At 41.6% G+C, this 144,179-nt stretch overlaps 4 protein-coding genes across 4 annotated transcripts; 2 read left to right on the plus strand and 2 right to left on the minus strand.

Moving 5' to 3' along the window:
- Window positions 1–26,106: 26,106 nt before the first annotated feature.
- Window positions 26,107–86,434, plus strand: LOC306748543 (retinoic acid receptor beta-like; the record flags this gene model as incomplete). Its single annotated transcript, XM_079231720.1, has 8 exons — window positions 26,107–26,263; window positions 37,273–37,421; window positions 53,213–53,354; window positions 65,313–65,473; window positions 73,676–73,852; window positions 78,849–79,053; window positions 84,045–84,203; window positions 86,088–86,434. The coding sequence occupies 8 exons, from the start codon at window positions 26,107–26,109 to the stop codon at window positions 86,432–86,434; spliced, it is 1,497 nt and encodes a 498-aa protein (XP_079087846.1).
- A 7,142-nt stretch (window positions 86,435–93,576) lies between these two features.
- Window positions 93,577–116,604, minus strand: top2b (DNA topoisomerase II beta; the record flags this gene model as incomplete). The annotated part of the gene is made up of 36 exons (XM_079232068.1): window positions 93,577–94,011; window positions 95,368–95,453; window positions 95,551–95,715; window positions 95,916–96,011; window positions 96,803–96,888; window positions 97,109–97,328; window positions 97,854–98,012; window positions 98,475–98,601; window positions 98,686–98,880; window positions 98,993–99,076; window positions 99,481–99,633; window positions 99,827–99,918; window positions 100,255–100,450; window positions 100,621–100,821; window positions 100,948–101,082; window positions 101,903–102,134; window positions 102,983–103,131; window positions 104,070–104,191; window positions 104,470–104,584; window positions 104,874–104,966; window positions 105,421–105,530; window positions 105,642–105,747; window positions 105,909–106,019; window positions 106,102–106,227; window positions 106,501–106,658; window positions 106,893–107,031; window positions 107,145–107,282; window positions 107,368–107,469; window positions 107,580–107,753; window positions 108,558–108,770; window positions 109,741–109,838; window positions 109,952–110,097; window positions 112,183–112,246; window positions 113,439–113,529; window positions 114,845–115,009; window positions 116,563–116,604. The coding sequence occupies 36 exons, from the start codon at window positions 116,602–116,604 to the stop codon at window positions 93,796–93,798; spliced, it is 4,905 nt and encodes a 1,634-aa protein (XP_079088194.1). The 3' UTR covers window positions 93,577–93,795.
- A 635-nt stretch (window positions 116,605–117,239) lies between these two features.
- ngly1 (N-glycanase 1) lies at window positions 117,240–124,128 on the minus strand (the record flags this gene model as incomplete). The annotated part of the gene is made up of 12 exons (XM_079232286.1): window positions 117,240–117,939; window positions 118,030–118,207; window positions 119,190–119,375; window positions 119,776–119,961; window positions 120,058–120,168; window positions 120,768–120,913; window positions 121,701–121,822; window positions 122,117–122,339; window positions 122,464–122,626; window positions 123,011–123,259; window positions 123,374–123,488; window positions 124,028–124,128. 12 exons carry the CDS (start codon window positions 124,126–124,128, stop codon window positions 117,764–117,766), a joined length of 1,956 nt encoding a protein of 651 aa, XP_079088412.1. The 3' UTR covers window positions 117,240–117,763.
- A 521-nt stretch (window positions 124,129–124,649) lies between these two features.
- Window positions 124,650–127,545, plus strand: oxsm (3-oxoacyl-ACP synthase, mitochondrial; the record flags this gene model as incomplete). The annotated part of the gene is made up of 2 exons (XM_079232405.1): window positions 124,650–125,641; window positions 126,986–127,545. 2 exons carry the CDS (start codon window positions 124,650–124,652, stop codon window positions 127,386–127,388), a joined length of 1,395 nt encoding a protein of 464 aa, XP_079088531.1. The 3' UTR covers window positions 127,389–127,545.
- Window positions 127,546–144,179: the final 16,634 nt, after the last annotated feature.

Below are 144,179 nucleotides of genomic sequence, written 5' to 3' on the forward strand. Positions count from 1 at the left end.
GCGAGCTGGTTGATAAATCCTGTCGTCCGCACCCTTCCAGCCGCCTACCCATCTGTAGCATCTCCTCCGCGTACTCTGCTCCCATACGGCCTTGAGGGGTGCTTCCATCCTGGCGGTGTCCTACCGGCACACGACCCCAACAGATTATCAAAGCCTTCATCTGACAGGGGAACGTCGACACGCTCCTCATCTTATACAGAGACGTGTCCTGCTCCATCGCCCAGGAAATGTTTCTTTCCCTCTTCCTCCCTGAAATCCACCTGCAGCACCAGGCCTCCAGCAGAGAGAGCGTCCTGTCAGCTGCATGTGCATATTTTGAAGGTAGTGCATGAATGTATTTGAGGTCAATTTCATACATATGGGTTAGAAGGAACCCATATTTCCCCATACTTTTGTTACGTAAATTAGGTAGTACTTATTTTAACCGTTTTTTTCCTTTACAAGTAGTTTTATTGCCTGAACCTAAAGTTTTCTTTTAATCCAAAATACAAAGTTTCACTTTGGCCCGTCTGAACCATTAGAATGTCATTAAAAGCCACTGATAGCGCCTATTCAATTGACTGGTAACATTCAAAATGGGTGTCATAGAAAGATGTTTAAGACAACAAAAATATCGGCCCAGTCTCTCTGTTTAATCCATTTTCATTGAAACACCAGATGCATTTTAGTGTCTAGAAATATTTAATGTGAAACATTGCGTCATTGTCAGGAGCTTAATAGTGACCAAAAGCAATAGGAAATAATTAATAAATAAAAACAACAGGGAGAAAGTCAGATTCACTTTTTGCGGTGGAGGCTTTTAATGTGATACATCTGCAAGAACTGTTGAGTTCAATAACAACATAATGAAAAGACATCAAAGAAGCATTTTCAATTGAATCGGTGAACGAAAACAGTCTTTCTATAATAAAAAAGAGAGAAACTCAACAGAAGGTTCACACTGATGGAATTGGTGCTGAGGAAAAGAACGCTATGCTTCATTTATCTATAACTAAACCTGCCCCCTCCCCCTCAACCAGGCTGCATGAGGTACCCATCATTTGACTACCTTTTTATAATTTGAAAATCTAAAGTGCCGTAAAAGCCGGGTTGCAAGCCGCTACTACCTTCGGTGGTTGTCCCCGCTGTAGCAAGCTACCGCTGCTGCTAGCTTCCCGCTGCTGCTGCTACTGCCCGCGTCGGGCATCTAGCCGGGGCTGGTCCCGCTATCTTCGGTGGTTGTCGGGGAGCTAGCGGAGAGCTAGCGGAGAGTTAGTGGAGAGTTAGCGGAAGTGAGCGGAGAGCTAGCAGAAGTTAGCGGGGAACTAGCAGTAGCGCTAGCTGGCTACAGCGGGGAACTAGCGGGGACACCCACCGAACGTAGTACCGGCTTGTAACCTGACTTTTACAGTATTAGAGATGAGTCTAATAAAAACACGGGTCGACTATAAAATGCAAAGTGATCCATCGTTTAGTCCACACTGACTTCTGTGGTGCTGAAGAATTTCGGCACTGATAAATAACTGAATTCACCTCCATTGAATCTTGGATAAATAACAGATGGTTTTTTTTGGACGGTGACAGTGGTTGTTTTCTTTTAGATGATCACTTACTGGAGGTCACCTTTTTTTTATTTTGTTATCTGTTATCACATCTTACATGAAATGCGTTAAACCAAAATTTCCGCGCGTCACATTTTTAAAGCAGCAGACTCACTTCACACAGACGGTGATGCCCGAGCTGAGGGAGCGCCATCAGACGGTGTTCATAATGCAACTGCAGACGCAGGAAGCTTACTGGTAATAAAACCCATCTGTGCAACAGTGAGTCCGGCCTGAGACCCGCTTCACGATACAAACGCATGGACATACATTGTGCACAGGGTTTGCTTTAACGCTGCCTTTGCACCGCTCACTTAACACGCTGATACAACATGTCTGCACAGTACCCAATGTTAAAAGAGACTCAGCTGTCAGGTTGCTCTCAAACTTGGCAATTGCACACTCGCACCTCCCCAGATGCATCCCCTCCTCTTTCGCTATCCCTTCCTTTGTCTGCCTCGCTCACTTCAAGTCACTGTCTGCCTGACTGTCTATCAGTGTTTCCCTGTTGTTATTTTAGAATCCATCGCAGGGTATTTAGGTCACATGCGGTTTCTAGCCCTGGCAAGGTATGAATAATGCAGACTTCTCTCATTACACCATGTGCTAACCCTCTGGATTGAAAATCAATGTGCACTCAAGTGGCTGGTGAATGAATGGATCTACCTCGCCAGCCACTCCGCCAAAGAGGAGCGAGGAGAGCGAGGGCTTCATCTCACGGTGTACCCTTAAGGTTTTAGCAGCATTTCTATTTTAACAGGTTCCAAGCCTTTTACAAAATACAATATGCTTTTCATCCGCTGTCTGCGATGGGCGGCGCATCTTCCTTCACCGATGGCTGAATGTGATGAGAACAAGGCCGGTGGAACAAAACAAAAAAAAAGTACGGAAAAGATTATTGGTCATCGGCAAAGCATAGAGAAACGTCTGAAAACCAGACCATTGTCGGGTCCGTATGACTGATTGAAGAAGGGGCTGGGAGTTTTTTTTACCCCCTCTGTTTCCAACCTCTCAGTGCACTCCCTCCCACAGTTCAACCATAGTTCACATTGCCAGGAGTCTCTTCACCCCCCCCCCCCCTCCACTTTCCCCATGAAGCACTCGGAGAAATCCTTTGCATACATGCTGCCACACATTCCACACATAGCCTAAAACGTGTTTACGACGCGATCCACAGTTTGTCTCGAGTTTTGGAAAGGTGCCCGAGTTGCTGCGAGCAACACCAGCTACCCACTGTGAGCACATCGGCCATGTTTTTTTTTTTTTTTTAATGGTGAGGGTTTTTTTATTTTTATGGGAGAGACCCCCCCGACATCTGGCACACATCTGGAGCTGTTTAATGAGAGGCTCAGTCTGCCTGACTTTTCACTCCGAGCCCCCCATCAATCCGCTTCAGTCTGGAGTTGTCAAGACACTTCAACCCTCATCTCCTCTCTGGCGGAAGCCAAACGATGTCGATACATGAATGATAATACTCTGGGAACCTGCAAGGGGAAAATAAAAAAAAACTGAGCAAAACTGATTGGGGAAAGCTTCAATTTGGAAGTACATCTTGTGGTGTTTACTCCCCAAAGCAATAAGCAACCTGTGATGCGAGGTGTCTTGATTACAGAGCTTACTGTAATTTATTGATATGATTTCCTTGCAGACCGAGGGCTTTTCTGCACCGTGTTTGTGTCTTTGAGCCTTGAGGATTTGCTCGATGACAGAGAAAAATCTTGCAACTTGGACTGAATCCAAGCTCACTTTAGATTTCTCTAAAAAAAAAAAAGACTTCTTAGTCAACAAACATACTAATATAATTCTTAAAGCAACGTGTTTTGTGAGACGTAAATATCCAAATGCACATCTTAACGTATGGCATCCCCTGCCTGTGGTCACAGTGCATTCTCCATGGTAGCCGCCCGTAAATCAAGAAAATGGCTCCTTTTGTATGTTCATTAATAGGCACAACATGCGTCAATACAAAACCTCAACTATTCTTTGAATGGACTTTGATTGAAAGCCGGCCTTTTTAACAGCGACATTCTTATTCTCGCCCTGTAGCAGCTTGTCTAGCTGTCCGCGCTCTTATTTATTACCCCTTGAAGATGAGACAATGAAAAAGCAGTTCTCAGAGCCGTGTTTGCATTGAGAGGCCCGCAAGCACAAAGCAGCCGGAGAGCATCTCATTGTTCGACGTGGCCGGCAAAGATGCGGCTCGCTTCAAAGATCGCTTCTTTTTTTCGTTGGTGGTGGTGGGTGGTAAGGGAGTGGAGGAGGGGCCCTGAAAACTAACCGTGAGGAGTGGATTTCATCACAGGAAGGGATGTGGGGGCAGGGAGAGCGAGATGGAGATCCAGGAGTCAAACGCAGGCCAACGTGAACTTTCCAGTGCTAAATTTGGTTCACATCTATAGGAAGCTTTACCGCACTCAGCTTTGTGCCCTGCAGAGGATGCGAACACTCTGAAATATGGCCGAGGCTTGAGATTTAGATAAATGATTACAGGAAGTGTATCCTGCTGTTGCAACTGAGTTTTTTTTTTTATAAGAGCCTTAAGTGGCAATGCAAATAGAGTCTGGTAGTCGCGGAAAAACAAGGCACAAAGTCCAGTTTTCACAGTGTTTCCCGTCATTTGGCTTGGGAAAAAGGAGCTTGGAAATGAGTGGTATTCCTACGCTACCCACAAAGAAGCTATTTAACGTGTGTCCGTGAGTTGTGTGCATGAACCTGCAATGATGAGGCAGAGAGCCCAAGTCTGCACTCAGAGATAAGTTGGACGGATGTTTGCTCTCATTCATAGAGAGCCAATGTGCTTTACTCTGCTAAATGGGCTACGGATACTCCACAACATGCAGCCAGACTCTGAAATACACACAGAGATGGAAAAACATGGGGGTATCAATGGGAAGCCACAGACAAACACATGGGTGTATATACGCAATATGCACAAACACACACACTCATGAGACTGCAAATTAACTGCAAGTAAATATATTGAAAGGATAATTCTGGTTTATTAGAACTTGGGTCTTATTTTCATAGTTTTGGGCACCATTAGTAATAATAGCCGTGAACCAATCAAGTATATATATTCCTGAGATCTGGGATTATGGAAACATTTCTACAAATTGAAAATAACCCCCAAAATGTACTTTGCAATCCATTTATTACATTTCAGAGACCGACTTCCTGCTTCAACTTTGTGTTGCGTGGTCGCATACTTTTTCTGTGTAATAAGTGCTTGTTTTCCTACGGTTCTTAAAAGTAAAGCCAATGCAGATGTGCCTTGAACTTGCATTCTTATATCTAATAAGCCATTCTGCTGCTGTTCTAATAACATTACAAAGAGCTCACCTCCACCCGAGCATCCACCTGTAGACTCCAGAATTAATTATTATACTAATGTAGAATATGTAAAAGATATATATATATATATATATATATATATATATATATATATATATATATATATATATATATATAGATTGTCTAATGTATGCACAACCCGCCAAGATACATTTCTTGTATGTGAAACATACCTGGCAATGATTCTGATTCTGATTTTATATTTTTTTCATTTTTTACACTGTTACTTTCTGTTTCGCTGCATGAAAGGCATCCCACTTACCTCATTGGCACTATCTGTTGGGAGATGACGTAAACCACGTGAACGTACATGCTGATATGAATGTAAATTGTAGGGAACACTGGGTTGGATTCATCGTTTAATGCCGATCTATGTCCCCGATAAACAATCAAGTACTGTACATATAGAGATCAAATTTGTACGTGTGAAAGAGGCCTGTTCCCACAGCGCCATGCTGTCTCAGATGTGATTCCTCACGCCGTGGCCGACACACCAAGCGCTTGTGTGTGCTGTGCGTCTGCCTCGGTCGAGCCCTTTGTGTAGTAGCCACGCCGCTATATTTGGCCCCTGGTCACAACTTAGCTCCTAGCTCATCAATTACATTAGGCTGAGCGCACTCAGCGAGTATTAGGCGACTGAATGCATGCTTGTTGGTACAGCGCTAGGCTAAAGAGATAGCATCATCAGGACTGGAGGGGCATCACACAGAGGCGGCTTTCTTCAGTCTCTTCATTTGCTGCTTGGCTTCAGGTTCCTGGCCTCCACCAGGACACACAACCCATGAACAGATCCCTGTAATCGAGTGAGTTTGTCTTGGGGGAAGGCCAGCAGACTGTGGAGCCTTTTTTTTTTGTTTAGTTTTTTTTTGGGTTTGAGAACACGAACAAAAGGTTGTTTATGTGAGGAGGCTGTTCTCTCATAGAGGGAGCTGGGTTAGCTGTGTCTGTTTGTGCCGATGCAGGCAGGCAGGCTTTGAAAGGCGCTAAGCCACATACTCCTGGGTTCTGTTGAACAGCGGCAGCAGTACGACTGATTAACAACCGCTGGATGTATGGAGCTGAGGCGGAAAACAGCCGAGAGACAAAAGACAGACGAAGAACAAACGGCTCAGTGACAGATTGATAGTTTCACTCGTAAAACAACATTATACTAAGCTGCTTCAACACCATTTAAAAAAAGACCTTAAATGATTTCAATAAGTAATGACAGACAAGGAAACACAAAAGGATGATGTATTGACTGGTTATTGATTTTAAGATTTTGCGCGCAATATATATGTCAGGACCATAGAAAGAGTAGAGGGGACATGGAACTGTTTTCTGTGGTCATTTGACCGGTACAAAAGTAAATGGCGATCGTTGTCGGTGTGTGTTCGCTCAGCTCCGGAGACAAGTGGCTGGCTAGTTGGCGAGCTCGCTTGTTCTTTCTCCGGGGCGACGGGAGCGCGGCTCATTTCCTGTAAACAGTGTTAGCTTTCAAATAAGCTAGCTAGCTAGCTAACCAGCTGTCCGTTAAATAGCTAGCTTGCTAATTCCACTATCTTTTAATGCTGCACTGGTTACAGATAATAAGACGGACAAAGTTGTCCCTCATCTGGCGATGGAAATTGTGTGGAGGAAGCATTAAGTTCTTAATTTTAACTAATTTACTCTCTATACTTCATGTTGCTACCACACTGCTCCTTTTAGTCGTTATCGCTAAACCTCAACTCAGTGAGTCTGCGACATGCTGTAAGTCGGTTTGACTAATAAGGACGTTATCTTGACATTCACATATAAATGGCCACCGCTCTGACCATCCTGCTACGATGATTTGGATGGGTATATCAGTTCTATTCCTATTCTACCTCTATGGTCGGGGCAATCTCACAGAAGAAAAGCCTCACTTGTTCAGTCAAGTCAGTCTATTTTCTATCAAAGAGATAATAAGTCCCTTTATTCCCCCTTCTAACTCTCTCCCCAAAGCACTCTTGATGCCTTCGGCAAAAGACCTGACCCGGTGGATCTGTAATGGAAACCCCCTCCCCCATACCTTTCCAATATCAGACTTGAGAGGGTTGTGTGCGACAATATTGCCAACTTTTTGGAAACTCTCCGTGTTTGCACAGGAGTAAAGGTAGGCAGGATTTGAACTTTTCTCTTGAGCTTTTTCATTTTTCACACAACTATACCTCCATCAGTTTTCAGGTGCACCGCCGTGTAGAAAAGAGTCTGCACATTAACTTGAACTCTTCACAGCACAACAGAAGTCAAAATGGACGGAACTGTGGATCCCATTGCTTTGACACAAAATGCATTCAATGTAGAACTTTTTTTTATCCTTCAACTTTTGTGTTTTTCAACTGTTTCACCTTTTATCACATGACCAAATGTTCATACTTTGGTCATGTGATGGTTGCTGACAAAACTCCAGTTAAAAGCTCCAGAAAAATCCAGTATGTGGGCCTTGGGTAAAGATAATTTTGCAAAATGTTTAGATCCCAAGGTCAAACATTACCTTTGATCCTCAAAGCATTTATTTAATGTAAGAAAAATATATTTTTCAGATTTATGTTGGCACCCTTTGGGAGTTGAGAACATCTGGTCTGATGTATAGTTCCAGTTCTGTCTGGCCTTTTGAGGCATTTGACCGTGCAATGTTATCGAGCTCTTTTTCCTAAATTAGGAAGATAAACTAAATGGTGAGCCAAAAAAGGGAACATGGAGAATTGTAGGAAAGCAGGACTTTTGGAAGACAGAGCCAGAGAAGAGAAGAACGATCTCAGCAGAGGGGAAGGTTCACAGTGGAGGTGGCGGTGAAGGGATGTGAACCATCCTTTGGGCAAGGCTCTAGTCCGGGTCAGTGTTGGACCTCAGGAAGGCCCTTCTGCATTCCTGTCCTCTGGGTGACCCCCTCCTCTAGGCCCGCAAGACCTATTGGAGTAATCAGCCCTTGTCAGCACCTTGGTTATGCTGCATGGACTCAATCCAATAAATGTGAATGGGATGTGTAATAGCACCTGATGAAAAGTAAGTTTGTTTGTACTGAAAGGAGTCCCTGCGACTTTTTTTCGCCTTTTTGTTCCCTTTTTTTTCCCGCTCTATGTTTTGCTTTCTCCCCATGGCCCTCTGTTTGTATCCGGAATAGGAAACGACTACATTTAGAGGGAAGAGAAACCCAAGCCTGTTTTCATAGAAAAAACATCTTTTTAGGCTTTCGTGAATAGAATAAAGCTCAGTAATAAGTTTCAGACGGGTAGAAAAGTGTATAAAGAAGGTGTTAGAGGAGAAGAAATTGCAGTCGCAAAGTTTTTGTGCTGGGATTGCTGATAAAGGCGCTAGTGAAAATTAGTCGGTCAATGTGTCTACCCATCCTGTCTGGATCATAATATTTTGAAAGCCTATTTTTCCATTTATTTTCATCCTCTTAGGAAACACTATTTTGATTTTAGTGACCCTGCGGCCTATTTTCTTTGCCACACTACAGCTCTGCAGATGTGGGAAGATAGAAAGCGAGGCATATTTTTTACCTGGCTTTATTCACACAAATGTAACCACCTGACTGTTTCTAGTTATTTTCCCAAACAGCCAATGTAGTAAATGTGTTGACTGCTGTAGCAATATGTGCCGTCTGTGTGTCTGATTGATCTCACAGCTCCCCGGGAATTCTAGGTTTATCTATTTTCTTCATCCAGTCCCGTTTTGATCTTATGCTGATTATTTTTGTGATCACGTTAAAAAATTTGTATTATGTCTAAATGCACCTTTAATATTTCATATTGTTGGGTGTAATAAAAAGTTGCATATACCCTGCGTACCACTGACACTTTTTCTTGACTATGACTGTGAAGTGAAAGTTGTTCAGCTACAGTAAGTCAACACTCATAGCCCAATACACACTTCATGTACACTTTGAGCCAAAAATACACAATTTACAATTGTGTTTGTCATAATTGACATTCTAGCTGTAATGTGGTAGTTCTAGACGGATGCACTGATTAAAAACAGAAGTGTATCTGCTCTGTTAGACATGTTAGTTGGACTGGAAAACATCGCTGGAATGCCTGCGGGGTGGTGACGGGTTGTTAAAACTAATATTTTTATATTGGATGCTGCATACAGACAAATGTTTTTTGATTATCAGACCTAAGTAGAAATACTTCTTCTAATATATTCTGTGAGACACAAGCTACTGCAAGTTTGCTTATCATTCTGCTGCTAATTTTAACAACTCATCATTTGACTGCTTGGGCAATAGCAAGAGATCCTAGCAGTGAGTTAACAGGGGAGATTAGGGCAATTTATCAACAGCTGAAATCACGTTTCATATAAAGTGATCACAATTTAAAAAAACAGAGAAAAACAGTGTTTAACTTGTGCCTCATGGCTGTACAGTCGGTGTTGTTATTGTATTACTGTACTGTGATGTTGGGAGTCCTTCTCTGCAGACTTGTAGGGAGAGAACGGCAGAAAAAGAGCACGCTGAAAAGTATTGATTTTCTGGCACCGCCCTGCTTAGATTAAGAAATGCCAATACGAGGATTCCACCCCGACTCCCTGGTTCACGTCGAGTTCACATGTCATTTTCTATAATTCTGACAAAATCAAGATGCTTAACTGTGATGTAGTTAGCCATGCTGGGCCGCCCTAGGGCTTTCTGATTGAATTAGGCGTCTGTGTTCTGCCATTTGGTACCAGCCTGAAGTATTCCTAACACTTAATAGGGGCAGAAGTTATTTACTGTTTTCAAAGATGGGATTTAAAAAAAACGAACAACGCTGTTGTTCATAAATTCAGCAATTAGGAGTCTCCCAGTTTTCTTACAGCTAATGTAATGTTTACTTTATCCTAACAAGCCATGCTGTGGCTGCTTAAGCATATAATGTATCAGCAGATTTTACATGGGATTCAGATTCTCAGGCAAGTCAGTGCACTACATAGCAGCTCCAACCAGTATTTAAACATGTTTACACTATGTGCTACATAACTATCATAGCTATTACATCACATTTAGGTTAACTTTTATTTAGGTTGCATACAAAAAAAGGTGAAAAAACAAACAAAAAAAACACAAGGACGAATTGGATCTAGAAGGAAAAAGTGATGCGGCAAAATAAAAATGGGAAAATAAAACGTTAAAAAAATAAATAAATCTGACTTGCAGATCACTGAAGTAGATTGTTAATTATGTTAGTGCAAATGGCTTTTTTCACATTTCAGACATTTTGACATTTTGACACTGTAGGATCCGCATGAATATGAAACAGTGAGACAGCAAGAACAATGCCAGGACCCTGAAACTGAAGCAATTAAATGTTATTCAGACTTTATTATTCTTATTATGTATCTTTTTACGTCCATCTGTGCTTTGTTTAGTGTGACGCATCAAGATGTCTGTATTTAACTAATTCTTTGAGATAAAAGAACCAACCTAAAGATCAAACATATATTCCAGGAAGCAAGTGCTTTTGTTTCTTTTCCCCTCTGCGCCTGATGCACCCTTGAGCGGCTCGACGCACCGGGCTTTCAAGTTACTACAATGTAAACCCATCATCATTAGACGTTCAGAGAAAATGCTCCAAGAGCGCTGATGAAACCAAAGAACCCACACAGGTGAGAGGCAGAGAAACACACTACTTTCAACCAGAAGACTGTCGTTCAGTCCCAAAGTGTTGTTGAGTTATTTTAAAGTTAGGTGTTTTCTGTACTTGTTGTGATGTGGTTGGGCTTAAAATGTGTTTGTTTGAATGTTAACTGCAGTTGGGAGTTGGGTTGAGATCGCGTTGAGGTGACAACCGACAGGTGAAGGCAGCACGAGAAGGTGCGCTGCAACGATCCAGCAGAAGAAAACTGCAAGCTACAACATGGATGGAAACAGTGCTGGATTTAAAACCCTTTAAAAAAATGTAAACGCTTAATGAGAAAAGAAATACATTCAACAGGTGTGTTTGACATCAAGGATAGATACATTTATTTTTACAAGAAAAAAAACTGTACACGCAAGATGGTATGAAATGTATTCATTTTTTAAATATGTTTAAACACACAATGTGTTATTAAAAAGCTTCAGAAGTTTGTTTTTAGTTTGTATTTTGGGCAGAGCCAGGCTAACAATTTCCATCTGCTTCCAGTCTTTATGCTAAGCTATGCTAACAATGTCCTAACTCCAGCTTTGATCACACAGATTTGGGCTTTTTTTATCGATTTCCTCGTCTCACACTCGGTAACAACTTGAATGAAGACGTATTTCTATTAGAAGCTTCATTCAACTCACTACAAGAAACTGAACTTTTTTTTTTGTCATTTTATTGTCTGTACATTGCACCATGTTTTCATGAGTGTGTAAGCGCCGGTGTGTGTGTGTGTGCGTTCATGTTCGAGATGGCCATCAATAGAAAGAGAGTGGAGGGAGAGATTAGGCAACTTTGTGTGCTAAGCCCTGTGAAATCACGGGCCCAGGGGGCGAGGTGGGGAGATAGGCGAGTGCCTCTCTGATCAGACGGGCTGTGGCTCACCGTGTGAAGCCGCCTGAATGCCCAGTAATCCCTCCCAGAGCCACAGAGAAGCCCGCCTGACTGATGGGCAGCTCCCCTCACTGCAAACACCCGGCTTCTGCCTCAACGGTTCATCACGGCCGCGACTGGGAAGACTACAGGCGGGTTTAGGAGGTGAGGGCTGAGGTGATGGCTTAGTGGGGAAGGGATGAGGAGAAGGTTGATTTCGCTGTCAAATAAGCAGTGCGATCGCAGTGGTGCTGCTTTGCTTTTATCCAACAGTTCTGCTTCCTTTCTGGCCCAGTTTCATATAAATAAGGACACGTTACATTACTTGCATCATAATTACCCACGTATCTTTTATCTTTTTGCTTTCTTATTGTCAATTGATGGAACGCAACAGTGATTCAACCCATAGCTGAGACAAGTCATACTCTGCTAAATGACTGGTGCTTTCTTTACAAGAAAGATTATTCTTCACCGTAAAAATAGTAGTTTGTAAAAAGGAGAAGTCTGATTTTTCAACTACATCTCCCCGTCTTCCTCAGCAGTTGGAATTTCAAGACTCCCCTCTGACAACTGAGCAAACTCCTTCTGCCGATCGAGAGAGACAGTTTAACTTCCAGACCTGTATTCACGCTTATTACAGTAGGATCTCCACTGTTGCTGCGATGTGAGTTATGACTCTTGTCTGTAAGGCAAAACAAAGCAGGATGTAACATTACTTATTAAAGTGCAGCAAAACAGCGTAGGTTTGAATGCTTCGATGGGTTTGACACAGTGGACCACATAGTTTCCTCTCATTTTCCTCAGTGAGTTTCACTTAACCATGACCTTCATCTTTTCTTAACCTTAATCAAGTCCTTTTCTTAAGGCTGGGATGGTCGATGTGCCTAAACCTTACCAGAGTGGTAGAAGATTTTAAAAAACGGTCATCAATTTATGTAAAGGGAATTTGTAACGCTTGGAAGTCGCCGATAAATGATGTAATCCCGCTGATGATCTAGTAAACGTGAAAAAAAAAGAATTCGTCATTAACTTAAAATTTAATTGTTAGATAGTTGTGCGTTTTCGACTGCTTGCATCAGGTAGGCTTCTTTGAGAATGACCCATCCATAAACTCACAAAAATAAACCCAGTTCTGAAACTAGCCCCAACTTAAATTTACGGTCTTCTATATTACACTCTTCTCTGCCCTGGGTTTTGTTATATTCATCCCATCTATCCATCCGTTTCTTCTTGGTCACAGTGGAAGCTTATCAAAGAGGCCCAGACGCCCTTCTCCTCACCACCGTCCTCCAGCACCTCGTGGGGGAATCCCTTATTGTTCCCAGGGTAGATCGGATTTCTACTCCCTTTTTAGTGTGTTCTGGGTCTGTCATCCACAGGGAGCTATTATCTATCAGATGAGCACTTACAGTTCCATTGTCTCAAAGTCAATGCTTTTTTTTTTTTAAATGGATCTTTAGTTTGAAGTAAGTTTGGTGGTTAACACAAGCTTAAACAAATTTGACGTTTTTGTTCTATTATATTAATACATCAGCGAATACTCCACAAGTGAATTTTGAAGCTTGTACTTGTTTATGAAAGGCTCCTACAATGAACTTTCATTTTGTCGCCTTTTGCGCTCCCTGTGGACAAAAGTGGTAGTGTTTCCTTCTTAAAATAAAAAAAGAAGAAATAGCCAATCCTCTTGCTGATGGTCTTGTTTACTTATTTAGTCCATTAGAGGCATCAGTATTAAATTAAAACTAGTTAAAAGTTCCTCACAATAACTTGTGGTGGTTGCAAACAACTGACGACATACAAAACATTACGATGCCCTTACAGTCCTTACAGCCTTGCCATGTACTCATGCTCATGTGACTAGAGGTGTAGTTTGTTTAATAAGCTAACATTAACTTTTTAATTCTGAAGATTGCATTCACGCTTCAAAAATCATAAAAGTGGTGCTCATTTGTGAAGAGCAAAACACTTAATTAAGTAAACTTTATTTTTCTCCAATAATAATAATAAAGAGTTTATTTTCTGCAATAATCCAAAATCCAATGAAAAAGTCCAATTGGCTTTTTGTAGAGGGAACCAGTCTGATGCTAACTTCCAGCGTTGGCCGACAAGAATCCATCACTCTATTGCCCAACAAAGACAAAGTCAATGCGTGTGGGATTGGGCCTATAACACAGGACCTGAGATTATTTATTTATATATATAATATATATGTATATATATATATTGTATTTTAAAAATATATATTTATATATATAACATTTTAATTTATAAATAACATTTAAACAAAAAACTGATTACAAAAACACATTAACACATTTCCAATAAAGCCTTTGCTGTAGTGTAAACAAACAAATTGTGTTAGACTGATGGCATTATATTGCATTATCTTTGATACAATATGGAGAGAGAAAAAAAAAAACACACACCCACACACTCGGGCGCGTGCACGTGGCGACACACAGAGACGCTCACAGACTTGATTGGAAATGAAAATGATCAGTCAGCCAGTGTTTTGCAGGAGACAGAAAAGTAAACAATGGAGGCAGTCACATTAAGACACTTAGACAGAAGTGTAATTACTGCTTCTCCATCGACCCAAATTTCCAGCAGGGGACCCATTGCTGAGGGTACTTAGCTGTTAGGAGTAAATGAGCTCACTTTATTGCCTTCTAGTTTGTAATGGGTCTCTCTCCCATACCTCTGGCCAGCGGTGCACGTCTTTAACCAATCACAATCAGCCCGCACAGTCAATGTTTATTAGCTATTGTCTTGTACTGAGCAGACAATAATGTGCACTTGACTTGAAATGCCCTGTCATGACCACGGGAGGCTTGTGCTTATAACTTCAACTCAGCGCAATTCAATCTCTAACTGTGCAGCTGAGAGGTAGAGGTGGTTTATTGCATCTGTTGATCCATGTTTTCCACACAGCGGCCAACTGAATATAGTCGTGCATGTGTTCGGGCTCTTGTTTACAGGTTTTCTGGTCAAACATCTACATTATAACTGCAGCACATACTTCTAGTGTGAGACAGTATGAGCATTTTACCATCAATACATTTAGTGAATGTGGTCTTTTTAAAATTTGTCCACCTGATTTACGACCAAATACCTCTGTTACATGCTAAGCTTAGCTAATCTTAGCATCCTAACTAAACATACTAAACTGGTGAAAATGTTAGCGGTATAACCAGGCTAAACATGCTACTAGGAATGTTACCATTGGTATTTAGCATGTGAGCATTACCATTAAGCTTTAACCACGTTTTAAAGTTGCGAGAACTTGCTTGCTGACTTTGCGTAATTCACATTCTTGGACTTAACAGGTTCTTGTGAAATGTGGTCTTAACTGTGAGACATGAAAATGCAACACTTAAGCCACTTAAAACCTCTAGTTTGCCTTCTGCCATTGAGAAAACAGGTATACAGGTTTAGACCAAAGCTATTATTTAAAGCTAAGCTAGCAACAGTTGTGGTCCCCACAGGATGAATCCTAAGAACTTCTTCCTCTAGCGCCACCACCTGGTTTCACATTTGTGGTTTAGAGTGAGACGAATGGACTGCCATGGCCAACACTTCTGAGCAAATGTGAGCATTTTAAACTAAGATGGAAACCATGGGAGCGTTACACCTGCTAAACATCAGCAAGTTGACGTCTTCACTGTGAGCGTGTCAGAATGTCCCAAAGCACTGCTGCGCCCCAGTTAGCCTCAGAGAGTCATGGCTGTACACTCTTTGTCATAATATTTATATCACACTCTGGAATTTTTACACCTGTAAAACGCACTTCATTATAAAAGGAACAGTTTTTTTCTTCTTCTTCTAAACCTCCTTTTCCGACTGTATGTGTTCTGCTCCCTACACAAAACGTTCTTGGACCCAAAAGCAGAACAACAGAAGACACGAGGAATGACGAAAAGGCGCAGCCGGACCGCCACAGGCTTGATATTAATCTTGTCTATGCATTAAGTCTGCAGGAGGTGGGGTCATGATTACGTACAACATTATACATACGACACATGAAATAATGTTGTAGGATATCTACTAATTCATTTTCGTAGGTAAAGCTACAAATCGTCACTTTCCTAAAATAATGGCCGAAGTCATTTTTTCAGCTAGTCAGCTAATCGGGGTGCACAAGCTGCCTCTAGATACTGCACAACAGACATACTGTAATACCGGTCAAATTATGTTATGATTACTAATATTATATTCGAGTGAGATTTTCATTGACAAAAATGCTCGCAAAAATGCTAACTAAATTGCTAGCTTCAAAATGCCATCTTGAAAAGCTTGTAAAATTGCACATTGTCTTTTGACTTAGGCAAAATAAAATGGCCGAAGTCACACTCTTGACGTAGGCCGTTATACTACAGGGGTAGAATCTATTTTTCCTTGAAAGAAATGAAAGGCTAGTTGTCACGACTCCTCACTCCTAACTTGATATCAGTGTTGTTGAATTGAGTTCATCATGATTCGTATTGTCATACATATCCTGAATACTTAAACACGTTCAGATGGAGTAAACACTGTTTATGTGTCTACAGAAAAGCACAGTTCAATGATGAACATCCTTTTTTTTTGTCTCCCTTGTGCTGGATCCTCATGAATTGTTATTTTTTGTTGTTGTTGTCCCTTGTATTTGCTCATCAAGAAGATAATTAGCATTTTAATTTTGAGATTCCCACATCTGGCGACCGTTTGACCCGTCGGAAACAGCTGAGGATAGAAATCATCGATCTTAATGTGATTCCAACGGCAGCAGTGACGGCAACATTAATCATGAAATTCAAATGGTCATGTGATTTATAAAAAACACAAAGCAAAGTGAGTGATTCAAAGAGGTTACTGACCTGCGGCTCTTCAGCAGCTACACAATACCGCACATTGTGTAGCTGCATAGTTTGTCATCTCCATAAATAGCTTTTTATGCAACTAATAAATGTTCTCTCAATTCCTGAATTATCAGGACACTGAAAACATTTTTTTGGCTCTTCTTCTTCTTCTTCTTCTTCTTCTTCTTCTTCTTCTTCTTCTTCAAGGACCAAAAGCTCTTAAAGTATAGTGATGGATTATTAAGCTTCCATTTTTTGGAAATATAAATAATGGATTCTATTATATTGGAGGCACACTAAACTTATTCCAGGGCTATTTCTCTGTATTACAGCATATTATAATCCCATTTGAGGCACACACTCATTTTCCTACTGAGTAATAATAATACAAGTACAATTACATTCGAATTAATGTTACTGATAATACAGTCGACCCAATGGAGGTTTTTAGAATCTGAAATATTGTATGAGGGGTTTTTTAAACGAAGGAACATTAAATCCAGTTCGCAACTGTTGAAGGAGCACATCTAAAATTGTGAAACTAAAAGGAATAGGCTGTGCAGTCAGCTTGACCGGCGTGGTCCAAAATGAACCCAAAATGATCTTGGCTTGGTTAGAAAAAAATTATATCAGTAATTATTACGGCGGCAGCAGCAAACGTATTACCCAGGCATCAATCTATGGTTTTGAAAAGTGAAGCCAACGCAGAAGCGCTTTAAACGTGCATTCTCTCCACAAGCCATCAGGGGGCGACTCCTCTGGTTGCCAAAAGAAGTCGGATTGTATCGAAGTCTATCACTTGATTTACTACCTCAGTAAACATTGCAAACATAAGGTCATGGTCTCAATCGCTTAGTTCAAGTCTTCTTCAATGTAGTAGGCGGGGCTACCTTGTGATTGTGGTTGTGATTGACAGGTATATGGCCTCCGTCATCCAAGCTGGTTGCAAAAATACAAGATGGCGACAGCTAAAATGACAAACTCAAAGCTTAGTACAAACCAATGGGTGATGTCACGCCAACTACATCCACACCTTCTATACAGTCTGTGGTATTGGTGTCAAAGATTGAAGCATTGGTATTAAACGAGTAGTGCAAGTAGCCACTACCTCACCAGGCTTCCAGCGTCACCTATTTCACACATGAATACATATCTTTCATGTGTGACTGGGCTCTCAAACCTCTTCCCCTCTGTATTAAACACCGTACAAATAAAAACAAATACAAATGTGTATTTTAAATAATGTTCCTATATTATATCCACCGTAAAGTCATAATATGTTCATAATGATTCTTGTTGGCTCCGTACACAATGAGAAGCATCGTGATGTAAGTGCTGTAAAAGAGGTTTATAAGGTCACCTTTCAGGCTAACAACCCTCAATGTGCTTTTCTCAATCATAGTTTGCACCATTTTACAATAGTATAGCAGTTTAAGGGGGTGGAAATAGCTGTCCATAAGCGATCCACTGGCAGTATTGAGTCTGTGTTTTTTGTTATTGTTGAAATGTATTATTGTCTGAGCCCTTTGCCGAGTGAGAAGGAAGGGGACGCAGGGAGCTCCCCTCAGGGTCAGGGGGTCACAGGGAGCCGGGGAAATGCAGGACTGGAACTGACTTCCTATGTTGTTATCAGAGGGTGACTAAACCAAACACAGACACAGAATCAGTGGAAAGAGTCCACAGTGCAGTCTCCCCACAATTAGTCCAATGTGTTTTAATTTTAGTTTGACTTTAAAGGGACCCTTTGGAGGTTTTGATCACGAGCAGCGCTTTGGAGCGTTTTAGTTTCATGCATTCTTCTGACTTTGCGGTGGTAACCCAGAAAAATAACTAATATGGGCTGAAAAAATGAAAATAAGCTCATGTAGAGTTTCATGTGAAGATTTGAACTACGGAGAATTTGTTTAATTTGTTTTGGTCCCTTTTTGGTTATGGTGTTTGCCCATTACTTGTTTTTAATAATAGAAAAGTCATATTGTATTACTGAGCCCAGGCGGTCGGAGTTGAAGGTTAATCCTCTCACTCGCATCCCACTCAACCTCAACATTCTCACTTTCCTCTGTTTCTCAATGTCAAACTTCCTGTTTTTGTCTATCTGCCGCTCTGTCTTCTCCTGAAGGGAAACAATTCTGTCTTTAAGTGCAGGCAGCAAACATAAAACACTGCATATGCTCATTTTATAAACTTTTGGGTGACTGTTGTTTGTCGAAGTGAGGGTATGTAATCCGGCTGCAACAGATAATGTAAAAAATATATATATATTGTGAACAACACACTTTCAGAATAAAGCGTTTTCTGTGTTGTTGTTTTTTCTGCCTCTTCGGACTCACTGCTTTATTCTCGCTCACAGCTTTGTTCAGCTATGGGAGGAAAAGCTCTTTGAATGAGGGAGCTGGAGCAGAATAACACAGCACCTTATAAAAAAAATGTTTTTCCTTCTTGTGTTTTTTGTATTGACCGTGTGAAGGGTTACTATAGCCTGTGCCTTCGCTTCGCACGCTCCATTTATTGTGAAAGTGTTAATTTTTCTGACAAGGTCTGTTTTGGTCATTGATGGATGGTTCAGCATGAACTGGACTGACAATATGAATCAATGCTTTAAATACAAGCTGTTGATCCTCTGCCTGCTCACACCTCTACATATACACACTTTTAAACCATTTCTGTGCCATTTATTTTAATAAGATTAAAACATTTTGAAATGGGAAAGGCATTTAAATCTGTAAATGCTCCTTTACTGTTTCAATATGAAGAATTTATGCTAATGATGCTCACCAAAATTAATCCTAATCTCCAGTTTCAGTGTATCGTGTTGCCGACACAAAGGCATAATTCCAATGCACGCTTTGGAATTGATACACAACCGGAGTGGAAAATATATTTGCCTCTGCCACGCAGCTTCAATTAAATTACCAATAGGCTAAGTGGAAGTGTAACTAAATATAGCTGTTTGAACGGGGTTTGACCCACAGAGGAATTGGGAGGACCAAATTCAGTTTTGCTCATGAATATTATAGGAAATAAGGGTTTTCTTGTGGAGATGAAATGGGAATTTAAAGTCCACCTGAAGCTGCAGCTTAGGGTGGTTCAGTTATCCACTTACTGGTCGTGTTGGAGCTCCGTACGGAGCGAAAACAGCCGCCTCTGCGTCTGTGTCGTCCTCGAAGCTGTCAGGCTTTGCCCGGCCTTATTAAATGATCAGCTACGCTGTGTATTGTCACAGCCTGGTGAGTTTTGGCAGCGGCGGCCACGAGCTGCGGAGCACTGATGCCAAAAAGCGGCTTATCTTGATGGATGGGTTCATTATCACCTTCTAATTACAGGTGGATTTTCAGGTGTATTCATTACCCGCGCTGACCGGGGTTGTGTGCGCGCATGTGTGTGTGTGTGTGTGTCCGGGGGTTACTGTTACATCGGCTGAACTGCAGGGGGTCAGCTGGTGTGTGTCGGGGGGGTCCAGAGGTTCCTGTTTCAGCTCTGCTGTAGGCTCTCTGCAATATTCATGAGCTCCGTGGGGATCGGTGTGCTGTGCCGCTGCCTCCTCTCAAACGGCCTTTTTTACTCCATCAAACACTATCACAAGTATTGGTGTGCACCTGGATCGCAGCACACTGGCAACTGGGGCCGCAGGTACCATATACAGTACATATATGAGACTCTAACTCTATAATTTACATGTTTTCTCCATGCTTGAATTTTGTAGTTTATGATGTCGGTATTGAAGCTGATGGTGACATTATTATTATTTGGAATGAAGCTGTACATTTTGGGACCCCCTCGAAAAGGAGATATTATTTCTCCTGGGGGCTATCCTATATAATCATATTGTTGATCAATAGCCAATATCTTTAGAAGAGTTTTCTGGAGAAAAAAAGAGAAAGTATTCTGTTTTTATAAATCGCAGTAACATTTTCTTTTTGGGCCACTTGGGGGCAGTGGAAACAAGTTGTGAACTCTCCATTGACATATCACCTTTCCAGCTAACATGATCAAGTTGGCAGCAAACAGTTACACATCCAGCAGACACAGAGCATTATAATTCTTCATGTGTCTCCAAGTGCAATTCAATCTCTTTTAGCTCTAGTTTTGGTCTCTACCAATAAAATCAAACTATTACTAAAATGCTCCACTATGTTCACCAGCTAGTTGTTGTCCAGTACTGAGCAAGTCGTGTACAGTGAGTTTTTAGAACTTTTTTTTCTGGAAACAGCTCCCTGATGCGTCCTAAAACTATGCCAATGGAGCACTGTGACTAAACCAACAGTAAAGTAGAAAAATAATGAGCTAAAACTCGCAATAAAGCTCCGTTAAGTGAAATGGAGCTGCAGATTCAGGTGATCATTCTCTGCAGGTTCATCACTGCGAGGGCCCTCGGTGCACACAGCGAAAGCTGACCACAGGGCCCCTATGTGCTCATAGCGCCTGCAGTGTGAAGGGCCCCGGGCCCCTTGGTGTTGAAAGAATGAGCTCACCTCTTGGGCCCTTTTGCAGCTATACATTGCGAGGGGCCCTGGACAATTCAGTGCATCTCGCATAAACTCACCACCAGGTCCCCTGCTTGTAAAAGTACCGCATTCAAAAGTTACTTAAATAACCAAATGTAAAGTACTCATTATGTGTAATGGCACATTTTAGAATAAAGAGGTCAGGCAAGAAGTTCAATATTATGTACTTGGTTACACTCCACTGCTCATGTGTGCCTTGTTTGTACAGTCGCTCTCATTCCAAAACCTTGAATGCAGGAAGAACATTTTAATAATGCACTCCACAATGGACTGAGTAAAACTGGTGATAGAGTTTCAGTAAATTAATCCGAGAGACATTTAACTACAACAAAACAATATCTGAATGTGAGTAAAATCTCTCACACTGATAACATAATCTGGTTCACAGGCGTCTAATATCCAAGGATTTTATTCAAGGGTTTATTGTTTTATTGTCATTACACAACAAATATGGATTGGTTAATGTAATTTTTGGGGAAAGTACTTTTTAATCTAAATAAATGTCTCAAGTAGTCAGTAGTGAACAGGGGCCGAGAGCTCCTCCCCATGGGTTAATCCCACCCTGGACGTAGCCTTGAAAGGTGACCTTTTTTATGAAGACATGTATTCTTGTCCCCAGCTAACAGTCGTATTGCCCATGAGAGACTAAAGTCAGTTATAAAAGCATCAGAGGTGGTTTAACCGCTTCAAAAGGCAGAATGTAACAGGTCTGACTGCAGGTCTTTGGCATAATGCTGATGGAAAACACTCAACAGCTGATATCTGATTTTCCTTTAAAGACTTAAGTCAGCTTGTATAGAAGTCACATTATATGCTTAGAACAGGGAACGTTTACCATTATTTGGGATGTAGGTTAAAATTTGGGAGAAAAAGTTGTGTTTTAGCAAGTTTTGTGTTTTATGTGGAGCAGAAACTCATGGACTAACATTGCTTATTATGACCTTGGCTTAACCGAACACAAGAAACTTTATATTTACAAACGCTATTTGATTTATGCTATACCAAATGATGACATTACACCTGTAGCGGTCCTCATAAGTCATTATGTGGCCTCACATATAATGCATTATAAGTGCATTATGATGATTGATATAATCAGAACATGATGTCATTAACATAATGTGCGTAATAGGTAGGAGGTCGAATGTTTAGCTGCTGGACTTTTAATGACACAATGGTATAATAGATACACGATTATAACAGGCATATCTTATTGTAATGCATCCCATCGCTGAATCTGCACTTTGCTGAGTAAAGCAAATAATGAAATGGTAGATCCCGTGTTTGTGTGTGTGTGTGGATTCAGCTGACTCTCAGTTTCCTGGGACTCATTATCAACTCATGCCAGTTGCAAATCTGCGCGCCGTACCAGCAACGCTCTCAGTCACCGAGCTTCCACACATTTTATCCTTCGTCCTGCAGCATCTGCATCCGGAGCTTCAATGTTTGGCATTTGAGTGACATGTAAACCCATATTTGATCCTGCACTCTATTGCTGTTTTAAGCAACTTGAGGATGGAATTAGAGCTTTTGTGTGTGAAATAAGCCAGAAATGTATCTTTTTCTTCTTTGCAATATATACATATACATATATACACTCAGTGAAACTGATTGTGCAATACTGTTGTCTTATTTTTGTGCCTTATTTTATATATTTTCTTATACTATTAGCATTTATAGCAATGTTTTTCTGTATTCTTAATTCTAATTCTATTTTTTTTCTTTTTACCTTAAGTTTATTGTAATTCTGTGTGTAAGGAGGCCCGAGCAAAATAAGCTTTTCATACGGAGTAACTGTCTGTTATCTGTACATATCACAATACAAATATATTGAATCTTGAGTAAACATAAAAACAAAACAAAGTTTCACTTCTGTCCTTTTAATCAATCCTAAAGTATAAATATGTGCATTAAGCCTCCTCATTGGTTTACGGTGTATTTAGCAGTAGCAGTCCCTCATGAGCTATAGCATGTGACTGTAACAGCTGCTGCTGTATTGCCAGCAGCGTCGGTGCTGATAGATACGTTACCTATGGCTTGATTGAGAGTGCAGAGAGTGCTTTTACTTTGTGATCAGATATGAGACACATAACACGACTCCATCATGTCGTGTTATGTCGTGTTATTTATTATAAAAGAGAAGACTTTCCCAATAATACCTATGCTAATGAAAAACCAATGTTTCAAAAATATATATATTGATGCGTTAAGTGAATAATCAGTTGGATCATTTAGTCAACCTTTTATTTGACTTTTTAAGTTTCTGAAACCGTTCTGAATGTGAGAAACTATACGGTTTGTGTTTTTACATTTTGGAACTGAAAATATAGAATTGTAATCTTTTTGGGCCACTATTACACAACCTAACTATTGAAAGGAGTGAATTGTATTCAGAAAGAACGGCTTTTCCCTTCAAGTCGGATGCAAGCCGCAGTTAAGCACCTTGTGATCTTCAATTTTACACCCTGGACTCTCCCGTCCCGTGCACTATTTGTTCTCACTTCAGTCTGTGGTCTGATACACCAGACAAACCTCAGGAGATTCGTTAATCATGCCTTCTTTATATATATATATATATATATATATATATATATATATATATATATATATATATATATATATATATATATATATCTATATCTATATACTCTCAGAGTAAAAGTAGCAATACCTCAGTGAAAAAATACTTGGTTACAAGTAAAAGTCCTTATAAGCTGATACAAGTATATTAGGCTAAATGTAGTTAAATTGTGAAAAGTAGAAGTGCTCATTACACAGCAGAATGGTCTCTTTTAGACCATTATATTATCGGATTATTGTTAGTCGTGAAATACTGCATGAGCAGCGTTTTTATGTTGCAGCTGAGTTGAATTTGAACTGATTATATACCGTTGGCTGGTTTAATATGTAACACAGCATCGTGCTGCTTTGTATAATACAATGTGTTAAAATCTTAGTCTGTAATGTAACAATAGCAGTCAAATAAATGTAGCGCACTGAGATCATGTTGTTGTTGGAGAGAATGGAGGTTTTTTCAGCCTTCACCTTTTTCAAAATCAGATGTGGAAACCGTCTGGCAGAATAACAATCAACTCCGACTTTTGTTTTGAAATGTAGGACTTGGTTCTAGTATCCTTCTGGATGGTGTGTATGACCTTATGTAACAATGATATAACCGTGTGTGTGTGTGTGTGTGTGTGTGTGTGTGTGTGTGTGTGTGTGTGTGTGTGTGTGTGTGTGTGTTTGTGTGTGTGTGTGTGTGTGTGTGTGTGTGTGTGTGTGTGTGTTGAAAGAACATGGTCACAGATGCTATATTCAATTTACAAATGAAAGTGACCACTGTTTGTTTCACTTTGTTTGAAAGGGCCTGCTATTTTACTTTTTAAGAAATGTGACTGATTGGAGTTTTCACGCCTTCTGGTTTGCCTTGTTCTTTTTTTGAGGGATTAAAACAGGCACAAAAACTTTATCCAAACAAAGAGGTCACGATCAAACTGCCTGCCATCGGTATTTTTAAAGTCCTGGCCAGAGCCAGAAGCGAAGTATTAAGTGGTAGAAAATGGAAATACTACTTAAAACTTAATACTACAAAACTGTATTGGAGTAAATGTACATTTAAAGTATTTTTTTTTTTTCCTATACAACACAATTCAGTTTACTCACTTGAGTTCACAGTTGCCACATGACTTTTAATTTAATAAAATTACAGCTCAGTTGCTCTCTTTTATTCAAACTGATTCAGTGGCATGTAAAGGTGCAGGTATACAGATATGTGTGATCACTAAAGGGAGGTGAGACAACTTTATAATTGTCCTAAATTGTATTAATTACAGCAATCACAGATTCAGTGTCTTCATGTCTTCTTTTTTTCATATTATTATCTAATTGTGATGCTGAGCCTTTTTTCTTCTCTAAGAAGCTTTTCTTCTAAGCTACATTCATAATACACATCATGTTTACAGTCTATGAAGACACATTTTAACTCATGTTTATTATGAGTACAAACGTCCTTCAAATGTTCAAAATCCAAATATTACACACACAATGATCATTATTATATACTGTAATGCATTATAGCCATGGCCCCATTCACTCCCATTGCAGCTACTGTAAACAGCTCATACATTAAGATCAATGAGTTTACATATGATTATACATCATAATTATCATCATTAGTGCTTCCAGCAATCACATGCATTACCTTGAAGACACACTTTGTTTTTAAGGGAGGTGTGCTATTGTTGTCTCTAGGCTGAACCACAACTGATCTTGTTTTTGCCCATTTTATTAAGACTTTATGTCACTTTAGTGAAGAGAAAAGGCAAAACAGGATGCTCCAGATATGTCAACATAAAGTTTCCTTTTCTAATTGAAGGCACTGAGCAGATGATACCGTCTGTCCCTTCTGCCGTTTAGACATATACTTGTATTTTATTATTATTTTTAATTATATAAATGCATAAATACGTACTGCACATGTATCTCTTAAGAATTTTCATTGCAGAGCACATAAAGCTGGCGTAATACTTCCTTCGCTTAAAAAAAGAATTAAAAAAAGAAAGGAAAAACCTCGCTTCAATGTTCAGGGACACTCTTGTATTTCGTTCTTTCCAAGAATGAAGAAAGAAAAGGAAAAACCGGATCTTTTATATTTGTCCGCCTGCGTTTCTTCTCTCCGCCTTGTTCCGCGCTGCGGAGCCGCGGTGATGTCAGCCTGCCCGGGTCATATGAAGGTCAGCAGCCTCGGAAGGGTTCATGCAAAGTTCACTCGCATATATTAGGCAATTCAATCTTTCATTCTCGGTGGCAAAACTAGTTGGAAATGAGCTGCACGGGGGGACGGATAACCCATTCGTCATCGGAGGAGAGGAGAACGTGCTTTTAAACGCCGTGCGGGTTCTTTTTTTTTTGATAATAGAGAAGAAAGATCCTCCAGCTCATGCGGGCTTTGCCGCTGCTGGCACCCGGGGATTTCAACGCGTACACGTCGGGATTTTATTATTATTATTATTATTATTATTATGATCATGAAGGAGTCCCGCGCACACGTCCGTGGCAGCGCGCGGACTGGACACCATGCGAGGAAATGGCAAATAAGCATTTAGAGGAGTCGCGGAGCGTTTTTGGTCCGAAATAATTCATGATTCCGGTGCGGGACGAAGGAGAACAAGAGGAGCGAAATCTGCCGTGTCAAGAAGAAGAAGAAGAAGAGGAAGAGGAGGAGGAGGAGGAGGAGGAGGGGGGAGGGAGGGAGGGAGGGAATCAGCAGAGTTTGATGGAGTTGTGTGCGCTTATGCCGGTGATTTTTGTTTATCCATAACGCACAAGACGAGTTGAACGACGCGCCGTCATCATGTTCGACTGCATGGACGTGCTGGCCGTGAGTCCCGGGCAGATGCTGGATTTCTACACGTCCAGCCCGTCGTCCTGCATGCTGCAGGAGAAGGCTCTGAAAGCCTGCATCAGCGGACTGGCGCACAGAGAGTGGCAGCACCGCCGGAGCGCGCACTGTAGGTCCAACTTCTCCTCGTCTTCTTGTTGTGTTGCTGTTGTGTGTTGCTGTTGTTGTCGACTTTAAAGCCGCGTGGATGCAGCTCTTGAGTCACAGCAAGTTTGCCAAAAAAAAAGAAGAAGAGCCCTCCAGCTCTTATAATTACTGCTAATCTGTGTAATGCTCGTATTAAATCAGACAAATTAGGGAATAGCACTTTAGGAGTTGTTGGGGAAACTCTTGGAAACAGGACGCCTGAACGCATCACAGGCGCTGCATGAAAACAATAGGAGGATTAATTATGTGTCAACACAGAGGGGGTATATTTTTAGACTGACAAGGATAAAGTGTAATTTTGTGTGAGGACCAAAGATGAAAAAAAGTTAGTTGTTGATGTTAGCTCGAGCAGAACAACTTGTTCTCCCCCTCTAAACGTCATATTTCACCACCGTGCGCCGTCATAAATCCTCAGCCCCCCAAAACCTGCTGATGTATGGCTTGTCTCAGATCAGTTCAGTTCAGAGAGCAGCGGGCTGCAGGAATGCGGAGAGTAAACACAGGCGGCCGTCTCCACACCTCCTCCCCGGACGCACATGACAGGAGCGCCGGGCCGCGGCGAGCCGAGACCCGACGCTCCGTGACACTGATTTAGATAAATGACCCCGCAGGACTCCTCGACTAGATTAGCGGGCTGCTATCGCAACATGTCAGCCTCTCGCGTTGTGAATTGGCCGAGGCTGATCGATGGATGCCTCTAGTTTTTGTCCTGGAGACTAAGTGGACGCTTTAAGGGCTGCTGCATGCCTGGGGGGTCGCTTATCAGAACTTGATGCTGTGAGGATGACATTATCATCATAATGAGAGCAAAAAAGAAATACAGGATGGTGAATAGTTTGCATATAAAATATATTTAAAAAAAAACTTTTGCCAGGTGTTTTAATACCTGTCAAAAGGTGCATTTATTGTAAATATCTCCTCCAGATCTGGATCACTTAGTGTGCTCGTGGGCCACTTGTCGGTGTTAGTTTTTCCCTGTCACCCTGCTGCTGCTGCCCCGTGATTTATCCTCATCTGATAACGAGCAGCCTCCAGCTGTCATTCCTCAGGAAGTGTTTGCTAAAGGGCACTCGGCAAAAAGAGGCTCTTATCAGTGGAGGGAAAGTGCAAAAAGGACCGTGGCCACTTTAAACACTCCGCTCTGCTGCAGGTCAGAAGCTCTTTGAAAGCAACATTTGAGAGAAGACACAAAAACTGCATTTTACTTATTAGTATTTTTGCGATGAATAGTATTGCTTTTAAATTCAAATCACGAGTTCCCAGAGTGCAAAGTTGCATCTCTAAATTACTTTTATCTAAACAGCCGTCCAGAAAAAGTACATTACATTTCTCTTGTATGTGACAAAGAGAGAATCTTAATTTATGGCATTTTTGCTTAAAACATATATTTTTTCTGATAAATTACAATAGTTTTTCATGGCAGTGTACGAATCATCAGCATTTTTAGCTTTTTAGACCAATAATAAAGATACAGCAGCGTATGTGATCTATTTTTTTTAATTGTAATCGTAATGTTAACCTTGTTGATAACGCTTGTTCGTGAAAATTATTTCTTTAACAAAAAACAAGCTAAAGTTGTTATTCACGTCATAATAGTTCATTCACTAAATCTAGACAAATGTATTGGGAAAATCGTTTTTTTAAGAAAATGTTATTTCATCCTTGCAGATGAACCACATAACTTTAATTTTGCCCATATAATTATTCTACATTACCATTCAATTTCAGACACTTGCAGTTCAAGGCGTACTAACACCTGTCAATCTTCTCAGAAAAATTAGAATTTTGAGTTAAAATTTTGAATTCTTATTCCAATTTCTGTATCTGTTTTATATTTGAAATTCCTCTATGAATTGTAGATTATTTTATTGATTTCATGGCTTTCAAATGTCAGTTACTCCTGTCATAAATCCTCGGTAAAATCTGCTTATTCTCACGTTTATTACGAATCGCTTATTGTGCGTTATAATCCATAACCTCTTTTAGAAGTCAAGTAGAAAAAGGGAAATTAGCAGGCAAAAACACTGGAATGAATCACCCATGCAATCACGGCCATTACAGTTTATGGTTTCTTAAAATACTTAAAATGGTTAACTCAGTCAGAAAAGTTTGAATTGAATTATTAAAACATAATCATGAATGCATCAGCAGAGGAGAGCAGATAACACTTTGGGCTTTGTGGTCCATTAAGGATCAACTTTAGTGTTTTTTTATGTCTTAAATATACGTTTTTAAGTGGAAGTCAGGTAAAATGGCAAAAAAAGAAGAAAGAAAGTCCTGTGAGGTTGAAACGGTTGTAGAGCAGCGTGTTTGAAGGTTTAGACGGTGGCCGCTCTTCCACAGGGCCGAAGCAGGAATTTAACAATAGTGAGGTCAAGACCAAGACCTCCAAAGTCCAAACGCTGCTGCCTTTGTCCCTCAGAGCATTAACGTCGGGCGTACGTTGGTTAACTGACATAAAAAAATCAGATTGTAGGAGCAGAACACTGAAGTATTTTTGATCGGTCACGCCGTTTGACAATCCGTTCGACGCACGCTCACGCTGACCTCGTGAGACTCTAACCGGGACAAAACAACACAGTGTTGATTTCTACTTCATGTTTTCTCAAGACGACGCCGTTCTCGGATAGTAAAGTTGGCCTTTTGTGCCGTCAGACAGGACACCCCTGCTGTTTCCTGTTTGAAGAGGGCGCTGTTTAAATTAGGCTTTGAGTCGAGAAAGCCTCTCTCAGGGTCACCGAAATGTTGCTTTATTAATTTATTTGCTCAGGATAATGGAAACCTCCTGGGTGTTAATTAACCGCACTGACAACGAGCCCAACCATTAATGCACTTCCTCTTCCAGTTTAGATGCTAATTAAGAATGATCAAGGACCTCCTTTTACGCAGATAAAATGGGCTTTGCTGCTGAAGCAATGGCTGCACGTGATACCCACGTCGCGTGAAGACGCGAATGAGGTTCACATTAAAAGCATCAAGTCATCAAAACAAATCCAAAAGCTAACAGACAAATAAGTGGAAAGGTGATCATCTATAAACGCCGCTGCTATTGTGCCCTTTAAAAGAGACAGAGTGTGATGCTCCAGTGTGATATGTATGTGTTCGGCTGGCGTGTGTTATGGGATAATTGGGGCCCTTTTTGTCTTCAAGGCTTAAGCGCCTCTGATATGGACATGAAAAGCCATTAGCACAGCTTGCACACCAAGCTAATTTAGTGGGCGTGTGAAATGAAAGGCGGATGGGGGGAAATAAAAAGCGGTGTACAACAGTGAAATGAAAGGGAAGCTCTCTGATGCCAGGCATGTTTAATCGACATGATTAGGACAGCGTCGGGGTCCCACCAGGAGCGGTACTGGCCTTCTAATAAATATCAAATACTCCACCACAGCAGCCGAAACGAAAATAGCAGCGTTTCATGTTTTATGTTAACATGTTTTTTTTCATGTTTCTTAGAGGCATTGCTGTAGCCTTAAGAAAAGCTGATAACTCTGAAATATATATATATATATATATATGTATGTTTTAATCTGGGTCCAGTAGAGAACTGTACTTCGTCATGAAGGTTTAGCTGCTGTTTCAGAGGCTTTTAAACCCTTAAAAATTGTATTTTTTGGCATTAATGCAAGGCGAAAGTATTTGTGTAGCGTTCAAAGTGGTTTACATGAATCATAAAAAGGCATTAGGACAAGATATGAAAGACACTGAAGGCAGCTGAGAGTAAAGTCATATCATATGTGGTGTGCAGAGAGACAGTGAGCAGACGTGAGCCGGCAGACAGACAGCCGAGAGGTCTGCAGCTCCACAGAGCAACACGTCCAGAGTCTGTAACTTTAACATAAGGATCCGACCGACTTTTGATTCTCCTTCTTTGGCAACAAAAACTAAATAATGACAATATTTGAAATTTTTCTCAATGAAACAATACAATGCTGAGGTGTCTCATATGTTGGAGTTGCTGCTTGATCCTCTTTTTTTTATCAATTCATTCAGATCTTCTAAAGCGATTTTGCGGATTATTTTTCTGTTTTCTGAAGAACAGCTTCAAAACAGCTCATTTGCATATTCATTATCAATTGCTCATAACAAACCAAACCTTTATTTTGTTTGTCTTTACACAGACTAGAAACAGTTAAAAACCTTAAAACTGCTTCAAGCATCTGAACAACCCTTAAATTAACTTATTTTGTGCACATTTACCTCAACATTAAGAGAGAATGTTTCAGGGACTTGGTGGAGGTTTAAAATGACAGCCTTTTGCTCCAGAGCATTACATTATCCTGTTTTTATTGTACATGTCAGCAGGAATATTGACAAAATGAAGGTCTAGCAAAAGCAAAACTGCTTTCCCCTCATATTTAAACATGTTTTAACATGTCATCAGCCTCTAAATACAATGATTGTCTACATTTCTGTCGCTGAAAAGAATCTCTTTGTACATTTCCTCATCTCTTTGTCAGCTGAAGCGTTCCGATTTGTTGAATTGGATTTGATCCCTTGTTTGCCACACCCATCCCACCGCTCCTCACTGGTCTCGACTGCTTTCCAACAGAGCTGACTCCAGAATGCAATTACATCTAAAAGGGCAGGCGTGGGGAGAATAAAAACCATACCGGCGCTGTGCTTTTAAGGCCATGAATTCCTGTGGATTAAAAAGAAACCTCTCGCATTTCAGCCACCTTATTTCTTTCCCCCGCCGCGTTCCCCTCCCTCGTCATCCGCTTTTATGGCCGTCTTGGCTTCTCACTCACTTTTTTTATGAAAGCTTTGAAGTGGCCGGCACCTGTTGAGTTCGACGCTGCTGCTTCCCCGTCGACGTGTAGTTTGACCTCGGCGCTGCCGTCATCCCCGGGGGTCGCCGCGAGGTCACAGCGGGTTTGGTCACATGACCGCCTGGGAATCTTTCAAACCCAAACGCCAAGTAATGCCTCGTCAGTACGTCAAAATTTGACGTTTTTTCTCCGTCAAATGTGGATTTGGAAGCCTTGATGAAACGCAGACCCTCACCTCTCTCCTCTCCCCACCAGACAAAGTCAAATGACTTGCTCCTCATTGTTATTTTCCTTTCCTTGAGTGTTTAAAGCTCTTCTAAATATCCCCCTCTGTAAAACGCACTGGGGAGCGGAGCAAAGCTGCTTCTCATTTGGTGTACTCTGGGTGAACTTTGACCATTTCCTCTGACTGGACCCGCTGTATGTGAGCTATGCACTCGGCGCTCCTGCAGAGAGAACCAGGAGGAAAACACTCTCAGACTGGACGGAGCGTCAGCTGAGAGGAGGAGGAGGAGGAGGAGGAGGAGGAAGAGGAGGAGGAATTCACCGACTGGGAGTAATATTCCTCTAATCCTCCCAGGCTATGCCCACTGCTCCACACCCAAAACACCACAGCGTTCTCCTTAACACAAACCAAATACATAAATACCCCGAGGAGCTCCAGGAAATGCCTCTCTTTCTCCTAAACCCGCCTCTTTTTCTTCTTCTTTCTCTCCTTGTTTCTGTTCCCGCTGATCCTTTATATTTTGTCAGGTTTAATTCAATCACTGCGACTTATGGTTCTTGCCTTTTTTTAATTTTTTTTTAATTTTTTTGTAACTAAAATTAAGCGCTGCATTTTTTTTTTTAAAGTGCACCTTTTCCCTTTCCGTTTTCTGCAGCAGAGAGGCAGCTTTGTCCTAATTTTGAATGCGGCATCGTTGTGTTAAACTGCCTGTGTGCGGCGGCAGACTTTGCTTCGGGTTCTTCGCCATCTGTTGGTCTCGTGGACCATGTGGGGAGAGTTTTACATGTCACTGGTTTTCAGACTGGGGGAACTGGATATAAGGGTGTAGAGGACACGGAGCGGATGTGTGACGCTGACGCCCTGCAGATCATTTCTTCATTACCTACATGTAACCTCACATCCTGCCTCACGCGGCTCATTTTCAGCTGGACCAGTGTCAGTGTTCTGGTTGTTCCAGCTGACCGCGGCGCCCACTCTGTATTTTTTTTTAGGGTTGTTGCCAACAGCCTGCATACAATTTAAGTAACGGACATTTTCTGTTGCATTGTGTCTCCATTCTGAGCATGCAATGGGCCATTCTGCACGCAGACTTTTCTTTCCTAAATTATGTACCGGAGAGACATTTTTCAACACAAAAACAAATACATTTTGGTCACTGTGGTCGGTCATTTTTGGAGGGTATTGACTAGTATTAGCAGTACATCAGCACACAATAATAACTTACTCGCAAATGTTGGCAAACTTACGAACATTGTTTCAGGTTGGGCCTCATTTTCTATTGGCAATTTTTAATGCCGTTCTTCCAAAATAAATTGCTGAATATCTGGGAACATTTGGATATTTTAAATCTGAAAGAAGTCAGACACACAAACGTTGCGATCAGGTTGTCAGATATCAGACCGAGGCTGTGTACGAAATCGCATACTAACACGCTAGTCATACTAAGTTTGACGTAAAATGTAGTTTAAACTGCGTTCACACTATACCGTATGGGGATTACGCATCTGTGAAAAAAGCCCAGATGTATACTACACAAGCAGAATTTCAGATTATGAGTAGAGTATGTGTGAGTTGGGGCTTTAGTTGGGGACTCCAATTTCTGTTGGCAAGAGGAATATCATGGCTGAAGTTGTGTAGTGTGAACTTGGCTTTAAAGAGTTAAATGTTGGCCAAAACTAAGGAAATTTGACCCAAGTTAAAATAATCGGAATTAGATGCAATTTTTGTTGAATTGCCACGACTGAGGCCAAAAGTTGAAATCACAGTTACAAAGCAGAGAAGAGTCATTACATCAGTGAACTGATCACGTTAATGTCAGCTACACAGCCGTTAGCTTACGTTAGCCATGATCATAGGGCTAGTATGGCTTTAGAGGGAAAACACAAAGGTTGTATTTATTTGCTGATGAACTTTTTATTTGTAAGAAGAACATTGTGTTATTTCTTCATTCAAATGTTGCATTGCATCACTTTTATTTTGAAACGTGCACTAGTCATGGCACATGATTAACTTGATCTGCTGGAGTCGCAGCGCCTCAATCAGATCAAGACACGAGGAGATTATCACATCTTTCTGAATGTTATCAGTCAAAAACTAATTTGCGAGCAAAAAATGTTTTTAGTTCACGTGTAATTTCATCATCTGTCTGCTTTTCAGAGCTCAACTCTTTGGCTGATACTTATAAAGGCCAGTACTGGCCTTTTTATATATGTGAGCTACTGGTGTCAGCAGGCTCAGTCCCAGTAGACGGGCCAATCAGAGGAGCTGTTTTCTCTCGTCTTTCCCCTCATTCAGCCTGCCGCCTCCAGCAGGGAGTGTGCGCTTTCCTGTTTGACCCCGGCAGAAGGTTCAGCCAGAGGCTAAGGGTTCAGCAGCCACAGATTTTTCTCTGGCTGTTCTTAAGCTAGACTCGCCGTGTGCGCTTGTCTGTCAGCAGCCTTTATTCCTCTAATGGAGCTTTCTGTGTATGTTAACATGCGGGGAAGTCGACTCAAAGTTTAATCACGCAGAAAATAGAAAAAGGCTCCCCTGCACCTGATAGGGCCTATACGCCACCACACAGGTACCCATTGACCACCCTCTCCTTACACACACACACACACACACACACACACACACTCGGATGGGCGTAATGAATCTACGTTTATGCGTCCCATCTGTCTGCAGGTGGTCACACCGCCTCCCAGACGCAGCCATGAGTTTCAAATAGGCAGCGCGGCTGAATTGTTGGCGCTGCCTCTGCTCTATGTGGGACTACCCAGCCGTCACAAATGCTCCGAAGCCATATCAGTAACAAAAGTATTTTCCCTCTAGATGTATGTTAAAGTGCGCCGCGCCTCCTGGGGAAGGCTAATACACATTGTGCTTGTGCTCCAGTAGTCATACATCCTCATCCTCATCTCAGGTGAACACCTTGTTTCACTTCCTTCACGTTTGACGCAGGACAGAGATATTACTGTGTGGTTTCTCTGTATAGAGGAGGCAAAGGGACGAATCCAGCTTGTGGTGAATAAAAAAAGTACAGTAAGGATTGCGTGACGAAGAAGTGCACATGAATACACATGTTACATTTATCTATTCACGTAGAATGTTCAGTGCTTAACATTAAATATATTGCTCAACAAATGAAGACATAACATGTATCAACATTTTTGACAATTAATCATTTTTAAGTAGTTTTGCGTAAACCTAACCACAAACATTTCCCAAGTGTGTGGTCTGGACTTTGGGCACAGCTACAGAGTTTGTCAGCCTCACTGCTGCATTTTACAAAGATGGAGATCGTTTCCAGACAAAAATAAAACAAGGCTGGGTATCGAACCTCAGTACTCATTTGGTACTTCTAGTAGTTAGCTAGCTAGCTATACTGTGACTGAAACTAACATGCCAAACTGTTCAAATTATTCTTCTCCTGAAAATTTGGCAGTTACCAAACAGCTTCAGGTGCATTACCACATTACCACCTGGAGCACGGCCGACCCTGATTCACATCTATTTGAGAGAGCCGAGACACATTGCAATCAGATTTGGGATCTGGCCAACAGAGACGCAGTATATATACTTTATACTTATATATTTAGAAGTATAAAGTCAATGAAACTGCATGAGGATTTCATCAGGATATGACATCTAGACACTTGAATAGATACTTTAAAAAAAAAAAAAAAAAGGTCTTTAGTTATATGAACACATTTTTATTCCTGAATGGTTTTGAAAAGGTTTCGGTATCAGTCCTGAATCCTCAGCCCAGCTTGTATTCTGTATTGGTTTTATACTAGTCCCCCCTCTCTCCCCTATCAGATGGCTCTGTGTCAGACCACTGGCTGGCCTCCAGTACGGTGTCTCGCCATACATCTGCTTTATGTGCAAGCTGCTTCTGACTGCTCTTTGCCAACAACAGAGGGAAACCGTTTGGAGCAATGAGATGACCTGACTTCAATGGAAACAAATGTTTGTCTGTCTGTGCTTGTCAATGGAACTGGAGTTGTTTGAAAGAATAGATAAAGAACGTGGCTGACTGACGTTGTTTACTCTCAGATGAATGCCACTTGAAATTCAGACCAGCAAACTTTTCCAAATCCCAACGCAGCACCATTATGTCAGCTTTATGCAAGTCTACTTAAAGATTCTGCAGAACTTTTAAGCAGTTGCTGCTGTCAGAGTTTCATAACGAGTCACAGAGACTTCTCCTCGCTGCCCAAACTGCTCCTCACACCCAGATAAGAGAATCGATAGATTTGTGAATCATCTCATTCTAATTAACCTCGGTGATCGTCCTACATTCTCATTCCTTATTACAGAGGTAACATCAATCCTCACGTACAGTGCTGATGTACCGCAGACTTGTTAAGTCTTCCCTGGAGCCACTGGAAGTTGCCGAATGCAAAGCTGCAAATTCAACATGCGCAAAAAGTCATACAGGGTGAATGTAGCCGAAGATTAGATTAAAGCGCCAGGGAATTCCATGCAAGGACGAGAGTCCAGTAATTATAAGAGCGTGTCCCTTACCATCAGTAATTGAGTTTACTCTGATGAAGTACGGAAGAAAGTAATCTAATCAGTAGAGATGCTGGAGAGACTGTTCTCCATTTTCTATGCTGATAGGCTGTGTGCATGTGGACACACAACGCTTCGGTCTGTGCATCGGTTCAAAGTCGGGTACATTTTTACTAAGTGTGTTATGATTGCTCTATCGTCAAGTACTCACTTTTTTGTGTCTCCGAATTACGAGCACATCTACGATAAATAATACATTTGAATGTCTCCTACCTGCTTTTTGGTGAGCCCCCCACGAAATAAATTAAAAGTTTTGTTCCCCCAGAGGCCTTTTACAACTTCTTTCATCTGTTTGTGCCACAGGAACAGCGTCCACTTCCTGTTCCATGCTGTAATGCGATCCAACAGATATACAGACAAATGTGACCATGTAGTAAAAAATGCAAAATGGATTTTGGAGATGCTGTACTACATTACACTGATCTGCAGGTGGTGGGCGGTAACGCACAAAGAGGAACCTCGCAACCTGATCTCACAGAAATACATGAAATGACCGCAACCTTTTAGCAGTGCATCATGGTGGTTGGCACGAAGGCACCACAGAAAAAATGCCAATGTAAAGTGGATTAGGATCCTTTTTTTGTGGTGGAATAACAAATGAAACGCATCCACGTGAATCCACGCTAAGAGCAAGTTACGTGTGAACAGACCAGTTATGGTTATGGCGGTGGTGGCGAAAGATGGGTCAAACAAACACAGGACTTTCAACCAGGAGACCGATGTGTGTCCCCAACTGTTGCTGAGTTATTGTGAAGTTACATTTGTGACGTGTTAAGTATTACTTAATTTACATACCCATGATAAGCCCTAACATGATGTTTTTCCGAGACCTAACTAAGTGTTGTTGTTGTTGCCTAACCCTAAAGTTAACAGTGCTAATCACGTACTGGGCTGTTAAGAGGTTGAAAAAAAGCTTTGTGAGGAAGAAAATGCGTTAAACTCTTTGTTAGATCTCAATGTGTTTTGGTGAGAAACTGAAATGTTGTTCAACTCCAGAGCACCTTTATGATGAAGTGATAAAAGCCACACTAGCTGCTCTTGTGAGCGCCTTCAGTGGCGCTTAGTGCTAAATGCTAACAATGGCAATGCTTCCATGCTGATGTTAAGCATGTTAGTTTAGTGTGTTAGCGTGCAAGAGGTTGTCTTTAGTTTTGCAGGTTTATGTCATGAACCAAAGTGTTGAGCAAAGTCAAACTTTAACCTGATTATGACAGACTTACCGACCGCTAACGTCCCTGGAGCTGCTAGCGTGGCTAAAGACTTTGGATTTTAAACTCCTGAGATCAAAGGAGGGTTTCCTGCATTAAGAGTTAACTAATACCATCAGCGAATACGTTTCTAGTTTCCAGGTGACTGAGTGAACCATTCAGTCATTTGAAACCATCATCTTCATTCTTCTCTTGTTTGCATTCCCCGCAGCCATTGAAACGCAAAGCACCAGTTCCGAGGAGCTCGTCCCCAGCCCGCCGTCCCCGCTGGCACCTCCTCGAATCTACAAGCCCTGCTTCGTCTGCCAGGACAAGTCCTCTGGATACCACTATGGCGTCAGTGCTTGTGAAGGCTGCAAGGTAGGACTCCTGCCCCTCCTCACACTGTGACGTGCTGTACTTTTCCTCTCCGTGACGCTGCAGGCATTTGCACTGCGAGCAGTTATTATTAAACACTGAAGTGAGAGTGAAGTGTCTGAGCCGTGTTTTCATGGTTTCTTTATGAACTCAAAACAGCTACTGAACTCCCATTTCAACAGATCCATGGTGATGACAGTGTAGTACGATCAAAAGCGCCAGAGAAAGTGAGAGAGTAAGTGGATCTTGATTGAGGGTTGTTTTGTCGAATGTTGTCGATCAAACTGCTGAGAATGCATCTTGAGCATCATCAGCCTCAAATAACCAAATTCAAGGGATCATCATCATCAAAAATGTTCAATGTTTATGGGAAAAATAATAATATTGGCTGATAAATCAATAGTGAAAATGGTTGTATTACATTATGTTGTATTAAATCTGTGTCCGTATATAATTAATATAACATATATAATATAGTTTAACATTTATTTGAGTTACCATCAGTCGGTATCACAATGAGACAGATGTGTGGACACAGAAGAAGAGTCAGTTTCTCATATTCCTTTCAGAGGAATCAGTCATCCTTATTTTTTTGTAATGCCTTCAGCACCACAAGCTTAATTCAATCTGCCGCATTGTTTTAGCTGCAGAACACCTTTACAAATATAGCAAAGACCCAACCTATTAATGCGGGATTAAAACCACTAGAAGTAAATGGGAAAATGTCATTTCTTTTGTAATTTGGGACACGACAGTACCTCCTCTGTCTCAGTCTGCCATTTTCAAATGTTCTACTTTTAGAAATTCCTTCCAACATCTGCCAGCACTTGTCTGTCCGTCTCCCACTTACAGCAGCTGTTGCTAGGTAACCGCTCACGCCCGCATGCACGTATACACATATATAAACAATGTTCAGGAGCCCAGTCGGTGAAAAGACTGCCGTACTTTTAAAAACATGATTTAAATAATTATGCAATGTTATTTAAAACTGCTCCGAAAAAAGTCGAGCTTCCCATTACTGAGTGGGATCAGTGACACATTACAGTGATTTCTCCTGGAGGAACACGCATGTCTTCCTCGCAGACAGCCTGCGCGATTCCTTCCCAGGCGATGCTGTTTTCTCCCATGCATCCAGACTGTGCTGCGATGTCCGCTCTCCTCCCAGCCACTGTAATTGAAGCAGTGGTATGCCAGGAATCCTTTGGAGTTTTTGGCCCAGAGGGAGGTGGTGATCAGCTCACTCACTAGGCTCTGGGTCAAACTAAGTTCTCCGCGGGCTCCCATGCCGCTAACGCGCCAACATAAGCCTCGTCGTAGAGGGCCTGTCATGACCTCTGACCTCGCTGCTTTGGCCTCTGTTTAAAGGTGCAATGTGTGAGACCTGGCTAATTAACTAACATTGTAGTTAGTAAAAATGTGAGGAGGTTACAGTGTTCTGTCAAAGACTTCTATGTATTGTGTTGATTTCTAATGAAATTAGCATGCTAATCAGCTAGCCTCGACATGTCCTGTCTTGTAATACCAATTGTACCTTCGAGAGGAGCTAGTAAGTCAGTTACTAGCTGGTTAGCATGCTAATAAGTTAGTTGCGTCCAGTTTGTCGTCAGTCCAACATGGGAGGACAAACTTGGGCCGTGGGCTGTGTACCTTTTCATAGTTTGGATTTAATCAAAAATGGCCTCCAGGAGACTACTTCACCTGCAGGAAGGCAGGCGGACCTTCAGTTAGTGGTTAGCATTCAGCTGGTGCTGAGTCTACAAACAGAAAGTTGGCTGATCCAGCGCAGGCTGAATTTGAGTTGCTAAAGCTAACTGTAGCTAAGGCTCACAAAATACTCTCCTGGTGGTGGGAAGGTCTTTCTGCCATGTTGGATTTAATCCAATAAACAAACTTCACGACTTGTACAGCCCCTGGCTAGTGGAACGGAAAGCATAAAAATAGCTAACGTAAACTATAGCCCAACGCCAGGCGTGAACATTATAACATAGTAGTGTTGCTCTCAGAGTTTCAACAGTTTGGTCGTGTATTCTTGCCCTGCTGTTAGTTACCATTTAGCTTTTTCCCCCTCTTTTTTAATTAACTGATAACTGTAAAAACTAGATTGTATGGACCAAGTAGTAGGGTTGAAATGCTGCCCCCATATTTGTTTGTAGCCGCTAGCCAGATCTTACACACTGCACCTTTTAAGGAAAACATACGATTTAAAAAAATATTACCGTAAGATATCAATGTTCAAGAAGTATATACACAACAGTCTAGTTTGGGCACAACAAACTGGGACTGAGCACCCTAAGTGCAGACTGTGCTTCCCTATTGATGGATGCAGGTGGTGAATAGAGTGAAATCTCCATCAGAGTGCTCCGGAGAATGCAGCCAATATGGTTTCAGTCCATCCAGCCGCTCTCTCCAGAGCGCTGATGTAAAAATAGTTCAATTCATGGCAGAATGGCCTTGATTATTGTGACATCCTGACTCAAGAGGATTAAGCAGCGGATTATAGTTTTTTTTCTTCACTGTGTTGTATTTCTGTCTCCATGGCGAAGGCATTGTTGTTTGCTGTGCAAGGGGCAAGCCCCTTCTATTCGGTAGATGCAACCAAGCATGGCGTACAGCTGTAGGCTTTTAGCCAGCAAGAAGAGCCTTTTACTGCCCAATGAATGTGCCAATTAGAGCCACAAATGGACTCAAAGACACAACGTGTGTGTGCTTTGTAGCCTATGTGGATGTATGTGAATCACTTCACATAAACTAAAAAAAAACATGAACATTCACATGCATGCATATGTAGCAATAATAACAATTATTTCCCACTGCACAGAAGGCCAGTCCCCTGAAGAGCTAACCATTGATGTGAACTTAAAGGGCCCACTCATACGTTGGCAAAAAGCAGTAGGTTACCAAAGTAAGCTAATTAATAAGGTTATGGAAAATGCTCGCGCTAGCTGAGTTATTATATATTATTAATGGTATTTTTTAGAGCAGATCATTATTTATTTAATAAATCCTTAATACATGTAAAATAATTGCAATTTGCAATTGTATATAACAGTAAAGTGGCAAAACTAGCCATTTGAGAAACTGGAACCAGATGCTTGGCATTCTCAGATGATAAAGGCATTTTTTTTTCATTTTCTGTCAATCCACTTGATATTCTCGCACAAAGAGCAGGAGGGAAAACAGCAGTACCGTAACACAATAGGCACAGCAGTAGTGGCACTTTAGAGGTGTTTGGTTATTCTATTATGACTGAGTTAGTGTGTGTGTGGCCTTGACAGATTTGCAGTGTGGACAGAGCTGATTTGAATTGTTAAAACCGGGTGCAGGCATATGGGCCTCCAGAAGCACATGCATATGCAACAGATGGCAGTTTCTGTGTTGACCCAAAGTCAAGAAATCCTCCAAAGTCAAGGCAGCCTTCACGTTCAGCCACCGCTCCGCGAAAACTCTGCAAAGTGTCTCAGGCGCTGTGGGAGCATCTCAAAGACACAAGAGGGAATCTGATCAAAGCTCCTGCAACTTTATTTGAGCATGATTTAATTTTCTACCTCTCCTGTTCATTCAGCTGGAGAAAAAGTGAAATATCTGGTTATTTTTGGCTTCCCAAGCACGAGGAACTGCTGGCTATCAGATGTCTGTTTACCTGTATAGCCTCATATTTTGGCATCATTTCCTGCAGCTAATGTTTCCCTCCTAATCAAGTCCAACCACATTTCTCACGGTAGAGGAAACTTAAAGGGCTGTTGCAGACAAATGATTAAAAATCTTTCCAACAGACTGTAAACAGATTTCATAGAGACTTTTTCTTTGCCAGAAAGTTGCTCTGATGAAAACACTGTAAGGTTTGTTGACATTTGGAAAGGCCTTTTCAGACACACTTTGTTCCTTAAATGTTCTGGCAATTTGATATATTAGTCTCCCATGAAGATCTGACTTTAGGCCCTTTCAGACACAAGGCGACAACCTGTGCTCTGAAACACATGATATAAAATGGCTTGAGCTGCGCCCCGACAGCTTATACATTTTGGATGCCAAAATAAAGTGTGAGCATTGTGGCTCTTCCTGGAAAGGTCCTGTCTAATTTGAATAAAGCACGGGTGTCAAACTCATTTTAGTTCGTGGGATCACGTCCCAATTTGACCTCAAAAGGGACGTACCGGTAAAACCATTGCATTACAAACGGTCAAAAACAACACCTCCAAAATGTTCCCTCTTTTAAGTGTAAAGTACCAGTGCGTTCAATAAATGTTAACAATTAATGAACAGTGAATTTACAAAACAGAGGATGAAATGTCTCTCTCTCTGCTACGATTAATAACAGACTGCTGTTTTCTCAAACTTGCCAGCAACTAATTTATCTCCTCTGTTCAGTTGTTCCTGCACGTTCTTGTGTTTTTTTTGCTAGTGGCACCAAATATTGTATTTTTGGGAGCACTGAAAAGTGTGTGAACACCGGCTTCCTATTTACCTCCTTAAGTAATAGTAACTGGTCCATTTTTATTGGAAACACTTGCAATTTGTTGGAAAATGTACTTAATTTATTACATATTATTATTGACATCTCTGCAATTTTCACACTTTGCAAAGTCATCCAGAGGGCCGGATTGGACTCTTTGGTGGGCACAAACAATGGACGATATAACAAACTAATGTTGCATAGTCTGTGTCAGAAAGGTGCTGCAATACTGATGTCTGAAGGAGGAATGAAGACAGAAATCTCAGAGACCGATATCTAAAAACCTGGAGTGTAAAAAACAGAAGCTATCTGTATGAATAGATACCACGAGAGGAAAGCTTAGAGGATAGAATGTGTGCAGAGCACTTTACAAAGTGACATCTTAACATTGCTTTGCATAAGCCCTGAAACGTCCAGAAAGAAAGGAGGCTTGAATCTGTATACGCGTGTCGTCAGCGCTGACAGGCCTTTAGGAACGAGGACAAAACTTTGAGCCGTGAACACTCCTCCCCCTCTCTCTCTTACTTGGTGGGTCCCGAGGCGTTGACACAGCGGGATTAGGTTGATGGAACTGGTTTGACAAGCGGGAGACCATAACCTCTTTGAATAAAACACAATTCAGAATGCTTACGCTGGAAAAGAAACACTCCTCCATCTGAACTCTCTGCTCTCTGTTTTTCCACCTCAAACTAAAAAGGCAGGGTTGGGTTTTAGGATAAACAAATCTGATTTCTTAAAAAAATATATTTTATTCAATAGAATGTTTCATTGTCACTGGAAAACGCTTAGCTGTTAAAGGCCGCTAGCTAAGCTAAGCTAACAGCTGTGTACCAAACGCAAAGAAATAAGAGTAACGATCACAAGAGAGCAAATAACTGAATGCACCGATGTTAAAATGTGTCTTTCTATAAGCGTAATTATCCTGCATCGGTTAGACAGATGCATTTGGTTTAGAAAGGCTCTGCTTATTAGATGAGTGTTTCTTCTGGAAGAACTAATCCTATAACAAACGTAGCAGAGTAATAGTGACAAGTGTCAGATTAGAACGGATTCGCTGCACATCTGCAAGAATATGATTGGCCGTTACAAGTCAGCTGATAGCCGGTGATTGTGAAGCATGAATGAAAGCACGGTGGTGCAAATTAGAAATATAGGCAAAGCAATGCATTGAAGCAGTACAGCTTCTCCCTATTTAAAAAGCCCCATTGTTCTTTAAATCCAGCACACATAAACACGTCCATGTGCAGGCGGAGATTCATGTGGACAAAGTATATTGAAAGCGTTGAAGGTGCTTCTGTCTCCTCAATCTTTAAGTATATTTGTGCAGGTCAGGTTTTTTATTTTATAATTTACTTTATTCCCCAGGCCTACAGTGTTCGCCTTTGCTGCCCAGCAGCAGCACTAAGCCCATTTGATTAAATGTTGAGTCAGAAGCCACATATTTGCTCGGACAGTCTTCATTTTGCTGGGAGATGACTTGTGGGATTTTAACATGGTGGTACGGTGAGTGAAGGAAAGTTTTTAAGGAGCGCAATAACCGGGTGGAAATATTGCAAAAGGCAGTGACGTTTGGTGACCCAAGTAAATGAATCAATAAGGTTTGACTATTGTGAATGCTGGTACTAGCCGAGTCAACGTTTACTGTTTTTATATTTTTTTTAAAGGGTGAGTTTGGATATTTTGTTGTGATTTTTGTCAATTAAATCCCGAGCTTTTGATTTGTTTTGTGCTGCATTATACACTTGCATAGCCTACAGTTTATCAAAATAACATGGACTTAAAATAAAATGGTCCTTAAACATTTTTGGGAGGAAAATGAATCGTTATTAATCGTAGATTGTTGGATGAATCATTAAAAGAGTCAATAGAGAATTTGTGGTTGTTCGCAAAAGCAAAAGTTTGATTCTGGCGTTTTGCAGATTTGCAGGTTTGGTCTGGGTGTGACTTTGAAACTTACAAAAAAAGTTCTAAATAGCATTCCTTATTAATTCGCTGAGTATGGAATAAATAATTGTGTGATGTTAATGTGTTGTGGAGGTAGCTCCACTGTGTTTTGGAAGTGCACAGCATGGATTGTCAGACAGTATTTTGCACACTGGGTTTGAGACATCCTGCTGACTAACAGACAAACACAAAAACATGACTAAAAATATACCCTCTTTGGTGTCAGGATGCATTATGCAGGAGTTTTTAAATCTGGCAACAAGAATGCATATGCATATTTCTCCTACTGTGGATGCACAGATTGTGGGATGTGCACTCACATCTTTGCTATGAGATATATCCAGCCATGGGTTTAGTTTAAATTTGAAGATATAATCGGTCAAAAAATGCACATTCAATTGACAAAAAAAAGCCGACATTATTTGTTCTATTGCTCATAGTTATCCGTCCTGTTTATTTCCCTTTAAACCCCCCCATCGTCACACACCTGCATTACCCTCCTCCCATGTGTCCATGTGCTTTTCATATCTTTATTTACTCCCCGCTGTCTGCTGCTGTTGCAGGACGGCGATGATGAAGAGCCCAGTCGAGTTGACAGTTTACCGCAGAGATAGAGAGCGAAAAAAAAGAAGACACGGATCTGCTGGGCCCTTTTCTTTGCCTGCGTTCTGCCTGTCACCGTAATCTACACAGCTCCCCCCGGTGCTAACACGCACTTCATAATGTGATTTGTCAACAGTGTACGACATAAAAGAAGCCAGAGCGTTAATAGAGAGAGAGAGAATCAAACAGAGGGTCAGCGCCGCAGAGGTGTGACGGGAAATAGATACGACTGTTACGCCACAACGTCCTCTGCCGGCAGCTCAACTGGTCTTTCTCATCGGTAGAGGGCCGGTTTAAAGCACACACTTGATTTATGTGTGTATTGTCCGGTGTGTGCTTATGTTTGGAAAGCACTCAGGTTGTTGAGGACGTGTGAAGTGAAGTAACGTTATGCTTAAGTGCTGTTTGAGGAATTCGTTCTTTCTGCTGTTTGTCAGGACAATTAGCACCGGCCGGCTAAAGCAGGTTTCATTGCAGTGATTGATGGTCTTTTATGTCTACGTGTGTTATTAAAGCTACCGTGTGGAGCTGTTATTGTAACACAGGACTATTTTGGGGGGTTTTAATTTAATTCCATCAATTATAGGAAACTGAAGTTAGAGCATAAGTCAAAGGGATTTTTTTTTTATCATAGTTTTAATTGTATTATTATTTACCTCAAAGCCAAATGCCATTTTGAAACTACTCAAAACCAGTCCAGGTTCAAATGACCACCAAAAAGGATTTCAACTTTCAAACCCAAGCTGATGCACAAGCTTATTTTGAACAGAAAAAAAGCTTTTTTTGTTGGAAAAAATGACCTGTATTAAAATCACATACCTCTTTTAGTAAGCTTAAGTTTTGCTAGTCAGGATGTTGTTAGCCTAGCTTTGTAGAAAGAAACACATCTAAAGCTCAGTCATTACATTTGGTTTTGACGCATCACAAAAACATTCATACAAACTTTCAGGGATTAGGGCGGATAACCTGGTCACACATGACTTTCACCCATCAGACCGCTGTCAAAGTCACGGTTGAGGTATTAAACTTTTTTTTTTTAACCAACAACTCTATAACACGTGTTTGAAACTACAATCATAATCTGGGCAAAAAAAACACTTTTCAACAAAACTGATAATGCGGTTTAGTTGGGAACGTAATTGGTTGCACTGACACGTCCAACTCGTGTCCAAACCTGTGCTCATCCCTCTCCTGTTACTGTTTGCATCATGGCAACTTCATGTCCGCCCTTTTCCATACGCTTGTGTTACTTGTTACACTCGATATATCTGTTTACCCTCAACCAAATCCGAAACTAACACCCTGAAGTCGGCCTGACAAAATGTCCTTACTGTGGAAGCGCGCTAGTGTTACTGTGAGTCCCTGGCTGTGGTCGGGTGGGACAGGTCAGCAACAGGTCTGACTCTGTGCGCTGTGTGTTAAAGTGTAAGTGAGCAGCACGGAGGCCTCCCATCGGAGGGGGAGAGAGCTTAAAGATGGCTCCCGATCACTCCGGGGGCCCCCGCCAGGTCCCGGGGCCGAAAGACGAGCGCTGAATGGCGAGCGGCAACCTGAAGAATAGGGCCACAGTGGGGCGTCTGTGGAGGACCGGGTGATCTGAAACCTCCTCATTCTCTCCTCCGTTGTCTTTTTTTTTTCTTCTCTGGTTCTCTGTCTCTGCAGCTATTCAGAGCCGGTTGGGTGAGTCACACAGCTCCTCTGTTCAGGCCTCTCGCTCGCTATCGCTCCTTTTTTCCTTCCTCCTCTTGTTCTCTTCCTCTGTTTTTTTTTTGTTTTTTTTTACTTTCCCCCTGATTCGCCTTTCAATCTCTACTGTATCTCTTGGTCCATCTGTGCACTTCAGGTGCTCGGATGGACAGATAAGCACTGATTGGGTTTCGGGAGGTGGGGGAGGGGGAACAGAACTGAAGAGTGGGGGGTCTGAGAGAGCTGTCTCCTTTTTTCTTCTTCTGTGTTGTAGCTGTTGACTGCTGCTCTGTTTGTGCCTTATCTGTTGAGGTCTCACATTTGCCACGGTAACAATGCAGGTCTTTGTGCGGTCAGGGTTCCCTTTTTGTGCTGTTGTTCTGTTTCTTCAATTGATACGACAGGTGAACCACAACAACACTCCCCATTTTATGCCCCACACCAGAAAAAAAAAACACTTAGCACATATACTCTGTCTTTGACGTGTTCACTGGAGGAATGCGGTCTTCTCTCGATCTCTCAAATTATTCTATTGGCATTTGTTTTTGTTTGTGCAATACAAAGCAATTCCAGAGCAAATTCATGCAGTCTATTTTCCGCTTTCAGCCCATTCTTCTCGCTGTCCCTGAGCTGGATCTGTGGCATGCATTGTTTGTCTTTTGTGGTACCTCCACAGGACACGCTTAGGTTGTACATGGTCAAAGTCAAAGTTAAAAATGTTCAAGAACTAAAGAAGTAAAAACCTGTTTCATCATACCTTGCAATAAAATAAAACGGTGAATAATACAAATTCTTAATAACAGTGTATCTCTATGACTCACTGGATCCCAACCTGGGGGTCGCTACATGAGGGGTCACGAGATTATAAACAGAAGAAACTGCTGCACAGAACGATTTCCTCTGATCTTTAGATTAGATATTATTTTCGGCGATTCAGGCCTTTTAAAAAATCTAACAAAATATTGAAAAACAAAAATAAGTCTTTGTTTAAACTGGTCACAAGTTAGACATTATTTTGCTTCACGGGGGTCACAAGACACTTCTTCCACATAGTAAAACAGAATTTTCGGTTTTCTTTCATTATTTGTCTTGGTTAAATTAATGTGAGTGTTTTTTGTTGTTGTTTTCAAGCCTTTATCTTTGACATTAAAACGACAAAAGTTTGAGTTCTCTTTAGACACCACTCGGTGACTTCTCCCTGTTTATGTCCCTACAATGGGACAATAACATTTTAGGAAACCTGCTTTACTCATTGTCCAGCCAAGTCCTCTTCCTGAACTCTGTCGTCTCTTTCCAGTGAACTGCAGGTGTAAGTAATAGCCTGGACTGGATAAACTGGATAAATATCACCCCCAACCCCTTCCTACTCTCCACTCTACCTCTCCTCCTCGTTTCTCTGGAACCCCCCAGGGTCTCCAGTGTCCTCTCCACTTTCCACGGCAGTGATAAGATGTCGACACGATTAAGAGCGAAAGCTAATCCGCCGCTCGGCCTCTCTCTCTCTCCTCGGCTGTACTGAATGCTCAGGCAACACAAAGCGCCGTGGCCGAGTCCAAAGAGCCGGACAGCCAGTCGATGGGAGGAACAGAGACAGAGAGAGAGGAGGGAGGGAGAAGGAGGAGGAGGCCAGGTGGACGGGGGGTTGGATTGTAGCTAAATAATGAATGGGCGGCACTTTCGTTTTTTAATCTGTAAATGAGAAGGCCTAAGATGGCGGGGCCATCGCTCTGACACCCTATCCCTGGCCCATTAAGATAACAAGATGTTGGATAGTGATCTCGGTTAAGGTGCAGTTTATCAGTCCAGGGGGAAGTGGCCTCGTCTCCCAGGTGGCTGGGCCCATGTCCCCTGATGCCCCGGCGTTACCACTCAACGGGGCCTTATCTACAGGACAGCGTGGAGAGAGTTGTGGTATGGAGAGCATAGATTAGTATAAAGTACACGTTGTTCAGTTGATACTGTGCAATATTATATACATTGTTAGTTTTGGTCATAAAGGTTTGCATTAGGTTTATATTCACGAAATGAACGAGCACAGGCCGCTTTCGGCTAATCCAGTGGATTGAATACTTTTTTTTGAAAGACCTCCACCAGGTGTGTCCGCAACGACCACGGCTGCATTGTGTGAAAAAAAACACACTTTATTCGACCTGAAAAACAAAACGGCAAAGTCGTTGTATAAAGTCATACAATCTTGCCAAAAACTGTTATCTCCTCGATGGGACAAGAGCAGCTGATGTGGGGTTTGAGAGTTCACTCGGTTGTGTTATTACTGGTCGGTTCAGAGAAGTGCGTGAGGAGTCAGCAGAGAGTCATTGGCGGTACACTGTTGTGTCTTTTAATTTGATTGGTTATATTTTTCCATATAAATGATACAGGACCCATTTTCATCCCTGCCTTATTGCCCATGTATAAAAAGCATGTACGGTAAATACAATGCGGTTCCATTATCAGATATCAGAATTTAGTAAAAACTATGTGTGTTTGGGAAGCTCCAGCCTCTCAATTTGATTTCACATATGCGTGAATACATTTGATTGCTTTTCTTATCTTAGGGTTGTAGGGATATCATTTTTGTGTCATATTGGACTGAAATCTCGTTCGAAAGAAGTTTAGCCTCGGCACTAAAACTATTCATCTGCTTTAACACAAAACTTTTAAGATAACTTGGAAGAAATTAAACTGCTTTATGCTGCAGACAGATACGAGAGGAGGGTAAACTGAGTTTAGCGGCTCTGCCCTCCTCTGCATCCTTGTGTTGGAGGTGTGATTCATTCTCAGCGTGTCCCCACAGCGGAAACCTCTGATCCTATCATTTATTTAGCCCAGCAGCACACAGCACTCTACCTAGGTAAACACCTTTGTACAACACTCGGCTCAAGGGTGTCCTTTGGTCGCAACATTTATAAGCTTCAAATGAGTAAACCCGCAGGACACAAGCTAGCAAATATCAGAGCAGTCGACAGTCTCAGGTCAACACTGGTGTCCTGTGGCGGAGCGGAGGAAGACAGAAGAGACGGAGGAGAAGGAGAAAAGAGGAAATACAGATGGGCAGAAAAAATAAGACAACGTGAAGAAGAAAAAGCGAGGCAAAAGAAGCAGATGTTATGATTGTGTGAGTCTCCGTGTCATCTCAGACACTGGTGATTCCCTGGAGGCTTGTCGAGATGAAGTGCTCTGAGTCGCGGCATCTGGAGGTACACCAACAGCTACACATGTATGATACAGCCTACATACTGTATGCTAAGTATAGTTCCCTTACATGTAAAGATGGCTTGACTTGTGACTATTACATCCCTGTTAGTCAGGAACCAAAGAGACTTCTAACGGATGTAAAAGAAACCGAGCTACGATGATGTCCGTAACCACGATGCCACGCTGGTCAAGTCTGATAGTGTGTGCTGATTGGTCACGGAAAGTAAACCTCAGGAACACAGAGCGAGTGACAGATTGGATTGAGTTACAGAAGCCAGTGGAACAAAGTCTTGCCCATGCAGACGTGACATCATGACTTGGGTTTTTTATTTGTCATTCGGTTAGCCCCTCCCTTGAACAGCAACAGATTGCCAACCGTAATCAGCCGTGGCAGGTCTATCTTTGGACACGTGTGTATGGAGCTGCAGTGAGAAACATTGAATTTGTTTCTTGTTTTAGCCTTTTCCAAAAACCGAAAACACGACTAGTAAACTACAGCAGCACGCGAGCGTTACCTCCGAGGCCAAACAGCAAAGTTAACTAACATCATTAGGTTGTGTGGGTTACAGGTTACAGTACAAAGAACGTGTTGTTCAGGACTAACACTTCCACTGCGTTGTCTTTTCCTCCGGGTCTGGATATTCGCAGAGTTAAAGGTAAAGTTAGCAGCTTTTTATAGCATTCGGGGATGTAGCATTTAAAACAAATCAGCTAGTTTTCATTCTAAACGCCCCTTGAATGTGAACCCTACTGGTATAAAATATGAAGTAGTATCTAAGCCATAGAATAAAACAAGAGTCGGATCTTAAATTGACTTATTGTAATTATAAAACTAGGAGTATAGCTGTTTCTTTTTTTACCATTTCATGGACTATTGGCCGGTAAGGAGGCTGGTTTTGTGCTATAGCACCTGTTAGCGTTAGTCTTTTAGCAAGAGATCCTGTTCTAAATCTAAGAGAAGACGATTAGTCAGCGGCAGAGTTGGAGTCAAATGAGCTTCGGCACATTCGGATAAATGAATTAACCCACAGTGACCTGATCTTGGTGAAGGACCAAAACAGAGTTATGGAAACAAACCAAAAGCCTCTGTCTTTGTGTGCGTCAGTGCCGAATGTTGTCTTCATAAATCAGTAACATAATTGAGACAGTGCTATACTTTGACTTACTGGCTCTGCTTACAGTCATACTGTGTATTATTGCTTAAATAGAACCAGTATGAGCTTATTGATTATTTGAGTTTTGATCAAATGTCGGCCTCTCATATAATGTGTTGACAATTCTCTGTGGGTTTGTCACTACAACACATTTCACATTACGTTTGGTCCTTGGTTGATACATTTAATTAAATATTAAACATATTATTAAATAATATGAATTAAAGTAAGTTCCCCCAAATTACTAAAGAAGTATGCCCCTTACCGTGACTGGGATCTAGTTGAGCTGATAGTTTTGGATTTCTATAACTTTTGTCAGAAAATGTTGTTTCCTTTCCCCATCGGCATATATATATATATAAATATATATATATATATATATTTCTTGTGATGTATCAATAATGTGGATGAGGAAAGTTTAAATGAGATGCATCACAGCTCAGTCATTGCACTGCCAACAAACCTTCCCCAAAAAGCTGAAGCTCACAAAATGTAAATCTGTCTTGGGAAACAGTCTGCAGCATGTGCACAACACGCAAACTGCAGCAGCAGCTCCAGCTCCCAGCAACCCCCCCCCCCCCCCACACACACACACGCACACACACACACACACACGTAGATTTCCAAGGCTAAGTGACCTGCATGCTCTCAGCTTTGAATGACATAAGCACTTGAGTAGCCTTGGGTTCTGCACCCAACCTGAACACACTTATATGGCAGCTGATGGCGACGCAGGCCGCTTCCATGGTCATCCATCAGACCCCGCAGGTAATGTCTGCGAACACACTTGGCTTACATCAGCCAGGATAAAGGCATCTATTAAGAAAATGACTAATACCAGCGGAGAGGAGTTGACCTCGGACCGATCGCGCGTCATCAACGCAGCCGCGTGATTGGCTGCTTTTGGCTGGTGTCGGCGCGACCGAGGGGGCGGTCCGGAGGTTGACGGATGCTCGAGGCCGAGGCGAGATGGTGCTACAGAGTCAGCCGTTTCAGTCCTGTGATCTAATCTGTTACCCATCGTGCATCCTGCTTCACTAATGAAAAGGCAAGGTCTCATCCGTCACAGGCAGCTATGGTAAATGGAATTTTAACCCGCCCTCCCCCTCCCCCACTTCCTTATGAAGAACCAAGCTCCTCAGGCAAAAAACGCCTGCAAACATGTGCAAAAGGGCCTGGATGATGGACGATCATTGCAAAAGACCCCAGAGCAACGGCAAATGAATATTGAGAGGGGAAAAAAAAACATCTGCGACGACTCCCGCTTCCTATAGATGCTCTTCTGCTTCACGTCACCTTTCCTTGGAAACAAACGCAGCCGAGCTCAGCCTCTGTTGCTGTGTGCTGAAACTTTCAGGATCCACATTGTAGCGGCATCATTGCTCCATGTCGCATAGCACATGGTTAAATTTGCTTTTATAAGGGTCCTTCCTGGCATCACACAAGCAAATGACTTTAAAAAGTGTGCGCATGCTGCGTTGGCCTTTTATGATGGATGGCATCATGCTGATTGAAAGTTATTTTAAAGCTTGAATTTACCTCCTTTGGTCAGACACATATTATAATGGAAGTAGACGTGACAATAAGCTACAAAAATGTTGTGTAAAATATAATACCAACACTCTCCCATCTAGATACAGATATTAATAATGTAATAAGGTTGACACGATTCACACCATGCAGCAGTAAGCAGGGTCCTCTTGTGGCGTTCAAAGGACAGAATATATACTTCACATCATAAAATATAAAAAGAAAATATATTTTTTAATTACAGTGTTTTATATACGCCTTTAAGCTTTTCCATACAACTCAAAATAAACACGGAAATTCCCAGTGTTGCTTTTACACATAAAACACAGTTTAATCACTTGATTAATTGGAAATGTGGTTACTTAATTAAACCCTTTGTAAACGTGTGTCCTGTGGGGGTTTGTGGGCCAGCCCTTTTCCACACATGCTAAAATGTTTTTTTAGGCCTCATGAGTAGACTTTACATCACGACCGCAACTAAACTTTAATGAAATTCAAGGACATTCATTTACTCTTTTTTTGTTTTCAAACCAGTGTTAAAAATGAAATTATTATGGCTACATTATTAAAATTTTCTGGCCATTCTTGGCTATCTAGGAGCAAAACTTAATCACTTGAGTGAATCCCTGAGCTCAATGTCTCCTCACTCCACTTCCACGGTCACTGCAGCTACATGGGTTCTGTACTTATTTACTTATATCTCTTTTGACACTAAAACGTTGAATGAGCCCAATTAAGACCTATTATTTAACTGCTGTTCTCCTGGATCACAATGAAAGCGTTCTTTTGAGAGAAACGGTGGCTTTGGTCTTCTACAGAAGCTCAATGTCACCTTCAGACGTGGAGCTCCCCGCCCACAGCTGAACCAAAGTCCTCGCTTATTCTTCCATAACAGCATCAGCAGCCTCACTGTTTGATACCCTGAGGTTCTTCACTCTCTGTTCCCACAAGTGCTCTGTTCCCGAGGTTAAATCCAGCATTTGAAGCTCCTCGGAGCTCCCAGCAGGGACACACCGACTCTCTTTTCTCTCCGCCTTAATGGCAACGGAAAAGACAAAACATCCAGCGCATTGTTATACAGGCTGTCGGGACATTATGAGATCCAGTGGTAGGGGAATTTTCAATGTGTTAGAAAATATGTGGCAACTGAAGATTAAAAAGAAAAATTAGGTTAACGTTGTGTCCTCTTTTCATGAACACCCCCCCTCCTTGTCTGTCTGTTTCCTCAGGGTTTTTTCCGCCGAAGCATCCAGAAGAACATGGTGTACACGTGTCACCGGGACAAGAACTGCATTATCAACAAGGTGACGAGGAACCGCTGCCAATACTGCCGCCTGCAGAAGTGCTTCGGAGTGGGAATGTCCAAAGAGTGTGAGTTTCGGACCCGATTTCCACAGAGTGCGAGTTGAATTAAATATTGTCATGGGTTTGAAATAAGGCGACCACTGAGGCTTTTCCACCCATGCAAGAATAAAATTCACAGGAATTCATGATTTTTTTATTTATGAAAAGGACTGAGTTATGGGTACAGCTGGCTATTGCTTGAATATTGCTTTTGCAAATCTTTTCCATTGCCATACCTGAGTTCTGGTATCGATAACCAACCAAATTTCTTCATTCCTTTCAATATCATTGGCCGTCTTCTCATGTGTCTTGCTTGGGTGATGCAATCACAAGTGGACAGCTCACCAAAGAAGAAACAAAGGAATTGTCAAAGTTGTCATATTGATATTTAAGGTGTGCTGATGGATTCATTACATCTGCTTGTGCCTTGAGTAACATGTAAGAAAACATCCCACCTTCTCTTGCAAGAGTCTTACGTTCCAAACACTCAGTTCATTTAGATTCCTTCTATGTCTTTGGGATTTTGAAGCTGCAAGTAACATCATAAAACTTGTTTAAAAAAAAAAGTTGGAAAAGCACTAACATTTGCTCATGAATCTTAGGGTGACCCAATTTTGCTTTATTGTGTCTCCCCGTTTGAATCTGTTCTACGTTTGCAAGAACGTCTCCACCCGCTGCTCAGAAAATAGAAAATAGAAATACCAGGAAAAGAAGAATCCGTTTTTTATATTTATTTTTGGATAAATTAATTGTTACATATTAATTTGGAATATAAAAAATTGTCTTTAGAATTTTTATATATTTTTTCAATCGTTTAGTTGAAACAGTCTGCCACTGGTTATGTTAAACAGTGGACGCACGGCTGCATGTAAATGGGAATATTTATTTTAATTTTTCATTATTTACATTATCATGTAAACAGCTTAGTAAGAATAGTCTCATTTGGAATAAGGGCAACACAAATGTATTTTGTGCACGTGAACGTAGTCATTGTGAGTTTATCGTTGGCAAAAAAATACAGAATAGTTCTATGTTAGAATATAAAGGCAAGGACAGCACATGGCCGAAGGCATAGCACACTTTAGGTGTGAAACGTTGTACATATTTTGATGGACAGCACTGCTTCTGTCAGATAAGATCTCATCCGGTTTTGGCTGTATTGTTATGACTATGATGTGGGGGTGATTAATTATCTGAGTTAGAGATGCTGAGTCTCCTGATAGTTGATCTGCCACATACATTATTCAATCTCATGTGTGTTTCCTCTGCTGGCTACTGTTTCAGCCAGCGAGGAAGAGTTGCATCATTCACAAAGTCCTGTCAAACATCCACCCAGCTGGGATTTGATAAATGATGTGAAGAACCAATAAAAAAAAAACAGGATGCAGAACCTCTGCATTTAGGAAACCTTGCTTCTTGCGGCTGTCACTGCACCTTATGTCCCCTCTACTCCATTGTCATCCAGGAACAGTTTGCATTTCACAGGTTATTGGCATCCTTTGATTGCATCAGCATTTATAGCTCAGGTCCACTTTGTGCTCCATTAGCCTCAGGGGGGGACCATTCCTTTCTCTTATGCTGTTTCACACCTCAGCAGAGGAATCATGGAAAAGATGATGTCTTGATGCCCTCAGGATATAACCCACCCTGCACCTCCCACTCACACCCACAGGGCCGTGAGATGATGAGAAACGGGGACTATCCTTTATTCAGGGTTGGAGGCGATTGGGTGGTGTCCTCAGCGTCTTGCTCTGAACGTCGACAACAGAAGGTCCGTGCCGACTGGGCAAATTTCCAATCTTATTGCTGACTTGGTGCCAGCAGAGATAACGTCAGGGTGTCACCAAAGTCATTATAAATCCTCTGTAGGTCATGAATATACACATTGGCATGGCAATCTGGTGCATAGTGTCCAAGATATATGGACCGAAATGTTGCGCAGAACTGGGATTTTTGTAATTCATGCTAATATGACCACGGGAGTGTTTAAACAGATGATAGCTGTAGCCGTTAGCGCGCCATGTTGACATCTTTGCGCTAGCTAAGAATTTCAAAACATACCAGGGATTCAACTTCTTCACATAGTTTTTCTCATTTATGTACCAGAGACAATCCCCATCTACTCAGGTGTTTCTAATTATTTAAGAACTACTACTAGCAGGGCTAAAAACTGTAAGTGTTTTAAATCCAAATGTTCATATTAACAATAGATTGAATGATCATGAGTCCTGTGAACGTGTTGTTCGTTGTGACAATCGTATGAAATTATCACCAAACTTTGCAGTTGCCCTCAGTTCTACGATGCCATTCAAATATAATATAAAGATGGAACATAAAGCTTTTATGCTGCTTTAATAATTGCACCTATTAGCGACTACTGTTCCTAACATAACATATGTTAATTAATGAGCTAAGCAGACATTCAAACACATAATCAGACAAAAACACTTCCATTCAGTTCTGACTGTATGTTTAGAATCATACGAACCATTGTGTTGGACGCATCCAATATGGCCGCCATAGGCTATTAAACACCTGAAAGCTTACATTTGTAGTGGTCGTTATTTTATAATGACAATCTAGAGTGTTGAGAGCTCAATCTGAAGCCGGAGTCAGAACACGGGTGGCAACATCTGCTTTTGGACACTGGACTCGTGCTATCATGTGCCTCTGGAGATTAATGAACTGCTACTTAGAGTGCAACACAAAGGGGGGCATTGTTGTATGTGTGTGTGTACATGTGTGTGTGTGTGTACATGTGTGTGTGTGTGTGTGTGTGTGTGTGTGTGTGTGTGTGTGTGTGTGTGTGTGTGTGTGTGTGTGTATGCTGCACCAGCAGGTATGCGATTGAATGCGTCATTACACAAGTTGTGTCTCTGTACTTTTTCAGTGGTGAGCGATCATGAGTCTCATGAAGTCATGAGCACTGATGTGATCCATTATTAATCTGGTGGATCTGCAGCAAGAAGAGGAGGAGGAAGACTGCACGGTGTGTTTGTCATAGTGTGTGCGTGAGTGTGTGTTTTGTTCAGTTCCAAGGGCCTCAAATATTCAGTGTCATGAGACAGAAAAAAGAAGAGTTTGGCTGAAAACAGTCCGACATACACAAAGGTATATTGTGCGTCCTTGGGTTTAAAGTGTGGGGAAACTACTTCTTTGTGTACGTTTCGAGAACAATCATTTTCCCTGTCCTTTTGTAAATGAGCAACAAATTGGAAAATACTTTGATGTGTAGGTATTCCTTTTTTGGGATTCAGATATTCATGAATCTTTTTCTCAGAAACGACAGCTGGTGACTCAAAATAATTGGGGAGGACAGGAGGAAACTAGCCAACAGTGTCATGTTATTTTACACTCGTTGGCTACTTATCTCTACTTTATGTAGCAAAACAATGGCTCACAATCACTGAGCCGCTCTGGAATGAACCTCGTGTGTGCGTAATGTGTCACTAGGAGCCTGTGAGTCCAACGAGGGGTGAGCGGCGCGCAGTGGTCCGTCGCCCAATACCGGGATCCAGTCCCAGGTGAGCTGAGTGCACGCACGCCACCGTAGCCCCGCAGGGTCCAGCCGGGACTGCTGAGAGACGCCACTCCCGCCGCCACTAGTCCAATAGTTAATCGATCGCGGATGTCGTCGTTCTCTCTAGTTCTCTTGGACCTAGTCAAACTAAGTCTACAGGGTTTCTCTAAACACACCGCGTTACCATGATTACACACTGAAGCTTTTAAGGGACCGTGTCCAACTCTTAAGCGTGTCAGTGGGAAGCAAAAACAGGCACATAACATAACTGCTTGTGTTGAACCACAGATTATGGTGAATTATGTCCTTCGAGAGTGACGTCTGGAATAGCCGGCTTAGTCTGCCGCTCCTGTGACCCGGGCCCCGGATAAGCGGATGAGAATGTGTGGATGGATGTCCTTAGTTTCTGCTACAGTATAATACAGTTTGCACTCGGTGGTTCACGTTACCGCGGTGTCGAAGTGTCTTTCCAGCCTTGCAAAGTGAAGCAATGTGGTTCTTTGACAAAATAATGTAATATTCTATAAAACAAATCTTGTACGAAATCGGAAAACTTTCTCGCAAATGTAGGACTTTATAAACTCAGAGAATATTCAAGTGTTTCTTTGTAAATTAGTGATTTGTTTCTCCTAAATTTGCGACTTTAATGTAGGACATTCTGAGTTTTTTATTACCCCCGTCCCCTGGCTCTAATACTTTTTACCCACGAAGACCCTGATACACCATCCTACCTTCACAGCTACAGCATCAGCTGTTCAACCACTAAAACTATTGTTTTTTTTCTTCTTCTTTTAATCATATCTGTGTGGAAAAGCCTCTGAATCTGCAGTAGAGGACCATCATGAGATTAATTTAGCGGCGTATTCGCCTCTCATTATCTTCCTGCGTCAAGGTCATATTTTCACAATGCAGGTTCCCCCCCCTCCCCCGGTCCCATCAGTACCATTAGCCTAAACCCAATGCTCTGGTGGCAGCGAAGAATTATCACGGTTGCTCGACACCCACCTGGTTAGTGTTAGGGAGCTGCCATGTTAAGTGCCGTGGCAAGTGGCCCGGTCTGCGTCACGTGGGCTCAAATAAATAGTGTTTATTTAGCGCTGCATCTGTTTGCTCACAGAGACGCTGCGCAGAACTTGGCAGCGGCGCAGATGGCTGGCCGTCGGGTTTCTCAAAACGGCCGCCGTCCACGCCCTGCTGCTGCCGAGCCACACGGCGTCCCAATAAAGCGGCACAACAGAAGAAGAAGTAGAAAAAAAACGTTGCCTTGCTGCACCGGTGGGCTCGAGGCAGGTGACAAAAAAATAAAAACCAAAGAGGAGGACAAAAGACAGAGGGTGAGATGTTGCTCACTGACTGAAGGAGGGGGAGGGATGGGAGAGTGACAGTAGGCATCGCTGTGGAGAGTGTATTTAACAGCATGTCTGAACTCCACTCAATGGCTCTTCATCCCTTGGTCTAACACTCTGGAGAGCACTTCAGAAACACTCGCTCATTCACAGCGCTCCCTCAAAGCCCGACAAAGCCGCTGGGTGGAGGGTTTAACACAGTGCTAGTGCGTTGTGCATTGTGTGCGCATGTGTTTTAATGCCTGGGACCCCACCTCCAGGGCTGGTTAACTGTTAACTGGCGATACAACTCTTGACCCATTAATGCATTCAGTTAAACGGTTAAAAGAGGTTTTCAAATGTATTTTTTTTTAAATGACATGGCGCAGGGGAGACTTGGCAGGGAAGAGGCTCCATGTGTCCAATAACAATCCACTCAACATATTGAGTATTGATCAGAAAAGAAAATCTAATTTAGCATCCTGACCCATTTCAAATATCATCTGTACCGTTTCCACCAGTGAAGCTGTAAATGTGTCTGGATTGGACTGAAAAATGGAAAACATGTGACCTTAAGTAACAGTTATAGCATCAGTGCAAGTGCATTTTGGTTATGACAATTGTTAACTTTGAGCCTTAACAATAAAGCAGCATTTATGTGCGATGCAAAAATCTGACATCCGGGACTTCCAATTCATATTGTCATTATTGACTCAACGCAAAAGACCTGATTGGCAAAAAAAAACGGTGTGGATTGTAAAACTAACTAGGTTATAAATACTGTGGAATATTTTTTAAATATCAAAGTGGAGCTGGAACAATTAGCCTAGTTGATCGACAGCTGCGCTGATCAATATGTCGGTATTACCAATGGTCCAAATGACAAAGGGGCTGCTCATAGTGACCCACACAGTCATCAACAATGCTGCTGCACTGTTCTGCTCCACAGAGACATTCAGTCAAATATAGACATCGGTATTATGCTTTTCTAGTCGCCGATCTCTAATAATGTTGCATTTTAAACAACCAATCCGTTTAAATTGACCGATATAGAAACGATGGCAGCGACTTGTATACCAGCTGCCATAATAATCAAACAACAAAGGGATCTGTCAATCTGCCAATATGGGTCAAGAATGATCTGCAATTAGTATCGCCGGCGAAAACACGTGATCCGGGATCACGTGAAAATTATATCGGCTCCCTTTTTTCTTTCTGATCCGTGACACAATCCAATCCGAGGGTTTTATGATCCATTGCATTAGAGAGTTATGTTTGCTGGGGGTTTTCTGCTTTCCTGTGAGACCACCGGTCAGACAAAGCAAGCTATTGGAGGATGCCGCCTTATAGGACATTGTAGTAGGCACTGTTTTACTGATTTCTCTGAAACAGTTGACAATAAGTTGACACTGCAGGGGTTCCAACACAGGCTGTTGAATGTTGGCATCTGATAGGCCTTCAAATTTGTTGACCTACTACTCAAACTGATCATCCTGCATCTTATTTCATCACATCCCTGGTACCTGCCAATGGAGCTCCATGTCCTTTTTTTTCCAATTCAGGGCCCAATAAGTCTGAATCTCACTCAGAAAGCAGAAGCCAAACAGACACTTGTGGACCAGCGAAGAGAGAAGTGCAGATGCATTTCATGTGGAAGTCACAAGAAGTGATCACAGGCACTGATGAGAGGAGAGTCCCTGCGCTGGATGGACTCCCACTGCTCCTTTTCTGGGTATTAAAAAGCCATATATTTTCATGGCCTCTCGTCCGATGCATCATTTGGATGTATCTGCTCATGCTCGCAGTAATTTGCTTGGAGTGTGGTGGTAATTGATTGCCCTGGGTGGGTGCAGGGGCTGCACTCGCCACGTCGCTGTCTTCCTGAATCACATCTCGTGGCTCGCCTGCTTCTCTGTGTGGAGCGCAACCCCCTCGCTAGACAGTTTGTCACCACACTATGACAAATGACACTCAGACACACAGGAGCAGATTGTGTACCATCCCCCTTTCCGTACCATTATTCCGTACCATCCCCCCTTCCGAGGGGCAATGCGTTTTTGAGTGTTTTTTTTTTCTGTGTTGTGTGTATGAAGAGACTCCTGGTTTTGCCCTCAACCCACCACCATGGTGTCCTTTGTTGTGAACGTTACTAACCCACTGACAGCAGTGTTTTGCACAGAAAAGTGGCAAGAGCTTTGGGAGATGAGGCGTTGCTCTTTTTATATGACACTTCACAGCTGCTGGTATTTTCGAAACACGGTGATCAGGATAAAAAAAGATGCCATTTTGGCCGTGGCAGTGAGAAAATCCTCCCTCACTAGCTTAGGATACAGGAAGTAGTTAGGTTGGATGGCCCGGTATGCTTTTAAATAACTAGTTTGCACGTTGTATTGTCCGAAAGTCCCCACTCGTGGGCGGAGTTAAAAGGCGACCGTCATAGAGAGTAGGGCGACGCAACGAGGACGCTTAAATACGAGGACAACGTCGCACATTTCCAGACAGTCTCTCCTGGCAGCGTCTTCACATGAAAATGGACAGAAATAGCTGCATAAAGAGTGAAAAAAGAGACACATGGCCTGGCACACAGAGCGAAGGGAATCTGATGAATGTCTACTGGCAGTTTGATTGCCTGTGTTTGCGGTGATAACCCTGCAAGGTCAAAACTCTCGTGTGTATGTTGTGCACGTTTCGTGGATAGATTTGCATAATGTATTTATATAAAAATGTTTGCTAACTTTAGATATTTACACAGCTAACAGCCATATTTCGCAATACGAAGATTTGTGAGCTGGGGCATGTCGCAGAGAGAAAGAAAGAAGGTGTGTTGGAAAAACACAATTTTTGAGAACGAAAGATATGTGGCTTTAAAAAAACAGGCTCATATTGAGCAACACATCGGTCATAATCTGTGTTCACTTCTCCCATTTGAGTAAATAGACTCAGGACTTGCCGCTGGTCTCCTGAAGAGACAATTTTGCTTCATCATCGTCTCATTTCGCGGCTTTCTTCCCCAATTTAAACTTCAACTCACTTTGTTTCCTTTCCCATGAGCATTTCTTGTTTTGAATCCCATATCTGATTGTACACCACATACTTGTTTTGTTCGAGTGCACCGGAGAGTTGTGTGGCAGGTCTCTATTGCTCCGCTCTGATTGGCTACTTCACTATCTGCTTTATCTGCTGCTGTGTTCAGTGTTAGCAGCTTTTCTCTGTGGAGCAGCAGATTGAAAGAGGCCCAAAGGCTCTCTGTCCTCTGTCAGTCAATCCCCTCCCACTGCCCCCACTCCGACACCATAAACCAAGATGAAAGACACGGTGCGGATCAGTTCTCCCATCACTGGTTTCATTTTACCTCTATGAAGATTAGCGTTGCCAGGTACACTCCAGTGTGTGTGCCCGGTATCCCTCCAGTCTTTGTTTAGTTAAATTCAGTCATTGCTCCCGTTTGTCTGAATCCCATTTTCAAAATGAATTAATCAACATTGTCAGTGTCAAAGTTTGCTTTTACTAAATGGATCATCCCAGTTGACGCAGTGGGACGTCTCTTACATATACGCGCTCCCATATAATGGACATATAGGTCATAGATGTAGGTCGAAATGTATGTCGTGATTACTGTCAGCACATTGCTGCTGCCTCCCAGCATTGGCAGTAATCTGCATGAGGCCCAGGCTGACCAAAACATTCAGTCTGGATCTCTGAAACAGAACGTTTGATCAACTCCTCTTCCGTTTTGATGCTTTGAGTCGGTTAAACAGACATATACACAGCATATGGACCGAGTTCCTGCCTGGGACCGATCTGGCTCGCAGACGATGTGCATTTGCGTATGATGCGTATCATTTATGTATATATATCTTGACTAAATAATGTGCATTGATTGCACCAGGAGAGACTACTTGAAGGGTGTGAAGCGTTGTTGGCAAAGCAGATGAGACATTTTGGGTCAACTCCATCGAGGGTTAATGCCTGATTATAGGGATAAGCATTATAATCTTTACATTTTTAAGTCAACCAGTTAAGTCGAGTCCTGGTAGAGGTGGTGGACGGAAAGTAGCAGTTGGTTGTGAGCATTAGCATCAGGAGATGGAAGCGGTCTGCTTCAGCTCTTTAAGTTAAAGTTGTGCCGGCATTTGGGGAAATATTCATCTCCCCCTGAGTGAGATACAATAAGTCTCTCTCTTTGTCTTTGCGTCCGGTTCTGAGATGGGTGCAGGATGTGTTCAGGATAGTTTAGCACGGAAAACAGGTTAGCTTAGCTCTGTCAAAAAGTTTAAACATTCCAATGCAAGTGGTGAAAAAAACTACCTGAGCGAGCAGCTGTGACCATCACACTGAATGGAGATGTGTTGATTTATCCCCGATCACACATCAGCGCTTGAGACTGCGAGATTAGAGTGTATAGATAACATCACACTAAAAATAGACACTGTTTATCAGGTCGGCAGACTCATACATGAGTGTGTATAGAAATGAGAGGATTTAACACTCATTATGACGACGGCTCCGACAAGCCAAACTGAATTATTCTTCATCATCGCATAGGAATTTCTTTTATCTGAATTAATTGATTGCTTTGGCCACTAACTTGTGCAATCTGCTGTTAAAGCAACGTTGATTTACTATAACCTTAGCACACAGTTGCTCATTTTACACTTCCAGAAGACGCAGCACAACATCACAGTGCTGCTTGTGTTCACCTGATGAATGTTAAGTCGAGTACTCGCTCTCTTATTAGCCTGTAGCTCTGTTTTGGTCTCCACTAACTCAAAACATCTGGCTGTCTGTCTGTCGACTATAACTTTAATCTCCGCTGTCTAAGATCTTTGACACCGCTCTGTCTCCTGCTGAGCGATCTGCTCTTGTTTTCTCTGCTTTCTGTCTGACTGCGTCCCTTCTGGTTTTACCCCATCTGCTGTAATGTCATGTGATTTGACGTTGTCACGTTTTAACTGTTTGTGCTGATCGTATGCCTCGTATTGTTTTGTATTTACTGCCTGTTTTATAGATGTCCTACTTAGCATGATGCTGCCTTACTCCTTTTAAGTTGTTGTTTTTTAATCCTTCTGTTCATGTTTTGCTTTCTCCTGTTCTAATTTTATATGTTGAGTGTTTTATTAGGGGTTTTTTATGGGCAATTTTAACATCCGGATAAAACAGTTGAGAAGCAGCCTTTTGGCTACCACATGGCATATTTACAGGCGTGTTGATCGATGTGCATTGCATCGCCCCTGAGAACAAATAAATAAGTAGAAATATAAACCGGGTCCTTTCGGGCTCGTCCGTGGCTTCACCTCTTCTGTCGAGCCGTGACGTTAAGCCAGCGAAGGTCTCGGGCTCGTGAGTCATGGTGTTCATTAAAGGCAGCGGGGGAAACAAATAAATAGATTGTTTTTCCAAAACGCTACCATCCCCTTTCAAGACTTGTGACATGAGCCACACAACACGCCGCTGAGTTGTCACGAATGTCAACGGGATTTCGAACGAGATGTTCGTACTTTTGAGACAGAACCCGGAAGCTCCAGTTTCGCTTCGGCTCTCTGTAGCTACGCTTCCCAAATGCTACTCGGGAAGTGTAGCGAAGCCACTATATTTGTGCGCCGTTCATGTAATTCGTTCACCCCGAAATTACAAGCAGCCAAGAAGTAAAAATACATTCACATCATTCTCCTATTCATAGATATTAGGAATTTCCGACAGCATATTATCTTCTTTGGCAAAATCGCCTTCTGTGACTCATATTGCAGTTTTTTGATGCATTGTAGTTGTAAAATAAATCTACTAGTGCAGTTTTTACCAAATAATAATACAAATCCATTTTAATAATAATCTAAATGAAATGCCTTGTGGCTCTACACAGTCGCATAACAATACTGTATATCTGTACCGGCATTAAACCCCAACCTGCATTCAGATGCCATCCACTTTTCCCATTCAACCATCTTAGTGCAATATGGGATCACCAGTTGGCTCTGGTGCGTGAATATAAAGGGCTTTATTGTAAACTAGGGCAGAGGATGTGTCTGTTGTGTTGTCAGCCAAGGAAGGTCCCTTGGGTGTCTCATCGCTGACAATGAGCCCAGCTCTTTCTCTCCGGCTCCACTCTTTATTATTCTAAAGGGGAGTATGCAGCTGATCAGGGATCTGCTGCTGTTGGGATGATCACGCTGCGTGTTGAGTAATAAACCTGGTCGGATTGTTTGAATCTCCTGCTGCGACCGACTTCAAAGATCTGCACTTAATGAAGCGAAGGAGTCTGCAGACTCCGGTCTCTCAGGGTGCACTTTTTTTACGCAGAACACAACACCCTGGGCTTTGTTGGAGCTGCTGCCTGTTTGGCGCTGTGGGTCTCTCTCCTTATTTGAGATTTGTGAAAGCATTTCTACATGTGGTTTATTATTCAGTGCAAGGCACAGTGTCCAATCGCTGTCCTGCTGCCATAATCCATAGAAGAGATGATAAATAGTAGAAGATGTGTTCATCTAGATTGACTAAAACACATTTCTCACCATGCAAATGTATTTACTTCCTCATAAAACATGCATTGTTTACATCCATGTCTTCTATATTCCTGTCTTTGTTAGCTTATTTCTATATTTTCTGTCAATCAGTTGAACAGCATGAAACCATCAGTAACACTGTATTAGTAGCATCCCTAGTGACAAATTATATTTTACTAAAAAGTTGCTGAAGATCTTACCCCAAACTTTGTTTTGTCGCTCCGACTTTTAACACCAATCCTACATCCAGTGTGTTAGATCAATCTTTAGACCTGAACTTAGCACAGATAAGTCACATACAAAAGAACCAAAAGAGCTCTGAGGTCATTCATGAATTAACTAAATTAATTTATTGAGCCACAAAAATCACAGAATCCATTTGTGAAGCGCTTTAGTTTTCACAGACTTCCTTATTGGAGACAAAGTGACAGAAACTAGTTGAGCTGACGGAGTCGAAACTTTCTGTGCTTATGTAAGGTCTCAGTTTTACACTTGACAACTTGCTGCATCTCTTAAAAGTACCCGGGAAGAAGAAGAAAAAAGCCTTCTAGCTACAAAGTTCTGTTGCCTTTCACATTGTTTCAAGTCCACGTTGCATGTCATTGTTGACGCTAATCCATAATCTTTTCTTCTCCTTCAGCGGTTCGAAATGACCGGAATAAGAAGAAGAAGGAGAGCCCAAAGCTGGAGCTGGCAGAGAGCTACGAGCTGACAGCCGAGCTGGAGACCATCATTGAAAAGATTCGCAAGGCCCATCAAGAAACCTTCCCCTCCCTCTGCCAGCTTGGCAAATACACCACGGTGAGTTCACCGCCCCGTGGTGCTTTCTGCAAGATCTATACGGCAGATTAAGGAAAGTGTTGGGCTTTGGTTGCACTTCTTTTTGAATCATAAGCATAACAACGTGTCTTTGACTCCTTGACTTTGTTTCACCAACGGCACCGCATGCTCCTTTGATCCCATCTAGCTGCGAGTGCAGAGCTCATAATGATAATCAATTTCTTGTACTGTACTCTTAATCCCCCTCTAATGCACCTCGAGAGCACAGACGTACTCTGCTGACTGTACAGGCCAATCCTGCCAACAACACTTCTTCTTCTCTCAATAGCTATTGATTGGACATTAAGTCTGATGGAGAGACCGTAAAAAAAACATGCATCATAATAGCACCGTGAAGCTAACACACCCAGGACTTCCAGCCTCTGGTGAGACTCGTTGTCAGTGACAATAAGGCCGACGTATTCGAGTCAATTCTGTTTGTATACTATATGCAATATAATGGAACTTTAAATGAATTAAGTGATGACCAATTTTCAAGTGTAATTGTAATTTTAAAGATGTTTTACTGCTTGCTAGTGCATGATTTTATTATTTTAACCAAAAATATCAATTCGGTAAATTGATCTACGTATTTATTAGTTACATTTTGTCTTAGAAAGTTAGTAAAGCAACAATTATGTCGAGCCTAATGTTGCGTATTGACAAATACAAGAAGGATCCTAGTCTCTTCCACACAGTGAGAGATACAGCTTACTGGTACCCAAAGCCCAGGTATCGCCATCTGTATTAACAGGGTGTGTTTACCACAGTTTTTAAATGCTGCTGCAGTGAGAGGAGATATTAAAAGGAGACGTCAGGACTGGAAGACGTTGCAGACCCCTTGCCAGCCAGCCAGTTGCCCATCAGTCTGGTTGAGGCAGGCACCAAATTCAAGCCTATAGTCAGACATGTCTGAAAAATTGAATGAATGCAGCCATTCCAGCGAATCATTATGGGCTTCCGTAAATCAAAACGGGGGCGTGCAAGTGACAGATTTGTGCGCTAATGTGCGACGGCGCTAAGATGGGTGTTACGAACGCCCGACGGGGTTTTATTATCCCTGTCATCTCCCGTCATCAAGGCTGAGAGGTCTGTGCTGTCCCTGAACCTCCCTCAAACCCTCAGAAGCCGGCGCTAAACTAACAACCCATGAAGAGGCCAGATAGCGAGGGGACGCTAATCCACGCAGGACCTTGAAGAAGAGGCCCGTCGGTCGGACACGTCAGGCCTCGCTCGTGCGGTCTCAAAGCGGCCGACCCTGCGCAGGGAACTGTACATTTCCCTCATCTCATGAGTGACAATGAGCTTCCTCTTTCCCACTGCACTCGTCATGACTGGGTGCAAAAGTTGGAGGTCACGCAAATGTCGAGGGGGGGGGAAAGAAACCTCTAGAGCGAGCATTTGACGCAGCAGAGCCTCGTTCAGGCAGAGTTTTGTGACGCTTTGACAGGCCAACGGTCGGAGCCGCGGGGCGGCTGATAGCTCGATAGCGAGCGGCGGAGACGGCTGCCGCCTTGATTGACAGGTCGGCGTGGCAGCATTGTGCGGTTGGGAGCTGACGACGTCTAATGTGTTTTGTTTTTAAGACGACTTACATATAGATTACAGCCGTGATTGACACCGCCGTCGTACAAACAGTCTTCTGTGGGGAAGCGGAGGCGCACGTTTAATGATTTGCTGGTGCTAGTTTTTGAAATCTCATGACACCTGTCAGTCATGTCAAATACTGTTTGTACAAAAATACACAAAAATCCGCTGAGCCGCCATAATGCGCAGTAATGGATCTCTTGTTGCGGTGATGAAAGTCACTCAGCCACTGACAATAAGATGGTTAAGAGATGCTAAAATGGAGCAAATTGGCAGAGAGTGTAGCTATTAGCTTTCCGCCGCCACCACTGCTGCTGTCGTTTCAGTGTACAGTAAGCTCCCATCTCCATAACTCTGTATTTTTTCCCTTTTCAATCCCAACACAAAGCTCCTAATCGCTGTAACCCCTCTCTACTCCGCCCTCATCCCATTCCCTCTCCCACGAGACACTTCAATGATTTTTACAAAATAAACAGTCTGCATTGAGGCAAAAATCCACTGCAGAAAAAAAAGTAGGACATAATAGCAGAAATCTTGCTCCCTGGTTAGGATATAAGCCAGTGTTTGCTGTTTGTTGGAGTGGCAGTCGGGCCTCAGATAAAGCCTTAATCTGGATCAGTGGTAATTATGCTTGCTCACAGACTGTGAGAAGTTCCTCATTATTACAAGCGATTGGATCCTGATGCGCCTTTTGAGTCCTCCTCGTCGGAAAACAGAAGAGGAGCTCCCGCGCCCCTAGATTAGGTTAAAGCTCCAATTATGTGGTGAAATATTCAAATCCTAGTCTGCGGTGATTTAGGAGTTCATTGCCGGGTTAGCGGAGATAGCTGCGCGAGTGAGAGGGCTTAGCTCCACAATGAATAACGCTTCATTGACAGTGATGGTGATGAAAAACGAGCTCGGCAGTTTCAAAGACAAAATAAAACATTAGCGCTCGGCGGGGCCCCCGGCGGCTCCAGGCAGCGCCGGCCGCTGCTTGTACAGTTACAGTACACGGGCCGGCCACATTACAGTTTGTCCGCCATCGCTATTCGTCACAGGTGCTGGCTGCTTTTACTGCCGTCTCCCTCTCTGCGTCCGTACACACACAGGAGCCCGCTGATGTACTGTTTCCACACTGCCAGCTTCTTTTCTAATGTCGCAAGTTGTCTAATTTGTTTAGATAAATGTTCTTAAATGAAATTAGAATTCCCCGGCAAACTTCCTTGTTTCGCTCTATTGAATTATGGGACTTGTGTAATTGACTGAGATTGCAAGGAGGAGTAGGGGGGGTGTTAAAAAAAACTGTGAATTATCACACCCTCCTTCCTTCCTTCCTCCTCAGCTCCCCCTTTTTCTTCCCTTTCCCTCTCCACCCAGAGGGAAGAGCAAGATAAGTTGCTTTAATATCAGCCACCTCCATCCTGCTCCCCCCTCAACATATGTGCACACACACACACACACACACACGCACACACTCACGTCTCGGCACCTCCTCCTTCCCCATCAAATTGGATGTCAATCAGTGGAATGTGCGTCCGTAGTGCTGTTGTGTCGACTGCAGCTCGTTGTCCGTGATTTAAGCACGGCCCTAATGTGCCTCTCACTTAACCCCAGATCATATTAAATGATCTCTCTCTCTCTCTCCTTCTCCCTTTATACCCACCTCCCTCTCTCTCCCTCTCTTTCTCGGGTGGCCACAATAGATTGTTTGCTGGTGACAGTGTCCAGCAGCCGCGGCGCTAACTGCCTCCCAGTAACAACCTCCGGGGGATTGATGTGCTGCGAGGCAGAGGGCTGCTCCAGCTGTCTCCTCAGCCACTTCAGCGGGCTGCAGGTCGCCGCTGTATTCAAGCCCTCTCGCACTTAAAGAGCTCCTGGGGCTTCGGCTTTGACTGATGTTGAAGTTCGGCAACATATTAAGTAGATATTTGATTTTCAGTAAATGGTTTCTTATTAGTTGGTCGCTTTACCCTTCAGCTTCCTTTTCTTCGTCAGCTCAAAACCGGTGCGCTGTCCAGACGTCATGTCATCTGTCATTCATTTTTTCAAAGTTTGGTTTCATCAAATTCAATAGGAAAGACTTTACATTCTATAATTTAAAACTCAAACATGGTCGGTGTTTTATAGGAGTACAGTTCTCTCCGGCTTCGGCTGTTTAAATGTGACTTTGGGCCACAGATAATAAATGATTCAATATTTCTGCACACAAATATTATTCCTAGCAATATGAAATAAGCTTTGAGACATATATAATGTAACACGAATTTAACTGAATGGCAGATTAAATATGAAAAAAATAAGAAGACATTTAGAGACCTTTTGGGGAACAAGAGTGCTCCATTTTTTCATTGGAATAACCTTTGCACCCGAACAAGTATGCAAAAGGGTAAAGTTATGGCTTATAATAAGATGGTAAAAGTTGTTCAACTTTCAATGTAATGCAATTTAATTATTGTTTTTGAGACAACTGTTCATGTAGGAGAGAAGTAAAAGAAGCAGGTGAAAAAAGTGACTACTGGAACCCAACGTCAAGGTTTTTGGGATATGAATGCTTCTATTCATGTGTAGAAAACCACATGAAGGACTTTATGTGCACTAGTTCCAGTGCAATGGTCTGAATGCTGTTGTTCCAGAGGCTTCTCTACCCTGATGAGAATAACACTCAGACAAATTATATCCCATTTAGTATAAATGGAGAGATTGCATAACACCCCTGTGACTAGAAATCTTACAATCTGTCGTGTTCCTTTGCTGCATTCTTCTGAAAGCTGCAGGGTAGACATGTGTTCGCTCCCTTGGTTTGACTGTTACAAGGGGAAAATGTTAGGGGAAAATCTGAATTTAAGTTTCAGTTAATGCTGCAGACGGATTTTCTTATTTATGTCCAGCTGCAATATTCTCTTTGTCTGGGTTTTTGACATACTTTAGTTATGTAATGCTATTTTCAGTCTATTGCTGAGTCTGTGTATTCTATTTATTATTTATCTGCTGATACAACTTACTTTAAAACTGCAACGCCTGAAAGCAAGAGTTTGTTCTCTTTTTTCCCAAAGAAATTAAGCAAAGTCCGATACAACCAAATGACTGTGTCACGGTATATCGACACAAGAAAAGTATTGTGATACCGTTAAAAACGGTACAATGCCCCATTTTTACCAATTATGTAACCATCACATTGTTTTAATTAGATCTGTATTCATGATGTGTGTTCTCTCACATTCACGCCTTGTGTATATAATATATATATATATATATATATATATATATATATATATATATATATATATATACATAATATAATATTGCACTGAAGTACTGTACACACCAAAAAAACACATAGGATCCGTCTTCCAACCTTTCACAATAAAAGCCTTAGACATTTGCATTGCATCACTGCCCATGAGAGGGCACTTAAATTCCCTCTGAGCGTTTCGCTACAGAACTGCTCACACTTATGTCTGCAAGGATTTATCCTGCTGTAAGCAGCAGTGTGACGTGTGACGGTGGAGAGATCTAAAGCAAGACGTTCTTTAGCCCTGGTGGGATATTAAAATGTATGATCATGCTCGGATAAAATGATTCACTCCAGCTGTTTTATGACTTCTTTTCATACCCTCCATTGCCTTGCATTGACACAATAGGTTTGTTTGTTTTCGTCCGTTTATGTTTTTAATTGCGGGTGTCCTTCAATCAGAGGATCGGCGGTTCGATCCCCAGCTCCGCTAGCCCATGTGGATGTGTCCTTGGGCAACACACTTAACCCCGTGACACAAAACCAAATTGTCCTGCTACAATGTTACCGTCAGGTTGTATCAATACTATTGGCTAAAATACACAAAGTGAGCATGTTCCTCTCTCTCTTTCTCTCTCTCTCTCTCTCTCTCTCTCTCTCTCTCTCTCTCTCTAAATCCAGACTGAATGGGGATACTTTGCTTCATGTTACTGACTTTATTTTTTCATAAAAAACATTTAGTAGCCTATATGTCCAAGGAGTTTGTTTGGAGACACACAAGCACTCTGTATCTATGCAGTTGAATTTATGATCTGAAAATAAAAGGCTATGTAGCAGTCAATTACAGCAGCAGAGAGGCTTTGTTTCCACATCTCCTAGGGCCTGTGAATCATACTGTGTACACATATCACAATGTTCCTGCAGGCCCGAAACTTGTTGATGCTGTCAAGAGCGCTTTTAGTTTTGTTGTTTTTTTATATGCGGAAGCTCGAGCCCTGTTGCAAAATCAGTGGACTCTTATAAAAACACGTACTGTATGCTACAAGGGGGGAAATATATCAAACACGGGCTGGTACACGGTAATCAGTGCTAGGGCTTATATGCGAGCTAGAATTGGGTTGTGTATGAATCCCATGGACTAAAAAAATAGTTCTCGGTAGAACCCCCTGGGTGGGGTCTTGTTACCACCCTGAGAAGGTGGAAAGGTTCTGGATACAACCTCCCACAGAGGGTTCTCTGTAGAACTTCTCATGGGGGGTTCTGGGTGAAACCTTTCACGGATGTTTCCAGGTTTAGCCCTGTATGAACCTAACCTTCTAAAATGCTCTATTAGGAACCCACAACGGGTTCTCTTTAGCTGAATAACCCTATACGGTTCTAGTTAGCACCTTTCTTTCTCAGTGTATCCAGTCTGTTACATAGTCTGTCCACCAGAGAGCACAGTGAACATTCTGTTCAGTCACTATATTGGTCACCTTTATTAAAAACAACAACCTAAAAACGATACTCCACTTTAAAGCTCAACCACGCGTCGGTCCCGTCTTGTCTTTTCCGTCTTGTCCCGGCTGCAGATTCGGTCGAGACCCGTCTCTCCTCCCTGTGGTGGTGTGTGTGCTGTGCTTTGTCCTTGCTACATGTGGAGACTCACTCATGTGGAACAGATGGGCTATTCCATGTAAACCATCAGAAAACAAACAAATGATCATCAGATGCTCCATCCCACCATCAGCCAGCACACCACGGCTTTCCCCTCGCTACACCCAAACAATTCCCCAACTGCTGCTCATCCTCCCCTCTGTGCGTCTGAATCCGTCCATCACACCGTCTTCTGCTCGAATGGCCTTTTCTTTCCCTCTTTTTTTTTTCTCTCTTCCTCTTCTCCTGCTGGCGGTTTCAAACTCCGAGCAGCTCTGCTCGATGTTCACTCGAGGACGCTTTGTTTGAAATGGAGTCGAGCTAATGCATCAGTTTGAGTAAAGAATTGGAAAATCATTAGTCTGGGATATTACTGGAGAGTTTGGATGTCTCATCGTGGTCTGGCTGCTGTTTCTGACGAGACCAAAGTCCTGCGGGAAACTATATATATATATATATATATATATATATATATATATATATATATATATATATGCCTGAATGGAGCAAATCAGCCTCTTCGTTATTATTTTATCACACAATATAGACTAAATGAGTGAATATCTTTTTAATTAATTGATTAATGACCGACACAATAATCTCTATATTAAGGGAAATGCTAACTTTGTTATTAACTGGGAACACAGGGACATACAGTAGATTAAAAAGAAGTCCAATGGGGGCGTAAAACATGATCAGACAGGGTTTAAGACCCTCTCCCTCCCAAAATCGAAAATTAATATTTATCCTCCGAACTGGTGCGCTGTTTATCATTCTCGATTGTTTTGGTGTGAGTTGGAGATATCAGCCTTCTCTTGATCATAATGGGACGATACGGCACTCGGCTTGTGGTGCCAAAAGCGCGAACAAAGAGATGCATTTGAAGAAATCAACAGCAGTGTCTCTTTCCAGAGGTCATGACCCGGTTCCTCAAGATAGTTCACAGACCTTGTTGTGGGCAGTTTAATGTGGGAACTATTTTCATTCTACTGAACTTACCGAGCGCCGCGGAGCGAGCTAACGTCACAGCAGAGAAGGACTTCATTAATGTTTACATCTTGCATACGCACGCTTCCATCTGCCCGGTGATCCAAAATAATCACCGTCATTTAAAGAGCCTATCAGAGGTCGATGACACCGGCTGTCATGTGACTCTTTTTGATCAAAGGCCAAGAAACTGATGATGCATCAATCTCACCCCAGTTTACGCATCATGAGAAAAACTCCCTTCCCTCCTCCCTCCCACAATATCTCTCTTTTCTCACATACTTAATTTTCTTCCCTTTCATCTGTCAGTCCCTCTCTTTCACTTTTACTTTTTACTCTTTCCGCACATTGCAATCTGTGGCCATGTCTTCGTTGCTCCCTGTATTTCTTCCCATCGCTGCTCCCCTCCAGTGTTTGTAGCCTCTGGACCGTATCGCTGTATTAATGGCACCTCTGGCTTCAAACCGCTCCGTGCTACCTGTCACCGCTCCCGTTTCTGCATCCCATCATTGCCAAAGCATCCCACTGACACTGCTACGCTCATTACCGCAGGGCCCGGCCACCCTGCCAGTGTTTTTTGAGAGCTCAGGTCTTATGGAGCCTATTTACTGTATGTAAAGTGTGACACATATAGAGCGGAGTGAAGAGAGCGCACTGAGGAGATCATTAGCAGCAGTCTGTGCAATGACGAAAGTAGCTGCCTCCTCACCTGACGCCTTGCTCTGTGCTCGCATGTGTTTGAATATGTGTGTGTGTTGCAGAACTCGAGTGCAGACACCCGTGTGAGGCTGGACCTGGGCCTGTGGGACAAGTTCAGCGAGCTGGCCACCAAGTGCATTATCAAGATCGTGGAATTTGCCAAACGAGTGCCTGGCTTCACAGCGCTGACCATCGCGGACCAGATCACGCTCCTGAAAGCTGCCTGCCTGGACATTCTGGTGGGTGTCGGTGCTTTTATTTTGAAAAGGCATTGTTGTTGAAGGGGCTGCATTGTGGTGCATTACGAGATAGCAAACTCAGCACAGACATAATGACTTGTCATATAACACTCCAAAACTTCTTTCGTTGCCTTTAACTTCTGAAAAGCTGTTTTTTTTCTTCTTTTTTTCATTTGATTATTTGAATCATGAAGAAAATACTAAATATAGTAGTTTGAAAGATGTTTTCCCAACAACATAAATAGATATTAGAGATGAATTATGACTTGTTTACACTAAGCTCTCAGTAGTTTATAATGTATCATTAAAACTACGATGGTTTTCTGACTTCAGAGTTGTTGACATCGTCTCTTTATGCTCGCCTCTGTGTAAATTCCCAGATTGTTCCATTCATTTGTAATCCTCAAATCTTAACATTGGCCATAAACGAAAGGAACACTTTTCACATGTTTGCTTATTGCTCAGCGTTCCAGTCCCCGTCTCCTTCCTGCCCTTTTATCTATACTTGGCACCATACTGTGAACAAGTTTTCCTTTAAACGAAGAGACACAGTTTAGATGCTTCTTCAGTAAACTCTCTAAAATATTCAGTAATGAGCTGAAAACCTTCCCAGAACTGTTCACAGCAGTGGCAGAACACAGTTACATAAACACACCTCTTTACCAGACAGGGAGTCGTCTCCTTCAGTTTGCTCTAATATTTATTTTCTCTTTTCCCCGTCGTTCCTGTGTGTAAAGAATCCATTAATTCGTTTGAATGTGTGGCGAGTCAATAGCCTCAGATCTCTGGGGGACTTGTGGGTTTGACCGGCTCCCACTGCAGCGATCCTCAAACCTTATTGGACGACCTACTCGGCTTGGACAAATGGACGCAAGGAAGATCCGATTAATTGATCGTGCCAGTCCACTCGATTCCTCATGTGGAGTAGCTCGTCTTTAGCGGAGATTAGATTACACACGCGCAGAAACGTTTTTCAGCCTCTAATCAACAGATGCAGAAATATCTGCAGAGTCGGCCGGCTGCTGCTGCTGCTGCGGCTGAATGTTTGTTTGTTATTTAGGATTTGTTAAGCGGAGCAATGTACTGTACTAATGTAGCCGCAGTAATGAGATGAAAAAAAAAAAGGCAAATGGCTGCCTCCCTTCCTCTTCTGTCTCCCTCATGCATGCTTGCCTGTTGGAGGGGGGATTTGATTAGCATCCATTGCTCACAGGGAGAGGAAGGAAGAGAAAGTGGGAAGAAAGTGATGACAGGCTTGTTATGTGTCATCTGGTCATATTTTGTGACCTAGAGTATAATTCACGGTAGTCAATATTAGTTTTGAGGACAGGGGGCTTTAGGCAGCTACGACTTGATCTGTTGCACTATTAACTAAAGTGACTGTCTAGTGGACGTAGCATTTCAGCCTTCTATGCGATGGGACTTCTTTTTGCAACCAGAGGAGTCGCCCCCTGCTGGCAATTAGAGAGAATGCCCGTTTAAGTCACATTTCAGATCCGAAGGTTTACCGCCTGGTAACGAGGTACCCGGCATGTCCGGCACAATAAATGATAAAAGTTCAACATTTTTCTGGAAAGGCGCAATTTCAGTTCAGTTCAGATAGCACTCACTGGACTAAACGTGAACGAGAGTAAGCAGACGATTAGCTTAGCTTAGCTTAGCATGCTGGTTGAAAGTGGTGGAAACATGCTGGCTCGAGCATTATTCAATTCCAGCTGCGTGATATTGTGAAGAGGTTTCCTGCTCCATGAATTTCTTAGGATGAAAAATAACAAAATGAGTAAAACCTTAACCCTTGAATCATTAAAAAAAAATGTAATTACATAAGGTATTTTAGTAACATTTAAGTCTTGGTTCGGCTTTTGTTCAAGGTTGATAAGAAAAGAGAATAGAAGTAGAACGGACATTGAACGGATTGCCGTGGTCATTTGACATTCTTCAGGGTCATTTGACATTTCAAAATAAAATGGGACTCTGTGCACTGACCAAAGAATTGGAATATATATGTTGGTCTACTACAACGGTCACATCTTTGCAAAGGGACACTCTGAACCTCCTGCTATGTGGTATTTAAATAGGACTGTCCGCTTTACTCTCATTCTGTTTCTATGGTTTTTATTAATGATTGATGAATAAAGGATTAACGCTTTACAATCAGTTACTGCATAAGCCGTTGATAAGAACAACTTTAGAGGAGCCAGGTTTGACCATGTCCGTCATACAACTGAGTCATTATAAAGCATAATGAAATGAATTGTTAACAGTGTAAAGTCTTTAGTTATGATTAAAAACGTGATACTGAGTTCCTTATGAGAAAGCGGTGCTTAAACCTGCCAAGCCTGTCTCTCCTTGTTCTATTTCTTTGGGCTAAATGAAGTGTAACTAGTTACAGTAGAGGCAGACTGCAGTTTTTACATATGATGGAGCTTCGCAGCAGCTGGTCTCTTGTCAGTTGCTAATGGTTCTGTGGAGAAGCAGCCAGCATGCTGGAGCAGAAACACCGTCTCTCCAAGCAGCTGTCTTACATTTTGGGCCAACAGTTTTATTTTCTCGTGTTCTCTTCACCTCTTTATGGCCAGCGTAAAACACAGCGGTGGAAACAGCTGGTCTGGAATCAGCAGGTCAGATTAAAAAAGAAAATTGGAAATGTGAATTGGCCAAGAAATCTGTGCATCTCTGTTAATGCAACTGCATTACGAAGAAAAGCAACAAAGGATAAACACGGTCTAAAGGGATTTTTATTTTTGCAACTTTGCAACCGAAAAGTTATTATTTTTCCTGGCTTATTACCGATATATTTAAGTAACTCATATTTGTATTAGTCAATTACTTATTAAACATTCTTTTTTTATAAAAAAGGTTCCTTTTAACAAATTCTGGTGTTTTGGTCCTGAAGGGACAGAGAGGAAGTGACATAAGGGTTATCTGCATTTTGATAACGGGATGCAAAATCAACGATTTATGCATGAAGATGCATAAAGATGCATATTCATGCGAGTTGTAAATGCAAAGTAGCTTAATCATATCCGGACACAACCTGGATACATGAATGCTGATGAAAGTGAGGATTAGCTTGCTGTACGTACAGTATTTGTTATTCTGTGTGTGTGTGTGTGTGTGTGTGTGTGTGTGTGTGTGTGTGTGTGTGTGTGTGTGTGTGTGTGTGTGTGTGTGGCTCGGATTCAGTGGCAGTGCAATATTAATAGATGGATTTTTGGAGTTTGTATCGACTATAAGTCACATTGTCACAAGTGACAAAGCAGTGAAGGGAACTCCCAGGGACACAGAGGTGAGAAGTTGAAGGCCGGCTGTGATGACTTTCTGGCTCTCGCTCAGCCATCAACATCCGCTCACCAGCACATTTCTGTGGTGAAGGGCGTAGATATTGTGCAAGGGCCGGGTGAGGGAGTGTCAGAGGAAGATCAAACACTGTGTGTGTGTGTGTGTATATATATATATATATATATATATGTGTGTGTGTGTCTAAGCGCAGGCCTGGCCAGCCGGTGTGAGTCACCGCCAGTAGCCATGTTTTATTCTGTTTCATGTTGCAGACACGCCTGCCACTCACTGTCAGAGCCAGCCCACTCAAATAGCTTCAAAGGCTACTGTCGGCTTCACATCCACCATCAGTGGCTTCATTAGGTGTACACGCACACACATAAACACACACACGCAGTGCAGCAGGAGACTCAAAGGTTATTCTCTTCGAGTGTGTGGAAGGTCGTTGTTTTGGATATGCTCGTTGTCTCTGCTGCTCTTTATTGGAAACTTGTTGTGAGCCTGGTTAGGACTCAAGAGCCTCATTGTAGAGTCTACCTGCGCTGGTTAGCAGGTGATCATCATCATCATCCATCATGGTGCGTTACAGGATACAGCAGTTCAAGAGGGGCTTTTTATGCATTCTTTCTCCCTATTTGATTAGATTAAAGGCTTGGTTCACCCAAACTACTACTATTTACCCATATTTTCTCACTTTCAAAGCTACATTAACAGATTTTTACAACAAAAAGAAGCCGAAAACACATCACCTGATATATTGTCACCAGTAGGGTTTATCAGATCGTTTTCAATGGAAGCAGCTAAAAGAGGCTGCATGAGAGATAATTCCCTCTGGGTCTGTCACCATGAGTGACACCTTAGACATATACACATAGTTATTTGATCAATTGTTATTATAAAACTAGTGAGTAGTGCAGCATTATATTAATTTTATTTGTTTGCGCTCCACAAGCGAGTGGTGAAGGCAACATCTCTGGACCGGGACAAATCAAACAGAAAGAATGTGCCTGGTTAGCTACATTACGAGAGGTAATGCAGCTCTTGTGATTTGACCCTTCAGCATTTTCTGTAAAGTCCTTTTCTAAAAACATGAACCTATTTCGTATTTTACAGCTTGTGATGTTAAATTTGAGTAGCAGTTGGCAAAATACAGAGGAGATGATAACACTGACTTTATCTTTAGTCTTGTTTACATCAAAATACACTCTGATCTTGAGGAAGTCCAGAGGGCAGAAAGACTTTACACTCAGTGTGAGTTTTTTTGGGGTTGAAACTTAAGTAATGGCTTTGTTAATGGTTAATACATAATTTACTCATGATTTATAGATGTGTTTTAAACAATTAAGTTGTCCTGTGTTGTTGTATTCGGTTCTAACCCATTAATAAATTATAAATACATTTTTTATAAATGTATTTTCGTGCAGATCCTCTGCAGCCCTTTTCGGAACGTACATGGCCATATGGTCCAAACAGTCAACGGGATTCTTCACAACCTGGCAACTGATGATTTAGTGCTCTTCTGAAACATTTTCCACACTGACAATAGCCTTAGGTAGACACTCAATCTGTCAGTTTTTGCAATAAAACTGCTCAACTTAAAGATGTTCAAAGCCAAACTCTATCAATCAACCCCAAATGTACATCACTTAAAGTTTCCTGCACACTAAATCCCACTGACTAATCTTTCCCTTTCCTTTCCTTCCCTCCCGATCAGATCCTGCGCATCTGTACGAGGTACACCCCCGATAAGGACACCATGACCTTTTCAGATGGGCTGACCCTCAACCGGACGCAGATGCATAACGCTGGCTTCGGCCCGCTCACCGAGTTGGTGTTCACTTTTGCCAACCAGCTGCTGCCCATCGAGATGGATGACACGGAGACAGGCCTCCTCAGCGCCATCTGTCTCATCTCCGGAGGTGGGCGAGCCGGGGCAGGGCGCTGGGCATTTAGTCAGGGGAGGGCAGCGGGTTTGTTAAGGAGGGGAATAAATAAGGTCTTTGGGGATAAAGCAGAAAGTCCGTCAAGCCTCTGAGTGGGCGAACCTGCATGCATGTTTGATTGACAACTGAGCTGGCAGGGCCAAGGAGTCAACCTCAACAAACTAGTGTTGGTGGAGTCGTTTAGGACGAAGGAAAACGTAGTTTAGCGACTGAAAAGACAAGCGTTTACCTTCGCAGGTAAGTTCTAAAGCTATTCAGTGTGCTGCAGCTCACTAGCTAATTAGCGACCTGACATCGGGTTTTTTTGGTCGCTTGTTCCACGAGCTGACGGGACATCGAGGCATGAGGTCATCAGTCGTGTTGTGTCACAGCTGTTGGTCGTCGGCAAGGCAAGAACTTCAACAGGATGCAACACAATCTTCATAATCTTCATAAGTTTCGTTTCCAGTCTTACTTTTACTTGCAAACTTTGGATAGATATTCTACGACACAACATTTCAGATGAATATAAAACAAGAAGAAACCTTCACGAGGAGGAGACATGCTTGTTGTTTCCTGCATGTGGTCCCACCCCACTTTCTGTCAACTCACCAAATGATTCAGCAAATGTTACGTCTACTTGCTTTAAATGGACATTACTAGATTGCCTGTATGCAAAACAAATCTGGTATATGCAGTAAACATTTGAGAAATATCAAATCTGTATTCTGCACTTGAAAAAAATCATGCAATTTTGATTTAAAAGCACACATTTGACCCACATTTAATTTCTCTTTCTGTATCTTCTTAATCCTCCTGTGACCCTGAAGTGTTTGCTTGTGACACCTCGAGAAGGGTCCCGACCCGCAGGTTGGAAAGCACTTTTGTAAAGTATCAGGTATCTGCAGCTTCAGCCAAGAAACATCAATGTCTTTCTGCATAATCTAAAATGGCAAATGTCAGATTAACGGCTTTTTGCAGCCTGATTACATACATTTAGCATAAATTCTGATATAAAGACATGAACAGAGTTGATAGTGTAATCTTGGAGTACGTCAAGTGGAATGAATAAATTGATTCACTGCACATTCAAACCATGTTTGACTGCTTTTCATTTAACTTAGTCAGCCCATACTCATTCCTCCAGATAAATATTGAGTGCATGCAGTGGGATGAAAGTAAGCCAGAATCCACAAGAGTCTGAAACCAGGTCAACCACAGGTTGCCATCAGTGAGGAAGCACTATGCTGACTGTCGAACGGGGGGGGGGGGGGGTGACGTACAGGTATGTCCCAACAGCATCAGATAGCTGAGTGAAATGTTTGAACCGCCCTCCCAGAGGAATTAAGCCCTCTCTGGTGGTTTTCCATGGAGATAACCGAGGCATGACTAACTCCCTCGTGTCAGGAAACACACACAAGTCTCTGTCCTCTCTCACTCACACACACACACAAAGTTTTACTGTATATTAGGGAATATGACGATGCATTTTGATATGAAAATGGCTACCGTTTATCATTTCTTTCCACATCAATGTGGGAAAACCAGCAGCCGACAAGCGTTACGGCAATACATTAAGCTCTGGTGGAGCAAAGCTCGAGAGGGCACAACATGTGGAAACTTTCTCAGACTCGGCCCAACCAAAACAAGAAGAGCTTGCACGAAAGTCAGCAAACCATCTTCTGCAAAGTTCCCCGCTTCATATCTGAAGTGCATGCTGTCTGTCGTCATCGACTGGCAGGACGTGTCTTTGTTTCTTCTTCACCTTAAACACGACTACGGTGCACAAAACTGCGCTGTGTGCATTTTGTTTGTGGCCATTTATCTTGCAGCGGTATCTCTGGTGTACGACATACTTACAATAATCTCTAGGGAAGCGGTGCACACCCCAGATAATACAGATAGTAATTAGACACTACAAATCCATTACTTTTACACTGCAATGACACAGAATGTAAAGAAAGCAGGTATACAACCTGTAATAAAAACTACTTTCTACATTCTTATTGCCAATGATGTAACAATCAGTGGGTTATGTAGGCTATATACATCTCACACACAGTTGATTCAGATTAATAAGTATATCAATTATATGGACCTTAATGTCCGCCACCCGCCCTGTAAAATGCATTTATCATCTGTTACTGATTAATATTACATTTTGATTGTTAAGTTCACTTGAAACTCTTATGTTAAGTACTTTAGAAATGCAAGAGAAAAAAAACTAAGTCTACAAAGGATTTACAATGTGTTTACTTCATGCCTACTATTTATTTATTGAACTACCCGATAACATGCTGTATCGTGATATAAATCAAGATGTAAAAATACCTATATCATAGAAGAAGTTGTATATGTCGCCTTGTCCGACTGCATGTCTACCAAAAGTTACCAGTTCTCTCTATCACGCTCCTCTCTCTCTTAACCTTTCATTTCCATTGGTGCTCAGGGTCTGTCACTGCTGGGGTTTCATTCAACAATATATATATATTTATATACTCAATCCCCAAAGCCGTGGAAAATATTACAGGCTCTTGCATAATCCATGGACAGTGCACACCTTTGATTGCATCTGTTATCACACAGAAGCGGCTGATCTCATGTGCACACACTGCCACCTTATGGCCCGACGGTGTAATACACAATCTACTGTAATACAACACTTTATGTTATATATTATACTACTGTAAAACTTAAAGATTGTGACTTTGAAAACTAGGAGAACATCGGTCTTTGTTTAAAGAAGGGTCGCAACCAATAATTATTTTCACCATTTATTTTATGTGCTGATATTCTTTTGAAATTTTTATGAATTTACCCTGTAGTCTATACGTCAATAAATAGTGAAATATTCCAATCACAGTTCATCAGATTGACTAACTCAGACTGCTGAAAACTCCTCTTGTGAGGGTCAGACAAAGGACTCAATAGCAAGGAGCACACAAGAGTAAAATGAAGCGCAAAAATCAAGTTTAAAGAGAGTTTTGAGTGACAAAAGACAAAGCAGGCAGTCAGTGGAGCAGTCAGGCTGCATACAAAAATAACCTAAAGAGCTCACTAAGAAAAACAAAACAAAGAAACGGGCTGAGGTAAATCACGAGGGATAAACAACCGCTGGAGAGCTTGTGCAAAGAACTGAGACAATTTGGCAAATGGGGAGTGAACAGCTAGGGGTATAAGTACTGGAAGGTCTGATGAGATAATGGAACACGGGTGAGAAACAAAACTACAAACAAAACATACGAGTCGTCACACAAATGAAGACAATAGTCCAACATAAGCAGTGCAAAAAGCATCTAGAGTGAGAGTCACCAAAACAAAAATAAAAAACAGCTAATTTCTTTCACAAAATGCAAATCCTACTTACAAATAATCCCATCATCACACAAACACTATGCACTTCAGCGGAATATGTTGACAACGTGCTGGGGTGCAAAGCCAACCCCACCTAACACACAAAACCAACAACATTTCATGTAAGCCTGCCATAATGCGTCCATGAAGCCTGCATATGGTGACAGCATACAGCCAAGCAACTGCCAGGGACACTTCAGAACCACGGACAGCGAACATGGACCACAGCTCTTTGAATCCACCAGTATCATCTATTTGCATTGTTCACATTGTACAGTGAAACAATGTCAGATTAGGGGTATTGCTTAATTTAATTTGCCTTCTTGTGCTCATGTAAATGTATTCTGATACGCGTGAGTTTGTTCTTCGATAGCCGATGCTGCTTTAACGTGGTTAACGCTTTGCCTGTGTTGATGTTGCATTAAATGAACACGTGCAATGCAATTACATTGTCCAACTTTGATAATGCAAATTGATTCAAGGAAGACGAGAGCCGGAAACAGAGAAGTAAAGTTGCACGTTTTCAAACGTGTTTCCTCCAGCGATCAATTTAAGGAGAGCTAAATTAAATAAATGAACTAAATATATCACGATTATTCAGTCATATTTCTGCCACTTTCCCACAACTGATCCTGAATAAACCTCGTCGTCCAACGGGCAACAAAGACAAGAGTCAAACAATCAGACGTGGTGTACACAAGTTCATAGCTTTAGTTACTACTGTATTACTACTTGTATTACTAATAATCTTTGATTTCACAGTAAAACAAACCTGACTAGTTGAAACAGGAAGTCGGTCTGTTTTTCTCTTCCAGATATCAGATACTACTCAGAAGTCAGCAATTACTTAAATTATAATACTACAGTACTATATTGCAGCCACTCTGCTTGAAGATGCTATTTGTACCTGTAATATTGCCTCAAGGGAAGTTTGAAATGCAACAGTTAGCCAGGTTTGTGTAATCTGCTAGTAGTAGAGAAATTATCATATCACAATAAAATTAAGGTTGGTGTTCCCCACATTGCCAATGGCTGAATATATAATGAAGGCAGATTCAATATTTTGACGCGACAAATGCACAAGGCGTCCAAGAGTCAAAAAGAAAACTGCCAAAAGGTCCCAAAAAATAAATAAATGGTGGTGGTGTATTCAGAGAGGAGAGCCGCCGGTTCAGCGAGTCGTCCTAATAATCACCGAGTGCAGAAATGTGGTCTGTGAAGAGATGCAGAGCTTTGAATACTCCGTCTGCTGATTAGTTTTAATGCGTTCAGTTGTTGCTTCCCTGCTGTGTGAGACTTTAAAACCCCCAGTTATCAGAGCTTCACACTGCGACTGAACAGAAAGGATTCAAATTAGTTTTCTGCTTTAGTTATCTTATTGTAAGCATCTCTGCCGCCTCTCCTTGGCAGCAAATGAGTTGACATAAAGAGATAAACACTTTCTTCCTAATCACACCAGGCTCCATGCTGTGATACATGTATTAGCCTCTAGCTTGTCTACATCAGATAAAGCCAAGACATGGATTTGACATAGTTGAGCCTCAAGTCTGACTTGATTTGTGTGTGTGTGTGTGTGTGTGTGTGTGTGTGTGTCTGTCTGTGTCGCTGTGTGTGTGTGTGTGTTGGTGTGTCAGACCGTCAGGACCTGGAGGAGCCCTCAAAGGTGGACCAGCTGCAGGAGCCGCTCCTGGAGGCTCTGAAGATCTACGTGAGGAAGCGCCGGCCCAGCAAACCGCACATGTTCCCCAAAACCCTGATGAAGATCACCGACCTGCGCAGCATCAGCGCTAAAGGTAGGGAGGAGGGATGTCGACTCAAAGTTATGTCAAGCATGTCTGCTGCCTTGACAACCGTTGCTATGGAGAAGAAGCCGGTCGGAGCCGCGAATCACAGCAGTGGAAAATCTAAACGCTCACTGTTGCAGTTGTAAACAAAGCAAAATTAATCCAGAGTAAATTGTTTTAAGATTGTCAGATTTCTTAGTTAGTTCTTTCAGTGCTCAAACTGTGAGTCACCTGAAATGTTCAAAGGAAAGAATGACTATAACCTTCCAGAAATAGATGTCCCCAGAGAGGGGTTTCAGACGCCGTCAGACGCTCCACACGTGCTTCATTTGATGCTCGCTGAGGTTTTTGTACTGCCATATCCTGCCACAACTGTTGCTCGAGAACCACACTTCCTGTATATCATCCTCCTCTTCTGTCGATCTCCAAGCAGGAGACATCTGTATCAAGCTGCAGTTCCGATAATGGCCACTAGACACTGGATCCAAGAAACTAAGTGTAGTGAAGTCAGTCGGGAAAAAATGCTCGGTACACTATTTTCAAATTAATTTAAAGTCTCAGTTGCTAATTTCACTTCTTCTAATGTGCGTCTTATGTGTGAGGATTATTGTTGACTACACTTCCTACCGAGAAGGTTCGCGACTAGCTGGTGGAGAACGTGAAACATCTAGAAGCTAAAGAGCTACATGAATGCTAAAGGCCTCACAACTTTATAAAGCCATGTGGTGTCAGATGAAGTGATGATGTTATCAATTGGTTGGGGAGTTCTCTGTCCTCCTCCATAAGAATGACAAGGAACAGGAAGAGTCGGAACACTATTTGGCTTTTAACTTCTCAACCGGCTGCAAATCCCTATTGATTCTACCTTTCTGAAGCTAACTTTAAAAGCACATTCTGGACTGGCTCACAGCCTGAGTTTACTTCATGATCCTCAAAGGCCCTCGTGCTCCTCCGCAGACCTTGGCCCTTTGACTTTGGAATAATAATAAATCCCATCTTTTAAACTTGCCTTTTTGTAATCTTGCATAGGGTTATCTGGTTGCATTACAAGCTTATGTTCTTGCTTCATGCTTCTACTGTTTGTACTGCTTTTATTTGTCTCCTAATCCTTTGAGTTTTCTTTTTTAAGTATCAATTCTTCTGGGTTTTACTCTTTTGTTTCATTTTCTCTTCCTTATCTGGTGTCCTCTAAAGCAGCTTAACATTTCTTTTAAAGTGCACTACATGAAATAACGGACATAAAGTTGATGCAGAGGTCCCTGCAGTTTCACTTTTTTATTATTCTACACAAGAATTTTAAACAGAGGAATATTGTTGATTAAAAACCAGCACTACAACTTCACTTACCGTAAAAGTCGGGTTACAAGCCGCTGCTACCTTCGGTGGGTGTCCCCCGCTGTAGCCAGCCAGCGCTGCTGCTAGTACCGACTAACTTCCGCTAGCTCTCGCTAGTTCCCCGATAACCACCAAAGGTAGCGGGACCAGCCCCGGCTCGACGTCCAACTCGGGCAGAGGGGACGCAGGCAGTAGCAGCAACAGTGGGGAGCTAGCAACAGTGGGGAGCTAGCAGCAGCGGGGAGCTAGCAGCAGCGGGGAGCTAGCAGCAGCAGCGGGGAGCCAGCAGCAGCGGGGAGCTAGCAGCAGCGCTAGCTTGCTACAGCAGGGTCACCCACCGAAGGTAGTAGCGGCTTATAACCCGGCTTTTACGGTACATGATTTTTTGGGGAGAAGGATCGTAAAGTATAGTCACATGTAATGTTGATATGTCAACTATCATGATGAACACCATGATATAGTCAGAAAATAGCTAGTAAGTGGACCTTGAGTTTAGTTTTTACTGTTACCAACATCAAGAACGGACGTTCACGCTGTCTCTCTCTCTCTCTTTTTCAGGAGCAGAGCGGGTCATCTCTCTGAAGATGGAGATCCCAGGTTCGATGCCGCCGCTTATCCAGGAGATGCTGGAGAACTCGGAGGGCCAAGACAGCAGCAGCAGCAGCAGCAAGAGCAGCAGCAGCAGCACTTCGGCTGAGGCGGGGTCCAGTCCCAGCAGTAAGGGCAGCCCCAGCAGTAAGGGCAGCCCTAGCAGTAAGGGCAGCCCCAGCAGTAAGGGCAGCCCCAGCAGTAAGGGCAGCCCCAGCAGTAAGGGCAGCCCCAACGAGGACGCCGCCACCGCTGAGTCGCCGGAGTCGTTGGACACCGAGCGTGCTACGGCCACGCCGCCCAGCGACGAGCCCTAGGAGGCTCTCTCTGACATTGCTTTGCGCACTAAAGGAAACGCCAGGCAAGGCACCGACCCCCTAAAACACGCCCTACCCCGACTCCTTTTGCTTGGTATTACGTTACATCCTCGCCCTATTTCTTCTTCCCCTGAAATTCCCTCCCTAAAAAAAAAGAAAAACGTCAACACGGAGGCCTCAAAGGATCAGTGCTTTGTGTATAATTCTGAATTGAGCTCTTATTTGGTGTCTCTGGGACAGCGTCTGCGACAGGAAGGGGCGTGGCCCTCGCAAACCCGTCAGAGATGATACTCCTCAGGTCTCCTGTGTAAATTCTTACCTGCATGACGGGAGTTTGATAAGTGGTTTTACTCCTCTCTCTATCTCTCTCTCTTACTCTCTCTCGCTCTTTCTCTGTCCTCAGCTCTCGTATTGTCGGCATACGTACATTGTACATACCATTGTATGGTTAGATCTCTGTTTCTATGATGAATTTTGTGGTGCTTTTTTTCATTGTCTTAAATATTATCTTTGAGGCGATACATCAAGGTTAAAAGCGGGACTAATTGTAAGCCCTTCAAACAGTTATCTAGAATGTTATTGCATATAGACATTATGGAAGTCTAATATTTTATATTTGTTCCTATATTTAAAACTGTTTCTGTCTTTTATAACACTTCTCAGTTCATGTCTCCACATGAATGAGTGTACATCCGCACCGCCAGAATGCGAAGCTTCTCTCCATATCGACAGCCGCGTCTGTTCAACTGTTTCCTCTCAAGGAGGGAAGCGCAACAGCAGAAGCCTTCTGATGCACACTCATCAGGTCGACCGCGTCTGTCTGAGTCTCGACATGAATCACAGAGACCCGACGAACGAGATTAGATTTAGAATGAGCCAGTCGATGAAATCAACTCATCTGGTGGCTGTATCTCCTCAGTAAATCAGTTTACCTCGCTGTCAAAGCAAATTGGAGAAAATGAGGTTGCTGACAGATGCCAGAGATTTTCTTTTTTTTTTCCTGCAGCAGGCTGTGATCACATTGGTCAGGATCCGTTTCCCTGTTACCTTTTTACTTCTGCTGGACCATGATTCAACTTTAACTGTGTCGCACTTTATGATCATCTGGTCAGTTTTAACTTACAAAGCCAATGTTGTGCTACAATTTGTTTCCCTTTAAAAAATAAATAAAATCGTCGCACTTATGTTTTACTGGTCTCAAACCACAAGTGTCCACTGAGTCTGACGAGGGACATGTCTGGCTTCACATTAGTCTACTTATTTGTTTATCTAATTTCCACCAACATGATTTAATTGTTCAGCGGAAAAAGAAGTACAAGTAGAAAAAAATGGTCTAATTGCCAGAGAAACTAATTCATCAGAGAATGCAAATGTTGGCACAACAACAGTTAAACGGAGATGTAAATAAATCCTTGAGCCAGACATCGTGTATCCACATTCTCTCTTTCCCTCCGGCTAGCAAGCGGAGCCAGCCTCCATTTCCTCTTCTTAACTTTAGCTGAGCAGCAAAGGGAACGCTGCAGGAGTGCATTGACTCAACAATGTTCTTCACACACGACAAGCTAACGTTAGCTAACATTCAGGCTACCATAGGCTAGCGGTCACACAGAACAAATGCAGTTATAGCAGCAAAAACAAGTGCACTAGACTTAACAAGGGTTTGTTTTATTGCTTATTAGTTTTGTAATCCAGTTATGTAACAACTTTGGTCTTTTGTGGTCGTAGTTTCCATCCTTTTAAAATCAGTCAAGCAAACTGTAAGTTCAGGTTTTCTGAAATGATGTTGAAATAATTTGTTTAAATATGCAATGAGGCGCGATCCTATTAAATATGTGCTGATTTGCATACATTCCCAAAGCAGAAATTTGACAAAGCCAGGTTCAAAATTATTATCTCATCTTGTTGACGTAATAGTCAGGAATTTTGGAGAACTCTTTTGTATCACTCCATAAATCAGAAACTACTGTCAACTGCCATAACAAAATCCATTTTTGCCGTATGTTTATCTTAACTGATAACAATCATGGTCGAAACAAAACAAAAAAACATGTTTTCAGCGGCTCTTTTGTTGTGTTGGGTCACATGTGACACTTTAAATTTGTGTTTTTTATGTAAAGTGTTTCGTTTTGCATTTGAGCGGTCAGTGTGATCACAGCCTTCAAATTCTTTTTGTTCTTTTTTTTATTCTCTGACTGTCCACCTAATGAGTGTGTATCCACCGCTAACAGCATGTACTACCAACCGGACTCCAAACGCACACGGGCTCTGTTATGGCCTTACGAGCAGAGCTCCTCAACCCGCTTTTCTCTCCCTTTTCAGAAGTGTCTTGTTAGAACCGGTGGAACACGGGGGCAATGCAATCCTTAAAAAAAACAAAAAAAAACACACACATTGATGACCGGACCGTGTGGGTCGGGACGATTGTACACTAATGTAGAAAGCACACAGTGGGGTGGGATCCCTGAGTCCTCTCCCAACGTTCGCCTTGCTCTCCCAGACTTGACGCTGTAAGCTACATTTAATGATGCAAAACGAGATTCCTGAGGGCCTCTCAACCCCCGGAGGAGTGCCGCTTCTCTTCGGACGGTAGATCCCACCGATCTCATTGGCGGGGAAGTCGTGTCTTGCATCGGATGAGTTGGTCCTAGAAAGCTGCTTTTTTTTTTTTTCTCCCACAGCTGAGGTCCCACATGATACTGAACAATATGAAATGAACTCCATTATATCCCTTTTATAAAGACCCAGATCCCTCACTACCCTGCTGGCTGATCAACGGCTCCCATCAACAGGTTGCTCACCGACAGCACAAAGGCAACTGTCGCACTGAAACACCTTTGAACCTTTGAAACGTAGCTGTAGGGATGAAACTGAATGAAATGAAGGCAAACAGCAGACACTCCTCAAACCAGAGGAGGCCGAAGTTCAGCTGTTAAAGACTTTAAGCACAAAGAGAATATTAATAGTAAACAGCACTGCTTACGGGGGTAAAAAGATGTGTTCCTTCTATTTGTAAATTATGCAGGAAGTACTGTAGGTCTGCAGATGACTCAGTCCTAGTTTGAACACAAGTGGAGGTTTATCTGCAGTTATTTGTGCCAGGATGTGTTGAAATGGTTTTATCTGAATCTTTTGAATATTCATTTATCTTCTTCGCTCAGTTTGTACTTTCTTTCTTAACCCTGGAAACAGCAGATGACAAAATGACCTCAAGGTCTTCTTACTCGCTTGTTCTGGAGCTTTCGACCGTGTCACACGATCATGAGTTTGATTAGTTGTCATGAAACTATAGATTCTGAATATTACATGATCGCGATCCAGAGCAGTTGTAAGACTTCTCACATCCTAGTTGGCTAAAATGCAATTATTTGGGAAATTAGCTTATTCGCTCAGCTTAGCTTAGCATAAAGACTGGAGGAAGCGAAGCTAATTTCCCTTTTGTTTCCAACTTGCTCGCTTGTTCTGAGCTTTTGGTCAGTCTTAATCCCTTAATCGTTTTATTTAAGCGTCTGAATTCTGAGTATCTAATTCATGCTCTATACCATTTCCTTCAAGAAAGTCAACAACAATGGGAACAAAGATAAACCAACAAACTCAAAATACAATGTGTCATATTTGAAATCAAGTCTTTTTTTTGTGGCACCTGTCAGCGATGATCTAAAATGATGATGCTTCAAATTATTATTATTATTAATATGTCTATTCAGTGTCTAGATATTCATTAGAACATAGCAATGTTTAAATTTCCGCTGATTGTGTGCACTTTTAGGAGTTTGATGACGCTGAGCTCCTTAAATACAGATCCAGATGTTAAAACCTGATTCAACACCTGGCACAAATACCTTCCAATCCATCTTCAACATCTCACAAGAGTTGCATTGATGAAATACTGAAAGTGTGGCAGCGACTAGACGAGTCGTTCAGCTTCTCGTAACAGAAAAGTTCGACACCCCTTTAGGGGCAGTGAAGGGTTCTGGGTCTCGGCAGCACATGATAATAACGCATCCGCATTCCATCTCTGCTAAGAAATACATATCATAAGGGAAACCAGAGCTGTTTTTTTTCTTCGTTTTAACGTGTTTGAATGTGAATAATGTCATGGAGTCTGTCAGAAGAATGATATGCAGTGTTAAGGAATACTTACTTCTATCTCAATGTAACATAGGAAATGCTCTCCCTTGGTTCTCTCTCTGTCCTGCTCTCCTGGTGAGAGATGAAGGGAGGCATCTTGGTGTTTTTTTTTGTTTTGTTTTGTTTATTTGATTTTTTTTTTAAAGCTGGAAAACCTTCACAGCCGAAGAATGTCCACACTCACCCCTGAAGCGCCAGGACGGCCCTCAGGCGCCTGGCAGGGACCGTTATCTGTTCCTTAACTCCACAATGCTGAATTTCTCTTGTTCGTTTCTGTTGAATGTTGTACCGACGTAACTGTAATACTCTACTATCTAGCTCACTGCAGAGGTGTTATATAAATGGTGTGTGCTTTGCATTCCAATTGGCAGCTCTGCGGAAACGACGCTCTGTTATGTGTCCTTGGGAACATCAACTCACATCCAAGTGTAACAAAGTAAAAAGAAAAGAAAGGAGGAGGTTGGCAGATCTGAGCATCCAGGTCGGACTCCACACAACACACGCATATATATATATATATATATATATATATATATATATATATATATATATATATATATATATATATATATATATATATATATATATATATATATATATATGCGCGTGTGTGTGTTTGGGACAATGAGTCAGAGGAGCTCACGAACGGGAGAAACGGACGACCAAGTCACCTCAGCAGACGACATCGTCAATACGTTCTGTTCCTGTTCCGGTCAGACAACAGAGCTGCTCGCCCCTCCTTGACCAGGGAGCCAATCAGCTGTCGTCAATCAATCAAACCCAATCAATCAACAGCTGTTTGGTTAACAGGTCAACTAATGAACGAGGGTTTGACCGATATGGGGTTGTTATTAAGAAACTGAGAGGACCTTTTTGGATTGAATCAGCTGGAGTCCGTTTCGGTTTTTGTGTGTGTCAGTAATTGGTCAAAGGATCAAATTGATCTTCTGATTCTCTTAAACAGTTTTTTATCAGCTTGGGTGTTGAGTGCATACACACAACCTTCCCACGCAGGGAATATCTCAACGCTGCACTGATCAATATTTGCAGTCCTTCTAGCCTCTTTAAGTGCTTCAGTTTAGTTTTAAAGCACACAGCATAACTGGTGTGGTTCACAACCTAGTTTCCAACTGCAGCCACCAGCTGATGGCAGTCTAAGAGCTCTGATGCACCCACTGCACACGAACGACAGCCAAGACAAAGTTAGCAATAAGCTAACTAGCATCAGAGCTAAAAAAAACAGTGAATTTTTGCTTTAAATTTGTCAAAATGGCCAGAAACACAACTTAAAAATAAAGGCTTATGTTGCTTTGTGTGTGGCGGACGTGTAACATCGGTAACTGTACGTAACACGTTCACCAGGACGACCTCGCGTCGCACCCAATGTGGCCAAACAAACAGTTACTGCAGCTTTAAAGTGTGGGTCCTTGTTCACATTTGGCCAATTACATAACGGAGTCAAATTATACATTCATAGAAAATTCTAAGTTGCAGCAAAATGTAGCATTTTTGTTTTGTTTTTTGTTTTGAGTGAATCCTACAATTACAAGATTTTACAACCAAACACAAAATCGGAAATTGCATTGACGCGATGTTGAGAGCGGGAAAAGTGATAAAACTCCCCGATACTCTGACTTGGATATGTTGATGCATTATTACAAGACCTTTGCTCACCTTGCAGACACACCATTTAAACCTAACAAGCTTTTTTTTTAACTGTGTTACATATTTTTTGTGACTAGTTAACACTTTAAACCTCAATTTGCTGAATCGACTGAATCCTAATCAATATTGGATTTTATTCCGATGTAACCGTCACCAATTTGTGAACACTTTAAGTAATTATTTTCAAGTGTCAGAAATTCAAAAAAAAAAAAATTTTCACTCGGAAATTGCGATCTGAACGTGACTTGAAGGCAGCATTAAAACACAAGAACGTAGCATTACAGATGTGAAAAGTCAAGCCCACATATCGGTCTAACCCCCGGAGACAAAACCGCTCAGTAAAGGAACCACGACGACATGACTGTGAACCTCAGAATCAATCATTCACCGCGGGCAGCCCTGTTGTTGTCCCGTCCTGGAGGCGTTTACCGGTCGGCATCTCAAACCGACGCGCGCCTTCTTTCCCCCCCCCATCGGTGTCAAGAGAACCTCACCACCAATCATAATGCAGTGTTGTATATTCGTGTTAATATGAAACATGATAGTCACGTGTTACTGGGCATGAGGGGTGGAAGGGGCGGGGCCTGCTGTGGATGTTTCCTATCAGCCCCCCCGCCGCCGCCCCGCAGGGTGAAGTCGACCTCACGAGCTGCTCTGAGGTTTGAGCTCGAGTCTGTTTCAGCTCTCCATTTTGAATATTGTCTTTGTTTGTACATTAACATATGCTTTTTATGTTCATATACTGTTAAACTTTACCATGAACTGTCCTGGCAAAGTAATAAAATATATTTATTTTAAACACTGGTGTGTGTGTGCATCTATAATATATAACAACCTTATTAGAGACGTGAGTCTTGGGTGTACAGTCAATGTGGAGTATTCATTGCAGCAATTAGTGCTGACTCATTAAATTGAAATCTTCCAAATATTGTCTGCTGTGTACTGAATTGCTTCATTACTAAACAGTGCTAGAAATAGTTAAATAATGATATGATGAATGTAACTTAGTGATGGTTTTTCTTCAAGCCCTACCAGATAAAGTTAGTCCTGGTGGGGCTAGAGGTAATTCCATTAATGTCCAAAGTGAAAAGCATTTCTTTACTCGGGGAGCGTGAATGCTTACAGAGCGTTTTCGTATCTGCTTATTTTTGGTTTTACAGCCTTTACAAAAAGCTTAACATGACCCCCCCCCCCCCCCGCCTGCGACGGCATTCGTTAAAGCGCTTCCATGTGAAATACTGCTGCGGTGGTGAAAGAATCAGGCCGGCGAAACCCACGGATATTTCATTGTTTACTTTTCAACTTCATGTTCAAAAAGTTACATCGTATTTTAACAATTAAAAGTGTGCTAAAGAACAGCGTTCTAAACTTCTAAAAGCCGCTTTGAACAAATACAGAACATTTCAAATGGGCAATAAAAAAAGAAACCTGTATATGTATAATAAAAAGTGTAAAACACCTACACATAAAAAATCATTGAACATCACCATTGACGAAAAGAAAATGAAAGAGGAAATGTACAAAAGTCTGTGGGAACACAGGAGAGGAAACAGAGTGTTGGAGCCGCTTCAGTCGAACATGTCGTCGTCATCGTCATCGATTTCGCCAACGTCCGACTCGGCGAAGTACTTCACCTCCTTCTTGGCCCGGCCCGGCCGGTCGCGGGACGCGCCGCCCGTCGCCCCGGCAACCGTCGCCCCGGCGCCCATCAGGAGAGTCTTAGTGCCCGTCGCACCGCTGCCGTCGTCCTCGTCCTCGTCGTCTGATGGAGGTTTCTGAGGTTTCTGCACGGGCGGACGATGAAAACATTTTGTTATAGTTACCGCAGGGTTCAGACGCATTCTGACTAATGGATTTACACGACCAAACATTTTGTGAAATCTCGGTGTAAACATGAAAATGTGAGGAAATGTAGTATTTAAACTAACAATGATAATTCCAAAGCATACAGTAAACCTTAAATGACACAAATGAATGAGACAATAGTTTGATTAAAAGAATAAACATGTATATAGATGCCTGTATGTACGCCTGCTTATATTTTGAGCGTCTTTCTTTTAAAAGCATATTCATTATTTCAAACTCCGCGTAAATGAACGTCATGAACATGTGAATATATATAATTCCATGACTTTTCCACAACTTTTGGGATTTTTCCAGGCCTGGAAATAACCATTTTAAAATTCCATGACCGTAAGAACCCAGTTACCGTTTAGATTATTACTGCACTAAAATAGCAAAAACATATAAAGATACACGGGCAATACAAAAATACTCTTTTACAAGTTCTGCATTGTACAAGTATTATCAGCAAAGTACACTATATGTAACTTCGGCCTAAGTAAATGTACTCTTAATGCAGCACAGCGGCCCATGTGAGTGTCATCCTATCATATACTATTATTATTGGTTTATTCATATGTAAGCAGCATTTTACTGTAATGTAGTTGGTTTAAGTGACTCTAACTTTAACTACTTTAGAGGAGGGCCGGGAAATACATCTATACAATATCAATATCTGGATATGAGACTAAATGTCGTCCAAGATTTTGTGTACCTGAGGATTTTTATCTGAACTGACCAGACGGTTCTGTTATTTGCCTTTAATCACATTACTGATGATTATTTATAAAGTAATATATGCGTAAATATTTTGTGAAAGTGCCAATAGCCAACCTTCCAATATCGAGAGAGGCATTTGGTCAAAAAATATCCTGTATCATATTTTATTCACTGGTCCTTTTTTTTATGCAAAATCTTAATATGAAGAATAACTAGAAACTAAAGCTGTCAAAATAAATTATTGGTAAAAAAATAAAAGGACTTTTTCCTTCTGAATTGTCGAAGAGTAGAAGTAAAAATAAAACATAAAAATGTATATACTCAAGTAAAAAGTATTTTTTATCTGGTACTGGAAGCAATATGTGTGAAGAGTATCAACAGCTGCTATTGGATATTTAATCAGATCTTTCAGCGATCTTTAGCAAAGTCTGTTTTGTATAAAACAGAAAACATAATATACAAGAAACAGTCAGTCCCTCAGTTAAACCTCGGTCCCATCACTGACGCTCACAGCAGCAGCTTAAAGATTTGTCAAACACATTCATTGCATCCAATAAACAAGTTGCACCGATACTCACTCTGCCGACCGGTTTTACTACTTTTTTCATTGGGAAGAACTCGTCTTCAGAGCCTGAGCCCTTCCTCTTCCTCCCTCTGCCTTTACCTGCAACTTCACAGAAAGAGGCCAAAAGCGTTCACCATCAGCATCGAGACATGTTATTCATTTATGTCTGCAAGGAAGTCCAGGATCGGCGCCGTACCTTTACGAGCGGATGCTGATGCTGCTGCTGCTGCTGGTGCTGGCTTCTTGGAGCCGGTGTCGGAGTCAGAATCCCAGATGGATTTATCTGGTTTCTTCGCCTTTGGTGCTGGTGTTTTTCTAGGTTTGGGAGCTGCATCCGAGGGCTTCTTGGCTGCTACAGGTCCTAAATAAAAGAGTTCAAACTGACATTACACACTGTTTACACGTGGCGAGTTATCAACCACTCTAAATCATGTTTTTCCACTATTATCATGCTTTGGTGAGTTAAACCCACAACGTCCTCTTTTCAGAACCGTTATGATGACGCTCCTTCGCTCAGGCGCTACATCACAGCGCCCTCTGTTGAACGCAGTGAGTCATTACCTTTCTTTGCTGCCGACAGTTTGTCGAATGCAGAGCTGCTGGAGTAAGTGGAGAACACGGGGCCGGCGTCGTCGTCGCTGTCGGACTTGGACGCGTCTACAAGACAAACACAGGCCATCACTCAGCCGCTGCTCTCTGTGCGGATCCCTCCTGCGTGGAGAGATGTCTAACCTCCCTCTCTTCTTGTGTCTTCTGTGAGAGAAACTAATCAGAGGCTGCTACTTTTATGAAAGACGGTGGCTCAGTGGTTAGCGTGTCCGTCTTTCAATCAGAGGATCTGTGGTTCAAGCCCCGGCTCCGCTAGTCGATGCGTTGATTTGTCCCTGAGCAAGACACTTAACTCCTAATTGCTCCCTGTTGCTGTGTCTACAGTGTTTAGAGCGTCAGATAAATGTAATGTAACTGAGCCGAAATGTCTTATTGATTGCAATGGTCAGAACAAAACAAGTCAGAATTACAGCCTTGGGTTTGTCATGTTACAGTTTACATCCATCGTCTGTCTAAAATGTCATCACTTCATTATTTTATCCTGTTAGAATTTTGTGAAATTGTCATAATATACATGTGAATGATTGTGTTATGGTCTAAAAAGCGTGTTTCGTGAAGTCCCCTCAGTTTAACCCGTTTATCCTGGAGTGTGTTTTACGATAAGTTAAGAAGGAAATAGGGCTTTGTCTTAGCTCAGGGGAAAAGAGAAACTTCAAGGTTGAATCTTTTCTGTTAATTAAATACAATATATGTGAGAATATTTCTTTTTTATCTATTAAACAAAAAAAAAAAGCAAACCCTAACTAGTATCAAAAAACAATCACACCACATTGCAAACCATTTTAGAAAAATCATTGCAAATGTGTTTGCCGGCACACGAACACCGAGCTGGTACTCACCGCTGTCATTGCTTTTTTCAGAGAAGGCTGACTTGGACAAGAAGATGCTGGTTGTCTCTTTCTTTTTAGCTGCAGGTGCAGCAGACCTTCAGGGAAGCAGAAACAGTGTACTCAGCATTTTCTCTGATAGATATTGTTGGGCCTTTCCGCCTTTATTAGATAGAATCCAGGAGACAGCTGACGGGACATGAGAGGGAGTGAATGGACGAACATGCAACAAAGGTCTGTTTGAGACATTATGGTGACGTGATAATCGCCTCAGACCCCAAACGGCGGATGAGCTCCTGACTGTGGTTCGAATCTTACGTGTTCTTTTGTTTGGGAAGCGAGTAGGGGTCTTCGTTATCGTCCTCCTCTTCGTCTTCGTTGAGGTCGTCGAAGCGCCCCTTGGTCTCCGAGGAAGGTGTGAACTTGTCTTTGAACGACCTGATTGGAGAAGAAGCCACGTCCTCGCCGCCGCCGTTCTCCTCTTCGTCCGCCTCTTCCTCCTCCTCCGAGAAGTCAAACGTGTACTTGGGCTTGGAAGCTGAAAGACAAGAGCGGAGTCCGTGTCACGGTTCGGATCATTGCGGCTGCGTTGCATCACACCGAGCCCTCGAGACGCTCGAAGCAGACGGACGCTACTCAAACTGAGTTATTTTGGGGTGTAAACCAAACGTTGGCGGTCACTCTGTAAGCAGCTACCCGATGCTGACGGCACTAAATCAAACAATTTCTACATATTTAAAAAGGGAAACAAGTGCTGGAAAATAAAAAAGGAATAAATTAATATTTCTTTCATAAATTAAAATTCTTTGAATAGTGAAAGAGTCACTTCATGATGATTCATTCATTGTTAATTTGGGTATTTATTGACAAAGGGAAGAATATAAAACCTGACTTACCCTTTAAGATGTAGACTTGTATTATTACTTGGGTCTAAAACTGTGTTTTACAGAAGATTCGGCTATTATAAAAAAAATATTACGACTACGAACATCTGCCAGATGGTGGCGCTCATGTGGGCAGTGAGTATTTACACTACATTTAAAGACCATTGGCTCAAACTTACCCGACGCCCTCTGGGACTTGGTCTCTCGGGGGATGATGGGCTGACTGTCCTCCGCGTCGCTGTCTGACTTGGAGTCGTCCTCGGACCAGGGGTTTCTCTTCTTCACCTTCTTAACCGGGGTTCCTTTGGGTGCTGGAGGTTTTCTCACTCTGGGAGCTCCTGCAACACAGTAAACAAGATCACAAGACTGTTTGTTGACAGTCAGTATTCTCACTCACGGCTGAGAAGCTCCTGCTTGTTCAATAATGGATTTGAGTTTTTTCTCACAGCGCTGTGAAGCATCAAAGAGGCCCAGGGGGCGTGGCTACCTTCAAACCTCAACACAGTGAACGAGGAGAAAACCGGCGCATTGTCTCTGGATAGATGGAATTTACTAATATCTGACTGTCTGGGCTGATGAATCATGTATCTACTGATACAGAGAGTCCAGTTCCATCATTTATGACAACCCTCCTCCTCAGGCTGCAAAAACCTCCACCTCAAAAACATTATACCTTTTTAATTCAGTCCTTTTGCATTTGGACAGAAAAAGCTAAATCTAAATAAGTAATACCTCAAATGAGAAAAGAAAAGGAGATGAATTCCACAGGTTTGATGGCACAGTTGAAGTTTAGTACTGACCAGGCTCTTTCTTCTCTTTCTTGACACGTGGAGTTTTTGGTTTGGCTACAGAGTTTTCTCCTGTTGCTCCTTCAATGGCCAAACCCTCCTCATCAAACTCCATTTTCAGTGCAGGATCAATGTCACTCTGAGGGAGAAAAACACAACGTGTAACCATCCTGGATCCCTGGTGTCACTCTTCTATTTTCAGTATTGCAGTGGCAGTTGTTACCTTCTTCTTTCTGGACAGTTTCTTGGCTGCGTCGGCTCTGATCGCCTGAGTCGGAGGCTCCACCCTGCGGCCAAACTGCGAGGGCAAGGTCTCCTCCAGGTTCAACTTCTTGGCTTTCGGTTTGCCAACCTTCCCCTTCACCAGTTTGACGGCCTTTCCTAAACTCTGGTCCTCTCGCTCCTGCTGCTCCACTTTCTGTCAGACGAAAAACAAAGCAATCCTTCAGTTCCATAACTTTCTGGATACAGTTAACTATCAGATTAAAGCCAGTATTCAGCGTAACGTACATATTCACATCAAAACTTACATCCAGTTCCTCAATGAACAAAGCCAAGTCGTCCTTCCACAGATCCTCGGGAAGTTTCTTCTGGAGATCACTCAGCTCTCCTCTCTGCACATCGGCACACATTCACTTTATTATTCAACACTTCAACTGCACGACTTGTCCTGAATAATGTTTCTCCTGGTATTATTATTCTTTCTTCTTTTATTGTTTCTGCATGCTTTGTAAAGCATAAATAATGCATAACTTTGTTATTTTAATCTTATATACAGTTTTTAGGGTGACGTTGTAACATCTGACCAGGGACTACAGATGAAAAATAGCCCCTTGGCTAAACATGTACAGGAATGTTGCATTAATGTGCACTGTCCCCGCCCAATAAACCAATAAAATTAAATGAGCAAAGGCCTTAACACTGTTCAGAGTTGGGGGTCAGTTGACCCCTGATGAATAAACACAATAAATGAATGTATGAATAGTGAAAACATAATGAAATGAATGATTAATGATACCTTGTGGTCCCTCTGTTTGAGCAGGTCATCCACCTTCTCTTTAGACAGGCACCACAGAGGCATGTTGAGGATGTAGTTGAAGTTTGGCCCTGACGAGGAGCCCGAGTCCACCGAGCTGTCGCTCTCGTTTCCGTCGCGGTCTTCTTCCTGCGCCTGTTAGAGAAGAAAAAAAAGATATATGAATATTGTCATGCTTTTCAACCTTCTGCCATGATTAAAAGCTCCCTCTTGGGTTTGTTGACAGATTCGGCATAGATGACATAATACATTATATTACTTCATATTTCCTAATTCATTTCTATTGTTCTTGAGTTTAGCCGTACAGTTAAAGCCACTGTAACAGTACCTTTTCCTGAGACTTGGTCCAGGCTACCACTGGATCCGACTCATAGCCTTTCTGGACGAGCATGCGGATCAGTTCACGTTTGGCTTTGTTCTCTGTGAGGATAAAAAAAATATGGGTTAGAACCAGGTGGCCAATTTGGAAATGCCTTTTGCATTCTCTCAAACGGCCATCAGGGGGCAATTCCTCTGGGTGCAAAAAGCAGTCAGACTGTATGGAAGTTTACTTTTCACTTGATTTATTCCCTCAGTAAACATGGTAAATATGAGTTTATGGTCTCAATCTCTAGTTTCAAGTCTTCTTCAATACAGCATGATGTTCATTTCGTAAATGATGGTCCCATTTAGAGTAAAATGGACCGTAAAACAGGGACAGAACATATTCAACCACTCAGTGGTGCAGCAGAATCTGATTTAAATTGTCATTCTTACCGATTGTAATTTTTCCTTCGATCTTCTCCAGCACAAAGCGAGCCTGGTTGCTCAGTTTGGCGGCTTCGGCTCCCAGGCTGCCCAGTAACCAGTCCTTCCTCAGCTTGTAGTATTGCAGGCGGAGCTCAAAGAACTCCCTGAGGATGTCTTGGACCGAATCATACCTCTTCAGACAGCCCATGTGGTCAAACAGCACCTGAGGATTAAGGGGTTTAAAAATCAGTTCATGACAACTTAAAGAAAATTTAGTAAACACATGATTTTAAAATGGCCAAACCAGGAAGGCCAAGCCATGCACTAATCAAGACAAAAAACACTTTCCACGATTTAAATGACACTTTATGTTGAATTTAAATCACAGTTTACCATCGAGTTGCAGGTAAGGCTGGACTGCAGCTTGAAGACCTTGTGAAGGCCGACTGACTCGGCCTGGGCCAGTTTCTCCTCGGACATGCGAACCACAAACTTGACTGTGGTATCTGTGTGGTATTCCTTATAATCATGGATGAGAGCTGGTGTTTTGTCAGTGCCCTGCAGCATGGGCTCCAGCACAGACTCCTTATACGCCTGCACACAACGGGGAAGATATATATTAATATACCACATTATTGTTATATTATTCCATCTTATTACATTATCAATTATTCCAGTTCGTCATCAAGTGAAAACTTGAGAAAAGAAGCGTAACTGTACCTGTGTCCATGTCCGAACGGGAAGCTCTGTGATCTCGATGGTGTTTCTGTCGATGACCATCACCTCTCCGCTGACCAGGAACTGGTTCTGACCAAGCTCATGGATCACCCCTTTGAAGTTTTTGTACCTGGGAAGCTGTTTGGGGACAGAAATTACATGGGGAAATTAGGTGTAATATTTCATATAAACAATTATTTAGACTCCTGTCTGCATCCACACTACTAGTAACAAGCCATGAGGTTCATGAGAAACCTGGAAAGCAGAGCTGATCTGTGTAGCGCTGCCAATACGTCTCTCAGACAAGACAATGTGGTCCGGGCTGCCAAAGGGTTTCCTTTGTTTTGTTTGTCTCAACAATGTCGTTGAACAGAAGCACATTCAGACTACTTAACTACACACCTACACACTTAAAAACACATAAAAAACACATACTGGCAGCGAATATATTGCATTATAACTATTCAAACTGCCGGCGATGCGAATGTGCAACAGTAGAAACAATTTTCCAATAAAAAGTTTGATTAAATTCACGATCATTACAGTTTATGCAATAATATAACTGTAACATCCCATAGCTGACAAATAAAGGTATGCCATTACGTTGAGATAAAACAGTTCTGTTCATAGGTTTACAACCGTAAGCACGTGTGACACCACTAGAAGTCGTTTACCGCGTTTATTTTATTGCAAATGAAGAAGATTGGTGGAAGGTTGGTAGGGTTAAAGATTTCAATTGAGTCCGGATGCTTTCATACGAATGGCAGCCTTCTTGTATGTCATTACAATATAATACATTTTCTTCTATGCACGTTGCCTATATGGATGGAATACAATTACAGATCTGTTGGAGATTAATTTCTGGTGTGGTATCATTATTAAACTTAATGTTTAATAACAATGACACTGAAGAGCAGAAGTCAAATCGGCATAGCTTGACGTTTCTCAGACTGTTTACCATCGGCAGGGGCTCCTGGTGTTTGAGCATGCGGTTGATGTTGTTGACAATCTCTCGGGTGTCGTAGTTGGGGATCTTACACGCCCAGCCGGTTCCGATGCCCTCGGCGCCGTTGACGAGCACCAATGGAATGATGGGAATGTACCACTCGGGCTCCACCTTCTGGTTGTCATCGAACAGGAACTTGAGCAGGTTGGAATCCCCGGCTGGGAACAACAGCCTGGCAAGTGGACTGTGGGAAAAGAGACCACCAGTATGAGACTTTACAGTTTGTATAAAGATTTCAGATAAGAACGAAATTCTGTGAAAATACTACAATTTGTCTTAAATCACTGTACACGTTTACGTTTATCTACACTTCACACACTTCATATACACATACATACTTTGCATTTTTGCATTCCCCTATTGTTTAAGTTGAATTTAATTCCTAAATTAATACTCTTTTTTTGCTGTACAAATCTCTCATCCCAGCTATTTGTATTATTATTATTGTATATATATCTTTCATCCCTGTTGTTTTTATACTTCATTTTTTTTCTCTGTAAATTGCTGCTAATCCGACACCAAATTTCCCCTTGGGGATTAATAAAGTATATATAAATTTTACACTATCTATTGTTTACATTTAATTTGATTAATTAATGAATACACTCTGCGGCTGTAAATATATTTCATTCCAGTTATTTGTATTCTATTCTTTTATGTATATTTATATATATATATATATATACACGTTTATATTTCACTTTATTTTTATTTTTATTTTATTTGTATATATCTTTCATCCCTGTTGCTTCTTTATATATTTGATCTTTTATCTTGTGTGTTTATTGTATTTGTATCTTCAAGTTGTACGGCGCTACTATGATGACAATAAATTTCCCCTTGGAGATTAATAAAGTATATATATATATATATATATATATATATATATATATATATATATATATATATATATATATATATATATATTCATTCATTCCAGAAGATAATGTCCAATTGAAAGAACATAAATATGACGGTAACCTCAACTGACACAAACAAATAATCCAACATTTATGTGCATTGCTGATTTACCTGAGCATGGTGAAGATGTAACGAGGGCTGGCAGCGTCTTTGCCTCCATTGATGCGAGTACCGAACTGACCCAGCGGCTGCAGGATGTTCACGTTGTTACTGCCCACAAAGTTCTGGGCCAAGTTCACGATGGTCATCATGAGAGCTTGCTACAGGGACGAACGGGGAATGGGTGGTCAGTGATAAGTAATAGAATAGAGAATCTCTGAAATACATGTACACACTCAGTTACTCACGCTCACAGAAGTAGGTGAGAAAAAAACCTTAAGATCCAGTCATTTGTTCTGATTGGCTGATTCAAGTGTGAAGATATAAAATGGCAAATAAACATGAAATCCTATTTTAATATTAACACGCCGACCTTAAACTATTACATAAACCCTATTCACTCAGGACTAGTATTACCTGGTGAACTTGACTCATTTGTATTTGTGGAGGTCGTCTGTGCTCTTAATCTATAATGGCTATATTGTCCAAAATGTCAAGTAAAAATTTACATTTTGCAAAACACAGACTCTTGGTGTTGTTGATTTTTTTTGCAAGGGTTTTGGGTTTTTTTCTGACTTTTTCATGGTTGAGAATTATGAAGTCATACGATCATCAATACTTTGTGAAAGTAATGTTCAGTCTGCGATGGCAATTATAAATAAATTATAAATCAAAAATGTTGACAGCATTTATGAGGCAAATTCAGGAAGCTCATCTTGCTACACAGCATGGAGACCACCTGAATACATCCTGTTTTTGTGTGTATAATGAATATAAATATTATATAGCATAGTCTTTTTTACATAAGCGGATATTACGCAGAGCTTTGACATTATACCCAGAGGATAACATCAATACATTTTAATAAAATACAGACTTCCACTATCCCCAGAGAATGCGCCGCACGAAACACAGATGAGGATCATTTCTAAATAACACAAGGTCCTCTGCGAATATGGATTTTTAAAGCTAAAATGTTGGTCAGTTTGAATGTCTGCAAACATAACAGAGAGAAAAACTAATTATTATACACTGGTTGGTACATCGGATAGAAACACCGCTAACGCCACGCGTCTGGAAGACATTGAGTTGACCGTACCTCTCCATGATGGTAGGCAGACATCTCTGCAACTGAACCGGCCAGCTGTGCTACCTTCACTTCCCTCTTGTCGTTCCTCTTCAAGCAGGTGAACAGCACCTTCCTCTGGCCTGGCTTAAAACCTGGAAACGACACACACACAGCATCAATACACAGTTAATACATCACCATTGTTACGAAGACAGAACAGGAAGTGATGGTTTCAACCATAATAACCACCGTTATCAAGGAAGCGGTAAACACTGATATTTCTGTCAGCACTGTTAGCACGTTTAGCTACGAGCCGCCCGCTAAGCTGCCGCCATGCTGAGAGCCGTATGGAGGCAGAAGATAGGCTCTGAATTTTCTAATTTAACACCCTCAAGGAAACAGCTCACAGAGATGGAGTGAATATACGAACCGTCAACCAAGGATGGGATGGATCTCTCATTGTCGGAGTTGGAGAACAGAATCAGCTCTTTGTTGATGAAGTCGTTGTAGGAGAGCTGCTTTTCCTGATTGCCATACAGGTATTGCTGAGGGGAAAAAACAATTGAAATACAATTCAATACACACTTTAACATCAGTGGTAAACTGTAACATTGGAGTGGACTAATTGGAGCATAGAAATTAGCTTTCTTAAAGCATTTTCATCTATTGTTTCATTTCCAATTGAAACCGATCAGATTCATTATCCAATACCAAGTTTGGTCCCAAGCAGCACACACAAACAAAACATTATCATCACACACAGACACACACGCACGCACACACACACACCTTTCTCTCATTGCTGCCTACACAATCTTGAGCAAAGCCACAAACCTCCGGCAGGCCGTGCATCCTCCTCTGGCGTCTGTCTTCCATGAAGTTAGTCAGCCACTCCTTCCTGTCGTCCGTCTTCTTCTTACTGAAAGCCTGGATCGAAACGCAGCAGGTCAGCCTTCGTGTAATACAGACTTGCAGGTATTCTTTAATGGTATGGATTATCAAAAATCCAAACATTCGCTAATATTTGCACACTATTACTAGGATTTCATTTGATCGCTTCTGGCATAGATTATAAATTTAACATTTGAGAACCTTTTTTGTTAAATAAAAAGCCTTTTTTTTTTAGGTTTAGGTACACTAAGTTTTAGGTACACTATTGGCCCAGGCCGAGGAGGGGGATTTATCCCATAATATTTGGACAAATATTGCTAATATTGAGCATCCTTGAGGAAGCCATATAGACCAGGGTAATGCCAGGTGAATACAACCACATGAGAGGATTCAGTTCCACTAAATAGACGCTGGACTCAATGGTAGTGTTTGACTGCTGCACCTTGGACGGTATTTAGAGATCCGTATGTAACTGCAGCTTTAAACTGACCAGAGTGATGGCAGCGTCGTCCTCGGCACCGCTGTATCTGAACGTAATGCGATGCTTCTCCATGTCGGCGAAGTACTCCTTTGCCTCTTTGCTTGTACTTGTACCCAAACCTGGAACACACGTGTCACATTTTTAATTCAAACAACAGAAGGATCTTTAGTTTTTATACAAATGTCATATGCAAAGTTCATATTGATATATTTAATACTTGAGTATCAAACCTTTGTAGTACTTTGTATGCCAGGTTTTAAAGTTCTCTGTGCTTTTCTTCCACTCGTCAAACTCTGGAATGCTGTAGAAGGAAAACTCCTGCTTGCTCTTGGTGACCTGCAGACAACACATTAAGCAATGGGGTCCAGCTTTACCGTCGGTTTGTGTTGAGTGTTATTATAATAATAATAATAATCTGTGTTGTAATTTCCAGCAGTTTAGTGCTGCTTGTTATTAGGTGTATGGAGAAGGTACTGAACAGTGTGTGTGTCTCTTACTTTGACAATGGGTGTGATAAACTCCTCCAGGAATGTGTGTTTCAGTAGAGACGGCCAGTTGTGGTGGAAGAAGTTGATGAGCAGGCCTTTGATATGGGAGCCATCTTGATCCTGGGACAAGAAGAGAAATGTTAGAACTACTGGTTCAGCGGCTGTTCGTAATATTAATACTACTGGTCGTGAGCCAGTTCACCTGATCCGTCATGATCATGATCCTGCCGTAGCGCAGGCTCTTCAGGGACTCTGGGTCTTCGTAGCTTTTCTTGTACTGGAGTCCAACGATTTTGATGATATTATTAATCTCAGCATTCTCCATGATCTGTTGAAAGAATGCTAATGTGAGAGCAAATATTTGACACCACTTGTTTGCCCACAAATAAATGATGATGAAAAGACACTGGGTGGTATCAAACAGTATATTGACAACAAATAGATAAGGATTAGGTGCCTTCAGAACACCTTCAGCCATCCTCAAATACTTTCTATTTACAGGACGGCACTATTTGGGAGCTAGCTCTGTGATCGATTTGTGTGCAGGAGGCTGAGCAACATTCAACCCTACCAACACATATCCAATTATCCAGCATCATACCTGCTTGTGCGTCGCCTCTCGCACATTAAGGATCTTTCCTCTCAGGGGGAACACTCCGTAGCGATCACGCCCGATGACTCCAAGTCCGGAGACGGCCAGAGACTTGGCTGAGTCTCCCTCAGTGAGGATGAGTGTGCATTCGCCGGAGTGTTTGCCACCTGTGACATGGATGTGGAAACAGTTAAGAATCTACTTACTGTGCATCACTTGATGTATATTTCCTGGCTCCTGACGCCTTGTAATGCCGTTAGAGAAACACTTCCTAACTAATAGCGTGCTCTGTTAACCCTTCTCTCTACTGCACACTTTTAAGAGGCAACAACCACAGCGCTGCAGTCAGTGGTGGACGTTCAAGGAGACCAATCAATAAATAAATCACACTGTTAACACACCGGCATCATTGGCGTCGTCCAGCTTGGGGATGCCTTTGATCTTGCTGTACTTCACAGATGAGCACTTCTTATTGAGCTGAGTCTGGGCTTTGAACTTCACCCAGTTGAGTATACTCTCAACGATCCCGCAGTTGGTTGCCTGTGGAAGACAAAGACACAAAAACGCTTTCATGACAATCGGCAACTTGTTTAACTTGAGCAACCAAAAGTGAGGAGCGTGAGAAGGTGGCAGCCAATGAGAAGGGTCCTTACAGCTCTGACGAACTTGTCCGACAGAAGGCACTTTGACCCGAAGCTCTTGGTCTGGAGTGTCATGTTCTCCTTGGTCTGGGAGTCAAAGGTGGGGTTCTCGATCAGTGCGTTCACAAACACCCAGATGTGGTTCTTCACCTGAAGCACAAAGGAGAGGCGGGTCTATCAGTTTTCAACACAGTCGCCTTGAGTTAGGAATGTAGGAAATCTCTCATTAGCCTACCTGGAAGGGTTTGACTGTCACTCCAGCCTTGTTCTTCTTTTTCACCACTTCAATAAGTTTGGACACTATCTGGTCCACCACATAGTCTACGTGTCTGCCACCCTGAAACACACACACACACACACACACACAGCCTCTGTGTTAGAAACCCATTTCTGCTCTTTGCCTCCACGTTTGCTTCTGCCAGTCTCTCACTGAGGGCATTCAGACACCTTGGTGGTGGCGATGCTGTTGACGAAGCCAATCTGTTGGAATCCCTTCTCGCTCAGGGTGAGGCAAACCTCCCAGCGGTCATTCACAGTCTCGTTCACCACCTTCAGAGCGACGCCCGTCTCGTCCAGTTTGTCCTTCACGTACAGATCCACATAGCTGCGGAACCCGGTAATCTTTAGTGATAGAAAAGACAAGGACAAGTTAGCTTCAAAAGGTAATATTTACTAGTGTAACACCATTTTTTATATTTCAAAAAAATTGAAAATATCTATTAGGCCTGTTATAATCATGGACCATAGCAGTAGAAATGTTGTTAGAAATTTCTAAAGGCAATAGTCATGAATAAATAATAATAACAATGACTGAAATCATATCAATTATCATTCCAGCAATGTCTGCTCATGTCTGATCTGATGCTGGTTTACTCCCTCAGGTCAGCTGATGAATACATCTTTATTATTAATAATTATATTAGATGGACAGACTGAACCACTGATGAAAGACTAAAACAAAAAGTCTCAAGGGTTGTTATTGTTCATCATTCATGAAAACGGATATACATACACAAATATGCAGACCTCTGAATTTTCCATCACAGTTTAGCTTGAAGGATGATCCATTAAAAGTAAATGTTATTATGTGTTATGCATATTTAAAACGGATATTCAGTAGCCTGTATGATTTTAAACTTTATATGTATTTATGCAGTGAGTTGTATTTGTATTAACAGTAATTTAATTTAGGCCTGTGAAGCTGAACGTCATGACTATTATAACTTTATGTTTTAACTATCATCAGGAGAAGTAAATTACAGACAACTGTAATGACATTTAAAGCATTCAAATGTCACGCCTGTCACAGCTGGAACTAACTGTGTCAAAATCCTACACAAGTTGACCCCTAAACACAAACTTTAAAAGCTCCTTCAGTGCAACAAAGCAAATAAAAATAATCCATAATGAGATGAAGAGACTTACAGGTAATTTTTTCCCATTCAGCGTGACTTTAACTCCCTTGCAGGAACCGGCTACATCATATGCTCTGCGGGTAATGAGTGCTACGATATCCTTGTCCAGTTTCTCCATCTGGAACTTGGACAGGTCTGGCTGGAACGTCACGCAGGTGAAGTCCTCCCCGTCAAAGAACTTGATCTTGGGCTCAGAAGTCTTGTTCATGTTGTTCTGCCACGTCTGAGGACGATAACAAAAACATTGTAACACAAAAAGCACACACCAGGCTTTGCTATATCCACTTCTATGTTATCCTATGATCCTCTTGAACCCAGACCACCTTTACTATATCAAGTGCAGTTTTTCTCCCAAACAACCGTGATATCAAACACCTGGTGACTTACAAATGTACCAATACAAACCTCAAGGGTGCCACCACAAAAAGTGATAATATACACACCCTTACCTTAGATATGACCACATGTCAAACCCCTATAAAACAGCAATTACTTAATTCAAAGATCACAAAGCAATGGTGAAGATTTTACCTTAAAATCTGCTACAAATCAAAGTAAATAAATCATTACTGTCTGCAAACATACACTGGGGTGACCACAATTAAAGTTGTAGTCGATAGATTTGAGTCAATATTCTGGTTTTTGACGAACGAACTTCAACGGCATTGCGAGACATATAATATACACAAATCGGGATAAAATAAGTAGCCTACATCAGCAGCCTGTGACGACGTGATGTGATGAGCCTGCTGAGTCAAACGCAACACGTCGTGGTACAAGTCAGTGTACAGGTCTGGCTGAATATCAAAAAACAGGTTTGAATTTCTTTACAGGCCAAACTCTAGAAGCTTCTAAAGCTTGTAAAGAAAACGGTGTGCTCCTGACAGGATATCGGCTGCATTTACTGCATGTACATTTGTAATTGCAGACACAAAGCATACGTTTTCAGAAGAAATGAGACGATGAAAATGCGAGAGAAAAATTACATTGATTCCAGCCGACTTTCTTCTTCAGTATAGTGAAACAGAAAATATGTAATCAAAGAAAAAAGCATCCTTTGTGACGAGCAATAGGAACTGTAGGTAATCTCAAGTTAAAACCATGACCACGCACAGTTGACCCGGGTATAATGTGTTTGGTGGTTTTACTGTATGAACCTATCAAAGCATATTTAACAGAAGAGACCTCCTCACCTGTTTGAAACTGTGTCTGTATTCCTTGCAGGCGGTTTCTACTGTGAACTTGGTACTGAAGATGTTGCAGAGTTTAGCACCGTACCCGTTCCTTCCACCTGCGGACAAACCAACAGTTAGCGTTGTAGACAGCAGTTAGCGATATTCACCTTTCCTGAACCGACTTAATGTATAATCACGGATAAAAGACGTGAAGCTGTCTTCCTCTCACCCGTGACCTTTTTCTCATCATCGTCATAGTTGCTGGAGGTGAGCAGGTGGCCGAAAATGAGAGCCGGGACGTACATCTTCTCGTCCTTGTGCTCCACCACCGGTATCCCTTTACCGTTGTTCCAGATAGAAATGGTGTTGGACTCGCTGGTGAAGGCAAAAGAAAAAGGATGTAGCAGGATGAGTCGCAGAGACATGAACAGAACCTGGACACAGACAATCTGAAACCTCAATCTTTCTGGGGGATTCTGAAACATGATGTCAAATATCCGTTCGGATTCTTATTGTTGTTTACTTATTCTTTGGTTAATGAAAATGATGGGATTTTAGACTAAAATATTGAGGCTAAATTCTGGGAAGGCTTCTTTGTTTTAAGAAGTAAATAGAAAAAGGGTTCTATAAAGCACATTTTCTATTTCCTCAATTGTGTTATCAGAACAGAAGAGTTTCTGTATATTTTCAGGTATTTCATTGGCTCACGTACAAAGAGAACTAGGGATTAAGTTTGACCCAGTATTTGCATTTAAACCGCTATTAATTATTTCCGGTTACAGTCGACAGCATTCATTGAAGCAGCGGTTATTTGCTTTTGTTCCCTGAGAAAAAGCAAGAAATGTTGTCTGACCTGAAAGAAAAAAGCCTGTAGAAAATATGTGATGTTGTTCTCTACCAAGGCCATGAAAGTTTTAAATGTTCAAATGTGATTTATTTAGTTTAAACTTTTCATTATAGTTAGTTCGTTTTCAGAAACACACTCTGAAAGAAAGAATATTGCATTTAGCTAATTTGGGTGCATTTGTTTTATTTCAGCTAAGATTGAGCTTCTTTACTGTGTCTTGCTCTCATTTCTTGTGGCGCCAGTTCTCCTCTGCTCTTCTCTGTGTGCTTCACACACACCGTCTGTATGCACGTGTGTGTGTTTGTGACAATGTTTTTCACAGCTTATCTTCGTTTTAACTTCAGTTGAGGATAATAACCCTGACTTGTGCTACATTCCATTAAAGTACAGGGTGACATCCATACTATTTCTACTGTCACGCTAGTTACATCCTCCCCGTTATAGGGGTTCAGAGGATATACATTTCAAAAGGCGAATATAAAATCTTTACTACCAATCAATAACATTCCTATTCAATCTCTCTACTGAATCTGCTGAAGCTGAAACATGTGTAAGACTGATCTCTGAATGCATTTGATATCATGTATCATATATCATGGGAGGATGGAAGTCTGTTCAATGTCTGCTGGTGAAAAATGCACACTTAAGGTCACGTCAATGACACAGGAGCCATTTGGCAGCCAGTATCCACGTTAAAGTGAGAGTTAGTATGTAACCAGGGTTCTAGGGAATTCTGGATGGCCGACAGATGTTTTATCTCTGCATTAATGCGGCTGAAGCGTGCGTCTGGTTTAGACGGCAGGACCCATAGGGAGAGGAGCAATGAGCTGCCAGTGGTGAATGCCAATGGTCATGAGGTCGCAGTGGGGTGCGGTTCTGTGTCTGTGTGGGAATGCTTTTTGAATAATATTTGAAAAGAGGGTTGCATTAAAAGCAAAAATAATCCATCTCCCCCCTGATAGGATGTGATGGGGTTATGTTTGTGGTGACTCAAAAATATGACACCAGTGCTTAATAATAAGCTCACCCACAAACCGGCATAGGAAGCGTTGGCGAGGAGCTTTAACATCTCCATAAAACCACATTAGCCGCAGAGACCTGAGTGCGGCAGGGCTAATGGTATCATTTATACAGCGGGGGACATTAGGGAGCGCAGCAGCTCGGCTGAAGGACGCGCTGCTGTTTAAGCAGTCAGATGTTGATGCAGTCAGCGGGCTGAAGGTGAACCGAATATAAAACAAAGACCTCGGTGCATTTCAGCACAGGCTCATTATACTGTAGTTTCGCCAGGATCCATGTCTCAAACCTCATTCATCTAATGCATGTTTTCACCACCAAGCCCTGGATGCATCCAGAGTATAAAGACAACAACAGGGACAGACTTATCGCCATCGCAGCTTACCGGAGAAGAGAATGTTTATTCCAAAAGGAAATCAGTTTTCAGGATGTAATGAGCTCATGATATTCATGAGTACATTCACATGAAATTGTATAGAAAAGCTGTTCGAGGCACAAAAATGTACTTTTCTCGTCCAATGTCGAAGCGATTTAAGTGTACACGGTTTACTTTGTACTCTTTTTTTGTTAATTGTATTTTGAAACCTTGTACTCACGGATCAACGGTGATCTTTATTCCACTCATGTTCTTGTCTCTTTGTTTGTTGTCTGCTGCGTTGACTGTCAAGGGAAAAATTAAATAACAATAAATAACACACAAAAAAACAGTATACACAGGCATATTCAACATGATGCTTTCAGACAAACAAGTTAATTTCTGCAACTAATTATTATGTTCATCATCAGTTAATCTGTCTTATTAAATACCAAAAAGTTTTCATCAGAATTTCACAGATCATAAGGTGACTCATCTTCAAATGTCTTGTTTCATATGACCAACAGTCCAAAATCCAGACATACAATTTAAAAAATCTGAACAACATAGAAACGGCTTTTCTCATTTGAGATGCTGGAACCAGAGAATGTTTTATTAACTGATAAAAAAACAATCAACATGTTAATCAATAATAAAGCTAAACTCATCAGCTGCAGCTCTAGTGGGCTAAATGAATGCTTGTCTTTTCCAAACATCTTCTGGTTATACATATATTATATATATAAAAATCAATAATTATATATATAAATGGATCACAGAAGGTAGAGTTCAACTTGTATTTTTACTGAGAGCTATTCTGCTTTAAATATCTGCTACCGTCTCGTGCCCCTTTGTGTATTTTACCCAGGACACCGCGGTAATATCCAGAAACAGAAACTGTCATTAGTCAAACACTTTCATGAACACACAGGCCAGGAGGGCAGAGTGTGCAGAAATGGAAGCAATCATCAACGACACTGAGCACAATGTTGAGCATCATTTATAAACTGATTACACCCGTGCACTTTACTATGCGAGGCATCGAGCGAGGCATTACTCCCACATTGTACCGAGTCATTAAAACTTTGAACAGATAAATGGCTTTATCAACCTCTATTTAGCTGAGGCGCGCTGACTGAGCACGCTTGCGCTTTACCAGGTGAAATGAAGAAGACTGCAGCTTTGACCGTGAGCTGCCACAAACACTGAAATTATTTCTCAGTCAACTTTTCATTTCTCACAAATGTCCCCTCCACGCCGCGAACAGGGCACACAAAGACACGCTCACAGAGGGAAACTAATCTCCACAGACAGGCCTAGATCAATGCTGCGGCGCTGTGCAGTGAGATAGGAGACTGTGAATCAGTGGATGACGCTGATATTCTTATAGCGATAATAAGCCTTCAACATCCCAGCTGTAGAGGGAATCAATCTCTGTGTTAACTGTGCAGATAAGAGCGCTGAAAGAAGATGAATTAACAGTGTGTATTCACTCACCAAGAATTTCATCAAAGATTTTGTACAGTCCAGGAACGTAGGTGATTTCCCTCTGGTTCATTCCTATTTCTTCATCAAAAACCCACATTTGCTAGAAAAAATAGATACAAATACTTTTAAGTTCAGGATGGGCAACTTGTTGGTAGCAGTGATCATAACAAGTGAGAGTGTGCAAATGAGCAGAAAGGTTAACGTAGTCAAGTGTAAAATTAAACTAATTAAAAGTATAATTTAATCATCATCAGACCAAAATCTGTGTTTTTTTTTTACTGAGATCTCTGTAATCTCACGATTTGTTACATACAAAATCATGTAGATGTCAGTTGTTTTTTTTGCGTGTCATGTCACATGACAGATAGCGGTTAATCACAAAGATGATGATCAAACAAAATGTGTTTCTTTCACCTGTTGTGATTTGCAAGATGAACAAAATGCTTGAAAAGTTGTTACAGCCGTTCAGAGGAGGAAAAATAAAGATCTTTGGTTTATTACTGCAGCAAATCCTCAAAACAGAATACTCAGCTGAACTTCAAGATATCTAGTTATGCTGGGAAGCCTCAAACAGACTGTATGCAACATAACTCAATCAGTTCAAAACTGATTTATGTATCTTTTATTTGTGCAAAAAAAGAAAACAGCAGAACATGCCAGCTTTTCCCTTCTGCTACCACTCAGCTCTATGATAAAGTTAACTATTATAAGCCACAGTGCATTAAACCTGTGTTGATTCACGACTAAAACTGTGTGTGTGTGCACGCAAAGATAGAAATGTACACATTCTTTTCGGCAGATTTATGAAGATGCACGTACGCCTGATTTTGTTCTATAAATCTCAATCATTGCGGAACTGAAATAAATCCATCACTCGTGATTTAATTTGCTTTATTATTTTTTGTGCCTTTCATTTTACAGCTGACTGAAATTCATCACTCATAATGTAAAATAGAGTTTTATTTATATATCTTTTGGGCCTTTGGTTTTACGGCTGAATGAAATTCATCGCTCATTTAACATCTATTTCATTTTTTTATAAACAGGATATGTATTTTCTAAACATTTCATGCAGAAGCGTTAAATTGGGAATTTTGATGCCTTCAGATTACTTTAGCATCTGTCTGTTTTCCATAACACTGTGTACGTGTAAACAGGAATCTTCCAAAGGCGTTGGGAATAGCTGAAGCGTCCAGCTGACAGTTTTGATCACAAGTGTGTTGTGCAGAAAATGTTATTAATAAGTAATGCAGTCCTCTGGAGCAAAATTACCAGTGCAACTTTGACAGAGAAATCCTTCTTCTAACAAAAGGCCAACATGTCAAACTAGCAGGATTTATGAATTACAGTTTACGTCTGAAAGGGGCTTATGTGTCTATCCTTTGGGTCAACAAGGCCGTTTGCTCCGGACTCACCTGAGTGATTGGCTCCACGGAGCCGATGTACGTGTCTGGACGGAGAAGAATGTGCTCCAGTTGGGTCTTCTTCTGGTAAACTCGCTCCACAGACAGCTTGGAGCCCGCCTTGTCTTTCTTGGCACCTTCCATCCTGCCAGCATCACCTCGACCATTCGCTGCCTCCTGTTTCGCAGATTTGTTTTTGTTATTACACACATAATAATGTAAGAAGTCTCTGGACTCTGCTGTGCTGCTGAAAGCAGATTACCAGTGCTCACCATCATAGAGCAGCAGAAGCCTTGTGATTTTAGTGAAACATACTTAACAGAAGCTGTTTACTGACAGTTATAGTTAAGACAACGGCTCCTGTTGTGTTTATACTGAAGTGAGCTTTAAGTCTTCTATCTCTATTACAAACAAGAGAGATATTTGGACAAATTAAATGTCCCGTTCCAAATGTGAGTGAGCATGTGAGCTTTTGAATAATCAGTAGTAATGGGTATAACACACACACACACACACACACACACACACACACACACACACACACACACACACACACACACACACACACACACATACAAAGGTTTTCAGTTTATCTGGCTGATTTTACTAATTGATTGACATCGTCCTGTTAGCTTTGTGAAACCTTTTAGGCCGAGAAAAACTGCACCTCTCATTCTTATTGGTAGATGAAGATTTGTGACCTAATATATCAACTTTGATTTGACATAAATCAGGTGCATGTTCATACAAGTGTTGTAAAGGAAACTATGCTGTGATAATACTAACAAAAACCTTGTTCCTCACTGGTTAACACTGGCAACTTCCCGATGTATCCATAAAATACTTCTTCCATTCATTGTACTTATACTGTAATAAACAGTGATGGAAAGTAACTAGGTCAATTTACTCAAGTACTGTACTTAGTACAATCTTTGAGGTTTTCCATTTGATGCTACTTTATACTATAACTCAACTACAGTTCAGTGGTACATATTGTACTTTACTGTAACAGATTCAGATTATTAATACAAAATACAACTAAACAAATATACAGGCTCTATTATTATAGGTTAGGATACCAAACAGTGTGACATTAAAGTGATGTACATTCATCACCAATTATAATTCAGTGATATAATATATTGGATTCAGAAATGGGCCACTCGGCACAATGAATACTTGTACTTTGGGTACTTTAATGATACCTTGATGCTCGTACTTTTGTATCACTTGGAGTATTTTTGCATTAAGTACTGCTACTTTGACTTAAATAACATAAATAAGTTGTTACAGTGTACATCATGAAAGTGGTATATTAAAGACATGTTTTATTGTGTATTGAACATTTACTTACGGATGAACAAGTCTACTTTCATGGTAGTGTTTTTTTAAAGTTTAATTGTAGTTATTTTGAGGACACCAGCTTTGGACTCTTTGGTTCATTGTAGGACAAGATGTTACCGCTGCGTCTTCCGCTCAATATCTGTATAAATAACGTCTCCAGTCCTCCATCGCTGCCTCTGAAACCAGAGACAACAGCTGGCTGGGCTTTAACACGCGTATTCTGGAAAGCAGACTACGTCAACGTTAGACTCTATTAGGTTACCTGTCGGGAGATCTACGCCTTTAACGACCCGCTGAGCTAAAAAGGTGAACGCGGCAGTTTTGTGTGGCATATAAGCAACAATTCAGGTTATAAATAACTAAAGTTATTCAACGTTTCAGCTTACCATCCACGCCAAACCCCCGCTTCCTGCTGCGCCGTTGGACATCTTCCTTTGTGATCCTAATGTTTAATGATGCGCCTCGTAAAACGTCTTAAATTCCAGTTAAATTAAATGTCCGTCGGCATAACAAAACGTCTCAGTTGCTGAAAGGTACCCGGACCTGTTTATCTTCCATGTTCTTTCTCGGTTTGCGGTGAAGATACTCCTTTGAATGTATCAAAACAAGCAGAGATGGGGAGTGTATCGCGGCTATTGTTAAAATCGACGAGCGGAGGCACAGCGGGCCTCAACGTCCAACAAAGATGCTAACGGGCTTCTTGCTTTAAAATAAATACGGTACAAAAACACCCGCGTTAAATAGACCCGACGATTACATGAGAAAACACGGCGGAATTAAAATACGAGCTCAACTCAAAAGCTAAGAAAAAAGATGCACTCAAATAGATTTAATTTAGAAATATAAAACGAAGACTAGCTAGCAGCGGCTCAGCTGTCCGGCTCCGCCATCTGCATGATAGACGGCGAATCGTCTCGCGGAGAAACCGACCAATCAGGTGGCGGCTTTTCAAAAGCGCCGGTACCTCAACCAATAGGAAAAGGCAACGGCCTAACGCAAGATGGCAGCAAAAACACGAGCTACCAGGCTGAAAAAAAAATATCTTTATTATCCTGTACCACCATATATTTCCTCATATTCTGCCTTTGACATCACTTCCAACACTTAACACTGGCTCAACACGGTGTAAAGATGCCGTAGCCGAATATGAAATAACACACTTACCAACAATAATTAGCACAAGCGGGAGAAGTGGAGAGCAACCTGAGCTGACAAGGGCATCAGACCGGGTTTGCTTTGAGGAATGTCTCCATGTATCACAAATTACAGTTAAAATGGAAAAAACTATGACTTTGTATAGTTAAAACCTTTTTACATCTATATTTTAGACTGCTTGTCTCAAAAGGTTATTTAGTCATCAGTCAAATTAATGTTCAAGATATGCAACCATATCTGTACTGCGATGGGTACAGTATTCATGTCTTCATTCATCTATCATTAGGCCATACATATTCAATCATCCTGGAGGTCTGACATACATTTATATATTGCACCAATTTGTAATCATACAAAACTATTATTCAGTCATTTTAAGCACTTAACTCGCCATAGCATTTAACACTGGAACAAAAATAATTAAAACAACTGTTAAGCGTCTTCCAAATGGATGCAGATTTCAAACGAAGACTCCTTCGTCTCCTTTAAGCTTTGTCTGAAGAGCTGGGAGTGCTGCCATGACGTCTCCTCCTCTCCGCCACTGAGTTCTGCTTCAACAACGAACTCCGAGGAGCCGGATAGACTCTGGAACGAGTGCATCTTCCCATCTGAGGGTTCAAAACACAGGAGAATAAATCATTAGGAGCAATCATGTCACACATTGTATTCAATCAAAAATATCCATTACATAACCGTACCTCCAGAGAACTCTGTAGTACTCTGGCCCGCCTGCAAGTGCCAGCAGACTTTCCCAGAGTGGAAGGTCTGGCTACTGGCCTTGATTGAGAAAGACTTTATCTTCATTCCCACCGGAGCAAAGTCAAACTTCCAGCAAATCTTTCCCACAGAGGAGCCTTCTGTTCGAGCGATGTACACCTGAAGAAAGAAATACAATCTGGTTACCTCACCTTTGTTGGACCATGATCTAAAATAAATTACTCTAGTGTGTACATCGTTTATTCTCATTTCACTACACTCTTATTATTTAAAATCACTGCAGGTCTTTTATTTTATACATGTAATGAAGTATTTCTAAAACAGAAGGTGCATCCTCTAAACACAAACTCCGACTCGTCTCGGCGTGGTTCTCACACGCTTTGATTAAATCAAACAATGTCTACAACTTCTTTCAAAATGCAAATGTAGATCATTAGCATTCTAATGGGCCAAATAGGGCTCTCTACCAGTTTCAAAGGATGGACCCTGCTAACGTTGGTGATCTTTCATCATAGCACTTCTGGTTCACATTTTAATCATAAGTGCGCCTCTACCATCTCTGCAGGTCAATAAAAGAGCCTGCGGCATCATCCAAGACTCCAGCGCCGACACAGGTTTCTCACACATTTGCCCTCTGGCTGGAGATACAGAAGTGGGAGCTGCAGGACTTCTAGGCTGAAGGTAAGCGTTTATCTTCAGGCCATCAGACGGCCCCCACTTCCCCATGCAGGAAGCTTCATTTAGCATGCCGGTGTTAGCATTTAGCCTAAAGCTCCACTTCGACCAAATACAGCCTCACAGAAAAGCTAGTTTAGCCATAGACTGTTAATCTTGTTTTAATTCGTTTATCACAAAACTTAAAAAGAAAAAGGTTTTAAAGTACCCTTTTCTGAGTCACTGACCCATTTTATGTGTTCTTGACTCCAATTAGGAGTCAATGCAAATGTAAAGATTTAACATTCCCTCTATTATTATACATTTATAATCAAAGATGCATGATGAACAGTCCTTTGATTTATGTTAAGTGTTTACATTTTAAGTTTCCACTCCCCAATAGCATTAACAATGTGTCCTATCCTGAGCCACAGAATACAAAAAAAAAAAAAACATGGGTTTGTTAGTCAGACAATAATAAATGTACCATCTGCCAGTCATCTTCCACCTTCCTGAAGACCGACTCCTTACTCCACACACACTGATCCCAGCTCTGGATGACCTCCGAGTTGTTGGACACTCGACAGTACTGGTCTTTGGTGACACTGTAGCGCACATGCAGCAACCCGTCACTCTTCTCTTTCTCAGTAGGAGTGAACACATAACCTGTAGCCTGAGGAAAAACACACACACTATTTTAGACAAATACTGATTACAGAAATAACTTGCTGAATACAACATTATCATAACACAACAGAACTGTTGTCCAGAGCTGCAAAAATAATAGTGAGGTTGTAATAAACTTTAGTTTTCATTTAAGTAATCTGTAATGACCATCAAAAAATGATTGCTGTCACCTAATATTGAGCCCTAGTTCATCATTACAATAAAGATAATGTTGCTGATGGGAAGAGGCTGAATAAATTGTCTATTAAAAGAAAAAAAAAAAAAAAATATATATATATATATATATATATATATATATATATATATATATATATATATATATATATATATATATATATATATATATATATATATATATATACACATAAATAAATAAATAACTGTACTTGTGTGGAGGTCCCTGCATCAGCCTTTCGGGTCTCTCCCCGTGCTATCCTCCAGGCCAGAGAGCCAGAGTTGCGTCCGCCCAGATCTCCTGGTTTGGGTTTCTTGGGGGAAATAAACTCTACGAGCTCGACAAGCAGCCGCTCTGTCAGCTCCTTCTTCCTTTCTGGACTCTGGGACTGCTGCCTCTTCAGTAACAGAGCAGATGGAACGTGCTTTACTTACTTATCCGACTCAACACGGCAATTGGTCTTACATGCAGAGTTTAAAGGGTTAAGATTTACAGAGGCATTGAATCCAGTAATGGTGTGCAGCAGCCAGGCCTCCTGAACTCTGGTCCTTCTCGACAAAACCTCTGGATGTTTGCTGGAATACCTCCACGTCACATCAACAACCTGCATCACAAACACACGGAAGAGTATTCAGGTCTAAACTACAGTAAAGAGTGCACAACTCGTTGCTTACTGGCACAACGGCAGTGCTGAGCTTTACAGGGGTGGAAATACAGGAAATCAGAACTACCTCTTAAAATAAAACAAATGATATGGAAAGACAACATTTTCATTCACACTGAGCATCAGAACAACCACAGTGTTTTCATGTCCAGGCTCAAAACAGTCTATAAAAGAATACAAGAAGAGAGTAAGATTCTATAATTACCACCCGCATGACATATAATCAGAATAGAACAAGTCCAGAAAAGAATCAAAGTATTGGGACGGACACATTGTTGGCTCCGATCTTTTCATTAAATTCATTGACTGTAAATAAAATACTAAATGTAGCCAACTTTATCTCTAAAAAGGACATAATACTTTTACTTCAATGTTCATTTGGCTTTTTTTTCCTTTTTCTTTTTTAAACTAACCCCCAGAAATAAGATCACACAAAGGCCAAAAATCTGAAGAGAAAATAAAACTGGATCGATACCGCAATAGAATTTAACAACTGATTGGTAACAGTTGTAGTAGAAGAGTAATATGCAGTGTCTGACCTGGTCCTTTGAGAAAGCCAGAACATAGGCCAGTTTCTTCCCCCAGCCAACCTCATACAGGAGAGGATTATCGCAGCCGTTCTCACACGAGTCACAGTGCAGCCAGCGGCGCTGAGAGAGCGAGTAAATCTCTGTCCACACATGGTCTGAAACACCACAGAGAGCCAAACTGATTTTCAGGGTGCCTTTCATATACTGCATTAATTGTTCTAACATCAGAGCAAGTAAGAAAGTACATTTTGTCATGTAGTAAAAATGGGACAACATGTCCCTAATATATGAAACTCAAGTGTGCAAAAACAATTAGCATATAATATCTTAAATTTGTACTATTTAAATAGTAAAATAGTTAAATAAGTGGTTTCAGAGAATGATATTCTTGAAGGCAGCGTTAATTCATTCTTGACCTTGTGAACAGAAACTATTGGTTTCTATTGCGCTTGTAAACTGGCCATTTTAATTATTGATTTGCCAAATATATCCAGTTTAATATCACAAAAAAACAAGAAAAATATTCACCTTTAAGATGCCAGAACTAGAGATATATTTGTTTTTAGAAAATGACTCAAAACGATTGATCAATTAAGTTGCAGAATATCTTTTTCTGCTGATCGAATGATCAATTAAAGATTGCAGCTCCAGTCGTGATAACTGAGCCAACTTGGTCCTCAACAGAGCAGACATCATTTGCTGATGAAGCACATAAGATGTGGGTGAAAGCTCAAGAAGAAGCTATATGCGGATCTTGAGTTGAGATTTTCTTTTAAATCCAAAATGCTGACGACAAATTCACGACATGTTAACATTTCCTTCTAATAGATCAAGTAAACTGCTGCTTTTCTCTGCAGAGCAGAAAGTCGAATCAGTGATGCAAACACTTCCCTTGGGATGAATTAAGTATTTATGAGCCACATCTGTCAGTCATGGACTTACCTGTGCTGTCCCAGATATATCTGGCCTCAAGGCCAAGGGCTCTGCAGCACAGTGTGAAACAGTTAGCCCACTCTCCGCAGCGCCCCCTCCTGGTTTCAAGAAGCTTCTCAGGATTGTTGTACCTGTTAATAACAACAGAGAGAAACCAAGCAATTAAAGCATTCATTATTCTCCATGTGTTTTGTGGTCAAGTTCATTCATACTCTTTACGACTGCAGGAAAAATGTACCGAACCATTTTTTAAAACAGTGTAAAATTACAGTTTGAGATTGATCAATATAATGAACAACCAGTGAAAACTTGTTTCCTCTTTCAGCAACTTAATCATCATTTTAATATTACCTCAAAAGCTGATACTAAATTCCTTTATTGGAGTAGTAAGATCTAACCAAAATGTCTCTCTCACACACACGCACCTAGGGAATCTGGTGGAGAGCTTGCAGCTCTGACAGTAGTGGTTCTCCACTCGCTGGGCTCCCCAGCGGATGTCATCGGGGGTGGGACTGAGGGCGGGCACGCCGTTCCGGGTCGGGCCTTTGCATTGGCTGCAGGGCAGACAGTCCACCCAGGAGAAGAAGTCCTGTTTGAACCATCTGAGCAACTCCAGCACCAGAAAGTCTTCTATCCCAAGTTTACATTCTGCAAATAGGAAAGCTAGTCGTGAGGGTCCCTTTGAATCCATGTTTAATTGGAATCTTCATTTGCATACAGTACACAATCCAAACATACAACCGATTCTTTTGAATGACTATGGAGACTTCACCTGGATCAGCCTCTTTCGCCTCCTTCAGCTTGTGTTCAGCAGCAGACGACAGCTGCTGGTGAGGGATGTGGCTCCTGGCTTTCTGCTGCAGCTCAAGATTTTCATAAATCATCACGTGTTGAAAGTTTGACTGGAGAGCCAGAAAAAAGCTCATACTGTTCTCCTGACAGAAAGACAAGAAAATATCCAGATTACACAACTGCAACAACCTACACCCCAATATCTTAAAACTATTAAGATAAGTATTAATATTGAAGAGGAGCAAAGCATTAAGAATTTCCTAAACACACAAAAGAGGGCTTCGACATGCTCTAAAAGCAATGTGGATGCCACCTTCCTTATCTGAAAACTGGCATTAAATAGGGTTTCACATTATTAAGTTTAGATGTCCATCTTGTTGATTCTTAAATTTGATATGAAAATTATTTTAGCCATTAAAAGCGAACAAAGTGAGATGAGGTGTATTTAGCCTCACTGTGACTCTGCTACAATGATATTACAGCTTCACACTTAACACACTTTAAAACAGGGATGAGCACATCTTTACCAAGGAGGAGGGCTGTGATGGAGCTGGAGTAGAGGAAGGCTGTGATGGAGCTGGTGTAACCGGCTGGCTGGAGGCAGCAGCGGAGCGCTCCGGTACTGAGGCTGAGGTCGAAGGTGCAACAACCTGAGCAATAGGTTGGACTGGCGGTCCTCCACGCAGTCTCTGATCCCTCTCTGCTGCTATGGAGTCCCTGATGAGCTTCAGCTGTTTCACTGATGCAGACCTGGGTAACTTCAGGTGGGTTTCAGCCTGAAAAGAGGTGCAAGAGGTCATAAGATGTATTCAGTTGGTCCAATGAGAGATGAACAAATAGACCATAAGCTAATAATAACTTGTAAGAGTAGCCACATGGCAGGTAATTACCTCCTCAAATCCCATCTCAAATAGACATTCCACAGCACCTTTGACTGGCAACAGCTTGGTGGAGAAGGTAGGATTGCCGATGCGGATCGACCTGTACTTTTCCTCATTGGGATACCTGTTGGAAGGTGACAACATATGAGGAAGTAGTGCTGTTCTTGAGCTATATCTACATTCTTACGTGCAAACCAGTTATGTGGAATTACACTTACTCAATAATCATGTGCCAACTTTACTTGAGGCATTTACCTCAGCCCACAGTGTAGCCCAGAGACAATGTTCTTGGGGTTATAGGTACATATATAGATATTTAACCAATTCAAATATCTCCCTGGTGAGTCACTCTTAAGACGAACTACCCACGAACATCCTGGCGACTGACACTTAAGTTATGTGAAGATGTTACATGCAAGGGCGTGTGCTGACACACAAGTACAAATAAAAATGCATGATTTTTAGACAGGGTTTGGTTGGACGGTGCGCTAGAACTGCAAACACGGCAATTAACGGGCCTCAATTAACGTTACAGCTATATTACCTTTACCGGCGGTTAGGCTGCCGTTGACACTCACTTTATTTGTAATATACGGAAATTAAGTCGACACATCACACCTCAACACAGCGCTGCTGTATTGCGTTGTAAGTTCACAATCTTACCTTAAAATGTTATCCGCGTATGTCAGTAACAACTTCGCAACGTCGAGAAAGACTTCATTTACATTTTCAGACAGTGTTGTCACTGCTGGGGACAAAGCCATTCTGGTATTTCCTGAACAAACTAAAAAGTCCTTTCCCTTTTTAGTATGAGGGCTAGCTTTAAAGCTAAAGTTGCAATTTTTGGCTAATAGATATAGGTCCTGCGTGTAGCTGCCCCGTCAGCGCCTGAATACATGTTTGCAAATTTAAATAATATAAATAACGTTCCCGTAATTTTAACATATTATGTTTCATAACACATAAGTATGTGTTTTCCTGCTCTATTTGGTTTGATTGTATATTTTGTATTTTATATTTACATGGTACACGAATCTGGCGTTCATAACTGCTACCTAAGAATGGCTACAGTCTGATTCAAGGCTGGACTTCCTCGCTTTATGAATGTATTAAGAATTGTCAGCTAACTTTGAAGCGGTGCTCGTCCGGGTAAGTAACACACTTAAACTTCAAGAGTGTGGAGGACATTTCAACTTTGATTTTGTATATTTAATCCTCGGTTATTAAGAGGGGATTCACCAACGCTACAAGCAAGCTGTGTGAAAACTTGACAGTTTATAGCAGCATGGCTGCTCTGTCACTGTCCTGTTGGACTAGACTCCAGCTGAGACCACATAACATAAGGACACTTCTTCAGAAGACCGTCTGTGTTTGTCCCAATCAAGACTACAGACACTGCAGCTCTGGGAAGCACACAAGGAGGGTTGTTATCACTGGCATAGGGTTAGTGTGTCCTCTGGGCACAGGGACTGCCCTCACCTGGGACCGCCTCATTAAAGGCCACAGTGGGATTGTCGCTCTTCACTCAGAGGAGTACGCATCTGTTCCCTGTAAAGTGGCGGCACTGGTGCCAAGAGGAAATGACCAGGGCCAGTTTAAGGAGGAGAGCTTTGCCTCTCGTGGGGAGATCAGCAGCATGTCTCCGGCCATTGTGATGGCCCTTGGAGCTGCTCAGTTGGCCCTGGATGACTCAGGTTGGCACCCCAAAACCCCAGAGGAGCAAGTCAACACTGGGGTGGCTGTCGGCATGGGCATGGTGTCATTGGATGAAATCGCTCGCACTTCCGTTGCCTTCCGAGAAAATGGCTACAAAAAAGTCAGTCCCTTCTTCGTGCCTCGCATCCTCGTCAACATGGCTGCTGGACACATAAGTATCAGACACAAACTGAAGGGTCCCAACCACGCGGTGTCCACAGCGTGCACCACGGGTGCACACGCCATCGGCGATGCCGCCCGGTTCATTGTCCACGGGGATGCAGTTGCTATGGTTGCAGGAGGAACAGAATCCTGCGTGGGGCCCCTGTCAGTCGCCGGCTTCGCCAGGGCGCGGGCCCTCGCCACCAAATGGAACGACGACCCCACGCAGGCGTCAAGGCCCTTTCACCCGGAGCGAGAGGGCTTTGTGATGGGCGAGGGAGCGGCGGTGCTCCTTCTGGAGGAGCTGGACCACGCAGTGAGAAGAGGAGCCCGGATCTACGCAGAGATCCTGGGTTATGGACTCTCCGGCGATGCCAGCCACATCACTGCACCCACTGCAGATGGAGATGGAGCGTTCAGGTGACTATTTGTAGTTTGTTTTGTTTGGATCAAGCACGCAAGAGACAACCTTTTGTGCTTGCATTTAATATTTTCAATTGTATTATGCCACAAAACTAGTGTCACTTATTTAAGCAGTGGTGCCCAACCTGGGGATCGGTGTCGTTGATAATACAAAGGGGTCACACGAGATGATTAACAGACAAAAAAAGCATCTCTGCTACACACAATTATGTTTACTTTTCGTCCAATACTTGCTACTGCTTTTCTATTGTCATTTAAGTTTTTGCTCATTATGTGTGACGTTTTTACACAACAGAAAAATAGAGATCGTACAAATGTTTTTTGTTATGGATATTCTAAATTTGAAGGAGGGAAAAGACATTAAAAAAAACAGCACAGTGGATGGCTATAAACAAATAAACAACCCCCAAACATAGGTTCCCAAGAGATGTTGCATTCTTAATGTATCTCACAAAAACATACCAGATTTGGCTCGTTATACTTTATTATTTATCGCGGCAACCACATTTTCAAAAGAAGGCATTGTGAGCTAAAGCAACACTGTAGACTCCAGTGTATGCTGACTTTTCCAATTACGTAAAATAAGCCTGGCTGCAACAATACATCCTGTTACTGCCAGTCCAAACTGTGGTTCGGTAAGCACTGGCTGTATTCCATAACGTTCCACACATTTGTGGAGGTACAAAGTGTACAGTGGGTTCGTCAGAGTCAACTCGGCTGGCTGCTGCAGCGAGGTTTGTGAGTGCAAAGTCTGCCGGCCTGATCACCTAAGCAATTACCTAAAAGGTTCAGTAGAGCTGAGAGGATCTGCAGACTTGGGTGATAATAAAGTGATGTCGTTCACATTGCATAGTCATTCCATTCGCAGTTTATTTTTTATGATAAAGTATTTATTAGTGCTGCCCCTATTGCTGAGAACTGGGAGGAGAGTGAACTTTGCTGAAAGAAACACAAGCAGAAAGGTTATAAATAAATCCTCAGGTTAGTCCAAACTATTTGGAAGAGAAAACAAAAGTTAACATTAAAATTGTTATAAACATTCTGTTATAAACATTCATCGCAGTTAAATAATAATAATTTGCATAGCGCTTTAAAGGTACTAAAGGCACTTTAGATGGTAAAAACAGAAAGAATAGAAGCAATAACAATGTACACACGAGAGATTACATAACAGTAAGAAAGAAAAAGAAAAAACATGGTTAACTAGCAACACAGGTTAAAGGCAATTTTAAATAAATGAGTTTTAAGGTCTGTTTTGAAAGTGGTTGTGAATGTCTGAGGTGCAGGGGAGAGAGTTTAGTTCGCCACTTCGGAGTTGAACCTTGACCCCTATCTCTACAGATGCATGTCTGCAGCCCTCAGAGATGCTGGCGTCTCACCGGCAGACGTGACGTACGTGAACGCTCACGCCACGTCTACGCCTTTGGGCGACGCGGCCGAAAATGCCGCCATCAAGAGGCTCTTCCGGCAAACGGTGGAGAACCTGGCGGTCTCCTCCACCAAGGGAGCCACCGGACATCTGCTCGGGGCCGCGGGGGCCCTGGAGGCCGCGTTCACCGCTTTGGCCTGCTACCACGGGGTCCTGCCCCCGACTCTCAACCTGGACCGAACCGAGCCGGACTTCAACCTGAACTATGTCCCCCGCACAGCGCAGCCATGGCACGTTCAGGGGAGGCGGGTCGCCCTCACTAACTCATTCGGATTTGGCGGCACCAACGCCTCACTGTGTCTCGCCAGCATCTGAGGACACAGTTCTTCAGTGTGTGTTCTTTACAACTGGTGTCAGAGTTTCACTGACTGAATATTTATATTAATATTATGCAAGTACTACTAGTTGGTCTCGTAGAGCAAGGCTCCAATGGAGCCGCTCAGTGGCCGACTGATCAGATTTACAGATTAAAAGGGTGTGTGTTATAAATTATTAAAGGAATTGTAAAAACATGCTCGTTAGAATTTTCTAAAGCCGAAAGTGTCATTTTCGATTGTCTTCCTCTGTTTGAACAACAGTCCAGAAATGTTCAATTTACAATTATATCAAGCAAAGCAGAACATCTTGAACGGGGATCTTTTGTTGATTTTTGCTGGAAACTACTTCTATAATTATTTGATCTTCAAAATAGAAATAGTTTTTACATTTTTTTTTCTGGTCAGCGACTACTCCATTCATTGTTTTATAACGGCACAAGCCAAAAAAGGTTGATAGTCACTGGCTTAATATCTTAAACTATGTGTTGTATTTGCGCATTTTTTTTGTATGTAGAATCTTAATCTGAAAAGTAACTAGTAATTGTAGCTGTCAAAGTTATGTGGTGGAGTAAAAAGTAAATTATTTACCAGTGAAATGCAATGTAGATGTAGCCTATAAAGTAGTAATCGAAAGCACCTCAAAATTGCACTCCTCCACTACTCACACGTGTGATCCAGTCCCTACAGCTTTGTTAAATTCTGTCAAAATGAGCATTTCACCACCGGACCTAGAATATAGACTTCACTCTGAAACACACGCTCTCTTTATTCCAGCAGGTGGCGTCGGTTCACAGCAAGGCATGCATGTTGCTTTCATGTACATTTCCAAAACATCCATCGTTTTAGACGTTCAGTAGACACTGTAGTAGTGCAACAGAAAAATAAACATCACCACCTTTACAAGCTGCCAAACTGACTGAGGTCTTCCTCCGAGATACTCAACCTTATAGCTTACATATTATCAAAGTGATAGAGAGACACAAAGGGCTTTTAGATCCATTAGAGTAGATTGAGAGGAAATCATCCAATTTGTTGCAATTAGGGAATAAGTGGTGCTGTAGGTGTGTGCAGCTGAGTTTAATAACATCCTAATGGAGGCGCGATCCAAGTGTAGTACCTTTTGTGATCACTTACAAAGGCACTTTCAGAGGCAAGACCTCTGACTGTGTGGTTGTCCTTTTTTGAATTTGTCCTTTTTATTGTAATTTTGCGATTCATAAAATGTGGAAGCAGCAGGGGATCCCCAGAGCAGAGGGTAAAGGAGGTTAAATAGTACCGTTATGTCAGGGATGAATGTAAGAACTAGTGTAAACAATCCCCTGAGGGAAGAGGACAGGTTTCCAGGTTACCCGTCTTCAAAGATTGTTCTGCTTCTTCATAAGGGACAAGAAACACATCGTCAGTGTCTGGCATCCTCGCGAGACATATAATGTCTATGAAGGGACAAGGAGTGGCCATGGTTGGGAATTCATGTGTGTTGAGAGTGAGTAAGTCATAAAACACAAGACAAATCTCACGTGTTCTGTATTTATATTTAATTTAATTATTTTGACAACAAACGAGTAAAAACAAAAATAACAAATGAAAGGAACATTAAAATAATAGCAAATTCAAAATATACAAATTATATTAAACAATATAGAAAATAATGTAAATAAATATTATAGGAAGCTTAGGAAGCATATACTTATATTTTCCTACTTCTATTTATTACACAATTCATAAACAATTAACCCAATACTGTTGTGTACTCAAATAGGTTCATCCTGCCAACCTTTCCTCATCCCTGCAGATATTAAACAACAATAAAGCCTCATTAGTGGCTCCAGGCGGTCTCCATTACCACAAAGACCATTTTATTGTTTTTAGTGTTGCAGGAATAGCTTGACATTTTTGCAAATACATGCATTTTACTTTACGCATTTATTTTAAGCCCAACCATGTTGTTTTTATATAAACATAACCGAGTGGTTTTGGTGCCAAACATAACATTACGTTGTAATAAGCCTTGAAGTGGTTGTGGTCATTTAAAGTATTTCTGTGAGATCACATTGGCAAAGACACACAAAATGACTACAAAAAGGGACAAAACTACAGAAAAGAGACACATAACAACAACAAGGACACACAAAATAACTACAAAAAGGGACAAAACTACAGAAAAGAGACACATAACAACAACAAGGACACACAAAATAACTACAAAAAGGGACAAAACTACAGAAAAGAGACACAAAATAACTACAAAAAGGGACACAACTACAGGAAAGAGACACAAAATAAGTACAAAAAGGGACAAAACTACAGAAAAGAGACACTAAGCAACAACAACAACCAAAGGGCTAAACTACTTTAAGTCTGCGTGTCCTCTGGAGGAGAAGGGATGGGGTCTGTCTGTGCACAGGGGCCCATTGTGTCACAATCAGCCCATGATTATGTCAGTTGATATTGCTTATTTTCAAAGTCATAATTAATCAAAGAACCGCAGACTTGGCCCTTCCCCACTTTGCCCTGTCGGTATGGACTCTGGGGACTATTGATGTTCTAAGTTCAATCTTTTTTTGTGTATGAGAGCAGCCAAAGCCTTGGAACAATCCAGATAGCTTAACAGATAGCCAGCCATGGAAATAAGTGTGTTTTGAGCCTGGGAAATATTTGACTTGTTGCTACAGTAAAGGTCAAAGGGTCACCAAATCATCATTCATCTTATGGGGATCATGAAGGCCAGTAGTGGAAATACTCTGATGGACTGATCAACAAACCAACTGACTAAAACCAGCATCTTAAGATCCTTCAGCAGGGGATGAAATAAACATAGATGTTGCAGATTATGAATCATTTCATGGATTTATTCTAATCATGCTCCTTATATATTAAATATATCTTCAATTTGCTCATGCTGTCCTTCTGTTTTGATGCCTCATGAGTCGTGCATGAAGCCACATTTTCCACTGAAACCCGATCTGTCTGTGGCCAGCTTGGACATCTTGGACGTCTACGCCTTTGGGCGACGCGGCCGAAAATGCCGCCATCAAGAGGCTCTTCCGGCAAACGGTGGAGAACCTGGCGGTCTCCTCCACCAAGGGAGCCACCGGACATCTGCTCGGGGCCGCGGGGGCCCTGGAGGCCGCGTTCACCGCTTTGGCCTGCTACCACGGGGTCCTGCCCCCGACTCTCAACCTGGACCGAACCGAGCCGGACTTCAACCTGAACTATGTCCCCCGCACAGCGCAGCCATGGCACGTTCAGGGGAGGCGGGTCGCCCTCACTAACTCATTCGGATTTGGCGGCACCAACGCCTCACTGTGTCTCGCCAGCATCTGAGGACACAGTTCTTCAGTGTGTGTTCTTTACAACTGGTGTCAGAGTTTCACTGACTGAATATTTATATTAATATTATGCAAGTACTACTAGTTGGTCTCGTAGAGCAAGGCTCCAATGGAGCCGCTCAGTGGCCGACTGATCAGATTTACAGATTAAAAGGGTGTGTGTTATAAATTATTAAAGGAATTGTAAAAACATGCTCGTTAGAATTTTCTAAAGCCGAAAGTGTCATTTTCGATTGTCTTCCTCTGTTTGAACAACAGTCCAGAAATGTTCAATTTACAATTATATCAAGCAAAGCAGAACATCTTGAACGGGGATCTTTTGTTGATTTTTGCTGGAAACTACTTCTATAATTATTTGATCTTCAAAATAGAAATAGTTTTTACATTTTTTTTTCTGGTCAGCGACTACTCCATTCATTGTTTTATAACGGCACAAGCCAAAAAAGGTTGATAGTCACTGGCTTAATATCTTAAACTATGTGTTGTATTTGCGCATTTTTTTTGTATGTAGAATCTTAATCTGAAAAGTAACTAGTAATTGTAGCTGTCAAAGTTATGTGGTGGAGTAAAAAGTAAATTATTTACCAGTGAAATGCAATGTAGATGTAGCCTATAAAGTAGTAATCGAAAGCACCTCAAAATTGCACTCCTCCACTACTCACACGTGTGATCCAGTCCCTACAGCTTTGTTAAATTCTGTCAAAATGAGCATTTCACCACCGGACCTAGAATATAGACTTCACTCTGAAACACACGCTCTCTTTATTCCAGCAGGTGGCGTCGGTTCACAGCAAGGCATGCATGTTGCTTTCATGTACATTTCCAAAACATCCATCGTTTTAGACGTTCAGTAGACACTGTAGTAGTGCAACAGAAAAATAAACATCACCACCTTTACAAGCTGCCAAACTGACTGAGGTCTTCCTCCGAGATACTCAACCTTATAGCTTACATATTATCAAAGTGATAGAGAGACACAAAGGGCTTTTAGATCCATTAGAGTAGATTGAGAGGAAATCATCCAATTTGTTGCAATTAGGGAATAAGTGGTGCTGTAGGTGTGTGCAGCTGAGTTTAATAACATCCTAATGGAGGCGCGATCCAAGTGTAGTACCTTTTGTGATCACTTACAAAGGCACTTTCAGAGGCAAGACCTCTGACTGTGTGGTTGTCCTTTTTTGAATTTGTCCTTTTTATTGTAATTTTGCGATTCATAAAATGTGGAAGCAGCAGGGGATCCCCAGAGCAGAGGGTAAAGGAGGTTAAATAGTACCGTTATGTCAGGGATGAATGTAAGAACTAGTGTAAACAATCCCCTGAGGGAAGAGGACAGGTTTCCAGGTTACCCGTCTTCAAAGATTGTTCTGCTTCTTCATAAGGGACAAGAAACACATCGTCAGTGTCTGGCATCCTCGCGAGACATATAATGTCTATGAAGGGACAAGGAGTGGCCATGGTTGGGAATTCATGTGTGTTGAGAGTGAGTAAGTCATAAAACACAAGACAAATCTCACGTGTTCTGTATTTATATTTAATTTAATTATTTTGACAACAAACGAGTAAAAACAAAAATAACAAATGAAAGGAACATTAAAATAATAGCAAATTCAAAATATACAAATTATATTAAACAATATAGAAAATAATGTAAATAAATATTATAGGAAGCTTAGGAAGCATATACTTATATTTTCCTACTTCTATTTATTACACAATTCATAAACAATTAACCCAATACTGTTGTGTACTCAAATAGGTTCATCCTGCCAACCTTTCCTCATCCCTGCAGATATTAAACAACAATAAAGCCTCATTAGTGGCTCCAGGCGGTCTCCATTACCACAAAGACCATTTTATTGTTTTTAGTGTTGCAGGAATAGCTTGACATTTTTGCAAATACATGCATTTTACTTTACGCATTTATTTTAAGCCCAACCATGTTGTTTTTATATAAACATAACCGAGTGGTTTTGGTGCCAAACATAACATTACGTTGTAATAAGCCTTGAAGTGGTTGTGGTCATTTAAAGTATTTCTGTGAGATCACATTGGCAAAGACACACAAAATGACTACAAAAAGGGACAAAACTACAGAAAAGAGACACATAACAACAACAAGGACACACAAAATAACTACAAAAAGGGACAAAACTACAGAAAAGAGACACATAACAACAACAAGGACACACAAAATAACTACAAAAAGGGACAAAACTACAGAAAAGAGACACAAAATAACTACAAAAAGGGACACAACTACAGGAAAGAGACACAAAATAAGTACAAAAAGGGACAAAACTACAGAAAAGAGACACTAAGCAACAACAACAACCAAAGGGCTAAACTACTTTAAGTCTGCGTGTCCTCTGGAGGAGAAGGGATGGGGTCTGTCTGTGCACAGGGGCCCATTGTGTCACAATCAGCCCATGATTATGTCAGTTGATATTGCTTATTTTCAAAGTCATAATTAATCAAAGAACCGCAGACTTGGCCCTTCCCCACTTTGCCCTGTCGGTATGGACTCTGGGGACTATTGATGTTCTAAGTTCAATCTTTTTTTGTGTATGAGAGCAGCCAAAGCCTTGGAACAATCCAGATAGCTTAACAGATAGCCAGCCATGGAAATAAGTGTGTTTTGAGCCTGGGAAATATTTGACTTGTTGCTACAGTAAAGGTCAAAGGGTCACCAAATCATCATTCATCTTATGGGGATCATGAAGGCCAGTAGTGGAAATACTCTGATGGACTGATCAACAAACCAACTGACTAAAACCAGCATCTTAAGATCCTTCAGCAGGGGATGAAATAAACATAGATGTTGCAGATTATGAATCATTTCATGGATTTATTCTAATCATGCTCCTTATATATTAAATATATCTTCAATTTGCTCATGCTGTCCTTCTGTTTTGATGCCTCATGAGTCGTGCATGAAGCCACATTTTCCACTGAAACCCGATCTGTCTGTGGCCAGCTTGGACATCTTGCTCTGCATTTCACTTTGATGAGTAATTGTTCCGTCCCGACAGTATTTAGTAGCATGATGTAAAGCCGGACCCAGATGATGAATCACTGTACTGGGGAATGTCGTTGCAGACCCATTTTTAGAGATTACGTTTTATTAACTCCTCTGGATGTCACATCCAGCTAATGAATAAATCAATTATTCATCCATTTTTTAATTTGAAATAATCTGACATAGATGAATGAGTTGCAACAAGCTTATTTCTTTTCTTATTTTTTTTTCTCCGCGTGAGAAAGGAAAGCCCGGCATCTTCATGGGGAATATTTTGGCCCCGGGACTCGTGCATCACTCTCTGTCCAACTCCGGTTTCTTACCCTGACGCACCGTGCGTGACTCTGTGTTATTCGGCAGTTTGTTGCTTTGCATCATTGCGGCGAGAGCTGACGCGCACCATTGATTTGTTGCTTTATGGAATACATCAGGACCGCTGTACCGTGACGTGCACGCGGTTTTCAACCTTTACGTCGTAGTGAATGGACATATATCCCCCCAAAAAATATATGACGGCATTACACTCTCAGACTGGAGGATGAGGATTTAGCAGCAGCGCTGCATGATGATACGTCTCCCGGCCCTGTGGCCTCTAAGAGAGCCGAGGGTCCCCATCCCACTGCACTTCATATCAATAGTGCCGTCGCTGGGCAGGAACTATTGATTCCTGTTGCTGTAATGATGACTTTCGTTCACGTTATTCCTCCTTCTCCTCTTTTTTTTCCTTCTTTTTTTTTTTTTACATCCCTGCCTCCTAATTAAGGAGACATCCAAGCTGAATTATGATCGCCATGGCAACAGAGTCAGCATGCATTCCCTTTGATATCACCCTGTCCCACATGGAGCACAGCTTATCACCAGGTTCTAAAATTAGACCCCCTCTCTCTCTCTCTCTCTCTCTCTCTCTCTCTCTCTCTCTCTCTCTCTCTCTCTCTCTCTGGATGGCCTTCATTCCTCTGCTGTGGTCATTATACAGGTCCAATGTGTTGCCTTTTGTTAAATTATGAATTTGAGCCTTCATTGGATTGATCAAATTGCCTCCAGATGTTGCAGTAATGCTCTTTGGAAACACATTATAGTGCAATTGAGTTGGTACTTTTCCTGTTAGGTAAAGCAGTGGTTCCCAAGCTATAAGGGTCTGGGGTCCCCTTTCAGATTAATCTGTTACCAATGACTTCATATCATTGTTTTCGGTTTTTAATCAGTGCTTTTTTTAAAATTATTTTTACTTCAATGTAACTGAATCAAAAGCACGACGTTTTTTTTTGTGATCAACTTCTCATTGACTTTGTCACATGAATCTCATTTGTACATGAGGTTCCATAGACAAGGACTGTTGCACATACAAACAGTATTCATCCATTTTCATCCGCTTATCCGGGGCCGGGTCGCGGTGGCAGCAGCTCCAGCAGGCCGACCCAGGCTTCCCCCTCACCCGCAACACCCGGGATCCCGAGGCGTTCCCAGACCAGCCGGGAGAGATAATCCCTCCAGCGTGTCCTGGGTCTTCCTCTGGGTCTCCTACCAGTTGGACGTGCCTGGACAATTGGGAGGCATCCTGATTAGATGCCCGAACCACCTCAGCTACACAAAACAAACTTCATATCACCAATACTTTGAAATAAATAAATCCCATATAACATTTAAAATAATATAAAACATTTATATATACAAATAAAATTAATAAAAAACTTGCTTCTGCATTTTTAATGGTCGGAAATATGTATTGAGGTCGTGTTTGCCATGGCTCCTAATTTAAAGTATCACACTATCAGGCGGTTTGGTGAGCTCTGCCAGTCATTTGTGTCTGTCTATTTTTTGTTTTTGTTTCTTTCCTTAAATAATACAACCATTTTTTATGTTTATATTTGAGAAACAAATTCATATTTTGTGGTTGTTCTTCGTCTGTAAATCATTCCTTGTATATAAAGTGTGTTGCTAGGACTTCTTTTTGACTTATTCTTCAGGGTTTTTAAAAATGAAGTGCACACTGTTAACAATGTGTTACGAGTTGAGGGTCACTCACCAGAAAAGTTGGGAACTATAGCATTCATTCATTAGCAGTACTTAGCATGTGCTTCTCACTGCTGCTGACCTTTCCCCAAAGAATCAAACACATCTCGCCCTCGTTCCGCTGAAATCTGTGGTCGATTCTGGTTTCTTCGAATATAAACTCTCACTGAGTGTTTAGACCCAAACCCGCCCTGCATTAGACAGATATAAGGAGTATTTGTGTGTTCATGAAGTTACTGTGAGGAGATGAAATATGATCCAAAAAGGCTCATTTGACTAATAGATAGCACCCAAATGCTATCATTTTATCAAACTATGAGAATTATACAAGACACAGGATTCATCATACAGGAATTTACCACAATGACTTCATTTAATCCTCCACTGCGTCTGTTTGTCATGTCAGTGTGTTGGAAAACAGATTGCTAACTGACACGTGTACGGTATAATTAGCCAGCTTCTTTAACAAAGACAAATGCTTATAATCTCTTTACAAAGCTGTAGTAATAACTGACTCCACTCTGTAATTATCTTCTTTTTCATTTTTTTATGTAAACCCATCTCAAAACTTTCCCTTTGTTGAGTGTTTTTTTCTCCACTGTTGAGGAATCAACAGGAACACTAACTTCCCAAAAGGCATTAATGTAAATGCACATTAATTTAAACTTCTATGGAATATGAAAGGTGACAGCGACTTAGGCTTTGTGTGAAAAGTCTAATTTTACATATTGACAAAGCTGTGTTTTTAGCACTACATTTCAGCTTTTATTAATTAATAGGAGTAGAAATAACACATCTGGGTCCCTCTAAATACATGAAAGCATACGAGGGAGGCTCTATTGTGATGGTAATGTATCAAATGATGATGTGAAAACAATGTGAAAGGTGTCGCTCGTGATGATGAACCTATACTGAGAATTATCACCTTCACCTTTCAGCAATTAGGACGGGTGGCGATGTGTTGCTTTGTGTGACATCTGCTGCTTTACCTGCATTTCATCAAACATCGGACCAGTTTCATAATAGGATAGAAAAGCGACATAAAAGGATAGAAAACCAGACACTGTCTCAGTGTTGTAGGACGATTTGCTTTGGTCTCTGTCCCACTTTCTGAAGGTCTCGTCTCAAAAACCCACTGCATCGTCTCAGACAAAGATGTCTCTGGAATTTATTTCAAATCCCGATGAAGAACTGTGTGGATATCTCTATCATTTCTTCTAACATAAAACTTCAACTCTGCAATGCCTTTTGATTATTTATCAAGGCATTTCTCATGATAAACTTATACACACACACACACACACACACACACACACACACACACACACACACACACACACACACACACACACACACACACACACACACAGTTTACGTATGGCAATGGAAGAGGGGTCTTCATTTGTTTTCTGTGGGTGTTTTTATGGGAACGTGGATCTTTTTGATCGATTTGAGGAGTGACTGCTTTGAATGTTCCACATTTCATAGTAATCAGGTCACGCAGTGTGGGACTTCCACTGGTCCCGCCCTTCAAAGTCCTTGTCTGGCCTCGGTTTAAGTCGTCTGGACTACAACACTGCTTTTCAAAATGTCCTGCACAGCACTGGGATCAGCTGCTTATGTTAGTTTCAATAGTCACGGTGACCTGTGACCGTGTTGGTATTTGTGTTTTATTATATTTTATTCAACAATGTAAACAACTTAATAGGCTGCACCATTATGCTGATAATGTGGCTGTGGATGAAGATGTGTGTTCCCAGCAGGCTGTGTGAATTGATCAGGACTCAGACTTTCTATTTGTATTTGCTGTAGCCAGGAATAGCAAACAGAAGTCAATAAACAAACAGGAAATGGAACAAATGAAAGAATCAACATGCTGCAAAGTCAATATAGATTCAGCTCATTGTTGTTTTTTGGTTCATCAGAAAATACTGTGTTTGGTTCATTTGCTTTCAGACCTCAAACCAACTGTACCACATGTCTGCTTGGAAGCAGGCCGACGCCCACTTTTTCAGGTAGTCTCAAACCAGAGTTTGATTGACAGCTCTCACACCAGCCCAAAGGAGTTGGACTAAGCGGGCAAACGGAACTGAGTTTGTTTTAACAGCAGTGAAGCCCTGAACCCTCACACACTTTAAATGTCTCATGTGACATCACCGTCAGCGCCTGAGTGCAGGAGGGTGTGAGCGCTGCAAAGCTGGCAATGCAGCACTTCACTTGAAGAGACACCTTTCTGTGAAAAGTGAAGCGTGAGGCGGATATTTCAGACTGCGTGTAGTTTAATGAACTGTAGTGTTTGTGTCGTTTTCCCTCGGTTTCTAAGTATCAGTAACATAGTTCTGTTAAAATGACAAATTAACATATTTAGAAATCCCTATCGTGCCTTCATAAGACATATAAGAGCACGTGGTGCTGGGTTTTCAATATTAACTAGATAGATAGATAGATACTTTATTCATCCCCAAGGGGAAATTTGTTTGTCACAATAGCAAGCAAAGTTACTTAGAAGACACAAAAATATCAGGAATGAAAAATACTCTATATATACAACAAAACAGCAGAGCGCATTCATTTAGGAAATTAAACAATGAAGAAACTAAGCAGAAAACAAACTAAACGCTAAACTAAACTTAAAGCAAAATTAACCTCAAATACAAATAAAGCAATAGAGATCTCCATGTTATGTGGCAGGTGTTTGGTATTCTCCACAGGCCAGTTGTAGGCACTTAACACTCAGTGCATTTACATGCACTTAAAGGTGACCTCCGCCAATTTGACACATCAAGTGTGTTTCCAGGTGTTAGGGAGCACATATGTGAAAAAAGTAGTTTTAAGTCTTTTGTGTCTCCAGAGGGAACTGTGTGAAGTCTGATAAATGTCCTCCAGTCACTTAAGTCGGCTTCAGTTGGGTCTGAAGACTACAGGTCTGACAATTAAAGTGACAGGTCACCCCAAAATAACAAGTATTTTTACCTTGTGAGATGTTTCATACAGTGGTTCAAAGAAAGTAGTTCCTACATGAACCTGCTCATAACGAAAGATGTCTTACTCTCAATGACACCTCCTAATTAAATAAAGACTAAAAATAAATAGGAGAGTGCAGTGCACTGTGTAGGAATCTCACCTTTCATCCATCACTCCACTGTTACTTTCACTTTCTGCAGTCTTTGTTTTGCACATGCATACTTGTGAAAAGCTGAAATCTGCCTTCTCCAGCAGGAATCTAGCTTTCTCGTTGACTTTGAGATTTCTGCAGAAAGCCGGTCACTTAAGTATTCTTGCACTGGCTGTTCTGTCACATCTTTTGACGGTGGAATCAAGTCCGGGACAAGCAGCATGGTAACCCCAAAGAAAGACACTTCATGTCCCTGCCTGGAATGTTGATGAATGATGAATGGGGAACCTGAAGGGATGTGTAACTGTACCAGTGAGGGATTCCTCCCTTTCTGTCCTCTACTCTCCAGCCAGCGAAGGCTTTATGGTCCGTCTCCAGGGAGAATTCCCTGCTAAAGGAGAAGTAGGCGAGAGAGTAAAGGGTCCACTTAATGGCAGACTGATTACTTTAAATGGAAAATGCATCACACGTTTAAAGGTTTTCAGAGAGAAAAACATAATCAAGCAGGTGTGCAGAGTCTCTTTTCATAATCTTGTATGACCAATCAACAATACCTTCTTAAATCTGTAATGTGTTTATTTTACGAGGGCTTTTAATGATAATCGAAAAATGTTGGACACACACAGTTTAATTCTCTCCACCTGTGGTGATACCTTTGTGTTTTGTCTTGATTAGCAATAATGCTACTAGCTGCTGTTTCAGACTGGACTTCCATGTGCATTCTTAGAAATCCAGAGCTGACAGGAGTGTGGTAAAAGAAATCTGAAAATACAAGGACAAGCACCAACAACCAGTTCACCTTCAGTATCTTGATTGCTTTCCTGCAAGTTGCTTCGTTTTGTGCTTCATATACAAAATACCACCCTCTAGCGATGTGTCCGTGACATGGGGTTAAACATTGCTTTTGCAGTAACTTGTACGTCTTACGTATATTTGTACACAACAAAGTATTTTGCTCTTCATCTTAAAACCGAACAGGACCATTTTGCATCACCACAGTTACAGAATCAAGAGCTGCATACCTTCTCCCTCAGAAAGCAAAGCTTTGCTATTGAAATGTTTACAAAAAAGATGTTTCAAGAGATTCTGAACCCAGTGTAACGAACACATCGCATTCTTTGAAGCTTTAACGTCCCAAAATAAAAAGCCTTTTGACTTTGAGGAGTCACATCATTGCATCTGGTTCATTCTTTTCTTGCACATTCTATGCATCCAACACAGTTCTGTATATCATTACAGTGGCAATTACAATCCCTATGACATTCACATGAGCTTTCTACAAGCTATAATCATATTTGGTGATTATCAGTCATTATAAAGCATCGTATGTACTATAATTAGCCAATTGAAATGTGTTGGTTCTGTACTGCATTCTGCCATGGTCCTCGTAATTGTCTTCCAAAAGAGAATATTTTGCTGTGCACAATTACAGTCAAGGACTGCAGCAATCTCTTAGCATAATGTGATGAGTCTCTCCAGTCTGGTTAGAAAAAAACAAGTCATCAGAGAAGCCCTCAGTGTTGCTCTCCACATTATTATCACATCAATTGCATGTAAATGACAGTATCTAAAGGTGCACAGTGCAGCATTTGGGACAGCTTGGCATAATTAACAAGAAATGACTGCTACTCATTCATTCATGCATTTTTCTTACAGTTTCTGCTTTATTCAGGGATATTAGCTGTTCTCACCTTTCACCATCTGCTGCTGCACCGCAACACTGAAACCTGCAGCTCTGTTCGTATTTCGTGGCATAAACATCACTAAAATGTCGGAGTATTAATATAATTGAATGTTCAACATCAATATAACAATCAAAATCCCAATAACTGTAGGAGAAAGGAACAGTTTGGGGAAATATTCCTTCAAACAGTAACTATTTACATTTTTGCAAGACAATCAATGTACAGTGGAGTGTTTGTGCATGATCCCAAAATTGGAGGGGTGCAAATACTGTAAGAAACATTAACACATGCTACTAATGTCACAGATTCTATTAGTCTGCTTTGATCGTAAAACCTTTTTTAATTTTTTTTATCCATACTGTTTCTTACGTTGATTCATCTTTGTACCAGCTGCTTCAAATTCTCAGTTGTTCCTTTGTATCACAGAGAAACTGCGGGTTGCCAGATCCTCACGTTAGTTATTCGACATGTCTCCCTCTTCGGGTAATTCTTACAGGAAACACACAAAACTGGCAACTCTGCAAAACCTTACTGGTAACTCTATGTGATGGAAGATTGACACCTTTTATACTGTCCTGACCCAAATCTACACAATGTATGCATCTTGTTTGTGTTAATGTACCAAAATGATTTACAAATAGTAAAACTCGACACAGCTTCAAAAGTAATCAATATCCGTCTTCCAGAAACAGATGGTAGTTAGAGTATTTCATGTAATTTGTCAGATTAATGTTTGAACAATATCATGAAGGTAAAGTCAAGGTAAATATTGCCATCTGTGTGTCACAGCTGTGGACGAGGCGTTGTCATGGATTCTCTCACTTTCACACATCTATACACATGTATATTCATATATTCACACATAGATACACATGTATATTCATCCTTCACTAAAGGCCTACCTATGTGTCTTTGCTCCTAAAAAACACACACACGGTAAAACACTACAAACCCGACGACAGAATAATTTTTCCTCGTGAGCGGCGGCGCTCGGTAAACCCGGCCTAATTTTCTGCTGTAGATTGTGAGAGTCTGCATCGGCTAATAGATTTTGCGTGACACGCTCTGTCTGGGAAATCACCGAGAAACCTCTTCTCTGTGGATCCCTCGACTGACAGATTGCAGTGAGTAGCAGGACGGATGAGAGGCCTCCACCATCTGCTCTCTCTCGTATATATATTTGGAGGGACAAGGCCTCGTGAGATGATGGAGGATCGTTGGATGCGTGTCTCTCACGCATCGTGCTCCTGTGAATTATCGTCTTCTTTGATGTCGAGTTTTGGATCACAAAAGGCGAGACAAGGTCGTCCGCTTTCTTTAAAAGGGCGTTGATATTCATGAGACGGGGTGAAGCTGGTGGAGCAGCACCGCTGTAGGGTGGATGTTTAAACGGCCTCCTCGAGCTGTCAGGAATTCAACAGACGCTTCTCACAACGCACAGATGGGAGCATTTCTCAAAACACTGAGCCACAAACCTATATGCACCACCAAAAAGGACCTGGCTTCAATCGATACAATGCAAAAAGCCTGTCCGTGATCTAGAATGCCTGTATAGCCGCCATTGATCACAATAACCATTGCTATTGATTACCCTTCGGTACATCAGTGCACTGCAGAGAGCGGCCACGTCTCATAACTTCATCTGTATCTTAAAACGAGAACAGAACATCTTAATATCTACAAAAACAAAATCAAAGTTACAACTCAGAAATTAGAAAAAGCTAGGCAAGCATGTTTATTATAATCAAGGGTTTTCATTTCCACTATTAATAAACTTGACTTCAACCGACGAGTGCGAGGATTTAAACTAAATAATGACTATTAGAGCACTTCCAAGACGTCGTAGAAAATGGTTTGTAGAAGACAGCGAGGTACCCTCGGTTGGTGCTAGAGGAAAGTTCATGTATCCGATGTCAAAAGTCCTCTGTGGACTGTGAATGTCATTGCAATCTGTCCATTAGGTTTAGATTATACTTGCTGCCAGAAGTGATTCTGTTACTGACACTGTTGACAGTGTTGGATTTGGAGCAATGATGCTTTAAGACCAAGGTTACTTTTGAATTGATTTGTAACCGCAAACGAAGGAGAGCTTCATCAGTTATTCAGGGTCCACAAAAGTTACCGTATTATTACTGCATCTACTACACTATATATGTTCAGTATAATAGACCGAAGGTTGAACACACACACAAGGATGAAACTGTGAAAGGTTTATTCCCTCCATGCACTGCGTTACCCAGGTAACTAACGTCTCTGCATCGTCCATTTTCCATTTCCCATCTGCACTTGAGAAACTTCCACATTGCGTACTTGACACCGACCTCGACACTGTGTCCTGAATACATGTCCGAACCGACGCGTTCTCATCCCGACTCTTCACACGCCGTCATCTTGAATTCCTCTGAAATTAGGATTCCATTCAATCCCAGAAAATGTCCATTACAAATTGTGAGATCAACGTGACTATGGATCATACATGAGACAGCCAAGCCTTGTGTGAAGGAAGCGGCTCATCATGAATTGGCATTTTGATGATGATGATGATGATGATGAGGGACAGCAGCAACAGGACAAAGAGCTACCCACAGCCTTCTTTTAAGTAAATTTCTTATTGTACAAATGAGTCAGAAACGTTTCTCTTTCTGTATTCTTTGTCTAATTGTGTTCATGTGCTAATAGCCATTAGACAGCTTAATTTTGTCCCTTAAGCGAAGCCATCCATCTATTGTCTGTAAGCTTCCCCTTTTATGATAAGATTGTTGAACATAACGTATAAAAAATATAATCCTGTTGAAGGCTGGTCTCACCAGCACTTACATCTGCAAAACTCAATTAATAGCAATGAGGGTTGTAGTAAAACATTTTTGCATCAACCTTGTGTGAATTTTATTTAGCTAAATAAATATTAAAAGGCCCATAACTCATCTCAAACATTTCAACATTCCAGACTGGAGCTTTAAGTAACTGTGCCAACGCAGAAACGAAAAAAATAGTTTATTAAAAGTAAAAGTTCTGCATTTAAAATCCGTCCTACCTGCATCTATACATCCAGTTAGAAGCTCCAGGAAAGCTAGTTAGTGAATTGATATTTACTCTGTAGTTTGAGCCAGTGGCGTGATAAAGATACATATTCATAATTTCCCTCAGAATTCAGGGTGAGAAGTTGGAGGGAATAAGAATGTGTAACTACATTTCTGCTACATTGTATTTTATATTTGATCAGATGTATCAAACAAGGAGGAAACAAAGGCTTTTACTTCATTTCATCAAGACTTTTCTCTAGTCTGCGAGAATTGAAAAAAGTCTTCAAGAATTCAAGGTCACAGGATTTTGTGGGTGAAGTATTCCTTTAAAGTAGAACAATAATTCATACAGTGCACCATAACATTAATGACACTACGTTAGTTCCTTACCAACAAAGCATCTCAAGATTGAATATCAGTGCTACGTGAGTCTTTGACTGTCCAATAACAAATGTAAGTGATGATGTTCATTTGAAATCTTGAACAAAACTGTCCTCCTAAGACAGATTTTGGAAAACCTCTGAAGAAAACGTCATTATGACAGCTGATTAGTGGAATCAAGCGGCCATAATTCATAATTTTAGTGCAGTGATTGTTCGTAAATGTAT

This window comes from Taurulus bubalis (assembly GCF_910589615.1).
Source record: "Taurulus bubalis genome assembly, chromosome: 16".
NCBI lineage: Eukaryota > Metazoa > Chordata > Actinopteri > Perciformes > Cottidae > Taurulus > Taurulus bubalis.